Genomic DNA, 127,680 nt, shown 5'->3' with positions numbered 1-127,680 from the left:
TGAGCCAACCATTCTGCACAGGCAGGGAACAAAGGCAAGTGTTTCAAGAAAATCATTCACTCTGCCTTTCCTGGGGCAGAGTGGATAACTCTCAGGCTGCCTGCCTGGTGTTCTCAGAGAGAGATGAACTTCAGGTAATTTACTTAGATTGCACAGCAACGATGGTTCTTGGATGACCTGTCAATTTATGAGCATCCTGAAGTCCAACCATTGTCACACGGTGTCAGGATAACAGCAGAGGGAGACTGAGGGAAGAGAAGGCAAGAAGTTGTGTTTGGATATAAGGTATAATACCTGCCTGTTCTTTGGGCATGGGAACTCCTTCAGGGTCTCTCCCTAGCTTCATCCTGCCCACAGGAACCCACCACACACCACTAGTATTTACTTCTGCTTGAAAAAGCTCAACTTTGCTGCACCTGAAATGGAGCAAGGGTCATTGGTAACTATTGCCCTTATTTCCAATTTTCTATGTCACTGAGAGCCACTTGTCCTCAGCAGAGAGACTACCAAGAAATCCAGGATCTGAGACAGCTAAATGAGAGCTGGAGGAGGCTAAAGGTGCCTGCCCATAATTATTTGTGGCTTGATTATCATGCTTGAAAGCTTGTTGAAAACTGCAGAGTGTAGCAAGACAACAAAATAAACTAAAAGCTTAGTAGGTACTTCAGTGGGGACTTCCCAATGACAAGATAAGCTTCAGTTTTCTTGCACAGTGGAGAGTGAACAGCACCTCCAGTCAGGAGACAGAAAATCATCAGAGCCTGAATTTTTCTGGAGACTGTTCTATAGACATGTAAAAAGTCCTTGGCTCATAGTAACCAGCTTCTAAGTTGACTCCCTGTGAATATGTAAAAAAAGTCACTAAGTCTGGGATTCTGAGGGGTCTCTGAAGGGAGAGGCACATAGAAATTAGACATTGTGATAAGAATCTTAATTTGTTTCTGTATCTGGCCCTTAATCTTTTGCAAAAAACAGTGTCTAGTGGAAATTATTCAGGCAAGCACTGCATCAGTCCACTCTCATCTTTGTAACTACATCGATCCCTGAATGTACAACAGGCAGCAAGAAAACACATCCTCTAAGGCTTCACCACATAAATGTATGGATATAATCACAGTAGCAACTTTTCTGTTTGATATTTCATTTTCTATACTGCTTTTCAACCATTCAGAAGCACAATGCTGTAAGCAAATTAAATTTGTGATCACCAAAAGGTTTTCACAAATACATTTTATGCAATGGATAAGACTTGTCTGCATATGGTAATTTTTGAACATTTCTGTCTTTATAGAAGTGTACTGTTATCACAGTTCTGTGGTGATATTCAGAGTAACTGCAATAAATAAATAAATAAATGCTGCTGATATTCCCAGTTCTTGGGTTTGCAGACTTGAAATAATAAAAGCCTTATAAATATTTACATCTCACATCTTCAGAAGTGACTGCAATGTTTTGTAGCATTTTTTGGGCAAGGCTCATTTAATTTCATTTCACAGCTAGAATTAGAGGAGTACAAAATAAAACCATTTATTAAATCTGAGGAAATAATTACCTCTGAAATATAAAGTCACTTCTATACCTTAGATGGTTTCTATTTAAGACACAACATCTTTAGGTTCTTAATAGCAGTTCCTAAAACACACAAGAAAAAAAATAGTCTTTACTTAAATAAAAATGCACTCACACATGAAATCAGTACTTTAACTGAAATAAAATCATGAAGATCATATTTCATTTAATACAACATAATGGAGAATCTGTGCAAAGGGTCAAAGTAATTATTAACTTCTACACCCCTGAGATTACCTCAGTTGGTTAGAGCATGGTGCTAATAGTGCCGGGGTTGTGGGCTTGGTTCCCGTATGGGCCATTCAGTTCTGAGTTGGACTTGATGACCCTTGAGGGTCCCTTCCAACGCAGAATATTCTGTGCTTCTGTGATTGTCATATTTCTGTGAGACAAATAAGTATCTATTTCTCCTGTAGTTGTTCAATGTAAAACTCAAAAACTGTCCAAGAGAAAATAAAACAGACCCTAGATTTTATCCCTACCAGTACAATTAAAGCCCTGAAGTAGATAACGAGGAAAAAAATGGATCTTTGAAAAGACTGGAAAACAACAAAAGAAGAACTGTATACACTTCTTTAGGTTTCAACAATTCGACACCTTCACTTAAAAAATCAGTCCCAGCTGATAAATGATAGTGATATTCTGTATCATGGATATGATCTATGGATATCAAACATTGCATAAGAACTAAGTAACTAAATAATAGAAATTTCAAAACTACAAAAATAGACATATATATTCTGTGGATTAATATAAAAACTGCATTTTTACATCAATAAACTAAAATATAAATAAATTGTTTTGTGAATAAAGTAATACAAATCTAATTCTCTTATTTATTCATGCATCACAGTGACAGATTCCTAACAGCCCTTTTGGTTTATAAAAACTTCGTTGAGTTCTTCAGAGTAGTATGGATGTTTTCACGTATAACTCCCGAAGTTTATAGGTTTGATGTGCAGTTAGTTTGCAGTAATCTTATCTAACTCAATGTAGTGACCTTTGATGTCTAAAAACAAGGGGTTGTATTTATTCACGTTTTTATTGTATCACCTGCTCACGTGAGAGCTGAATGTAGCCAGCAAAGTTGGAGATATTGATCCTTCCTACATTTCTTGAGATTTTGTTTTCACTGAATCCTCTCTAAAGCCATTGTACTTGTGCTCATAAACAATCTTTGTCAATTTGCAATTTTCTTTGTAAAGTTGCAATTTTTAAGTGTTAAAGATTTTTCTTTGAAAGCTGACGTTGTCTTCAATGTTCATGGATCTCTTTTTAACTCATATTTGTCCCTTTAATGTTTTAATACAAAAAGCAGTTGTAGAAGAGAGTAACTTTCAGACATTTTCATCTTTTTGCCAAACCTATCCTACCTTCATCAGTCAGTGTTTATGTCATACAGGAAAAAAGGTTAAATTTTCTTGTTTTTTATTTCTTTGCATGGGTTTTGGTTGGTTTGGTTTTTTGATTTTTAGTGAGTTTAATTGTACTTTGAAGCTGCCAGATTGATCTTATGGCATTACGAAATTCATCAGTCTATCTTTCTAATGCTTCACCTTTTTATTTAGGAAAATATGATTGCATTTGAAATTGGATTTAAATGTTCATCTCTGACTGGAGGTTTTCTTCCAGTATTAAATGTAATTCTGGTTTGGCATAGTGGATATAATACACTAGTTCCAGACTTGGGGCTCCTAGTGTCTCCCAGAGAAAGCATTTAAGCATTATAGACCTCAGATGTCTCCGAGTGGATTATCTGGACATAGAGGGTTCCATGTCCTTGCAGCATCGCACAGTCCCTAGCATCAACGCACTGGCTAAAACAGCAGGGCTGATGAAACTGAATGGCATCAGAATGGACTGAAGCAACAAAAATATTCCTCTGTGTTGTTCAGATTTTTTGTTTGTGCATTCATAGAGTTTTGGGGTTTGCTATTAGTTGCTATTTAGACATGTATGGACACACATCTGTAGATGTACTGCCTTTGCTCTGTGTAAAAGGGTCAAGTGATATTCCTCCTGATACTCCTTGACTTGTCTATAGTGAGTTTCATCTCAGAAGGCATCAGTATGAGTTTTGAGGATCATGTCACAGAATTGATCCAGATCTGAATACTCCCCCTTCCATCCTTCACAAGTAGCAAATGTCTATCAGTTCTTGAAAGCTGAGGCACTTCTACCTTTTCCCATAAATACACCTACTAGTGCTTCCACAGAGCAGCAGGTCAGCTTTGTACTACTCTTACTTGACTGTGCCCCAAAAAGATCAATGTTTATATGAATGTTTAGTCCTTTGCTTTTTTATTGTTGACTCCTACATAGTGAATTGAATCAAACAGAGCCATTGCCACGTAAAAAATGGGGCCTGTAAAAGCTCTCAGAGCAGACGGTCTGTAAGATGTCAATGTCTTCCATTAATCTTGAAACCACAAAAATTTAATTATTAAATGAGCTGTGGACATTTGACAACTTTCCTTGTCCATGGTCTTTCTATACAACAGACCTAAACTTTGGGATTATGTTTGTCTCCTGCTTTCTCTTGCTGCAGGAAGCACATAGGTGATATAGCTGAAGAAAAGGGCTCAACATGGCCCTGCTTGAGCAGGGTTGACCTCCAGAGATGTCGTGACGAGGGAAGAATGAGACGCTCAATATGAGAATCAGCAAGCTTCGTTTATTGATCACTACTAACAGCTTAATATACACTTTATAATTAGCTCATACATATTGCAAAAGCTAAGCTCATCATTGGTTCTGCTTAAATGTTGACCTAATGCTCTACTCCCTAACATTGTTGACACTTAGATGTTAATTCTGTCTTTTCACTCCCTTCCTTTGTTGACACAGGTGGCTTTCAGTTACTTTTTGTTTTGCTAATCACAGTGTCCTGTTTACCAGCCAATTAACACGTACAAGGGCACTGTAACTTCCTTATCTCAGATCTTCTCACGGCCTAGACAGGCCTTGTTCTATACTCTAGCAGCTCATCCATAGCTTTAGCTATATCCATATGTCCCTGTCTTGCTAGCCAACCCTCTACACAGAGATCCCTTCCAACCTCAACCCTGCCACAATTCTATGAAAGGCTTTGGGCAGAGTGTCTCAAAGCCACAAGTGTTTGAAGTCTTTGGAGCTGGTGCATGTATCATTTAACTTGAGATTGCAAGTTATAGAATTGAGCAGTGCTTTTTTGAAATGACCTAACAGTTGTTCAACAGGTTTTCTTGAAAGCCAGGGTCATAACAAGTTGTTATGGTCAAAAGTCAAACCTACAAACTCTGTGGTTTTAATTATTGTTTAAATATAGAGACCAGTAGTGCATATTTAATGGGTACTAAAGAAAATACATCACACTTCTGAAGTCACACTATGCTAAATCTCTATCGTGTATCTCTGAATGGCCTTGTGTTTTAAAAAGTAGAGTCAGTTTTGTAATTTAAGATGCTGGTGTTGTAGGACGTCATTAATTTGTACTGATGCAAGGATAGCTTGTTGCGTATTTGATCATTAACCTGTCCTAACACAGGGGCAGGATTGCTCCACTTTGCCAATGGGAGCAAAATTAAGCTTAGCCCCTGCTTGTGCCTATGGGAAGGATGACTCGAAAAGGACCTAAACTGTAATTAATACTTCCTCTTCTTCCACATCAACCAGCAGAACTTCATCTTCCAGAAATCTTCTTAATGCACTCAGCAGCTACCATCTGTGTCATTGTGGTTTGCACGAGCAAACGATGATGGGGCAGAGCCACACCTGAATTTGTGCCTGCATGTGGGGGAATTGGCCGCCCACGTTCCCCAATTCCCTTGGGCAAACCACTGTGAAGGAAGTGGCTGGGTGAGTCTGGAGGCAATCGTGATGCTGCTGATGGTGTTATAGTCTCAGCTTTCATGTCATGCAGCACATGTGCTGTGTGTGGGATTTACTGCTAGGGAAGAGAGGCTGGCTCCCTAGTAATTAAGTTGGTCCTTCCCAAATTTTATTTTCAAAGTCCTGTCAACTGTGTACCTTACACACCACCTAATGCCCTGTCCCATTTTTGGCCTCAAGCGTACAGTTTTGGGCCACATTGCACAGCATGTGGACAGTTGATTCCTGGAATGGCAGATTTGGGTTGGTGCTGTCTAGTGTATTTTGCTTTGCAAATCTTACACAGAAATAGAAGACATGGTACCCTTTCCATTTCAGATGTTAATAATACAAAAACCATAGGAGGAAGTAAGCAGGGTCTTGATTTTGCCCTTCCTGCTACATCTTATGCCCAACCCACTTTCCTGTTCAACAAGAGTAGAGGAAAATTGCTTTGTTGAATTTTTGTGCAGGGTACACCATGCTGGAGATAAGGCATCCCTGAGCCACAGTATGAACCTCCTTTGCCTCTGAGATGGCTCAGCTATCTAAGATCATAATCAAAATCGTAGTAGATTAAGAAAACAATAAGTGCAAGAATGAACTTTATCCATTTATCTTGAAACCACTAATTTAGTTTTAATTGTAAATAAATATTTTTTTCAGTTAAGACTGAATGCCAGCCATTGTTAAAGACTGCTCTGAAAAGTCAGGTGACTAACCCAGCAAGGATGGCTTCATACTACAGATGTAAGAGCTCCATGTTGAATGTAGTAGAAACACTGAAAAGAATTTTAAAGGATACCTTCTATTATATTTGAGGTGAAAGCTGTATTGTTCACACTAACTATTCTTCTTCACAATAGACTATACAGAATCATGTATGGTGAAGCAACAAATTCTTGGTTCTATGAGTTCTTCCTACAGAAATATACAAACCAATTACTCCTGAGAGGATGAGGCTATTTATTTTTTTTTCTGTTACTGTTTGGTTTTGGGGAGTTACCGAGTTTACAATTACACATTTAGAAAGGATCTAATTTTAACATTAAAAAGTTCGTTTAGATCTTCTTTGTGAACAACTTATTAGATAAACTATTAAAGTTTTCAGATTTCCCACCAGGGAGATAAGGATTTCTATAACTGAGTGGATTCTTAAAAATTACTGCAGTATTACAAATACGGAAAAAAGGGCTGTTGTCCATTGTGCAAGGCAATTTTATATCTTTCAACTGTCAGATCTTGGAAAAAACTTTCAGAAAGCTTGGAAATAAAATATTTTTTTAACCATTTTAATTTCTATTTGAAGCAACTTTTTATTTTTCTCTTTGAGAACGCTGAAACTGTATGGTGCTTTACACTCCTGTTCTTTCTGTTCTTCACAGGCCTTCGCTCTGATGTCAGCCTGGTTAGGATTTGTTCAGGTCAATGTTGCTGCAGAACCAGGAGAGGGAGCACAGCATTGCCGCTTCTTGATCATGCTGTAGAGGCAACTTGGATTATTTCCCAGAGGAAAACCACTAAATCTGTTTTTAGAGGAGGCATTGTGGAATCCTTTTTTCCTTCTCTTTTTCTTCCCCCCAAGTTTTTTTAATAATATTTAATTCGAGGAAATTATAAACTTGATATTTTCGTCAATTCCTATCAAACAAAAAAAAATGTTTGCAATTTTATGAATGGCTGGTATAGTATTTAAAGATTTTTAAAATTTTTAAGGAGTATTTTTGCATTTTCTTCTGCAGCCACAGAGGAAGGTGAAGTTTACCAGAATCCGAATAGAGCAGAAAAACTTTCATTCATTTCAGTCTAGTATTAGAAAATGTTTTTTAGCATGTTTTTTTAGTTCTATTCTAACTTCAGTTCATATATTTACTTAGTAATTTTCAGGTATTAAAAACGTTATTTTAAAGATACAAAAGGTGCATAAATTCTCTCCAACTTTTTAATAGTAATTGTTAGAAATCTCCATATCTCACTTCTGTCATAATTTCTTAGATTTCTCAGTTATAATTTCTTATACCACTTAAATGTACCTGACTTTATAGAGAAGATCATCAGAAAATGCCTTGTTTCACCCTGACAGTCATTTCTACCATTTAATCTGTTGAAGTAGGAGAGTTGCATTGTTTTCCTGTAGCAGGACTTGGATGAAGTTTTTTAAGAATTCCCCCAGTAAAATTCAAGTGTATAATATGTGTGATGGCTTTGTGGTACTGAAAAAAAAGATCCACTCTTATGCCTTTGGTTTTGTCTGAACTAATGTGGGATTTGTGAGAGTAGACATTTGCAAGGGAAGTGTAGTATTGTGATCTTGGTCTTGTCCTCTTGAATAGATGTAGTTTAATACTGCAGCTACTCTTCAAACTTTGGCCCTTTTATTACCCCTGTGAGATAAATTACACCCTAGTAAATGAATGGAGTTTTGACATCACAGAAATGTGAGTAGATTTTGCCATAGATTTTAATGAAGCCAGCTTTTTTCTTAGTTTCTTTCATGCCAATGTCTGTCTTTTAAATAGTACCATACGTGTTCCTTCAAATTTATTCCTAATTTCAGTGTTCTTTGCAAAGCTGCCATGGGTGATCAGATTATTAGTAATGTTTATTTGTATTTGAAATTAATTTTACAGATCCTATTGACTGGGTTTGAACTTGAGGTCCCAAAGGCATTAACTCAGGAAAATTCCACAAATAGAATTATTTTTGTTGGCATCAAAATAACATAGAGAGAATATTACTTACACTGCATTTTGGATATGCTAGTGAATATATTGTATTTTGAGGACATATTCCTGTGCTGATACCTCAGGATGGTCATGTTCCCCAATCAAAAAGTTTATGCTTTAGCATAGTTGGAGCCAATGGAACTGGAGCCTGCAGGAAAGGATTTGTAAATCCCTATTGAGAACTGTAGGATGAAGATATGTCCTGTAAAAAAAGAATCATAACATGGTAGAGTTTAAAATTTTCAGTATAATGAGAAAAAAGGTCAGCAGAGTCCCTACCCTGGACTAAGAGAGCAAACTTTGAGTTACTCAGGGAGCTAGTTTGCAATGCCCCCCCTTTAGGAGGACATAGGACTGTCTATGAGAGCAGGTCAGTTTTGAAGAACCACCTTCTAAAAGTAAAGGAGCAGGCAATGCCACGGTATCATAAGTCAAGCAAGCGGGGTAGAAGACTGTTTTGGCTGAACAGGGAACTCCTTTTGTCACTTGAGTGGGAGAAGAAATCGTATGTTCTCTGGAAGCGAAGGTCACAGAGCTGTAGTTCGCATGTGTAGGGAGAAAACACTAAAGGTCAAGAGCTGAAACTGGCCAGTGTTGTGTCAAGACAAAGTACATTCCTAGAAAGAGGAGGTCTAAGGAAAATACTGGGCTGAAACTTGATGAAGCTGGTCACGTGACAAATGGGGATGAAGAAAAGGCAGACGCATTTAATGTTTTTTTTTTACTTAGTCTTTAATATTACTGATAAACCTTGGGGTGCCCAGTCACCTGAGTCAGAGGGCTGCAGGAACAGTGACTCTCCATTTGTGGACACCAAAATTGTAAGGGACCAGCTGTATCAGCAGAATGTTTACAAGTCCGTGGGGCCTGATGGAATTCATCCCAGAGTTTTGAAGGTGCTGGTGGATGTTATGGCAGGACCCCTCTTGATCATCTACCAAAGGTCTTGGAAGTCTGGGGAAGTCCCTAATGACTGGAAATTGGCCAGAGTTATTCTGATCAACAAAAAGAGAGTGAGGGAAGACATGGGGAATTAGAGATCTTTTAGTCTAACCTCAGTTTCTGGAAAAATTATGTAGAAGATCATGCTGGGTACTACTGAAAGGCATTTAAAAACTAACACAATCATCAGGCACAATCAACAAGAGCTCACAAAGAGAAAATCCTGTTTAACTATAATTTGATATCCTTCTATGACAAGGTCACCGACCTCATGGATGAAGAGAATGCAGTGGATGTAGCTTTCTGGATTTTAGTAAGGCTTTTGATACTGTCCCTCATAGCATCCTTTTAGACAAGTTGTCCAACTGTGAGATGAGCAGGTATGTGGTGCGCTGGGTGAAGCACTGGCTGAATGGCAGGGCTTACAGGGTTGTAGGGAATGGCTGGTATAGTAATAGGAAGTGAATGAAGGTTTCCCATTTTTAACACCTTTTCCAGAGTATGTTTACATTTTCTTCTCAGCCTCTGAGGAAGGTGCATCTACCTTATTAGAATGGATGAACCTTTTCAGAATGGATGAATCACAGTGGATTAAGGGAAGGCAATGGATGTAGTTTTTCTGGATTTTAGTATGGCTCCTATGTTAAATGCTGATACAGCAAGAACAGAGATTTTTCTCAGAGATCAGTCTGAAACTGGACTAATTCCTAGAATAATCAATGACTATACAAGGATTTTCTACCTGCTGTCATGCAAAGTTTTGCAGGATTTTTCTAAATATATATATTAAAAAAAAAAGAAAATAAAAGATTCAGTAGATCTGATAAAAGAAACCTGCTTTTGTTTGGGTTTTTTTGTTGCTTTATCTTTCCCCTCTACAAAAAACTGAAGATGACAATCACTTTTTATACAGTTCCATAAAGCACCTGGTCTACAATGATTATTTTCTTTTTGCGTCTAACTTCATATTAAATTGCCTTTTTATCTTTCCTCTTCCCATATTGCAGCACAGGCCCATCACGTATATCAGTCATGTGGTGTGATAGAAAAATAACTCTTGCAAAAACTCTCCTATTTTCCCACTAGAGGGAGGGCTCTCCCAAAATGCTCATGGGAGACGGTTGCACGGACGGAGACTTCTGCTCTAAACAGGCCTTTTTAGGAATGTTTTGGGCCAATGGTAAAGGCTAGCCTTCAATGAAGTGAAATAAATTGAAGTGAAATAAAATAAATAAAATTAAATAAATTAAGTGAAATCTCTGTCAGGTTTTGAAAAAAAGAATTAGATATTGGTATTTGCTCCTTTTTTCCCTTTTTTTCCTGTTTTTTTTTCTTTTTTTTCTGTGTGTGGTTTGTTTGTTTGGGGTTTTTTTGTTACATATTTGCTGGGGGGGTTATTCAAAAAAACACCTTATGCACACTCTGAGGAATGAAGCTGGCAAAATTTTAGATATATAATTTTTGGAAATGTAAGAATAAACACAATTTGTACACAAGTATTTATATCTTCATTATCACCTGTAGTAATATGTCCACGAAACTGTTGGCACAGTAAACCTTGACTGTGTTACAAATCTGAAGCCAAACACTTGCACCAGCGCTCAGTAAATATGTTGTTCAACTAAAAATAGAAATTACTGTCATCAGCAAGAGATATCCATGATGGAATGATATTTCCTATAAATATACTAAGATACATGTGGAATAGTTTAATGTAATGAAGTATACATAAACAAACCAAAGGACAGAGGTTTGAATGGAGGAAGTAGGATCAATAGAAAAGGAAGTTCAAGGGAAACTTCTCTGCTAGTTAAATTCCCTAATACTGTGCTTTGATTAAAAAAAAAAAAAAGTCAACAACAAAGTTTCTTGTTTGTTGAGCAACTGTTACATTAAGAACTTGTACAATACCATCCCTATATAAGTCAATCAATTTTAGGAAGAATTTGAACAGGAATTGAATTTCTTCTAATATATAATAATATCAGTCTGTGGTTTGAAGTATCTAAATTTCAATTTTTTGTCTGAGATACTTGAAAAGGGGCAAATTTTCAGAGCGTGATTGCTTAGTATTTTCTGATTGTAGCATTTTCTCAAAACCAGGCACATTTATAATTCAGGTGAGGTTTCCAAAAACTAATTCAAAATAACTGACAACATTTTAAAATTTAGGTGATGGAGTTAGAGATAAGAATGTTTTATAAAGAATAATTTAATTGTTTTCTATAATCCTTTTTATATTTCCACGCTGATCTGTAATCAGAAAATCATGGTTAGAAATTATTTTGATATTCACGTTGAGGAACATACGTGGCGCCGGTAGCTCGGGTTGCAGTTGCAGTGCGAGCTGAAGGTTGAGCTCTGCCTGTTGGGAAGCCCAGGAAAGAGGCCCTGAACTGTCGATCCTTTGCATAACAAAGGGCACAGGGATTTCTAGCCCACCCAGGGGACCTGACTCTGAACCCAGAGACACAGCAGGAGCCGAGGGCTCAGCTGGAAGATACCAGAGGTTACCAGCACAGACTGTGAGAGTATAAAAGCCCAGGGTGCCCTTTGTTCAGGGTTCCTCCTCGGAGGCATCAGCTTGAGCTGTTTTTCTGTTGTTGCAACATGCGTGATTATTTTAAGGATTCAGATGTCTGGGATGGTGTTATGGGAAACCTGGGTTTGAGCCAGTAAAGCAACCTGGTCTGACTGTCAGTGTGGGGTGTGTAGGGAGTCAAGCAGGGTACCCATCGGCTCACAGGAGCCGCCCACAGCAAAGGGGCTTCTCTCCCAGCACTGATAGTCTGGTGGTGGGAGTGTGACTGCCAAAGTGGCTCCTGGATGGTCAGACAGGGAGGTTTCCTTAACATTCAGATAGCTTTGGCAAAACTCACACATAAAAATTACATCAGAAGTTTTAAAAATATTTTTGAGGATAACAGTATGTATAAAAGTGCTGATAATAATGCAGTTTACAGTCACAGATTATAACAGAACTTCTACAGAAATAATTCCTTTAAATTTACTTGCCATGAAAGCATAGATACAGGAACACAGAAAGGGATTTCTTTCAGCACCAGAATCCCACTCCTGTCACCATTTATTAAAATCCTGTTGGTTTAAAAAACAGCACTCCTCACTATTTATTTGAGAGGGTTTTGAAAGCCTGTGGATAGATACCATGTCAAATTAGGAGGAAGCAAGAGGAAGACCCAGCTCTGCTGACTGAGGAGGCCTCAGCTAAGCCCTGCAAGGAAAATACCAACTGGCTTTGAAGTCCAGCCAGATTTAGGTGGGTTAAATTAATTCATGTATGGCCCTATTAGAGTCAATTTGGAAATGGAGTCAGTGGGCAGTTTTAGCTAAGGGCATGATATGACTTTGGAAGAGATAATCTAATTTTTCTTTGGCAAAAGTTATAAAACTAATAAACTATAACTTAAGTGGAGTACAGTTAATCTACACACACACACAAACCATTTTAATAAGTGAAATTAAAGTGGCATCTTAGCATTTAACAAAAACCTGCAGACATTTTCTATTGATTTTTTCAAGGGTATAGCCCAAGATGATTTGGATGATATATAGCCCAATATCTATGTAGCCAAAATAATCCAATACATATACAATAATTGTTGTATTAAAGGATAATGAGCAGGAAGAGAAAATAAAGAACTTTTATATAGTTAGACAATAAAAAAGTTGTTGGCCAGATATACCAACACTTGGCCTTTTTTCACTGTAGTTCTGGCATTTTCTAGTTGGTAGATGTCATATTTCTCTGTTATTTATTGATCCTCAAATGCATGTTTGTTTTTGTGCAAATACATAGAAAGTAGCCATGTTCATGCCTAAACATTATCCACAACATTAGCTACTTATACTTTGAAAAATACACAAAGCAATAAAGTACAAGGCCATACAGGGGGCAGAGAGAGACACACAATGAAGACACAAGAAGAGCGTTGGATGAGGAAGGAGGATTATTTGGTTCATAACGTTACAAGCACTTCCCTAGATATCTGCAGCACAATCTATGATAGAATTACCCATATGCATCTCCTGGTGCTTAATATACAGCTGTATTTGCTGCTGGTTTTACAGCTAGGCTCTGTCAGAGAGCATCAACCGTAGGATCCTCCACAAAGCCAGTGGGGCTGGGAGCTGTGAGTGATGGTGGGGCTGGCAGGGCAGCAATCCCCATCACCCAAACAAGGAGAAAAGAGGAGACATGGTGATGGTAACCAGGTCAGCCAGCAATCCAGGCTTCTGGACATGTCCATGGGGATGAGGCAGGTCTGGGGTCAAGGAAAGTCAGATCAGTGGGTGGGCATTGTGTCTGTGACAGCAACCAAGGTCAGCCACCCTCCAGTGATCTCCAGGCAAGTCCATAGTGGTGAGGCAAATCCAAGGTCATGGTCCTTGGATTCTTGCAGCCATTCAAAATAATTATATATTGCAGGGGTTTTTTTTGTTGTTTTAGTCAGCATTTCATCTCGAGTATTGAAGCACTGTTGTTGCCAGCAACAAATGCTACCTTGCTGTTTTTCTACTTGATTGTTTCCATTTTTTAAAATACTTGCAAATTACAGCTGATGCTGAGAACTTTGTCAGTCAGAATGTCAATGCATAGTGAAAGATAGCAGCAGAAAAGTTTAAAAGCTAAACAGAAAATACCAATAACAGCCCCATTTTCCAAGTGAGGAACAGCAGTTGGTCAAAGTTATACAAGGAGACCTGAACTCAATTTCACAATTTCTGTGCAAGACAAGCTTTGTGTCCATCACTTGGCCATTGAGTGGTTCAGGTTCCCTGGGAGTTGAGGATTTCTAGCTGGAAGTGGCCATGACACGCTGGTGTCAGTACTAGGGGATTTCTCTTCTCTGACCAAACTGGGATTTTCACTACTTGAGCGGCATGAGACTGCAATGATGATGTTTACATTATTAGACCCAGGAATATTTTCTTATTCCTCAGGAAAGATGCACAGCCAGTTGCAAGGCACAGGCAGATGGTGGCATTCATACCTTACCATTTCTGAGGGAAAAAAAGAGGCACTGAAACTAGACAGAAACCAGAGAGCCATGGACACCTCCAAGACGGTTTTCCCCAGTGGGTCAGGCTAGACATAGACACAGGGACTTACATAGCTGTTTAAGCCTTATCCTAAGCAGCAACACACTTTTTGAGTTGAGGCTTTTCTTGCCATCACTTAGTCCTCAAGTCCCTTAGTTTTCCCACTACTGTTTAGCCCCTTCCTGCTGCACACACTGATTGGTGGGTAAAACAGAGAATTTCTGATGCCCCATCCCTGGAAGTGTTCAAAGCCAGGCTTGATGGGGCTTTGAGCAACATGATCTAGTGTAAAGTGTCCCTGCCCATGGCAGAGGGATTGATCCAGATGGTCTTTAAAGGTCCCTTCCAACCCCAAACATTCTATGATTTTAGAAATACTGCATCCAGTTTTGGACTCCCCAGTACTGGAAACTGGGGTGAGTTCAGTGGAAAGCCACCAGAGTGGTTGGGGCTGAAGCACTTGGCCTCTGAGAAGATGCTGAGGACCAGAACTTGTTCAGCCTGCAGAAGCGATAGATTCAGGGATACCTAACAGCAGCCCCCAGTGCCTGTGGGGAGGTGAGCAAGATGAAGCCTTGTTCCTCACAGTAGTGCATGGTGAGATGAGAAGAGACAACAGGCACAAACTGAAATAGACTGGAAATAAGAAAGAATTTTTTCCACATGAGGACAGTCAGGCAGGGGAGCAGGCTGCCCAAGGAAGTTGTGCCATTTCTGTCCTTTGAGGTGGTCAAGATGTGACTAGACACAACACTGAGCAACCTCATCTGACTTCAGTGAGCAGGAGGTTGGAGTGGAGACTTACTAAGGTCCTTTACAGCCTGAATGATCCTGTGTGTTTATGATCTGTGTCTCTGTTAGTCACTTTGGTCTCCCTTTATAATAAACAACGTTTCTAGGAAGTGATTAATTTGACCTATTTATTATGAGTATTTATTATAACTGAGAGGAATGGTGCTGTACAACTGTTTCTTCATTATGAAGACAGCTAACTGAGATCTAATTATCAACATGTTAAGTGTCCAAAATTAGGTCAGGTGGATCCCATCTGGGTGTATGTGCTCCCTGAAGGGTCCAGTCAGATACCAGGGAGGGAAGGAAGCAGTAATTTCTGTACAGTGTTATAGCAGTTACAACACTTGCTCCAAATGAAAGACATCTGAAATCTGGACTGTATTCCCCAAAGTCTTATATTTTGATCCAAAATATAAATATAAATCCAAAATATATTGATGCCAAACTAATAAATGTGTATAGCAAGGAATTTTCAATCTCTCTGTTAATTCTGTTTTCTTACCATTTCCCTGGTTTCCTGATTTCCCTGGCTCTGTATGCCTTGCGCAGGGCCGTGCCCTCTGCCCTCTCTTCCATGGAGCTATGACTTCTTCCTGAAAAAACCACAGGACCAGTTCTCCCTGTTCCTCAGGAAATGTATGGCTACTATTAAGCCTATTACTAGTTTTTCTTGACACCAGCAAAATTATTAGTAGTTCATTTAGGTGCTTCTGCTAGCACTTTGATTTCTGGCAAAGGGACACAGTCTGAATTTTAAATCCAATTGCTTAAAAATACCTTTCTTCATGTAATTTGTAAATAGGCTGCAGAAATAACAGTCATGCTACCACAGCATCTTGCTCTTTTTACCAATGTAACAGTAACTCAACATAACCTGTTTATATGTACATTTTGTACCTGTCAATATAGACATAAAAAACACCAGCATGTTTATTTATGTTACTAGTAATATGTTGGCAACAAACAATACAATTGAGTACATCAATAAATTACCATAGGGATAATACTGTTGATTTTTCCCTTGAATACTCCATTCAAGTTATATATGTATGAAAAAGATCAGTAGTTTTCTATCCATTTCACTGTGTGGATCTTCCATATAGGAGAAAAATATCCCAGAGTTAAGCTTACTAGAAGCACTATTGCTATTCTGGCTATTTTTATTACAAAGAGTCCACAAATCCCATGGAGTGTCAATATCAGTCTGATTTCTAGACTTTTCAAAACCATGTCTTTAGCTTAACTATAACCATGGTTTTTCTTGCCTTTTTAATGCTCTGATGCTTTATGAACTTTGACTTGGTTTTCATGTATATTTATTATACCAAGACACTTTATGTTGCTTTTCTTCTATCACTTTGCTCATTAATACCATTTTCCTTTGTGATTGAAGGAACACATCTTTGCTCGTAGTAATTCAAAGCAAGAATATGATACTGCATTTGAAAATGCAGGTCTTCCTGACACAATTCTGGCTTCTATGTGGTGTATTTTGTCTTCAAACATTAGCACCCCAAGGCACATGTGTGGCTGAAACTTGGGAATGTGTATTTCCTTTTTGAAGTTTGTTTGCACTGCTAATTCACAACAGGGTGCAGAGTCAGGATTCCTGAGCACAGAAATAAGAGCACAGAAATAAGGACTGATCACCATTCTTTTATTTCAGCATCTTATTGACAGACATGTACATTTTGTTTCCGTAATTATTGTAAATTGTAGACTTCATACATATTGACAGATTAGTATTGTACTAGGGTATTATAGAAAACTCTAATTTAGAGACTGATTTGCATCTACTTTGCTTTGCATCTATTTTGCTAATCTATTATGAGGGCAATACCTCCTAAATAACAAAACTGGTAAAAAAAATATATCCATTGAAGTAACATGCTTGTTGGTATATACAATGTAGATTAAATGAAAAGTATTTCAGATGAAAACCCTGAGATTAACTCAAATGGTTAAAGCACAGTAGTAACAAGCCAAGGTTGTGGGTCCATTCATTTATGAGTTGGACTAGATCCTTGCGGGTCCCTTCCAACTCAGAATATTCTGTGATTCTGTGAAAATATGTAACTCCTGTGACTTCACAGAAATTAAGTGGGTGCTTAAATTCAAGAATACAAGTAGTTCTACCAAGTCTCAGATTTAGCTAGCTTGAGTACTTGCATTGCTTTAAATACTAGTTAAATACATAGGAAACTGAGAATGCTTAGAACTTTTAAGATGTGTTCAGCTTTCCTTAGAGTTAGGATGCTACTTAGACTCAGATGCATATGTCTCTAGAATTAGAGTGTATTTTATCCTGGGTTAGGTTGAAAGGCATAGAAGTTGTTTGCTTGGACCCATTTTTATTATTAGAAAAACGAACAGAAAGATAAAACTAGCAAAGAATTGTTTTAAAACCAAGTGTAAACATAAACACCCCTCCCAAACCTTTAACAACTGAGTAGATAGAATTACATCTCAAATACCCATCAAATAATGTTGCCTTCACTTTCACTTTGTGACAATTATATTCTTCAAAAGTCAAATAATTCTATTTTTCTGTCTTCAGTCTTGAAAACACTTATATATGTTCTTACATTTCAGACATTTCAATGTTCTCTTGTAAAATTTATTCTTGGGAAAAGATATGCAGAATAAGTTTTGATGAAAAATTACCTGAAAGAATATTTGAGCTATATTTTACAAATTTCCCTCCTACCTGCTTCACTCAATACCCATGCTTCATTATATGTCATAAGATATTCTTCTGTATTATGCCATAGATCTGTCATAGAAAGCAAGCACTGTTCATAATTATCTTTTTTTATTATTGTTACTTGGCAACATTAATGCAAGGTCTTCATTGGAACATCTGCCATACACAGGAATCTTTCTATACTAGCATATTTCAGATATTTGCCTGAGGGTTGCTGCAGGAGAGTCACATTTTCTCTGTAGGAACCGTATTTATCACTCAGCAAAATTAATCACTATTATGTCACCTGAATTTTTCTTTCAAATATTAATTTTGACATGAGTGGCCTACGACAGATCTTGTTAGCCTAGGTTTACTTTTTTCATGCTGGTATTTTTATAATTATCCATTTAGGATTAAAAGACTTCTCTTCTTCTTTATTTTTTTCTTAAATTTTTTCTTGACAGAGAAAACTGTCAAGATTTACAGATCAGTCTTTATTAAAGATTTTTGGTGAACTTGCTCCAATAATTAATTTTGAGCTATCTCTAGATATGGAACTCTGCAGCTTCTCTTTCCATTAAATTGAACCAGTCAGTACATTTTGTGGATATACGCTGAATAAACCCCTACTTGAATGGCAAAAGTTAAAATAAATACTATTAAAATGTGCTCTCCTACAAGCCTTTTATATTTTTTCATTAAAGGCCTGATTGTTAAAACTGATATTCATGTCCTTAGTAATTCAAGAAGACATTGCTCAAATATGCAAACAATTATGCCTATACTTCTCCTGCAAAAAATATACTATGATAAAACAGAAAGCGATCCTTTATCAGGACACTATCACTTGAAGTCCTGTGACTATTTGAGAGAGGACAGATGTTTAGAAACATGGATTTCAGTCCTGATTTATATGTAAAAACTTGCTAACAGTAATCTGGAGTAACTAGACAGATATTTTTTTTTTTTTGGTGTGGCTATGGATAATAAAAAAATCATACCAGATTGTTGCTTGTTTCATTTTTTAGAAAAAGATAAGATAATGACTGTGATTGTCATTTATAATTTCCATTAAGAGGTCCTAATAACATATTTCGTGTTTTGATGATGGCTAAATAAAAAATTAAAAAAAATAAAATTAATACTGTGGTTATATGAGAACATGTAACCATTTTACAGAATTACAGAATCACAGAATATGCCAAGTTGGAAGGGATCCACAAGGATCATTGAGTCCAACTCCCAGCCCCTCACAGGTTTATGCCCAATTTGTAATGCCTTTCTATTTTTCTTTTTGTAATTATGTTACTGATGTCACACATGCATTTTGAGTATTATATAACATTTCAAATGGAGTCTCAAAATCAATGTACAGTCCTTTGCCCAGCATGAACATGAAGACAAAAAAATGGAAATCAAGATTTCTGTAGTTCTTATAAGATAAAATATCTTCATTAATCTGGTTGACCACAGTATATCCTATAAGGAAGTTTTTGGTATAAACAATAAATATTTACATGCTTTGGGAAAAATAATCTCCAGTTCAGTTCTGCAGTACTCTTTATTTCACTTGCATAATGAAAGGATGAATTCTACCCTGCCTGCCATCTCAGAGGAGAAAAAAAAAAGAAAAAAAAAGACCAAAAGCCTCTCTGAAGAACAGAGAAAAAAATACTAAATGTTTTCCACCTCCTTTTCTATCTGTGTTTGCACAGCTGATGTATTGAGGCAACTCAACTGGAGATGTAAGCACAATAGGAAACCACTCTAATAATTGTACCAGATGCTTAAAAGCTTCTTCTCAAAGTTTTGTTAAGAATTTTTTTTTTCCTTTCTCTGAGGAAAGAAAGGCTTGCTGTACTCTCAGTAGGGAGCAGTGTCTTTTTACTTACTTATGGAGGAAACTAATGCCTTAATCTTAGCTTTTGTTGCTATATGGCTCCTCTCTTTTATAGTAGAACCCAAAAACATAGTTTCAAGATCTCATGTGTAGGTAATTCCCTCCTTTAGCTGACACCAGAGGTAGACATCTCTGACAAAATACATTTTTATTTAATAGCAAACCAGGAGGAATAGGAGGTCCTCTTATGAATCTTTTTAGTTTTCGTTCAAATAGATGATAAGAAAGCTTTTTAATTAAATTTTGATTTAAAATGATTGAACTCAGTTTGAGTCAACTTTCAGATTATAATTGTCAGCTACAGGATAAATAGACATGTCCTCATTGCCATTTTCGATGGCATACTATATGACAGTAGACTTATATATAGTTAGACCACTGTTCTGTTTCTCAGGCTTTACATACCAAAAAGAAGGAATCTCAAAACAACCTGAGGTCTGAAAGAATACTGTTTTCTTAAAACATGTGATTAGACTCTGATACAACTCTTTAATGCCCATTGGATCACAGAATTTTCCTGTCCCTAAGTTTCCCTCCATATAATCCTGATGGCAGCTTGCTTCTGATTAGTCCTTCTGTTCTTACAGTACACAGCCCCCACCAGTACACCTCATGCCATCCACTCATGCTGGTCATTGCCTGGACATAATTGAGGAACTAAGGACACATTTCTGCTTAACAGGGAAACTGAGCAATTCACCAAGGTAACTTTGTAAGAGCTGTCTTTGGAAAGTTCATGACATTTTGTCTTTCAAACCAAATATCTACTTTTTTTTTTTTTTTTTTTTTTGCTAGAAAGCTTAAACAAGCATGAAGAGATGCAAATACTTGTCTGTCTAATCTTTCTTGCTTTTTATATAGCTTCGGTCTAACCGTGAACAACTTTAAAATATTAAACTTTTAAACCAGCACTGTGATCCATTTTTCCTTTTCTTTACTGATTTACTACGTTGTGAAAGCTCCAAGTTTCAACTGCTCTGTGACAGAGACCAGAAAAAATCATAAACCCATGGAAAATAAGGTGGGGATTGACTCCAAGGAACTACTTGTACCAGTGTTTTTCACCATTGTTATTTATTTACACCAAAACCAAACACACTGATGCCAGTGGACTACTTAGAGTAAGATATTGTTTAATACAAGCAAGGGGATTGTGGTCTGCCTGCCTAAAAAGTACAGTACATGGAACAAGACTGAATCCACAAAGGACTGCATAAAGTTCAACATTCACAGGCTAATGTTAACCCCATATCTGAGAAAGTGAGGTGGTGAAAAGCCGGAAAGAACATCCTAGTCTAGTGGGAGGGATATGATGGAAGGTTTTTTCTCACTGATATTAGAAAATTAATAAAGTGACTTAGGCTAATCTTTACCAAATAGGAACAGTGAAATAGTAAAAAAAAAAAAAATCAAACAAGAGGCTCTGTTTTTAGAAATCCTGAGCACCTAGGAGTACTTACTAGCCATGTCTGTGATAGCCATTGAAAACTACTGGAGAGAATACTCAGGCACTTTAATTTAATGCTTTATATCATTAAAATGCAAGTACAATCCATTGGAGAAGTCTGGACTTTGCCAGCTTTTTAGCAGTTCCCAGGAATGGTTTGGATAACGCCATGGGTAAGGGACCGTTCCCAACAAGCAATTTAGGTCAGGCCACCCTGTTCTGGACAGCCTAGTCTCATAGCTGTGGGGGTGGGGGCTGCTCCATGCCATTGCCTTTAGTTCCAGAGAACAACCTTGGTACGTTTGATTTCTCAATATGTAGTCCAGCCAGCTGATGGGGAAATTTCCAGATGCCTAATAATTTAGAAAGTTCAATTTCCTTAAGTTGAATGTATGGATTTAGGACCTATTTTTAAAAATACATTGGCCTGAATAACAAGTACAGGGCAAAGAGTCCTTCCTTAATGCAGGAGGAAACTTGATGGCTAGGACACATGCCAGATGCCAGCTGCCAGCTGGATCACTCCTGAGCACTGTACTGGCTTTCTCCTACTCTGGCTGCTCAGTAAATGCCCAGAAGTGCTCTTTCCATTGCCCATTTGTATATAATTTATGCACACTAAGGTTATCATCAGCAAATAGTTCTGAGAAAAAGAGCAACACAAATTACTTGACTGGGTTTGCTTATACTTCTTTACCCTTTTTGTTACAGCACTGCATTTTCAAGCAGGTCATGTCTAAAAACTAGTTGATAAACTAACAACTTTCAGGCTGCAAATATCCTCATGTTAGATGCTCAAAGGGTGAAAAAAAAAGACACTGCACAGATTTCACTCCTTGAAGTGCACAGCTTCTTTCAGCTTCAATGAACTGTGAAAATATCAAAGGGATAACTTGCAACTCAGTATTTCGATGTTCATCAGTCTTCAGATTGCTTTAGTAAGAAAAACAGCTGCATCAGTGTTGTACAGCATTGCATTACATGCTGCTACTTTATTTTTTTTGGTTGGTATGACTGTCTCAAATTTTTAGTTCTGTTAAACAACATTGAATCTTCAGTGGTCCTTGAGAGGTGATGATCCTTCAAAAACTCAAAGTGGAAAATGTTTAGGGAAAGTGAAACCAGCCTATTTCCTATGAAAATGACACTTGAGTGTATTCTTCCTTTTGAACCTATTTATTATTTCAAGGTTTTCTCAAAGAAGGAATGGAAAATTCAAATGACAATTATGTTCCTATAAATTTAATGAAAAACAAAATTCACTAACCCAAATATAAATAGGTACTTAATTTTATAATATATTGAATTTCTTTCTTTCTCAAATGTTCCATCTGTAAAAACCAACACTTTTAAGAATCTTTTATATAGAAAGTATTTCACAATTAATTTTTGATGCTGAAATTATCTGAAGAATAATTATAAGCATTCTGTTTTTGCACCCAGGCCTTAATATACTCTGTCCCCAAACAATTCTCAGTTAATGCTTGTAGGCATTTAAATTGCTTTAACTTACTGATATTTATGTTTGCAGGCTGGTGGCTAATATAATTTGTCAGCTTACAATAATAAGTTTCTTCTACTTGTTGATCTTAAATTATTTTGTTCAAATCCAATAATTATTTTTTCCACATCTTAAATATCTTGTATCATAACCATGTTATTAACATGTCTAAAGAGATGGTGGAACTCTTCTGTACTTGTGATATTCTGAAAACTTTATCTTCTATTAAATCATTTTAAGTAGTAACTTGAAAGAAGATACAGAACATCCCAGAGTATTCCTAAACTGATACAGTGAAGAGATTTCCCTCTTTATCTATATAGTGTATTTTTCAGCTTCAAACATCTAATTTTATCATTTAAATATTTTGAGATTCCTAACTTTTCATCAAAACCCAAGGCTATTTTACAGAATGTCATGATGTGCTTCTTCCCCACCCCCCCGATTTTATAAAATAAATATATTTAATATTATTTTCCATGTTTTTCTTGAGTAGCTGACAAATATAAAATACTTGATCCCCCAGGAGTACCTTTCTTCTAAATCTCGTATTGATGTTCCCTTCTCATTTCGTTTGATTTGAGGATGATGTAATGAAGATGGCATTAATGATAGGGATGCCATGATAATCTTCCAATTTAATCTCGTCAAGCTTTCTCCGAAGTTGTTATGTGTAACTGTTCATCTGTTCCAGAGATACCTTCAGACTACTAAACCTAGCTTATTAAGTTTTTTGTTATCTCTTTCATTTCATAATTAATGAAGAGATTTACCAGTATGTTATTTTGCTGTTCCCAAGAAACCTGATTTCATCTTGTTTATTTTAAAAAATACTTCTGCCATATTAGCTTCCAGAAGAAGCTGTGTGCTTATAACATAATTAAGAAGCTTAATTCTTCTCTCAATTTTTCTGTAACTGTATTCTTTGAAATAAAAAGATGCCCATTTTCACTCTCCATCAGATCTTCTCCACTGCAGTGATAGTGTCTTCCCCTATTCCTTTTGCCCCTTTCCATGTCCTTCAGATTAATATAGGCAGTGCTTCTATCATCAGCTCTTCACTGGTTTGGAGGTCTGAAAAAGAGAAGATCCAAAAGAAAGATAACAGCAGTCTACATAAGTAGGGTGGAGAGTGTGAGTAGAGATCAACTGCTGATTGTCTATTTGAAAAAAGTTAGTAAGGGGTATCAGAAAAGGAAATACTTCTTCACACAATGTAGAAGTCCTGGCCATGTGGCACTGGAATATTAAAATGTCACAGGAGTTCAAAAAGCAATGAGCAAATGTATTGAAGGAAATACAATGGGAACTGTTAAATACAAAGACTGTGCATATGTTTTGCAAGCTACAGGCTGCTGGGACTTGGGCAATTATTCTGTGATGTGTCACCATATGTTTGTCTTGTTCTTACCCCCCTCTCTGAGCATCTACTATTGGCAGATTTTGGGAGCAGGATGTGGAGGGAGTGGGACATTTTGTGTGACCTAGAGGCCAATCTAACCCTAACCCAAGGCTGACCCTTGGCCTCTCATCTGCCAGAGATTCTGTTTCCAGACATATGATCTACGAGGCATATCAGTTCTCAGTTATTCTTTCCAGCCTTTATGAAAACGCTGTTTGTTATCATTTCACTTGCCATACCATCTGATGGCCTCCTTGTTAGTGTCAAGATCAGCCATAATGTTCCCATGGTTTTAAAATCCACAAGTCTATTTTATTAATATTATATGATATCCCTATCTTTATTGGAATTCCTCTAAAACACTATATTTTATGAGCAACTCAACTATTTTCCCATTCTTTATTGTGCCAAAGGTTTGTTGTTGGTTTTTTTCACTCCCTTTCAGTGCTTTACAGATTTACAGTTAATTTCCCTTATTAGTATTCTGACAGACACAAGTTAAGTGGCCACCAGCTGGCATCATAATTTTTCAAAGTATCTTTTGAACTTATAATTTTGAATATGTAAAGCACATCTGTAAATGCTACATATCTAATATAGAAAAGAAGTCAATATGAATAATGCAAGCTATGGATATTCCTTAAATATTAAATGCTTGGGAAGTAGAGTCTATTAGGCTAGTGTAATTACTGTCCATGGTTTTTAATTTTCAGTAATACTTGATTGCAACCCAGTCAGATTCCAGGAAGAAATATTATAGGACCAAACGCAAGATGATTATAGGCCGAGTGCAAGATACTGCACCTGGGTCAAGACAACCCCTGGAATCAATACAGGCTGGCGGATGAACAGCCCTGCAGGAAGGACTTGGAGGTGCTGGTGGATGAGAGGCTCAACATGACCCAGCAATGTGCACTTGCAGCCAAGGAAGCCAACTATATCCTGGGCTGCATCAAAAGCAGAGTGGCCAGCAGGGCAAGGGAGGTGATTCTGCCCCTCTACTCTGCTCTGGTGAGACCTCACCTGGAGCACTGCACTCAGCTCTATCCACAGGAAGGATATTGACCTGTTGGAGTGAGTCGGGGGGGGGGGGCACTAAGTTTATCAGAGAGATAGAGCACCTCTCCAATGAGGAAAGGTGGGGAGGATTGGTGTTGTTCAGCCTGGAGAAAAAGCGGCTCTGGGCAGCCTTCTAGCACCTGAAAGGGGCCTACAAGAAAGACAGAGAGAGTCTTTTTAGAAGGGCATGTTGTGACAGGACAAGGGGGAATGGCTTTAAACTGGGAGAGGGAAGGTTTAGATTAGGTATTAAGAAGAAATTCTTCACTGAGAGAGGTGGAAAGACACTGGAACAGGTTGCCCAGAAAAGTCATGGATGCCCCATCCCTGGAAGTGTTCAAGGCAAGGTTGGACGGGCTTGGAGCAACCTGGTCTAGTGGAAGATGTCCCTGACCATGGCAAGGGGGTTGGAACTAGATGATCTTTAAGGTCACTTCCAACCAAAACCATTCTAAGTTTCTATGTTACTTTATTGTCTAAAAAATCCCAGAAAAAAAGCTATTTTCCAGCAGAGTCAGATAATGGCTAGGAAAGAGACTCTGACAGCTCAAGTCCTGGCTGTTCTCAGTACTCTTGATCTCTTGCTCTATCTCCTCTAGAGTTTACTGTTTGTTTGATTTATAAAATATGTGTGGAAATAGTGTTATGATTTTTGTGATAGTCCACCCATAAATAGAAATGAGGCAACATCTGTGGGAGAGAGACTCTAACTAACTAGATAACTGCTAGATCTGGGAAAAAGGCAGGCATAACAGACTTTTTTTCCAGAATATTCTTTTTCTCTACACACCTTTTCTCCTGTATCTGCATAATATAAAATTACCCATTACTTGTCTGGGCATTTTTCTTTTACTAGCACATTGTTAATTGATCTACACAGTATTTTACTCATTTGTTGTGCCTTTGTTGTTAGCATGTTTCTGTTTCACTTATTAATGATTTGTTTCTGTGATAATTTAAGATAGCTTGTTCATTTTTAATCTTTGAGAACTTAAAAAAATATTTCAGAAAGATAATTTTATTAATTAAAAAAAATGAATTGATCCTGTGATCTCCTTCTTCATTTCTTATGAGGCTGCTCTGTGGGATTCCTGAGCTGGGTGGAGAGAAGGAAGAGAATTAGACAGAAAAGATACAAAAGATTGGTTTGTTTGCCTTAACTTTCAATTGCCATTTCAAAGGCCTGCAGGTTTCTCAGATAGATGCCCTTAGACACCACAAAAAGCTGAGGTATTCCTTAGGTTCAGCCAGCCCTATATTCCAAGACATATCCCATTCCCTGGGATATGCTCGACTGTCCCAAGGAATTTCAGATGACCCTCACCTAGAGTCTAAAATTATGGGAAAAGGGTGGGGGTCAGGTTGTTTGTTTGTTTGTCTGTTTTTAATCTACCATTTCCAATCGATTTGGTAAGCTGTGTAGCACAACTAGGCAAAGGGAGACAATGAAAGGAAATAATTGCAGTCATCCAGCCTTACTTTCCCAGGAACTGGGACAAGTCTAATAACTGCCACAAGTTATTTTATGGCTATGTTTAAACTCCAGTAATCTGTGTTCTGATTCACAGGATAGCAAGTCTATTCCAGAAAATAATAATTAAAAAAAAAAAAAAGTTTTGGAGCAATGTAGGAGCTTGATGACATCTGAGAATTTATTTCACTGGGATTTATGAATCCTGTTTTTAAAGCTGCTTCATGACTTTGAGCATATGAAAGCAGTTAAGGACATGCAGGTACATATCTGGCCCTTATGGTTCAGAGATATTTAGTTTAGCCTTGCTTATTTTAAACATAGGAAGTTCTACTATTATGGTACTAACTGTTGTTGCAAAAGGTACTATTATTTTACTCTAGATTAATTTAAAAAGAAATTATAATGACTCATTGGATCAATTATTCATACTTTGCTAAGTGACAACATGTTATTATACCAAGATATAAAATTGTATTTGCTCTTTAGCTTTGGACACAATGGTATTATTAAAAAATCAAATACTAATGTGTACTTTGGCACATTTTCAGCATTTGTGCCTCCCTCTGATAAAATGCAATGCAAGAGCTTTCATCCAGCCTCTGTACAGACAAGAACACTGCTTCAGGGGAACACCAGACAATGCAGTAGCTGTTCTGAGGTAGCCAGGGAAAAAATACTTTCCCTTACGGTTAGCTGCTACATAACCTTGTTTTTATCCTCTTTTCTTTTTAAGTGTACCCCATTCTGCTCTCGTTCAGGTGAATGAGAGCTTTTGCAGGAATTATGCTTTTGCTCCATAGAAATTTACAGGAAGGAAACGGTTCTTCATAAAGATTTCATTCCTGTGCATTTATGAATTTCCTATAGCAACAGCAACAACAATTTCACTATATATATCTGCAATCAAGAAATAACCTTAATCTCTCATTGCTGCCAACTACATGTGTTTATTTATCTTAAAATTAAGAAAGACATTTAAGATCCTTCTATGGGCTTAATAAACTAACTCTGTGCTTTCCTAAAACACCAAATAACTTCTATTTATGTCTTTTTGCACCCATTGCCATCCTCTTGACAAGATAACTGGTGCTGCGGGGCTCCACATCAGATACTTTTTCTGCTTTCCTCTCATAATGGGAAATTGGTCCATTTGTATCACTGCCTATGTGCTACTATGAGACAAAAATAGATTTCAACTTGAAGTAAAAAGAAGATAGAATTGTGGCAGATTTTAGAGTCTGCAAGAGATATTGAATCATGAAGGGATTATTCAAAAATCACAAGCAATCATTACACGCACTTTTGTTTGCTTCATTTTGTGAAAACAGCAGAGTGATTTAAGATCTGCATCTTTTCACGGTTATTGTGGACATAAATAAGTCACAGATTTGGAGGCAGATTCTCCAAATCTTGAACTATGCATGACATTCAATACAAAGTCAACATATAGTTATTTATTTCGCTGAAGAACCAAACTGGAGCACTTGTCTATGAATATTCCAGCTGTGATGTACATAGTGCACATATTTAAGACATATTCTAGTCAGCAGTGTCTGTTGGGATTGTGCTTGTGTCCTCAATATTGCCAGACTTCTGTACTGAAGATATGAAGAATGAAAGAAGCCTAGTCACAACACAGTATTTTGCCTTAGTAATTTGTTTTTTGAATCGGAATTGGTTTTTTTTTCTTGATATAGTATTTAATCTAAGTCTTTCAGATTTTAGACCTCTTATAGCCTGGCTGTGAGATGATGATCACATAAACCAATTCTAAAGGACACTAAATATAATTACTTACCTTTAGTGACAACAATACTAATAGTGAAATGAATTAGCAACTTGATCTATTGAATATATTAATTTGCCACCCAGATTTGGATAGAAGTAGTATAAGAGAGTAGTATAAGAGAGTGGTATTAGCCTCTTCAACTTCAAAAATAGGGGATACCAGCACTGATTTCCTGAATACTGACTGCTTCACTATTATTCTCTCTGACTGCTTCACTATTATTCCAACGTATGAATCACTACACTTCTCAGTAATAGAAGTCATGTATAATGTTTAGAAACATTATTAGTTAGAAACATTATTAGTAACAAGTTACAGCAAAAATCCATACTGCTTTGTCCTTTGTTAAATCTGAACTTTGTACTCTGGTGATAAGAAGCCTTCTCAGAATTAGTAGAGGTTAATTCTGTGACAGATCTCTAAATTCCCATGATAAAAATATCTCCTCTTTAAGCAGTACATTTCTTTTTTTTCAGGAAAAAATAAAAAGGAAAAAAAAGCCTGAAAAGCTGTCTTTTTTTTTCCCCTCTTAGCTCTGTTCTTACGGTGTATTGGGTCTGGCTGAGCTAGAGTTCATTTCCCCACAGTAACCCTCACAGTACTGTGCTTTGCATTGGCAGTCAGAAGGGTGTTGATAACACACCAGTGTTTTGGCTACTGCTGAGCACAGCATCAGCACTGTAACATTCCTTCCTCAGTTGAGGGCAAGATTCTGGGAGGGGACCAAACTAGGCCAGCTGACCCAAACTAACCAAAGGGATATTCCATACCGTATCACATCAGCTGGGATATTTGAGATATTCAAAGCTAAGGCAAGGAGCAGGAGACAGGCATTGTCTCCAATGGCTGCCTGCTGAGGAACCATCACAGGTACTGAAGCCCTGCTTCTCGGGAATGGCCGACTGTCGCTGCTCATGGGAAGTAGAGAATAAACCCTGCTATCTTTCGCTTCGCTTTTGCACCCACAGAAGCCTAGCTTCTGCTTTAATAAACTGCCTTGTCCCAAACCACAAGTTGTTTTCCATCTTACTCTCTCCCCTGTCTGGCTGGGAAGGGGAGTGATAGAGTGGCTGGGTGGGCACCTGGCATCCAGCCAAGGTCAACCCACCACATATGGGCACCTGGTTCAGATGGAGTTAAGGGTCTTCCAGTTCATTCAAACATCTGGTGCTATAAATATTCATGCCTTGGTATGATTCCAATTTTTTTTTGCATCCATTGGCTTCTTCTGCTAAAAAATATATGAAGAGTTTATATGAGAGGAACTTTCCTCCATCTGAGTGCTTCCTCAGAGTTATGACTGTATCTCCAAAAACTTCTGAAGGAGTAAGAAAATTGAGGTTGTATAAAAGCATTACAACTAGACTGAGTCAGACCCACAAACATTTAGGCCAGCATCCTCTCCCTGACGCCAATGCATGTATGATGACACATGCACCAGCAGAGAAGTCCTTTTAACAGCCAAGCAAGAGAACAGGGTTAATGTGGACTCCAGTTGAAACAGACTCTCCATCCTTGGATATATTCAAAATTTGTCTGGGCAAGGCCTGAGTAACCCAACCTTACTGGGCCTGCTTTGAGCAGAGTTCTAAACTAGTTGCCCTCTGCATGTCTCATACAAGCTATGATTCTGTGACTCTGATTGTTGTGTTTAGCATCCACGAATCTACTGCTGGTACCTGGGATCTTTTCAGTTATACAATGAGAATGTCAAAACACACATTTGGTATCTTTTTGAAGACACAGGGTATAGCTAGATGCCTATAGATGAGCTTGCCGCCCCAGCTCCCGTTAGAGTCCGTGGAAATCAAATCAATAAAGTTTGTAGTTGCACCAAGGTTTAAGAACCCAGGTTGCCCACAAACTAGGTTCTCCTTAAATTTATTACTAATTTGTTACATTTAAATTACAGCTTAGGTCACCCCTGCCAATTCGGTGCAATACAACTTGTGCACTTTATGTGGGTGAAGAACTGGGAATTTACTGCTAGTCTAATTAAAGTCTTCATAGTCTAATCAAAGAATTATGATTAATCTGGAAACAATGATACCATCAATTATACTCCCAATTATCCAAACATTACAGCTCATCCCTGTAATGATATAGTGAAAATCAAAATACTCAAACTTTATAATAATTGTCCTTTTCTATGGTATTATGTTCACCCTTCCACTGTTGCTCTGGCAACAGAGAGATCATGTCCTAAGGTTGATGGCTTCTATCTAGGAGGGGACGGTGTCATGGCAAATCATTCATGGTGTGATATGAGCAGCTTTTTACTTCTCTTTACTGAAAAGATGATGTTGGTGTCAATAGTTTCCTCCTCCTTGCTCTTGGGTCTGCTTAGAGCCATTATTATGTACTTGCTAACACAGTTTGCTTGCTCCTTATTCATTGGTTCACAATTTCATATTATACCAAAATCTACTATATGTATGTTTTACATAGATACCTGGGTATGGCTCTATTTCTTAGATCCAGTCAAACTCTCTCAAAGTATCAGCCAGCATCTTAGGCAATAAATATGGTTTCTCCCATCTGTTGGTTTCTAAGTTTCCAAAGGTTCTTGCCAATTACTTTTAACCTGTTTCTCCTTGTCTGGTGGCTTCTCTTTTTTCTGAGACTTAATATTGCCTGCAGATTTTACAGAGGCTTCCATGTTCAGTCCCCACCATCTTGCTTCTTATTATATTTGTCAGTGCAAACAGCCTAACAGCAGTATTGTCAGCACATGATCCAGCACTCCTGGAAGCTCCCACTGCAGAGTATTCCAAATGACAGAGAAATAAGCTCATTTAATTCTTACTCAGTGTACTTATAGACTTAGGGCTGGAACATGCCATGGTCCTGATTCTCAGTCAGTCATTCTTTTTTCTGATACACATCTGGTCTCTGTTTCTTTTTATTTCTGCTATGGCCACACTACAGAACTTGAATGGTGGTTGATGCCCGCAAGGTTTTCACCTCCAAGAGAATACGGCTGTCATGTGAACAAAGTTCCAGAAGTACAGAAGACTTGTCTTCTATACCTAGAATTAAACCCTTAAATATTCTTTCCCTCTTTCATCTTTCCCTGTATTATGTGGTGAGCAAAATTAGCCCTTAAGTGTTTTTTTCCTCAACTTTCCAGATAGAAAGGGCTAATCAAACAAGATATCCTAATAAAATAATATAAAATGAGCTGCAACACTGAGATGAAGTACCTTCTGCTATTTTTCTGACAAATATACCCTTATTAAAGATATATTCCACCCACTCTCTGGGTCACTTATCATCTTCCTCATCTTGTGCACTTCTTTTTATGTCTGAATTAATGTACGAACTCCTTGCTCATCCATGCAGGTCTCCTGCTGCCTTTGATTGATCTCTTATTTGCTGGGATGGAGCTTTCTTGAGCTTAAAGGAGATGATATTTGAATATCAACCAGCTCTCCTGGACCCTTCTTCTATGCAGGGTCGTATCCTATGGGATTATTCCAAGAAGCTCTCTGAAGAAGTTGGAGTCTGAGTTCCTGAAATGCAGATTTGTAGTCCTGATTTTTGCCCTGCTTCCTCCTCTTTGGATACTCCTCCTCCTGTATTCTCTTTGATCATGTGACCCCAGTGGTCATATGGCGATTCAGCCAAGGCTGCTCCAACTTTCATATCCCTGACCAATTCTTCCTTGTTTGTAACTATCAAGTCCAGGAAAGAACATTTCCTTGTTGACTCCTCGAGGCCAAGACAGCTGGGCATGGAGAAGAGAGGCTGAGGGGGATCCCATCCATGTTGTGCTGGTTTAAAGGTAAACCAGCAGGAGAAAGGAACCCAACTCAAAAGAGATTATGTCAGACTTACAATTTAATAAAAATAATACAATAAATGCAATTATATAGACAAACAATTGGCTTTAACCTACAAAACCCAGATTTATAGCCTGGCACCCTGGGGCATGAACAGAATTGTGTTTGTTGGCCCCCATGCAGAGCCCCACATGGTCCCACTGAGGAAAAACCTGTTGGTGAGAGTGGTGGTCACAGTCTAGCTGAGAGTGGTGGTTTCAGTCTGGTCGAAGTTCTGGTCCTCCTCTGGATCCCACAAGTGGTACCAAAAGTCCCAAGACCTCAAGATTATATACCCTCAGGTTTGGGCAGGAATGCCCGGTACCTCCCCCAGGGCGAGGAGTTCCACAATGGGTGATTGTGAGTCGTGGGTGTGAGGACAGGAATATCCTCCTGTCTCACAGGCCTCTTAACACCCAGCTTATAGCCAGGGGGTCAAGTGTGCTCTAGGCATCTGCTGCAAATGGTCTATTGTTAACAGTTTCTGGGAAATGACATAGAGGGTATAGAATACACAGTTTGGGTTACACCCACACAGTGATGAACTGGTCCCAGCTGTTCTAGCTAGCACACATGTGTATAAACACTTGAACACAGGGAATGAAGAAAAGGTGGTCAGACATTTTTCAGTGGTGCCCAGTGACAGGACCAGGAGCGTTTACCTTAGAATGAGATGAATTGCATCATGAAAGTGCCTGTTTTTCTCAACTCACTATAAAAATATCTAGATATCTGGATCTGATGCAGACACCTGTGACAGAGACACCTAAATTTAGGTGAGCTAACTGCTCTGTATTAGAATAAATCTAGGCAACACAGCTGACAAATATTTCAAGGTAAGCGTTCCTCCTTTCATTTAGCTGAAGTCACATCACCACATGGAGGATCAAACCCTTAGTGAACTGATTGGTTTAGAGCACTTCTGTACATTCCCAGTTGCATTTAAGACACTTAAACATAGCACTGCCCTTTTTGCCTCAAAACTGGCAGGAATGCCGAAATATCATGCCTGAAGTTACCTACACACAGCACACAATTGAACAAAAGCTGGCTTCAGAGGAAATCACCACTAAAGATTATTTCTCAAAATTTATTTTTCCTTTCTGCCACTGCAGCCCTGGGTCAGCTCAGATGTTGACGGACACTTCCACTCAGATTCACTGAACTAGGCATTTTTTCCAGAGAGCTACATGCTTTTGAAAACAAGAGTATGGAAAAGACTTGAGCAATTTTAATTACAGTTTTGACTATATGTTTACACATTATTAGTTCCTGAGCTGTGTTTGGATAAAATTTAGGCAACTGCCTCTAGCTGAAATAGTACACTGTATTCTGACAGTGGGACACAATGTTGTGTGACTGCTAGCATGATGGACTAGTGAAAAAGAACATTTTCTTTTCCATGTTTAACAAATTATCTGTTGAGGTAAATGGTCATATTCACATGCCACCTAAGCTTATGTGGCTAGCTAATAGGTGAAAACTACGTACATCATAAATCCTTTAAAAGTCATTTGAACTAAAATACAGAATGCTTACTCAAGAGGAAACTTGAGGCATGGGGCCTTAGAATTTAGGCTGAGTTAGCATTGCAGCTGGATAGGTCTGGCTGATGATATGGTGGTTAACAACATTTCTATTATATTCTGCTCTATTTCTATTTATATTTTGACTTATGTTCAAAGGAGACTAAGCTAGCATTACAAGGAGCCAGTGTAACAGCTCAACAGCACTGTAACCACTCTCTGTTTTTTAATGCAGTTGCATTACAAACACAGAATAAAAGAGTGGTTCCTAATAAAGGAGGTTTATAATTTATACAGATTTTTATTTTATATAGAAGAAAATCAATTTTGGCATAAGGCCTGCTCAAGAGCTCTATATATAGATAACATATACAATGATGAGGAGACTGAAAGTTATTTAGAACATAACCACTGTCAGTGCTGTGCAGGGCAGTGTCACAGCAGATCTAATTTGAATGATCAGCATAATTTTGATATTGAAAAGATAATTTTCATTTTATATCTTTTTCCAATAGATTTTTATATTGTGTTATAAGTGTTAGGAGAAATGCCAACACAGACTTTGTGACCTAGTAGTAACTTACCATGAATATATATTCTGCTTCCCTTTCTTCCTGTAGGACAGAAACCATGCATTGCAGTTAATACTTTAAAGCAATATTGGCACTGCAAGAGCATGGAGTTACTTGGTCTTTCCTCTTCTAATTCTATAAAAAAAATGATTTTCAGAGAGTATCAAGGCCTTAACTGTTGAGATTTTTTTTGCATACAAGCAATTTAAAAACAATATAGCTTTCAGATAAATAGATTAGTGGATTGAACATTCTTTTTCCTAAGGAATACATATTAAAACTGCTTTTTGCCTAATCATACCTTAGTGATATTACAAAAATGACAAGTATCACCAAGATCAGAATGGAAATGTCTTGTCCAAATAAGACTTCATAACACCATTGGATTTCTTCTTGCATCTGTATTGACTCTCAGTGCACTAAACCTACAGAAGTCTGTATTTTCTACCATTTCCTCTATTTTTGCCCCCCAGCATATCTCAAGGGTTTGGGGATTGTTTTCTTGTTCTTTGTTTTCTAACTGGAGGTATTTTCTCACATATTTCCCACATTCCTTCACAGTTTGGTGTATATTTACATTCTTTATTCTGTATTTCAACTTTACTGTCATTGGTTTTATTGACTCTGATTGACTTCTGCACATTCCATTCAACCCCACATTCAACCCCACTTAAACAGAAACTTGAAAGCCACATGGGGATTTTTTTGTTTGTTAAACACTGTACATTTACATAACAGCACATGTTGGCAACTGTCAAGATCAGGTGTTTAACATCAGATCTGTAGCTTAAAACTCACTGAAAAAACTAAGCCTTATAAATTTTAAAAAATTCTAGTTACTTCTCATCTTCTACATTTAGGGTTTTTTTAGGTAGTATCCACCATCAGTGTTCATTACACACAAATCTTTAAATTATTATATTATTTTACAAGTGATTTAAAAAAAAAATTGTTATAAACTCATAGTTTTTTAAGAGACAAATTAGTTTTAAAGAAAACAACTTCAAACTGGTACGCACTGATGTGTTTACTCCCGTGATTCATCTGCTTTGAACTGACTTCTCTCAAAGTACACGTACCTCTCCGAAAAGGTGGGACTTTGCAGATCCTTCTTAGTCACTGTTAGACCTTCCTCTTTCACCTGGCAGCCTCTGCATTCATTCTTCATAACAATACCCAGTTTGTGTCACATTATGTGGAAATACGACTTTTTAAGAAGAATCCACTCGGAGAGACAAGCACTCTCACGACAAGACGCTGCCCCAGTCTTTATTTATGGACTCTGTACCATTTCCTCTCGATTCACGGCTTACTCCACAAAATTGGCTAAGCAACCATCTTGCAGTGGCAGCTCGTTATGCTCTTTTTTTTTCTCCTGCAAAAGCACCGAGCTATACTGAAGAAGCTATAACTGCTGCTAACGTGAGCATCGGCTCCCTGAATTTGTCTGAAGCACAGCTATGGCTTTTTGGAAGATGATGTTACTTCACTTCTATGGTCTCCTGCATTAATCATGCTTGTGGTCAGCAAAGGTAATTAATTAATGCAAGTTGTAAGAGAGACAACAGAGACAAAGGGATCTATGCTACTAGCTTACAGTACAGCTGTTTTATGCACAGCTATGAGGAGCTTGTCAGAATATACCTGAACTAATTCAAAACTGTCTCTGTGACTTAACAGGAAATAACTGTGGCCGTACAGAGATCCATGCAGGCTGCAAAATCTGTCCTAGACCAAGGAAAATATTTGAGATGTTTCCCAACCTGAGCTCTGGGTTGCAGTAATGACATTTAGAGCTCATTCAGATACATCTGATGGTGTTTGGACGTACTCAAAGACCAGACTTGTAAGACTATACACATGTATATAGACACTAAAAAGAGATGATGGCAATGTAATCAAAAATCTGTATTCAGATATGAAATCTTAAAAGTAGCCCAGTGTTCCTGTTAATGATGGCTCTGGCATTGCCTACATTGCCTAAAAAAAGGAGAAGAAAAGATGAAGAAAACCAAGCCAACCTCCTCCTGTTTCTTACTAAGAAATTCAGTTCCAGTGGTTTGTTTAAGCCAACTTCCTGCTTAAAGTAACTATCTAAGCCCATATAGAGATCACAAATTTTATGCAGTTCATGTAACCAAGAACATGGAATTAAAACCAAATAGTTTAAGAAAGGAATTTGAAAACAGTGAGGAAAACAAATACAGTCAGTAAATTCACAGCCTGCTTTCAGGTCTGTCCATGAGTAAATTAGGTACATTAATTTCACTAGATTTACACCAGGAAAAAAACTATTTATTTCCCACTGACATCATCTGTATTAGAGGTTTAAAAACACATGCTAAAGATGTAAAACAAAGCTACAAAACCCCAAATTTTACTTTTTTTCAGTTTTTAGATAGGAATGTACAGTTTTTAGTTTAAATTCTTTATATGGTACAGCAAGCAAAATACGACAGTAAGTGTAACATTTACTTAAAATAGTGTAGAATTGTAGAATAGTATAAACATGAAGTATTGGTTTTATGTATGTTTATTAAGATAAAATTAACCTAGTTCTGAAATCTATCTACTCTATAAGTTCCATAAGAAACTTTAAAAATTTGAATAGGCTTATACAGGTGAATAAATGTAAAGATAAATACCTTGCTTATTTGCTGGCCACTGATTGAATAATGAACGAAAAACAAGATTAAAATTGCTAACAGTCCTGCACTGCTTGCCTTTGTGCAATTACGTTCAGATTTGTCTGAATTCAGATCCTATCCTTCAAGTCAACTTTTCACAGAACTGTGCTTGCAAGAACTGTTATTACCAAGAAGATTCTTTTCTTGGCTCATTTTCATAGTGGAGCAAAATTTAAACTGTTGTAAACTTGCTGACTAACAGCAATTAAGTTTCTTTTTTTCCTAAAACAAATCTGAAGCAATACTTTCTTTTAAATGTAAATTTGAAACTATTTTGACTACATGCTATTTAGAGCACTATTACTGTTTCTTTAAATACAGTTCTTTGACAAAAAATCACTTTTCTGCAGGATCCAGAAAACAGTGCTAACCATTACTGTCATTGTAGACCCTTAAGGTTTAAGAAGGTCAAACTGAAAAAGTAAATCTTAAAACTAGCATTAGTGTTTTAGTCAACAGGACTTGTTCATCTAAGTAATAAAGTCTGAAAAGTTCTGAAAGAAACATTTCTTACATTCGATATATATTCTGTACAAGAGAGTAGGAGAGAGATATGGACTTACTGGACAGAGTCCAACAATGGGCCACTAAGGTGATGAAGGGACTGGAGCATCTCTCCTGTGAGAAAAGGTCTCCAAGGTCTGGGACCCTTCAGCTCGGAGCAGAGAAGGCTCAGAGGGGATCTCATCAATGTATATAAATACCTGAAGGGAAAGTGCATAGAGTCAGGCTCTTCTCAGTGGTGCCCAGTGACAGAACCAGGACAATGGGCCCACACAGAAACACAGGAGGCTCCCTCTGAACATCAGGACACACTTTCTTTTTTTTTTTTTACTGTGATGTTGACTGAGCACTGACTTCAGTTGCCCAGAGAGCTTCTAGAGTCTCCATCCTTGGAGATATTTGAAACCCCTCTGGTTATGGATAGCCTGCTCTAAGTATCCCTGCTTGAGCAGAAGGGTTGGACCAGATGGCCTCCAGGGGCGCCTTTCAACATCAACCATTCTGTGATTCTGTGGTTCTTTGATTTGAAGGAGCCTTAGTGCTTGCCAATTACTTTGCATTATAGAGTAATATTATGCCATAATCAAAACATCTAGAACCAGTTAAAATATACAGATAACACTATTTTGAAAATACAAAGATTTGAAAGAAATGCATGACCTTCCTCTTTTAGCCTTTTACCAGTACAATGACATAACTTGCTATCCAATTACATAACTTTAAAAAAACCCGGAAATGTTCCAGAAAGAATAAGAACCAAAGAAGGACATATTTAAAGCCTAAATTAGTCACATGGCCTGTTTTGATATGTCCCATAAGTACACTGATAATATTCCCAAAGAAAAAGAAGTTGGGTCTCTGTATATAAGCTGTATCGCCCATCCAAAATTTGTCCCTAAGTATGAGACTCGCTCTCCACACACAACTTTAGTATCTCTGCTAAATCTACCCCTGTCTCTACTGATTCTTTTACCAAGCACTATGGAATATTTTCTAATTTCCCTATTAAATACATTCTGGTTCTTGCCAACTGTCCTTTCTTCCCTTGAAAGACAGGAATTGCACAAGTTCAGAACTGAAGGTTGCATCTTAATAAATGCTTACTTAATTGTATTCCAACATTTGCAGACTCAAATTCCATTTGGGAGCTATTAACTATAGCCCAAGTCAGAGTTTCTAGGACAGTGTATTCCACAGAACTGAGATACAACACTTAAAAACCCATGGAGATCAGGTAACAACTTGTTGGGCTGAGATGTCACATGTAACACTTGAGAAACAGTTTACTTTGGAGATATTCGTTGCTAACAATATAGAAGATGATAGAAGTTAAACTGATTACACTGATTACATGAATGGTCCAATTTTCACGTCCCATGAAATCTGGCAATGTAATTAAGAGATTTTCTTCTATTTGGTAGCTGAAGCACACTGCAATACTCTGTACAAACTTTCTTAAACTCAAGATGACCCTTACTAATAACTGTTCCTTTTAAGACAGAATAATTAAACATAGAAACATTCATTATGTATAGAAGTAAAGAGGCAAAAGGAGAAAATCCTGTTAGGAAAATAATAACATTAATCCATTTCTAACCTATATTTCTATGCCAAGTTTGTTTCCTAACTGCTAGGGCTTTTGATGTGCAACAGGAACATAGCAAATGCAACAAACAGGATCAGCCTGAAATTTTCAAACTTTTTTTTTTTCATAGCTGTGGTAACTGCTGCATTAGCTAGATACAGGCTGCAAGCAAGGTCCCAGGCACACACACAAAGTCTCACGCTTCCACCTCCTCCTCTCTTATAATCCTATCTTCACTCCCACCCCCATCTAGAAACATAACTGCGAGCTCACTCTCCACTTCTCTGCCCTCCTACGCACACCTATTGGGACTTCACTCTCTCAAGACCTCAGCCAGCTCATCAGTGATGACTGCCTGCACACCACCACTTTACCCTGCTGCTCAGGTCAGCCTCCACGCTGGCAAGCAGCCCACGTAAAGGTGATGACCTGGGCTGGAAGGTAAAGTTCTACATGCTGGTCATTAGTGAGAGCGAGAAGCCACTTTCATGACAGTATTTGCCTTGAAGATCAGTTATGCTGCATCACAAACACTCCACTGCTGCCAAGAGCTGCATCTATGGCTATTTCGAAATTGTTGCCTACCACAGCTACACATCTGGCAACCTGGGAATCTAGAAATGAGTCAGCCTCCTCTAATATACCTTTATGGGTGAAGGCATTTTTCACTGGTTTTATTCCAGGAGGCCATAAGCCCTTCTCAGCACCCCCGAGAGAACCGCGGGGAGCGGAGCGTCGCGGAGGAGGAGGAAGACGCAGAGAAGGAGCAGAGGCAGAAAGAGGACACGTACCGACGCCCCAGCCCTGTGGTGAGCGAACACTGCTGTCACTCCGGCGGGCCGGGCCGGGCCGGGCCGGGCGGGGGGGCGGTGCCTGTGCCGGCTCCGCCGCCGCGGGGGCGGGCCGGGGGCGGGCACAGCGGGGCACGGCCGGGGCGGCGGCGGCTCCGGGCGAGCGGCCGGGGGAGGGAAGGAAAGAAGGACCGAGTGACGCGGGGCCGGGTTGGAGGAGCTGCGGCCGCGCCGGACCAGGATGGATCACCACCAGCCCGCCAGCCGCTACCAAGTGGTGAGTGCGGAGTCCCCGGGGAGGCCCCGGTTCTCGCCTCCCGCCGCCCCCTCGGGTCGGCGCGGCGGGCGCGGTGCGAACCGGGGCGCCCTTTCGTCCCGGCCCCCGGTTCGCGACTCCCGTGCTCGGGGGTCTGGCAGGGATCCCCGGCGTTCCTCCAGCGCCGGACCGGGGCCGAGCGCGGCCCCGTCCCGCGGCGGGGTCTGACAGCCGGGCCTTGCTTGGCCGTGGGCGCTGCCCCCGCCCGCCCCCCCGGCAGCCGGAGGGGGCGGCTGCCCGGCCTGCTCGGCAGACCGCCTTTGCCCGCCACCCACTCCCCTCCCGCGGCTCTCCGCGGTGCTCGGTCCCGGCCCGGGGGCGGCGGGGTTTCCCGAGCACCTCCCTCGCCGGGGAGGGGGTGGTGGCTCCCGGGAGAGCGACCGGAGCAGGACGGCGATGCGCGCTGGGCTGGTGCGGAGCGGCTGGGGAAGGGCAGCGTTAGTTGTCTCTGGTTAGTACGTGCCGGGGAGCGAGGCTCTGAAACCCTGTGGTTTCTAATAGCCCGTTGCTGCCTGGCGTAGGGTAGAGTGTAAGGCCTGGATGAAGATTGGATGGAGGGAGCTGTAAAATGCAGGAGACTGACCTTCAGCCGGGCTCTGTGTCTGTGTGCGTATGCACATATACGAGCACACTACCTTAAGAACAGTCTTCAGTGCTTTGCAGTTCACTGAGACCAATTTAAATGCCCCTTCTTTCGTTCCTGAATTTCACTCCAGAAATAATCATTTAGGACGTAAAGATTTTTCTCCTGCCCGAATTGACTGCCCTTCTTGTTTCTTGCAGTAATTAGTTTAATGTCAATTATACTCAAAATATATAAGCTCTTTTGATTATTGGGTGGAAAAATGACTTAGGTGCAGTCATTGTCCTCAAAAGCTTCAATTTTATCCTTTAGTTCCTTGTACTTGATGGCTTTGCTGTCGATCTAAAGGTATGGAAGTCTGAAATCTTTGCTGCTGTCTGTAATTCGAATTTCTGTTGCAACCTTCTAGCTAAATCCTGATTTATTTATCTTGGGGTGTTCGTGTTTTATAACTCGAGCACTGAAAAGAATGTCCACAAAAGTAAATCACATTTACTTCTGTGCATGTGTAAATACTTGTATTCAGATTCTTCCTAGGTTAAGATTTAAGAAAAAATACTGGCAAAACCCTTTATTATATTTGGAATATTTATTTGGATAGTCTTAAAGCATTGAAAATTTCTATGTGCTTTTGAGCACTTATATACGGAGATTGTCATGTATCTGATGTGCACACCAAGCACCCCGTGACTTCTCATGAGTGGTGTGTGCCTTAAGATTGCCTCTTGGTTGCCAACTGCTTTACGGGTCAGTGCTTTCTAGCACACTTCTTTTCCTGCACCATGCTTCCGTAACTTGAAATTAGTAGGAATTCTAAGTCATTCCTTCTTCTCTGCAACGGAGAACGAAAATGCTGGCATAGCGTTTTCACAAGAGCCTACTGACACTATCTTCCCTGAGGCCTGCGTATGTTTTAGTAAGTAACCTGGGTATGTTTTAAAAGACCTTAAAAGCATATGGTATTAAACTTCAGGCAGATAAAAGTGAAACTTAATTCAGTTCCTCAGAGGAGTTAACAAAAACATGGTAAGGTGGAATGGAGAAATAATATGCCTTTGTTATATTTCTATGGTAGGTTTGTTAGGAACTTCCAGTGATGGTGCTGGTGTCCAACTCTGGGTAAACGTGCTTTGATGTGGCCTTCCAGAAGTTCTTATCTTAACGTTTGACTGCATGAGTTGGCCTCCCCAGTTCGCTGTGTATATTAAACTGTGTGGTCAATTTGTGGCATGAAATTTGTTATGGAAATGTTCTCTGAAGCCTTCACAATTAAAGCATGTGAAGTTTTGTCAAATTTTTTGTAAATCAGTCTGAGATAGTCCAGAGTTTTAAACCTTCCTACTTACTGTCCCATAGGAAAGAGTATGTTGTTTTATTTGCTTGGTTATATCTGACTGCTAGAGATTGAGATTTTTGTTATGTTAATTATTTACTGTTTTGGGTCAGGGAATGGAAGGAACAAGGCAATTGCAGATATACTTAATTAGCACCTGATTATTCATGTGATCTTAAGTGTTGTGGTGTATTTGCTTACATAATGGCTGTAATAGGTACTAAGCAATAGATCATTTCAGATTTTGTGGTTGTGTCCTAGTTGTTAAAGACAAAATATAGAAGAAAAAGACGATTTAATGTAACTAATACCACATTTTATGAATGTTTTATGAATTTAGTTTTATGACTATCCAGCTCCCTAGTGCTAAGCTTGTGGAATCTGGCCTGTTCTACTGTGGTCCCTGAATGTCTTTTTTTTTTTTCTTTTTCCTCCCATGAGAAATAATAAACACCTTTTTTTTGGTTCTCTTTGTAGCCATTCTACCTTTACTTGTAACTGATCTGCTTGGTTCTATTCAGGAAAAATTCTCATCTAAAGAGAAAGAATTGCAGATGTATATTATTATGGAAAGAATTACTGACTTATATTTCTGTGCCTAGCAGTGACAGTAGCAATTCAGAGAAGTTGAAGGAGCTATCTTTCTCTTTCTGTTTGTAGTTTCTTCAAGTAACTTAAAGACTTAAAGACTGGCGGGCAATTTAGTGTTGAGCTTTAGCACTAAAAGCTAGTTTTATGACTTCTTACGAAACAGAAAATGTCTGATCAGAAAGCTAACCCTCTTTTTTTTTTTTTTTAAACTTTGTCGGAAATAGCTCTGAAGCTTCATTCTTACATATTGTTTTTCCTTGTGTGTCTGCATTTTATTTACAGAGCAGTGTAAAAATGTTCAAACCAGGCAGCTGTTAAAAGCTGGTACTTGGAATTGGAGCAAAGTAAGTGTTGTGAGCCAAGAGCAGGCAGTACGTCAGCATTACGTAACTATTCGCCGCGGGCGTGTGTGATTTGTATTGCTTTCTGCCCCTCCTTTTTTGTCCTCTCTTCATAGGAGGAAAAGACAACTAATTGACGGGTAAGAATTTGTAATGCTTCCCTGCAGGAATGTGACATTAGAAGTAAATTAGCCAACCTTTGTCTTGCTTTACTTCCTTTTCTTTTGTCCTTAGACAGTTGCATGACTGCAATCCTGTTGGTAAACATTGGTAAACATTTTGCATTCCACATTCCTTGCAGGTATAGTCAGTTCAGCTGTGTCATTTCCTTATTGTTGTATTTTTCTGTTTCTTCTCCTATTCTGCTTTTCGTTGCATAAGGCATCAACTTTAGGAAAATTATAATAAAAATTCTTCAGTGGACATTCTCCTGATTGTTTTTACCTTCTGGCTCTTTGTCATCTGACCTTAATTTGTCCATTACTATCTTGTTTGAAATGTCTGCTTCTAGTCCACTCTGTTTGCCAAAAAAGTGATTGGAATGGTGCTTTTTGAACCTATACTGAAACAAAGAAAAAGAAATGCAGCAGTTTTTTCCAACGCATAAAAATTGGGTGAGCAACCGAGCATTAAAGCTCAAGATTGCCTTTTTTACTGTGAAATGTGGTTTTCCAGATAACTGAGTCATGAGGGAAGACTACACGTACATACGAGTGATTTAGGCACAGAAGTCATATTGAAGGCTGCAGGACTTATGTGCTGTGCTGCTCAAGAATTATAACAAATTCTTCACTCCCCACAATCTTTCTTGATTAAAGTTTTGGGCAGCCAATTTGGGGTCAGGTAGTCATGAGTCTTTGACTTACGTTTTGTCAGAGCTGGATAGGTGAGTGATAACATGGGTAGGTAACAAACCAGTTTGGATGGAGTCAACGGCAGGATGTCAGTTTAGCTGCTGCTGAAGTTGCCATGCTGCTGTAGCACTTGGACCTGGTGGGATTTGTAAGTGATGTGTGAGGCAAGACTGAGATGACAGCCTGCTGTTGTACAGCATTATACAGGGATAAAGAAATTGTGATTTTTTTTTTTTAAAGGCGTGTCAATCTTGTATGAATGTAAGTTGTGTGTGCTTTTTAGAAACAGGGTTAAGAGGTGCAAATTTGTACTGTAAACACTTTATAGCAAAACAGAAATTCAGATAAGGTTTTATTTTCTGTATCTGTTAACTCCATTGTTGCGGACACTTTACTCTCACAAAGTTATCTGATTAAAAACCTTTATCAAAGTCAAGTTGTCTTTGTAGCTCTCATGAAAGTCAACCTACACAGGAAATGTGAACAGAGAAAAATCTCTTCCTCCTTCCTTTCTTTCCAGAGGACTTAACCTAATAGTGATTGGCAAATAAACTCACAAATATTGTTTATTCTATGCCTTTTATATAAGACCACTAGCTTATATCTAGCATATTTTCTATAGTATTTATTGTCTTAGGAAAACTCTTACGTCATTGGTGTTACTGAACAGATCAAGCTAGCTTACATTAGGGAATTCTGTTGCTTTACACAGATATGAGATGATGTTGTAACTGGTAGATAAAAATACTGCATCTAGAGGACTAAGTTCATAGTACTGAAAAATGCTGAGTAAAGATGCATTAGCTGATAAACGTTACTGTAGCCTGCTTGTGACAGTTGCACTGATATTTTTAGTGAGCCTTGGTCATTGAAGATACAATTTTTTGTGGCACTGACTATTTGCATATGAAACACCTAGCATAGACTTTTAATAGTTTAGAAAAGCAACTGAGGATCTCCTGTAATGAAGTAAATGACACTTTCAAGACAATGGTTTGCCCATACTGCTTAGTTGCTTTTTTGGACTGTAAGAATAGACATTTTAAATTCTGAATTTATTTTTGTAACAATTTTATCTGTAACAAATTTGTCTATTAAACAGTAGTTTTATTCTTGAAGGAATACCTTTAATATTTTCACAAACATTTTAATATGTTTGCAAATACAGTAGTGATGCAGTTAATACTTAATGGAATACATTTTAAGTTTTTTTCACTTTTTAGTTGTTTTTAATACATTTTATACAAACAAGGAAATAAACCTCAAATCTCTGTGTACTGGACAGGTACAATACTTTCTCTCTATTCTTGTTTGTTAATTTAAATCAGGGTGGTTTAACTTTGTGCATTGCCATCACTGATTTTTGAATTTCTTTTGGAGGGCCACACATGAAACATCCAGCTCTGCAGCTGATTCATGGGAATAACACTGGCTTACTGGTACATCAGGAATATCAGCTGTTGCAATAGCTTTCTGGTTTTTTATATGGGCAGAGGTTATGGGATGTGGGCAGTTTCCTTTTTTTTTTTTTTTTGGTGTGAGCACACAAGGACATAAGCTATGTTGCACACAAATTGGTTTAGTTATAGAGAACACCAGTTTTACCATACTGAACAACAACAGAAAAAAAAAAGAGTACACAGAACCAGCAAAGCATGCCTGGGTTATTCCATTCGGGTTTTTCTCCAGAGGTACTGGTAGGCCAAAATCTAAGGCTAGATCTGTGCAAGGGTAGTGCAGGAGGAAAGATTAGGAACAGGAGTGGCCTTTGCGGTAGCAGCAAGCTGTTGGTGTGGCTAAGCCTATCTTGTGAAACTGGGATTTCGAGGTTCTTGAAAGATACATAAAGCCCAAAGAAAGAGGTACCTGATCTGTGCAGTTACGTGAATTCAGGTAATGTAAAAGGGCAGCTTCAGGCTGTGGCATGCATGCCATATCTTATAAGTCTTCAGTCCTATTAGGGAAGTTCAATAACATGAATAAAATGGCTTCAAATAGCAAGGTTCTTAGCAGAAGAACCTCTCAGCTGTGTTGTGGCCAAGCTAGATGTTCTTTTCATGCTAGTTTAAAAGGGAGAAACTGTAAGCCCCCTCTCAACTTGTTCTTATGTGAAATATGTGGTAGGAACAGCATCAGGATAATCCCAGAAATCAAGTGCTACACTAGTAGGAGCAGTCTTCTAGATGGGGAAAATGAGTTACTTCTGAGAAAAAGTTTCAGAATAAGGCTAGAACTAGCTTTCTGCCCCATGACAGTGTTGACAAAACAAGGAAGATGTGCAATGTCATTGCACCTAACCTTGTGAGATCTCAGTGCTCAATTTACAGTTATAGATTTGAGTATTGTGTTAAGTTTTGTAGCCTCAAACCTCCTCCTAAATTTCAAGTGCATCAGCTACTTTGGAAAGGGGAATGACCAAATTGGTGTATGCCAGTACACTCAATTTAGGCAAGCCGTTTTCAAACAAAGAAGAAAAGTAATCCTGAGATTATGAGTAAAAAAAGAATAAAAAATTGGTTAGGTTGGAGAGGCACTGCCAGCTTTTCCTGCTGAAGCTGAACTACTGCACAGCAAAGACTATGGGTTTGAGCTGCCTCAGGCTTAGATCTCCCACTCCCTGGGCAAGTACTGTTGCAACTAGCTGACTTGAGTAAAACGAGCACCCCCTTCAGCAGCTGTGTTTTTAATGAAAATGTCTAACTTTTTCTGTTTGTGTTAAAGTCATGTCAGGCTTGCACAGCCTGCACTCAGAGCACATGTTGAGGTCAGAGATTTACAGTGGAAGTGGAAAATATATTTCTGTTTTAACATTTAGCTGTTTATTCCACCTAAGCATCATTTCCATTGTTATAGGCTAAGATAAGCTTAAAACTGAGATAGTCTAATTTACTCCTCAGTAACTCTATAGTGAAAACATTAGATATTGAGTCATCCCCCCCAACCTCAACCCTGGCTGTGCATCCAGCTATGTTTGGAATGGACAGAATAATTTAGAAAAAAGTCCTCCAAACTTTGAGTGGTGTAGACAAAAATAAAATCTGGTCAATAAGCTGTATGTGACTTTGTTTTTGTTTGTAAACCTATTTTTCTTAGAGTTACTAGGTGCTTGGCAGAGATTTGTTATATTCCTTCTTGTAGAACATGGATTTTCAGTAAAAAAAAAAGAAAAAATTTTGTCTCCCCACTATTGTGTGGTAACTTAACATATTCACAGACATAGTTTGTCCATTTTAGCTTTGAACAGTATTTTACCTTTTGACAGTAATCCTCTTAGTGTTCACTGATTGTTGATGTAGGAGAGGTCAGAATCATGTCCTTGGTAGATGTATATGTAGCTAGAGCTATTGAATGTGCTTTTGCTTTTCCTGGATTAATCTGAAAAGGTTATGTAGAACAGCCTTGAGGAAAGATTATTATTGACAACTGCTACTGTAAGCATGGTCTTATCTCCTTATTGCTGGAAATAAGTTAAGGGTTCTTTAAAGGGGGATGAGCTCATGGTTAAACATTGCTTTTGTGATGGTTAGTGTAATTCCTCATCTTTGAGGAATGGGTGGTGCCTTTGGTAAAACATGAAACAATTGGGATAAGTGTCTTGGGTGATACTGAGGCCAGTTGTCTATTTTCATCGTGGTACTTTGAGTTGATTGTCATATTCTGAAATTTAATAGAAAAAGTCCTTAAGATATTTTTGAAGCGTTAATGCTGTTAATTGAAATCTTCAGAGTTGTGGTTACAAAATTGGCTTGCATCAAATGCATGAAATAAATGGTTAGGAAAAAGATTTGTTCTTTATTCCTTAAAACCTATTCCAAACTCTGTGTGCATAATTTGAACAACTGAGCTGGCCATGCTGCAATGCTGGGCCACAACTGATATTGAGCATTGTGGTATATGTTCCTTTCTTGTGTGCCTCAATCTCTACTACTTTTTTTTTCCCTCCTTAAAATGCTTCCTATGATTCAGTGATAGCACTGATTTGGTCATGTTCTGCTGTCTTCCAGAGAGATGAACTTCCTGGACTGCTGCTTTTTTTTCTTTTGTTATTCTGGTTTTGTTTAGCTGCCTTATAATCAAACAATCTGCTGGAAAGTACCTGTTTTCAAATGTGTGCATCATATATCTGGCAATTGAGAGGTCCAGAGAATGGTCCTTTTGGTCACATATTTTGTAGGATTGCTTTAAAATGCTGAGTCAGCACACTTTAATAACAGGGTTGAAAAAACTCTATACTACCTGATTACACATAAACATGCTTTCTTTAAAGAAAGGACATTTAATGTTTATTGGTGTTTGCGAGTTGTGTTTGTCATTGCTATTTAACTGTATTAAAACTGTGAGTCTCACAATGGATGGAAGGGAAAGAAGATGGCAAATAAAAAAGAGTCTTTTCGGAAGAGTCTGTTCTTACAATACACAATAATTGTGTTTAGCTGGTGTTGTGTATGTGTGTGGTTTTTTAAGCTGTTGAAATTTGTGTCTGTATTATTTCAGTAAATCAAGGACCTCAGGTACTCCATTTCCAGTTACTAAGAAAATGAGTTATGCTGAAAAAGTCAAGTGCAATTGAACCACTAATAAGAATAAAACTTGCTCTTATTGATTAATAATATCCTCTGATTTATATTTTATTAAATTATTGATTTCATTTTGGGCTACTGTGTACTGTTGAGTAGGAAATTGTTCTACTTGACTGGCTTTATTTAAGTACATAGGGGATAAATCCCTGGGTTATGGATAAACTTGAGAGTTTTGAAATTTTTTGTAGTTTTTCTGAAGAACTTTCAGGAGCACTTATGCATGGTACAGGAGACACAAACTTGAGTCCTTTTTTTCTGCTTCTCTCAAATCAAGGCCATAAGGTGAAATTGTGTGCTGCTTCTGCAGTTCAGTTTCCATGATACTTCTTCAGGAAGAAACTGCTCTTTATCTTTGTTCCTCCCTTGTACATTTATCATTTTTAGCGTCCTCCTGCATTGTCTTTGTATTTGAGCTTTCCCACTCTACCTTAAGTGAAGTATGCATAATATTTTTAGAATAATATTCAACTTTTTCAATCAACGTTGAATTTTGCAGCTGAAATTAATGTAGGCTAAAATGGAAGCTGGAACTAACTGTTGAATACTGAGTTGACTCTTGGTGACAGCCCTGTCCAATTTCTTAATTTTACAGGCCTTCCTGTTCCCTCTACTTTTACAATTTATATGTTGTGTTTGTTCTGTGTGACTTCAGAGTGACTGGGATCTACTTTCTGTACTGGTTTCATAAAGCTTCTGGTAAGTAAAGACATGACCTTTTGACTTGCAGTTCTGTCACTGGTGGCTTGCTGAAGCTGTTGGTTACTGGCAGCTGCCAACAAACCTTGATGAAACATTGTCCATCATCAGGGAAGATAGTGAGAATGAACAGGAAGCATTGTATGAAACATGGGACCTGCCCACATGTTGAGTACTGTATGCAGTTTTGGTCTCTCATAAGAGGAGCCTAGAGGAGCTACAGAAGGTAAAGGGAAACAGACTTCTTAAAAGGGATATCTGAAGTGGAGTTGGAAGTGATCAATGCTTGTAGAGTCACCAAGGCAGTGGATAGAGCAGTTGTGGAACTTTTATTCACCAAAGTGTGCAATTTTAAAACTGGAGAGCACTCACTGAGGTTTGATTTAGAAATTACGCAAGGAGAAGTGAACATATGCAGTTTGTTAATACATAAGATTTTAGAGGTAGATAATACTATCAGATTCAGGAAAACAAATTCACGTGTGTCAAATCCATACCAGATGCAAATGGCATTGGCAGAGATGCACACTTTTCCAGCTGTAGTATAACTGCTGTGAATGGTGGGGAGTCTGAAGAAAATAGGTGGCAAATAAGTGACTAAGGCTCATGTGCTGTTCATCTATCTCTTGATGATTGTGTTGGAGGCAAAACACTTCCTTTGACTGACTGCTAGTCTCAGTAATATGCTTCTGTTTTTTAGTGGGTTTCTTACTTCTATCTATGAAGCGTTCAAGGAGGTGAGCCTCATTTTATACTTTGTCAAACAATGACTTGAGAACAGCTTGAGGAACTGGTTTCAATTCTGTAAACAAACAGAAGGCTACATGATAGGTAAACAAACATGATAGGCTACACTTCTAGTGTAGATCAGAGTTGCAATACCTCATTGTGTACAAGCTTTAGAGTAAGCTTTTAACAATTCTTTCTAGAATTTTTTTTATACTTATGAGTGAAGATCTGAAAATGTTAGGCCCAGCCATAGCCTTTATTAGTATTCAGAGACACCAGTGTTTTGTTTACAAATTTGACTATCCATTCCTATAACTATGCAATAGAAAAAACTCTAGGAAACGATGCCCAGTTTATAATTTTACAATCAATATGAAGCATATACCTGTTTGGATCATACAAAAATTCCAGTACTCAGAAGTATTGCTGAATAATTCTTCAGTAGAGAAGAAACCTCAAAAAAAAAAATGGAGAGAAATGGATATATTTAAAGAATAAGACCACACTTCTAGTGGCATTAGTCTTAGAATATTTACTTTTCTAAAAGAGTTCTCATATTCACTTTACTAAGAGCTCTATTTTTACCAATAATATGGGGGATTGGAAGGAATAGAAGTCATAGGGAATGAATGCAAATGTGCATGCTGTGCTGCTAAATGTGTAATTAATTGTTTCAATCTGGATCGTAATCCACAAAAAATGAACAAGTAAAATGCTATATATAATGTAGCCATTGGGATGGAGAGACAGAGAGACACATCTATCAATACACATTATAATGTTTTTATTTTTTCCTTCACAAAGTGCTGATAATCATTGTTCTTCGTTTTGTTTTTAATGAGATTTATAAGCTTCTTTTGAAAAAACCTTGGGAAATCCAATAGACTAAAGATTCCTTGTTAAAGAGATCTGACTAAAATAATTTAACCCACTTGTGCATGTAAAACACTTTCACTTGCTACAGAATACTTTATTTTTATACAAGGAGATTCACTCTGGTAGAAAAGCCATTCTCTTGCAACTTATTTTTCACCAACACTTAGTATAAATCTCTCTGGATTCTTTTCAGTCAGAGTTTGCCTCCAGAGGTTGTGGGTTTCCATGGTACCTAATCCTTATTTAGCGGACACACTTGGTATTTCTACACAGCTGTGGAAAGGCATCAATGGATTTCTGTTCTTTCCTGGTTCTAGTGCAGATTTTACACCTTTGACCTTCTGACATATTAACTCTTGTTGAAAACTGTCTACAGAGATGCCTCTGAAAAAAAAACAACCAAACAAAAAAACAACAAAACAAACCAATCCACTCCATTATCATGAAGGGACATTGCTGGATCTGGGTGTGTGTTAGCTGATGCTTGCCAAGTCAGGGGAAGTTGAGGAAAAAAATAGGATCTGCATCTGTTATGTGCAGTCAGAGATTCTAATCAAATTTGGTCACTTAGTTTTAAATACATAAAAGCAAAAAGTAACTGAAAGTTGTACTGGAATATACTGAAGTGCCTTATGAGCTTAATTGCTTAGTACTTCAGTAGTTGTTAATCTGAGGGATCACCAGTCTTTAGAGGTTGCTGTTTGTCTGGAGTGTTGTGGTTGTGGCCAGGTCTGTATTTCAGGAGAGTGTGCATTTGGTACTGAACTGCAAATAGTTGCCTTCCTACAAGCTGGACTACACAGGTTTGTGGTAGGCTGGTATTAAAACAGGCATTTAAAAAAAAGGGTATTATGTAAATTACCGTATTGGTAAAGAATAAAAAACTGATAGTGAAGAGGAAGCTAGTAAGTTAGAATACAATGTGGTTTGTTGGGCTTATTTTCTCAAGAATTCTTGTATTCTAGAAAATTGTAAATATTTCTTTCAAAGGCTGATGTGGATATCTTTTTTTTTTTTCCAAATAAGCAGGGAAATGAAACTTTTTTTTTGCGGCAGGATTCATCTCTTCTACTCTTCAGATTATTTGCTAAGTGTAATTACAGATGTTTGGTTTTAGTTTTGATTTTTTTCAGTGACTACTGAAATTCAGTGGCTACCTGAATTAGAGCTGATTGATCTTAGCACTTTCCCTCAGCAAGCTTGCTAGTGACACCAAGCTGTGCGGTGCAGTTGACAAACTGGAGGGAAGGGACGCCATCCAGAAGGACCTTGACAGGCTTGAGAGGTGGTTGTGTGCAAACATGAATTTCAACAAGGCCAGTTGTGTAAGGTCCTGTATCTGGGCTGAGGCAATGTCAAGCACAAACACAGTCTGGGCAGAGAATCGATCGAGAGCAGCCCTGATGAGAACGACTCAGGATTCCTGGTGGAAGAGAGGCTGGACATGGTCTGGCAATGTGCACTTGCAGCCCGGAAAGCCAGTCATGTCCTGGGCTGCAGCAAAAGCAGAGTGACCACCAGGGCAAGGAGGTGATTTTGCCCCTCTGCTCTGCTCTGGTAGACATCCTACCTGGAGCACTACATCCAGCTCTGGAGTCCCCAGCACAGGAAGGACACTGACCTGTTTTTCAGTGCCTAAAGGGGCTCTACAAGAATGCCAGAGAGAGATGTTTTACAAGGGTGTGTAGTGATAGAACAAGGGGAATGACTTTAAACTGAAGGAGGGTAGGTTTTGTTTGGATATTAGGAAGAAATTCTTCTCTGTGAGGTGTGTGAGGCACTGGAGCAGGTTGCCCAGAGAAGTTGTGGATGCCCCATCCCTAGGACTGTTTAAGGCCAGGCTGGATGGGGTTTGGAGCAACTTGGAGCAACCCCCTCTGGCAGGGGGCTTGGAACTAGATGATCTTTAAGCTCCTTTCCAACCCAAACCATTCTATGATTCTGTGGATGGGGTTTCTGGTTTGACAGTATAAGTTGTACGGTTTTTCTAAAAATAAAGTAATAGTCGATTAGTTGGCATTCAGAAACGAGAGATGAATAAACAGAGGTCAAATCCATTTTCAACATGAAGTATTTTTATAACAGGTTCAGAATTAAAATTTATTTCAGGATCTTTTTTTGTTTTGTCTTGAAAATCCCAAGATTAAGATTTTGCTATTTACAGAGAAATTTATCTATTTTTAGACTAGTAAAGCTGAAAAATGCAATATGTGGTTACAAAACAAGCATTTAATTTGCAACCTGCATTTGTTTCAGTGAAATTATTTTTATGTAGCAAGAGATCTCTGCTTTCATGCCTCATTTATAAAGAGCAGTTTAGTTAAACTTACAAATCACTACCAGTAGGCAAGTGTAAAAGGACTTAGAATTTTTAAATAAATGAAAGCATCAGGTGTATCACAGAGAGGTGAGAAGGTCCCTTTAAGCTTAATGAAGAAAATAGCATGTTTTTTTTTTTTAACCTGCTGTTGGTTACACCTCTCGTATTTAAAACGATATGATTTCTGTGGAAAAAATACCTGTGTATGGAAGATGTCAGGAGTACAATGCAGAAACATCAGACTTCTTTTTGTGTAGTGTCCGGGCAGTCTGGAGTCTGCCATGCCTTGCCCTCCCACACTAGAAGCTGCGATAACTGGATATTTTTGGTTGGTCTTTTGTTATTATTTGAAAAATTGATAATAGAAGACCCAAGTGACTTCTGCAAAGTGAAGACGATGAACCTCTGTTGCCAAGAGTGTTGCTTTTTGTGACGGAACTGTATCAATGGACTGTTTTGCATAGAAAGGTTGAACTTGCGTGATGTACTTGGTTGTCTCCACAGCATTACTTAAAGCAGAGTATTAAGTTCAGCATTATGGAATTTCTGTGCATTATATTAGTTTTAATGCAGTTTGGAAGAACTCATGAACTGATCAGCATGAGGTCAAAACTAGAAGAGTCAAAGCTTCTTCAGAAATATAATATCATTTGAAAGGTAGAAGGATTTGTTAAAAGTGCTTTGTAATTTATGACTGCTAATGAGAGTTCTGTGTAGCTCTATGGTGCCCCATACAGAACTATCACTGCTAAAATTTACACAAAAGTTTATCTAAAAGTCATATTTTGACAAGGTTAACTAGTAATAAGGGTGCTAAAGGAAGCAGGAAAAGAAAGCTGGCTAGTTGTTTGGGGTTTTGTGTTTTGGTTTGTTTTTTTTTTAAACCTGTATGCGTAATTTTATGCTACGCTAAAGAAATTATCTAAAGAGCATGAAAAAAGCATATGTTTATGACAAAGGGATTTTAAAAATGTATATCATGCTCTTAATTATGTTGCAATAACTTTATAATATACTGTTTTCCCTAAGTCATATTTTATGAAAGGATTAAAGAGCAGCTTTTGAAATGTGCATAAAATGAGGTAGCAGAAATTGTGAGTGGGGAGTGTGTGTGTTACACTATGACTAGATTCAATATGCTTATCTGAAAGCATTGTTCTAATCTGATGTACGTATGGTAGACATGATATAAGATACTATATCCTTTTCCTGCGATTTTTTTAAAATGGCATAATTTAATAACTTGCCTGTATTGCCACTCCAGTACAGTCAGTCAGTTCATCAGAAATGAAGCAAACTTTGTTTTTTTAGGAAAGCAGAGTTTTGTGGGTGAAACAAAGTTACTATCTGCAGTTAAAGGAAAAGTGTTAAGTAGAGAATGAGATCTTCCAGTTTAACCATTTAGGCTTATCAAAATAAAAACTTAAAGTAAGGGACATCAGTCCCCTCAGTAAAAGCTTCTGTACTAAGCACTTTCTCATGAGTCATGTTTCTTTGTAGGCCGTCATCTGATTTCAGACAGTGCATCTGATTCCTTTGGAAATAATTACACAAACAAAATAACAGGCTTAAGGAAATCAATTAGAAGGAAGTATTAGAATGAATAATTGTGTAAATTGTAGAAGAATATTTTCCTCTTTAAAGAAATTATTACTGTTAAAGTAGTTAGAAAAGAAAGCTATCTGTATTTTACACAGTATTTTGGTGCTGAAAGGTCTGGCATTGATTTTAACTTCTTCCGAAATGAAGTAGCGAATCACTGCTTTGTAGACCTTTTGCTGGGAAGAAAACCGAAGATTGTGTATGATAAAAAAATCATATGAAGGTAATTATTATGTTACTGTACCCCCTTTAGTAGTTACCATAAGATTGAGTCATTGGTGGCAGAATAACCATTGCTCCTCAATTGAACTTTGAATTTTACATGTCCTAACATAGGACATCTTGAGAATATGAGCCTGTAATGTTCTGTAGGTTGAGGGCTGCAAAAGCAGGGATTGAAATACTGGCATAAACAGGTTAAGAGTAATATGTCTAATAGCAAAGTACTTCCTTTTTTTTTTTTAATAATAAAGCTCCGTGTAGTCAGCTGGATACTGTAAGTACAGACTAAGATGTGAAGGAAAAAAAAATTTCTGTGTGACCTGCTTTTAAAATGGGAGGGTGGGGATCGGGGGAAGGTACTAATTTACACTGGTCTGTGGTTTAATAGGTCTTGGGAATTGTTTTGACCATAATCTTGACAAAAGCAGTTGTGTTGCTTTGAACCAAATAATGGCTCAGTTGGGGCTTGGGAGGGACTGGGATGATGAACTGTGAGTTCTCCTCAGTCCTTTAAAAAGTAGACAAATAATCTTACTATTGGGAAAATAAAATCTTGGATACTGTTTGTATACTTTTAATGCTTCTTCAGGTGACATTTAAGTACATAGCATAAGTAATGCCTTGAAACAGATGTTTTCTGTTCCATTCTGGGTGTTTTTATCTTGGTTTCTATGGCAATGAAACCTATGTGGAGTGTCAGGCCTCTTCTTCCCCTGTCTCCAAAAATAACTTCTAAATTTATCGGACAGTATAAGCCAAAATTAAACATAAATGGCAAGCTCAAAGGTAGACAGATTGCTACTGGTTTCAAGCAAGCTGGTGACTCCACAGAGGAGAATCAGTGCCCTGTGAAAACGAGGCAGAGTTGCTACGAGACGAAATGATATAAACCACTGCTATCTACCCTGCTGACCTGGGCAAAATTTCCGGTTTACTGGGGCAAGTTCTGCTGCAGTTGTGGAGTTTTATTACAGAATCACCGAACATGGTGAGTTGGAAGGGAACCACAAGGATCATTGAATCCAACCCTTAGCTCTACACAGGACCATCCCCTGGAGTCACACCATGTGCCTGAGAGTATCATCCAAACACTTTTTGAACTCTGTCATTGTTTTGCTTTCTTACCTCAGCGAATTAGTCCCCTGAGAAGAGCTGAAATTACTGCCTTGAGGAGAAACTAGGAGACAGGACACAATGAGAACTAACAAAAGCTGGTTTCTGTTAACAGAACAACTTGTGTTTATTATTGTAGCTGTGAACACTCAAGCTACTTAATCCAATTCTTGTGGTTTTCTTTTTTTTTTTTCCCAGTAAAGGAGTCAGGATTTTTTGTTATATTACTGCATTACGATAACCTTGATGCCTTTCAGGATTTCTGAGAGGCCTGTATAATAGAAGAAAGGATAAAGAGAAATACTTGGTTTCTGAATATGAGTCCTGCAAAATAAAGGCTTTTTGAATCCACTAAAGGCCATAATGGGACTCTTTTGTATGGAGCCCTTAGGATGAATTTTTTCCATTTTCTAACTGCAGTTGCTATAACAAGTGAATGACTTGTTAACTTTGTCTTTGAAAACAAGAAGTCTCGTGCATATTCTTGTCGGATCCTCATGTTAACTTCATCAGTTACTAAATTACTCCACTGTTACTATATTAGAGATAATACGGAGAAAAGTAATTTTCAAGAAAGCACGCAGAAGACACAAAATTACAGTTCTTGTAATGGCAAAGTATTGTTGTTGTTTTTTTTTTTAAGCAGTAGTATGTTTTTTGACCAATGAGATGCTAGAGGATCTCTATGTCTCCAGAATAGTGACAGTACATACTGTGACTTGGTAGGGAGAAAAAGTTGCAGGGATTGAAGTGGAAGGTGACAGGAGGGGAAGAATGGAGGTAACAGACAGATGTCAATTAACTTGGCTGCTTCTCCTGCCTGTAGACCAGGTTGTTGTCGGAGGGTAGTCAGAACTACACACAGATCCTGTAAGAGTGTCAGTGTAACAGCATCAGTGTAAAAAACTATGCTAGTAATATCTGGTTATTTGTATCTTTTCTAATAAAATGACAGTTTTATTTAAAAATTAGGGTCTTTTTTATTTGTCCATTGCAATATGAGGTTTTTCTTGTGAATGATTGTACTGAATTTAGAATCATAACTTTTGTAGTTCTCAGGTTCTTCTTCTGACCGGTTTGACCTTTTTAGAGTCTAGGGATTTGTATTCTCACTTATTTTCTCTATCACTAAATATATTTTAGTTATTTTGAAGTGCTTTTGTTTTCTTTGGCTTTAACTACTCTAAATGGCTATTCATATTTCAGATTACTGCTACTTTTGGATCACTGATTAGCCGTCAAATGACCTGATTGCTCAGTACCCAGAAACCCTCAAAACCTCCTGTCAGTTCCATTGAAGATGACCTCTGAACATTAGGAAACTTTTTTCTTTTTTTTTCCCTCTGTATTTTTAATAAAGGGAGGGTAACTGAGCACTGGAACAAGCTTTCCAGAGAGCTTGTGGAGGTGCTCAAAAGTCATCTGAATGTGGTCCTGCACAACCAGCTGTAGGTGTCTCTCGTTGAGAAGGGGGGGCCTGAGAGGCCTCATTGAGCTATATGGCCTCAGTGATCCCTTTCAGCCTCAACCATTCTGTGAACTTTGATATAATCTACATGTTGAAAGAATTTTGGTGTGAATGTTACACTATTTAACAAGAAATTTAGCATTCTTTCTTCTCATAATGTGATTTTTCCAATAATCTGATTGCACTTTGCCTAATAGGAAATCAATGTAGTTATAGTTTTAATATTTTTGTTATTGAAATGGTATTTTTCTGTAGGGTATTCACAGAAACAACCAATTTGAAGCTACAGAATTCTGCTTTTAGATTTGTTCAACTTATCTTCTGGTCTGGGTTTTACATGTGGCCCTTCAGTTGCTGACTTCTATGTATCTTATCTTGTAGTTTGCACTACCAGGAACTAGCACTTTTTTGTTTAATTCTAACCCTCTTTCTTCTTAAAAGTTTGATTCATATTCTAAGCACTATCAAGATAGCTAAAACAATCAAAAAGGCCTTCTCTAAGAAAAGATATTAGTTGCTGGATCTGAATTCCACAGTTTTAATCAACATTCTTGCTTAGCCAAATTTTTATTTCTGTATATGCTTAACTGGGCATGTCCTTATAAAACTTCATCTTAATAAAACAAACAAACCAACCAGCAGCTTAAAGTTTTATGAGGAAAAGGTTGTTTCCAGCAGAATATTTTGAAAAGTCTTAGAATTTGCATGGAGAAACTCTTTGACAAGTTGTAAGAGAATGAAAATTACAGAACTAGAAATGTGTCTTAAATTTTTATTTCTTCTAGATCAATACAATAAATGATAATATTTCTCACCTGTTTTGTTTTAAAATGGGTTAAGACATTTTATGAATGTATTTAGGAACAAAAGTGTAATGGTGTTAAAATAGTCATATAAGAGTATTTTCCATTATAGTAAACATTGAAAAACTGCAGATTTTTAAGACTCTCTGAACATCTCTGATGAGAAGAAATACGTTTCTGGGGGAAAAAAACCAACAAGGCAGTTAAGACTATCTTTAGCTGTTTGCTTAAAAGAATTTAGCTGGACTACTTGAAGTAGTCACATGCTGGTTTGTAAATATTTTTTGTTTTGTTGGTGAGAGCAATATTCTCTCTTTGAACATGCTTCTGCATGTATTAGGTTGTCGTGGAAAGTATTCCCTAAATGCCTCTGAAATTCTGAAATTTTTATGATTTTCTTCTAAGCTTCATAATGAGGATGACCCACCAGAATCTTCAGCAGCTGAGCAGCCCTCAACGTCTACAGAGACTACGCAGACTCCCCAGACAGCAGCCTTATCTGAAGCAGATACTTCCCCTCCACCTTACTGTAGCATAGCTGTGGAAGCAGCTGCAGCTTCAGGTATTTTTCTCACATAACAGCTTGTCAGGGAGGGGCGTGTATGAATCAGCACTTGGTTCAAACTGGTACGATACTGTGGCTGTTTTTTTTTCCTAAGCACACAATCGCAGTAAAAAGATATCCTTTCATGTACAGCCCTTTTATTCAGAAGAAGCACACTTCTAAATTACACTGATTGTTCTAAATTGCTAGACTAATGGATATTCATTAATTAGTATAATAGGTTTTATTTAAGTCTGCTCTAGTTCTGTTCCACATTTAATCTACATCTTTGAGTAGTGCTCCATTATTAGACCTCATTAGCACTTTTCATTGCCTCTTTGTAAACAAAACCCTCAAACTTCCAAGTATATAACATTGTTCTGTGAAAATATTGCCATGAAAAGGTTAATTTTTCTTTAAAGGCTCTTGATAAAACTTCTCATGAAAAATGAGTAACAGGAGTCTTTTTATCCATTTGTTCACTGCTCCTCTTCTCAATGAGATTGTGACTTTGTGATATGGGAGACTTAACAGCAGGCAACATCGGAGTTCCTGTTTAAGTAAAGTTGCATGGATTTGTGTCTCCGTGTGCCAAATAAATATTTTAGAAGTAACAGCCAACGTAATGTTTTTAATGCTGGTTAAAAGAGCAGTTTCCTGTCCCTGTCCTTTGAGACAGTATTTGCAGATATAATAAATAGCTGTTTGGAATTATCCCTATATATCCCTATATATAACATCCTTGTATTGGTGTGCTGACAAATCTGTTGACCATGTGACCTGTGCTGACAAATCTTAACCACCTAAGCAATGTTGTAACAAGCTACTGCTGGCTGTAGGAGGAAGATCAAGGTGTATTTTGAGTAGTTTTTAATTAATGTTGTAAATAATTCTGTGTGATGATATTTTACTCTTGCAACATAGAAGAATGAAGTCTCTGGTCCATTTTGATGGAAGGAACATTTTTAAAAGAATGTGTTGAAATTGGAAAAACTGATTTTCACAGAGCAACTGGAATTAGCAACAAGGCCACACTGATAAGAATACAGCATGATTTTTACCAGACTGAAGTGATATTGATATTTAAAGGCTCTTTTTTCTTAGGATGTTTATGTGCATGTCTTTTGTATGATTTGATAAAAAGCCTTTGTTTGGAATGCCCAGGGATGTAACTAACATAGTATGATTTATGTTCGTACATTTTTTGCCAGCATCTATGTTAAAGTTTCTGCCTTGAGTACCAGCTAAAAGTACCATCAAGCTGCACTACTTTTTATAAAAGTATTTAAAAAAACCCAAACTTATTTCAAATGCAAATATCATGAATTTCAGCCTCTATAAAAAAAATACTTCAAGGATATATAATTATGTGCATGTAAAAGTTAATATTCTTGACATCCTTCTGGTTTAAGAATACATAACTACATAACTTCTTTATTTTGAACAGAAACACAAAATGAATTTTATCCTGTACCACCTCCATACAGTGTAGCTACCTCTCTTCCTACTTATGATGAAGCAGAGAAGGCCAAAGCTGCAGCAATGGCAGCTGCTGCAGCAGAAGTTGCCCAACGAGTAAGTGATATAGTTCTGCTTTATTTCAGTTTTGTGAAACATGTTAGGCTAGTTAATTATTTATAACAATTGAGCCCATATTATGACCTATTACTAAAATAACAGTGGGCTGATGACTTAAATATTTTGGATGCTTAGGTTTTGTATAGACAGTGTAAGTTAGTTGTAAAGTACTGTGAAAAGCATATCATATTCACCCTCTTCTGAGATGTAGCTGTTGTCCAAACAACTTTAAAAGCCAAATTTTGCCCTGTTTTAATAGTTTATCCAGTAACTTGTCAACTTTTAATTAGGTATCCACTACTAATGTTAATTTATAGAGTTATTGCTGACATTTGGTGTTTTGTATGGTAAAAAAAATGACCAAAGACATTTAGAGACAAAGGGAGAATTCCAACAGTGTGGAAGGGGCAAGACCCTAAATGATGTAGATCTTTTTTAAAAGGAAAGGTCCCTGTTGTTTGTTCCATGGAAGTTCAAAGAAATGCTCCAAGTTCTTAAAACAAACAAAAAAACCCATACACCATGAGTTATCGTAAACAGTAAATTAAGTAATAGGCATATATTCGGTGTTTATAGTTTTGAAAGAATTAACCTTATTTAGAGTACAATCTTCAACACAGAAAACTGATATCTGCAATTAGTAATAGGTGTTAGTTTTGTAAGCAAATTTCTTTTTTTCTCTTAAGATTTGAAATGTGGAAATTGAGCTGCTTGGTAGTATTGACCATAATATATGATACCCAAATAAGGCTTCTAGTGCTTTGACTAAAAGTCTCCTCCTTGAGATCGAATGTGATTATGTTTGATATATATTTAAAATCTTACTGGCTACAGAGTGCTTGTGGCTGGAAAAAACCCTCTGCTCACCCAGCAGGAGGCTGTTCCTTTCTTGACTGCAGCACAGTACTCAGTGCACAACACTCACTTCAAGATATGCACAGCTACAGCTAAAAGTGGATTTGTGTAACATGGTCAGTGAAGGTGTCCCACAAATCTGTTTTACTAAATGCGGTAGGGAACCAGGGAGATCTGAATGGCTGCTTGCCATGTTTCAGCGGTGAGCTGATGATCTCCAGCTGTAACATTTTAACTGCTATGTAGTCTGTCCTTACTGTTCATCACATAAGTAAAATATTTGGTGAAATACTGGTCTGAGTGAAACCCTCAATCTGAAGTTACAAACTTGGAACATTAGCAACCCACACCTAACTTCTAGAGTACCTGTGGTGCGGCAGACAGGATGTGCAGCTCTCAAAAAATTCTTGTTGCTTTTAAATTCATATGTCTAGAATCCTATGAAGCACAAATTTCAGACATAAAAGGAATCTTTCTTGACAGCTCAGCCTGGGGTTCAGCCAATTTCGAGAATAAAGCTAAGCAAAAAAAACCAAACAAAAATGTTTTTTGTTTTTTTTGGTTTTTTTTGGTTTTTTTTTATCGTGTAATTTTAAGCTTTTTTATTTTTACTTTGGAGAACTCTTTCTTAAAAGTTCAGGTCAGTGTGACAGAAACATCTTTTACCCTTCTTCAGACAGTCTGCCTGGTTTTGGTCAAACAACAAATTTTTGAAAAGTGAGTTTCCTCAGTTGATACATATGGCTTCAAATTTGGTGAATGTGTGGAGATTGTCTTGCATGAAAAAGTTGAGGCTGCTCATAGCTCTGAAGGGGATGGGACTTCAGATGTGCTGTTCCCAGAAAGCATTCTCAAATGTTTTGTGTCAGAGTGGGATTACAGAACTAAAAGTAGATACACCTTATGGCTGCTTTGACTGTTTTTGGTGAAAACATTGAAACTGAGAAATAGCAATTTCTGGTGTGCTCTGAAGTAGTTTTATTATTCTCACCGTTCAGTTAGAAGTGAAGGGGAAAACCACTTGATTCAATTGTCATCAATGGTAGGTGAAGAGAAGGACAATAGCTGACCGACCTTCTGAAGCTAATGTGTTGTGGGAAATTGGTTTTAGTTGAGTAAGGAGGTAACTGGCTCAAAGTGGACGCAGGCAGGGATCAGAGAGGATGGGTCTAAGTCAAAATAAGAAGAGGCAAGGGTGAATGGAGAGCAGCGGTCTGGACAGAGTACAGATTTAAATGAGAAACAGAAGGGAAAAGGATAAACTGGGATTGGTGGAGAAAAGGACCGATTGGGGCTAAAATGTGGTACTGGGAAAGGAACTGAAGCTGGTGTGTGAGAAAAGAGGAGTAGGGAGAGAAAAGAAGTCTAGAGTTAAGATGCTCTAGGAGAGTTGGATACGGTGATGGAGTTAGAAGTAAACTTTTACACAGTCCACCTTGTTAGAACATACAGTAGAACTTGACATTCAAGAACTGCATGCTGACACCACAAGAATTTCACTTGCTTATTTCCCCCAAACTAGAAACTGAGTAAAAAGTTCTAGACTCATGACATTACTAAGTTAGTATCAGTAGTCTAGTTTACACAGTGTATCTGAAAGTCACGTTCTTGCTGGCTGCTGAAAAGCTCCTTTTTTTTTCTTTTTTTTTTTAAGCAAGTGCATGCACACACACAAAGCTATATTAAAGAAAGAGTATTAGGGTCACAAAGTTGGGATTTGGGGAAAAAATAGGAAATGCTGAAACCAAATTTCAGTTTTGTAGATGATATTAAACTTATGTGCAGTTGTAATTATTGCCATTTTAATTACCTTACCATGTGATACTGCCAGAAAATCCCTGCCTTATTTAATAACTCTGGACTTACACTGAAATGGTCTAAGACTGTATAATAAAACTGTCTTATACTGGCAGATGGCTGGAAAAAGAAAGAAGGGTGTTGTTACGGTTAGAGTGGTGGCTCACCGTCTTTAGGGGAAGGATTTAACTCTGAATACCTGCGGAGTAACAGATAAGTGACTTAACTATGTAACAGTAGTGCACACTTTGTTTTATCACTTTCTCAAGTGACAGCTGGAGACAGTATCTGACCTGTAAGTTACAGACTTTGCAAAACATACACAAATGATATAATATAGATTTTTCAGTTTTTATTTTCAGCCTTATGAAATTAGTGCTTTTACAAATCTGAGCTCTGCAGTGTTCTGTTCCTCTGGTTTCTTCCTTGTAAACTGAGGATATATTGCTTCTTTACTGCAATAATGTGAACAGTAGAAAAAACTTATATGTCATTTTGTTGCTTCGAGTGATACATGAAGCTGATTATTTTCATGGTATAGTCCAAAGTGTCCAGTGAAGAAGGTTACAAATCTACTCATTGAGCAAAAAAGAGGAAAATGGCTTGAAAGGGCAGCACATTTAATAAAAAGCTTTTGTATTTTTTCCCCCAAATCATGTAGGGATCTTAAAAAAACCTTAATGTGATCATATTATATACTTCATCATAGGCCCTACATTCACAGATATCATAGATAATATATTCATATAATATGAACAATCTAAACCTTTACTGAAAGTTTCAGCACTTGTTTTTATAGTTCTTTGTGTAACTTATCATTGTATCAAAGAAATTGTACCAACCTTGTGTCATCAGTAGTGATAGCATTAGTTATCCTGGGTTTTCCTTTTCAAATTATCAAAGTCAGTTTTGAAAGGTCAGTTTAAACGGACAAAAGTATTGCTAACAGTTAAATGACTTGTTTGTATGTTGCAATGAATGGCTTTTACTTAATGCTTTTCAGTTGCATTTGTCTTATGTTTTTCTGTTTTTACATGCTTAGCACGCCCAGTTTAGGGAATCTAGGAGTCTGTTTGATGAAATATTCCTCAGTCGTCCAGAGGTATGGTATAGTTCTCTCTAGTTTAGACTTCGCTATGAATTTTCCTGCTGGCAAACAAATGCTTCTGGGATTCATTGTGCCTTTTCCCCCCCACTGTTAATTTCTCCATATTGTTTTGTATGTTCAAGGTATCATTTATGGGGTTTATTAAGTAATTTGACCCTTTCATAGAAGTTTTTTGCTGTAAACATTGCATTGGGAAGACTTACATCAATTTAGTGGTTCTTTACTTGATTAAAGGTGGTTGTCTCACTATATGCCATGCTAGATTTCAATTCGAAAGATGTTAACAAGCATTGAGACCAAACAGTCCTCCTCTTGCAGAATACTACAGAGAGGGCTGTTGTTTACGGGGAATTAGTAGATTTGACTTCAGTAGATGGTGTGTACCATTTGATGTTCTTTTGCTTAGAAAAATTATTGTGTGATATGCCATTTATATTGATAATATAATTTACTGTTTAGATGTTTCTCTGGTCATAGGAGCAATAAGTTTTCTGTTCGTACATGTCAACTTATTTAGAAAGCAAGAAATAGTGCAGTATGAAACAGTGTTACATACTGTATAGATTTGTGTGTTGTGTTACATTCTTCTCATTAAGAAGAAAAAAATATATAATATGCAATCTCATTGATAAAAAGGTCACTACCTAATAGAAGTATTTTATTAAATTATGTTTAGCTCTAAGCATCAGCAGAGAGGACAGTAATTCTTCATTCCCATTTTCATTCGTGAGTGCATGGTGACAAGCAACTATATGTTGAAGAAAGATTAGGGCAATTGACACCAGCTACATCAAATGAGAGCACTGTGAAAGACAGGCAGTATTAGTGGGACTTGAGCAGTGGTCAGTTAGTGTTTTCTGTGTGCAGGACTGCTCATGAAACCTCATAGTCCTAAGTGATATGGATGTAGGCTAAAGGTGATTTAAGCACGGGAAAGTATTTAATTTCTGAAATATTCTGATAATTTTCATATGCCAGTTTTTGGAGACAGTAAATAGGACTCAGTTTACTGCTCCCTTTTGACATGGAGTGTGATAAATTACAACTTGTTTACACTTAGTACAACAGTGCATGTCTGCTCTTATATTTGTGGGCTGTGTATTGACCTGTGTTTCTCATGTGTGTAAGCCTTAAAGAAGCCTGTGTGTACAGAGCAAACTGCTAAACTTGTTACCGTAGTTGAGCAAAATTTTCATATCTCTGAGGCAGCTTTTTGCATGGAGTATAATTCACAAATTGTTTTGGAAATACCAGTGTGAAGTACTTGGCAGTAATTGGCAGACAGTTTAGAAAAAAGTCCAAAATTATTATATATGGGGTCTTGTAGACATTGTGAAATGAAAACTGAAAATAAGTTTGTTGTCCTGACTTGAAAAAGGAAATTTTGTGGCATGCATTTCAGATATAAACACATTCAAATGCAGCTCTTTGTTTAATGCCTTTTCAGCCCGTCCTCTCCTTCCCTTCCCCCCCCATCAGTCTTGTAGCTACAGCAAAGTTGAACTAAATAAACCAAAGCTTTCATAGTCACTTATGATGACCATTTAGGGACATCTGAAATTATGTACTGTTGAATTATAGTCCCTTAAGGTTGTTGTTCAGCTAGCTTGTTGTACTTCCATTGGAATTGTCTATGTGAATAGCAGTGTTTTTAAAGTAAGTTACCTGATGCAGTGTCTTCATTAATTAATCTGAAATACAGAACACAGCTGGAATTTCACAGCCATGTTACTCAGGGTAAAGCTGACTGCCTTGAGTTGTTACAGGTTGTTGTAGGACATTTTTTACTTAATCTCTATACTCTGGTAAATTATTTTGCTCTGTTGACAAAAGGGAACATGTGGATCACTTGGCAGAGCTTTAGATCACTGTGATTGTTTAATGCCCTGAATTTTAGTCATGAATGTTATTTCAGTAGTAAGTGCTTCTGGGTGTAATAGACAAGTAAATTTCACTGGAATTGATCTCTCTTGATTTCATTTGTTTTTATAGGTAATTTCTTGTCTCAGTTCTAATAAATTATGTTAATTTGAACAAAAAATAAGAAAAGAATATTACTTGTGCTTCTGTTTAGACCATATTACCGCTGCTACTGACAGCATTATTTAACTTGTGTCATCCTGCATTGTTTTAATGTTACTCATTTAAATATAAAAACGGTGTATAATTTGTCTTAGTTTTCAGCGGACTCTCTTCAGTAGAGAAATTTTTACATTTGTCAGTCTACAGTCAGAGCAATGTTTTACCTGTGTGTAGAACTGACATATGTAATATTTGCCAAGTTCTGTTGAAAATCGAGTCCTGAGAAACAAAACAAATTCTTACTTGCAGTATTTTATGACCCAGTATGTTAACACAATGGGAGAAATCTTTGAATCATTTTGACTGTGACATCTCTGTTCTCTTTTGTTTGGCTTAAGTAATGTGCTTTTTGAGTTTGGAATACTTTTAGACACTTCTAAGGTGATTGCGCCCTCTAGTGACCCTAGAGGTTTTCTTTGCGTTGCTTATGTTTTTGTGTGGGCTGTAAAATTGTTTAGTGCAGTGCTACTGTATCAGCAATTTATTTCTAAAACTTTTATTCTTTATTTAGGGAAGCATTAGAAGACTTTTATGGCAGGAAAAATATAGACCATACTATGTGATGACTTTTCAAAAAAATATTTAATAACTTGGCTACGTATCAAGACAGTTACAGTTAAAAAAAGATTTACGTTGGGTTTGATTGTCAAAGTACTAATCTGAAATAACTTTTAGCTTCACTTAAGATGAATAGGCAATATGTACATATTTTCTACAGAAACTTTTACAGACAGTTTGGGCTTTGTCAATATAAGCAACAAATAAGACTTGTTTTATAGTTATAAATTATTTTTCTTCTAAACTTCCTTGATGTGGACATGTTACAGAAATGTCAATTTTCTTCTAACTTTAGAAACGTGATTAATACTTTATCCTATAGATAGTTATTCTAAACTTTTCACTAAATTATCACTAACCTGTAAATCCAGGAAGAAGAGTATCCACCACGGGATGATTTCAGTGATGCAGATCAGCTTAGAGTGGGCAATGATGGCATCTTCATGTTGGCATTTTTCAGTAAGTTATCTTGTATCCCAGACCTACTGAGGTATATCTTAATTGTACCTTTTTTCTGTGGAATATTAAAGAGAGCTGTGATAAATTGCATTAATGTACTGTAATGAACACATTTTTCTACCTGTACCCAGATATAAACACTTTGTGTTCCAGATGTAGCAAATATGTTTCTTCTTTTTTTTTTTTTTTTTTGTGGCATCAGTCACAGATAAGGGGACAAAGCAAAATCATAGTAAATGCTTGGAAGCCTATCAAGGCTGCACTGTTACCTGTGAATTGTGAAATTCTGTCATCTCTTAGTTGGACCACTAACTTGAATTAAAGGCTAGATCACAGTAATCTGGCAATTGATTTTTAACTAGAAAAAAATTGAGAGAGTGGTGATGTGCTGTATAAAAGTTGCTGGTGTTAGCATAGTGAGTTAAATAGCCATCCATCCATATGGTGGATTTTTGGAAGAAATCCAACCATACTCATTTTCAGGTTGAACTAACCACTGGCATATAAAAATGCACTGTCTTCAGGCAACCTCTGATTGCAGGCAGCCCTACTGTAGCACTTCGTCACATACTATGTGTACATGTCTTGTAACTTACATGATGCATTAAGCAAAGTTAGATTTAGCAACTAGAAGTTATTTCCAGAAAAATACTGCATCTGTTTTGTCCAATTGCTTATTTCCTTCTGATTTGTAAGGATATTTTCCCCTTCTGAAATAAATGTACTTGATAGCCTGGATGGAATCTTGGTCTTGAGGATCTATATGTTCTTTTTAGAATTCATCAGGATGAAAACTGATTGATTATCCACTGAAATTTCCTTTATGTCTTTCAACCCATCTCATAGTTCTTTTTTTTGTAATATTTTTTGCAGTCTCTCTATTTAACTGTTACAGATGCAGGTTACAAAGGTTTCATGAAAGTGTGTTTTCATGTTTGGCATATGATGTACTGGGACAATGTGGTGTTTGCATCTTGGGATAAAAATATGTGTCTGCCTCACATAGCAAATTATAAATACATTTATAGGGTAACAAAGTGGATTTTGTAGACTGACCTCTTCCTGTAGTTGGACCGCAGAAAGGGTATATATTCTTGGGGCAAAGGGAGGTATGACTTCATTTTTATTTTTCCTTTATTTCCCTCCCCCCCTGCTTTCCTATGTGCTATTACTTTTTGTATTTAACCTGTTTAGGTTCTGTATTGTGTGAACTTGTTCTTGCTCTTAAATCCTGGTTAAGGCCTTCATTAGCACTGCAGTTGGAGGTCAAGGGAATTGTTGGCTTTGATGTGTCTTAGGTCCTTAAAGTCACAGTTGTCCAAATCTACATGTCCAGAACCTTGTGTCTGCCTTTATCTATCCATGTTTACATGGATAAACTGGCACCTTTCTCTTCAAATAAATGTTTAGCTGAGTCTGACTGCACAGAGCACTAATTTTACACTTTTGACAAAAATACTCTGTAGATCGTACTTTTTCTTGATTATTCTGAGACTGTTACTGCAAACTTCACTCACATATGGAAATTGATAAAGTTTACTTGTTGTCTGTTCTCATAGTATGAGGAGTTCACGAAAAACTCATGGCAGTTAGACCTGTAATACTGATTTTCAGTAGTTTTTCTTAGGAAAGTTGGAGAACTAGATGAACAATGAGCTCAACATAATGAGGGTATATTGTAAATAGCAGATGGTGTATTCATGTCCTTCCAATAAGGAGATAAGTCTCTATAACGTTGATGTATGTAGAATTAGGAGAGCAGGAATTAAAATGAAATTTACAGTAAGGCTATCTTTTTTGGGTTTTTTTCAGGGTGGGGTATGTTAAAATGATGTGAGTAGGGGTGGCAGATCACAGGGAGCCTAAAATAAGTTCCCTCACTTAGCTAAAATGTAGGAAAACTGGATCAGGAACTGTTCTCTAGTGAGAGGAGCATGAACGAATGGCTTGTTCCAGATGTGTACTCCCACCTTCACTGCTGACTGTCAAGTGCAGCCTTGGTGGAAAGATCTCAGGGTTTGGAGGAGGGTGAGATGCCTTTAAGTATAACAGTAAGTTAATGTTCTTTAATTTCATTTTATTCAAGTGAAGTATAGTAAGATGAACTTCTTACTGAACTTACCTGCATATTGCAACCACTAACTGATATGTAACCACCATCTAGTGGTAGCTGCCCAAGTTGCATAAAATTGCTGTCTAGAGGCCATCTAGTGGCCAGGTCTGTTTGTTTGGGTTTTTTTTTGGTTTTTTGTTTGTTTTAGGAGCTGGTGCATGTGAGTTAAAAACCTGTTTCCCATCTCAGTTATAAAGTACTGTTCTGTTTAGCATAACTAAAGAGAATGAGACAATATACTCTAAAGAATAAAAGTCCTTTGTGTGAACAGCTGGGGTTTTTTCTGCTCGATTCAGAAACTTGGTGTTAAAACTTGAAAAACAACACATTTTATTTGTAATACGTGGTAAAATCGTATTATGATCAATTATTCATTGTTGTTGCTCTGAAGTCTGGTTACATTGGTGAGACTCTGCTCTCTATTGGTCAGGGCTGGTGTCTGTCAGTTTCTCATTTTGATGTAAATAAATATTTTAGTGAATATATTCATTTTACTGTGAATGGCAAATGCAAAAAAAATTCGCTATCAGACCACTTCATATATTTTTTTATATTATGTATTTTTAAGTGGACTGTGCCTTATAGAGCATAGTAGAAACTTTCCAGAATGCCAGAGGAAATTATTAATAGGTGAGTTTCTCGGAGTAATTTTTTTTGTATGCACAACAAAAGAAAAGAATTTCTGAGCTCTTTCTTTCCGTTTTGAACACAGATGTAATTGTGATAATACAAGTAACTGTCATGACCCAAGGGTTTGTTTTCATGCTTAATCTGCCTTTAGTGGAAGTTTTTTGAATTATGTCTGATAGGCTCATCCTGGTACATTATCTGAAGGAGCTCCTTTTGGATATTAATAAAGGGCTTATATGGTTGTCTTTTGTATTTAAGGAATGGTTTAGAAATATCAACCAACCTTTCTTCCTGTGGGCCTCAAGAAGAATTGCAGAGCTCATCCAGATTCTTGGAAACCATGTAAGGGAGTTTTGGGTTGTCCCTGCAATGTAGGAAAAATGAATATTAATTTGAACTCCACAGATGGGTTAATAAGGAGGAAGAAATGAAGAAAATTGGTCAGTCATGCAGCTGAAGTCGAAGTTCTCATACAGAGATCTGATTTGTTCTTTTTGAGCGTCTGGGCAATTTAAGCACTGTATACAACTCATACCAATAAAGTCTTTCACGGGGAAATGTAAATGTACATGTTGTCCTAGATGCTGTATTGGAACAGATAATAATCATGCCGAGGTTTTGTAGACTAATGTTCATACAGTTTTCAAAGCTATTAGATGCCTCAAACAAACTTCACACTGCTAGGGATACCTATGTTGAGGGTTTCAAGAGGGCCCAAGATGGAAGGCAGAGTTGTTGTGCAAGCTTAGGGTGAACATAGCCTCCTGGTGTATGCTTCCTGAGGAGCGGGAAGTGTGGTTAAATGTCCTGTGGGAGGATTCCTCTGTGTGAATTAAGGAAACCTGACTTCTATATGTCTACATCACAAACGTTATGCAGGTTTCCCTTAGTCATGCAAGAGAAACTGAGGAGAAGTCACTTAACTAAAATTTTGGATGTTGGAAGGAGATAAAGGAACTGTTCTGTGGGTGCTTATTTCTGTCTGGTTATTAGGAGAGCCTCGCTGACCTTCATAGACAATCACCTAACATCTCTTACTATAGAAAGAATTTGACTTATAGTTTCTCCATATGCACTAGATATAATACAAAATATTTGGAATGAGGAAGCTTCCAGTTGGGCATTAAGACAAACTTACCAATAAGGATAATGAAGCAATAGGAATAAATTGACTAGGAAAGTTTCTGAACATTAATCACTAAGTAGAAAAAAAAATTGTCTGTTATCTGTGGAAGCTGATAACCACTACTTCTAGCGATCATTATCAATATGTAGGTGAGCCCTCAGGAAGAATCAAAAACATGTTACAGTTGAAGAATGGAATAAATTCTGTGCAGGAATGGGAAGAATAATTTCTAGTGGTTAATGAAGATCTGGAGAGTATTATATATTGTTGCAGTATACTTAGTAAGTCTAGGCCAACCATGAAGCATTAAGATCTTTGGTGTTTGCTATATATTAAAATAGTAAGCAATTGGACAAATTGTGGAATAAAGAATATAACTGAGCATGGTTGCTTTTTGTATATGTAATTGCCATTATAATCTTATAATATAATCTTGAGCCATGGTTAAAATTTGGAACCAGCATAAGTCTTCAGACTAGTTTTGCTGGCTTCTTTTCATGATGCTGAATACAAACTTAAGGTAGGTGATAATTGTGTGGCTATGGAAAGCTCAGTAAAAATCAGCAAGTGAAGTGCAAGAACAACTGGGGGAAAAGCAGATTTGGTATAATATGCTTGACATCGTTTCATCTCCTGATGAATTTCAGTACGTACAACTCAAAACTCTTATGCTTTGTATTTTGGCTGAAAACCTTAAAGGGAAATACAGCATAAATATGGGTGCTGCATTGGATATCAAGAAGACTTTTTATTAGAAAAAACCTTTAGTGCAACCCTCCTCCCAAAAAACCAACTTACCTGTGTTTCATCATGAGTTTTGTGGTCATGAGGAGATAACACTATTTTTTATATTCTTCTTATGTCAGTTACATTGATATAGACTTACTGTCTCCTCTCGGTGTCACTTCAGGAGTGACACTCAAAAATGATAGTTTTATCAGTCTCACTTGTCTGTATGGTGCTAGAGTATCAAAGGAAGAAACTGAAATCATGATGCCAGTGCAGTCAACCTGAGTTTCATCTAAATGTCTGAAATTCATTAATGTAAAGTCAACAGTAGTTCAAAGTTGGGCTCAAGTAGGAATGTAATCACTCTTGGGATAAGAAACCATTCTTGTTGTAGAGTGGTGTGTTTTGCAACGGGTGTCTAGAAGATGCACACAGAACCTGGCTGCAGGAAGACAATGGGCAAACAGAAGTTAAGAATGCTTTTTTTAGTTAAAACCATGATGTGGTTGTAGCAGCTCATTAGGCTTTCTATCTCAGTGTTAAGAATGGCTTTTCTTATGGTAGCATGTATTAGTGTCACAGCAGGTATATTGTCTGTGCGGGAATCTAATGGGAGCTGAAGTGATACGAAGGATGAGGTCATCTCTTTAACAACTGAGCAGTGTCATTTACATTTCACAAAGTGACTGGTTGCAGACAAATAGCGGAGGATACATTTGTTACAACTGTACAGCTTAGTTGTTCCTAGTAGATAGAGAAGCAAGTTGGTAATTTTAGAGAAATTAACAGATAGTTCCTTTTACTAGTCACTGTCCTCTAGAGTCTATTTTCTCCCTCGGCTTGGTAAGGGAAACTTGTGCTGTAGCTTCTCTATAGCAACATAGGGTTGAAAATTATGAACAACTTTAACTGCAAGAATTAATAATTAGTTGAGACAGTAATGAACTGTAGTAACTCTTACCAGGCGCAGCGTAAGGGGTAAAGCTCAGAGAACTTGCATGGCTGGCAGAAGATACACATGGATACACATGATGGAAAAAGATATACAGATAGGCAAATGAGGTTAATCTTGATGTAGAGAAAAGCAATTGGAAGGAATTTCAGTCTGCTCAAAAGCAGGAGATGCATTTCTGAATGCAAATAGTGTCTTTTGCAACCAGAATGAGACAAGGAGGATGATTTTTGGAGTAGCAACAGGATGTGGAATGTGAGAGAGATGTAATGGGAAAGACTGGAAACATGTAGATATTATTGTTGCCAATCTTAAGTTTGTTAAAATGATGCAACAACAAGGCAGTATTGGGAGAATTTCCCTAATATATTGTCTGAGTTTTACAGAGGTGGAAGTAACATTCCTTATGCTGCTGAAGACAGGGAATTTTGAATAGGTCCTTACTGTACAGTTTTTCTAGCAGATGGTTACAAATAAAAACTTAAATAATGAGATTTTTCTTCTCTGTATGCCTCACTCTTACTGGGATGTTTAAACTTCCATAGTCTACAACTTTTGTATAGTTTGTCTTGTCTCCTTATATAACTTGATGGAACAGCACACTGATTAAAGAAGAAAAAAACTTACTCTGAACAACATTGGAACAGGCTGATGCCTCTTCTTTCAAGAACTGGGCAAATATCTCAGTATTAAATATCCATCAAATACTTCTCCAGTGGCTGTAGATTCTATTTTGAATATTCATTTAGCTTAAGTTGAAAGGAGGGTAAAATTGTCATTGTGTTTGACTTAGATTATAAGAACTAATTTTCTCTCCTCATGTATTGGGAAATCTGTAATTTTTATAAGGCATGTACAAATGAGTTCAGCTACTATAGATTTTTTTTTAATATATAACTATTAAATATATAGAATATTTAATATATAACTACTATAACTTATTAGTTACTTAATTATAACTATTAATTTTAATATATAACTATTAAAATTGTACATATTCTTTAGTCTGTGTAGTCCATTGGAAGCACATCTGTCTTCTGTCCTTTTTAACATACATGTCTTTGGAGCCATAATCACAGTCACCCTTTGTAGCTTGAGCAGTGGAGAGAAAGAGCAGTGAACTCTTGTGCTGAGACAAGAACAGAGGATGCATTCAATAACGTTTGGAGAGCTTGCTTAAAATAGGGAAATCCTATTTTTAAAACAGCGTAATCAGGCTTTCTCAAATATAAGTGCTTTATCTGTGTTTTGGAAAGATAGGTAAATGTTAGGGTCACAATTTTGCTCTGTAGTTTTTTTTAATGCCAATTTGGATCAGCATTTATTTAAAGGTGGTTCCCCCCCTCCCTTTTTTTTTTTTTTTTTGTAAAGATTAGTAATTAGTATAAAAGTAAGAATTCTCATTGCCACCATCTATTGCCTGTGGCTCTGACCAAAGCAAGATGTTTTCTCACTTGTACTACATGACTATGTTGATGTGAAGTCTTCTAAAACTTCTCTTGGAACTTCAGTGTCTTTACAGTTCATGGAATTCCACTGCAGTTTTACAGACTAATTCTGCATTTGTGGGCAAATCATGCCATCTTCACATGGATTGTTGAAGGAGTTGTAACAAGATTTTAAATTATAAAAATAGTGGTTGTTTATAAATAATACTTCAAAATTTACTTAAAGAAAACTACTGAGCAGTTTTCTGTTCTTACTGTTCTGCATTCAAGCTTTAACTGAAAAGACAGACTTTTTTTCCTGTAGTGATTTAATGTCTGAGTTTTATGTGGCTAAGTTTAGGGATTTAAAACATTAAGGATTTGTATGCAGGGGTTTTGTTTCCCTTTGCCCCTCTTCCATTCCTTCTTTCCTCTTCTGTGGTTTTTGTGTTTACTGTGGAGTTCTCTAAGGTTTTCAGTTTTCCAGTGTCTTGTTCTCTCCAGAACTCTCCTGAGTTGTCTTCTTACAACAGCTCCTTCAGTTCTTCTATTTGGTTGTTTTCTTTTCAGATACCCTCACTGACTCCCAGAGCTGGGATATTACCCTAATTGTGAATTCCCACACCTTGATATAATACATGCAAACTGAAGTTGATACAGATGATGATGATGTTGATTTCCAACTACATGTGCAGATTTGAAACTTTAAGTTATTAAACTGCTAAGAGTTGTATAAAATTGTTAGTTGGAGCAATAGTGGTAGTTATACTCAATATCCTTTTTGTTCCTTGATTTCTTGAACTTCTGTGTAAAACTCCTAAACTCTTGAGCTTCTGTGTAAAACTCTTATGCTTGAATATAGATCTAAAGGAGAAGACAGTTACCCATGAAACATCAACTTCTCACCTTATCTTCATTTCTACACTATGTTTACAGGGCAAGAGTGAATACTTTTATTCCATTTGATCCAAACTGGATAAAGCTGAATATGCAACCTTGGTACATGCACGTATGTGTGCATGTAACTATGTTTTTGGTTATAAAAATATAGTGAGGGTTTTTTTGTTTTAATCCGAATCTTGTATGTTAAAATTCTTTGTGTGAATTTGCCCTTCATCTCTAGTGTAGTCTGGTCAGGTGTCTGTTACAATGTAATGCTTTATTTTATGTTGGCATTTTCTCTTTTGTAAAGCAGTAGGTTCCAACCTGTTTACCATTTGCTTTGTCATTAAGTGACTACACCATGGGGAATGTCTGGGTTCAAAGTCAGTCTCTGAAAGCCTGAATTACTGGAAGGGAATTAACTGTGTAAGCATGTCCTTAGTAGTTTAAAAGTGAAATTACTGTTAAGTCTGTTTGCTTAGGTATACAGATTAACACAGGCTACTGTTTCTTTTATTTTATAGTGGCGTTTATTTTCAACTGGATTGGATTTTGTTTATCCTTCTGTATAACAAATACTATAGCTGGAAGGTATGGTGCAATCTGTGGATTTGGTCTCTCCCTGATCAAATGGATTCTCATTGTACGGGTACGTTTCTTGATTCACAGTGTACAGACTCTGTTTGTAGAACAAACCCATAACAATTTATTCAAGGCTATATGATAAGAGAATTAAAAAACAGTATGTTAAATGCTAGAGCTTAACAGAGAGCCTAGAATTTTCCTAACTTTGTCTTTAGAGAGAATTTACTTGCTGTATAATATATGCTTACTAAAGATGAAGCTTAATCTATTTTTACCTGACATAGCATTTGATGTTCACATTTCCACTAAAATAAATGCAGAATGACTCAGTCTTTGCACAAATATTTATAAGTCTAGAGGAAGTGGAGCAAGTCCCTAAAATATCACTGGTATTATAGCGTCCTATATGAAAGATTTATAAATGTCTTGGCCTGTTGGGAAGGAATATCACGAAACATTTCTTCCTTACATTTGATTCTTCTATTCCTTGTAAGATACCCATCAAATCAAGTCAAAATTAAATATGAAGTTATTTACATTTTTACCATCTTACATGTTGAATTTCTTGATATTTTCACTGTAAGACTAGATACTTTTCTGAAGGGTGCATTAGCCAAATGGAAGTTACTTAGCTGACTAAGTGGATGCTAGACAAAATGTAATGATTCTTTCTGAGCCTGAATTCTGTGTATCTGAGACACAACATTTAAAATCTCATCCCTTTTAATGAAGAAAGAGATCTTGGATATCTTAGTTATCTTTTATGTTCTGCCAGTGATGATTTTTTTTTTTTTAATTTTTCCCTTTTGTGTGTGTTAGTAGCTGAAGTTGATTTGCTCTTAGCATGATAGTACGAAAATAGTAGAGAGATTGTGTGGTCCTTCCAGGACATGTACTGCATCCTTCTTGGAGCTTTTTTTTTAATTTCCTTTTTGGTCCTTTGGAACAGGGGAATGCTACTGGACCAGATGTAATTCTGTTATGTTTGTTGGAATTCAGGTGTTGAGATGGAAAGAGAAGACATGAATTTTTCAACTATACATGGGGATATTTTCAGCTTGCCTTGAAGCATACTAATCAGAGGGCAGAACTTGCTCATTGTGTCAGTTTTATTATTCCTCTCTGCTTGAAAATGTGCTCATAACAAACACAAAAATTAGTATGTGTTAAACTTCCTGAAGAATTACTGTGTTCTAGACTATAATTAAATAGGGTTTTTTGTATAATGTTTTATAATGTTTTTTTCTCATAGGGAAGATTACTGTACTCCTGTGTTATCTCCCTTCCTAGAGACAATAGCAGAAAACTGATGAGGTGTATGTCGACAGTTGTTTTAATGGTGACACACAAGCAAGGATATGTGCACAAAGTGGCTTTGTTCCTTTGTTTCAAATTCCTCCAGAGGCTTGTATTGCCCTTTCTCACTCAGGTTCAGTAGTACAAAACGTTATAGTGACTAAGCAGCCTGAGTTCACATATACTCTCTCTATCAGTTTTTACTGGGTGTGGCATGGATGGAGAGAGCCTGGAGAAAAAAAGCACAATTTTGCTGTTGGGGAAATTCTACAGCCATAGCTGATTCTACTCGCAGAGAGTGTGAGAGTAATGCACATAGGCCAGTATTTGATTGTTGCAGTAAATCTTCTTTCCAACTAAATGAAGTTGTAATTTTTAAAAAAGTGTATTGAGACATATATATATATCATAGAATCAACCAGGTTGAAAAAGACCTTCGAGATCATCATATATATGTGTGTGTGTGTGTGTCTGTATATATAGAGAGAAAGAATTGAAAATACTGGTAATCAAGTAAGATGGAATTAATATTGTTATCAAAATCCCCGGAATTGAGTATTTATATGGGGATAATGTGAATACCAACTCTTTAATTGAACTTAATAGTTCTGTTTATTCATATTTTTGTATTGGATTGATGATAGAAATGAATACAGTACAGGATCAAACTCTCAAATAATTCACATGATCTGGCTTTATTCTAGGGGAAATGTGGATTAATTGAAGAAAAAAACCCAGCTATATCTAGAGTTTTTAAAATATCTTGGATTTTTATCTCATTGCATATGTGGCCCAGTATCCACTCTTTCTTCCCCCCACTTCTTGGTTGATATGCTGAAGTGTCCTAGAAATGGCAAATAGGAAGCACTCTGGTAGGATGCAGTAAACATACTGAATGATATCAGGATGGAAGCATATGAAAAGTGTACAGAAACTACTAAGTAGATTATTCCTTCTGGCAACTTTTCGCACATCTCTCCATTTCTACTCATTATGTGAGTTTTGGAGACATTTGATTAGCCTTTTTATCAGTGAAGCGTGAAGTCTGGAGTCTGGTAAAGGCACAGATACCTGTCTCCAGTGCCGTCACACCCTGCCCTCCAGCTACCTCGCACATCACAGGGAGGACAAAACTGTCTACCATGGTCACTAACAGGAACAGCTGAAATGCCACTTCAAGGTTCATTTAGTTGTGTTCAGCTCACTGCTGGGAACTGAATGCTGGTTTGAAAATGAAAAGACTTTAATGAGTTGGGGGTCTTTATGGGGCTGGTATTCTTGGCAGCGATTAACAGTAGGGGGTATACAGAAGGTCAAAAGCTCTTCTTTTGAGAGGTCAGCAGAACATCCCTGTCTGATAAGATTAAACTAATGTGGCTTTTCGTGTTAATATCTAAAGCAGCAGGCTGCTGTAATGTGTTTGGGATGGTAGGCACTGGGGGGAAAAGAAGAAAATCAACAAGTGGCAATTCGTTTTAACAGAAAATGTAACATGACTAGCAAGTAATACAAGGGTTTTTTTCATATATATATATATGTTCTTTTATATACACACGTACGCGTGCGTTTTTTAGATATTTTAAATAACTTTGCCACAGACCAACTGACACTGGATGAGTTCTTTGTGTATTAAACTGCTGCACAAATACCAGTTTTGCGTTTTAGCAGGATACCTTTTATTTAAATTTGCTCTCTCCTCCATGCTTTCTGTATTTGTGTAGTGTGTTAAATGTGTCTTAGTCATCTGTCTTACTGCGGCTAAGCCTCCTATGAATTTCAGTTTTCAGATTATTTTACTGGATATTTCAATGGACAGTACTGGCTTTGGTGGATATTTCTTGTACTTGGTAAGTGGCAATTGAATTCATTTCTGTTTTGATGTGGAAGTATTCAAAGATGAATCATGTCATCGTAAGTAAGAGTTCTGTAACATGTTTAGTTATGTGTTTTTCTTTACTTGCTGATAGTTTTGTGTGTTGTTTTTATTTCCATAGTATTCACAAGGTTATTGGTTACCATAGTGGTGTTATTATGTGAACTGCGGACTATTCAAATAACCTTCAACTCAAAAAATTTTGCTCTGCATAAGTGATTATGTATTTAACTGAGATTTGTAATTTATGCTTTTTAAGCTACTTCTGCTGATCTAGTGGTGCAGAACTGTGTAACAAAATTTTGTTTTTATGTAGAGTACATACAGAAAAGTGAGTGATATATACTTAAATGTATAAATCTGTATGTCAAGTATTAAATTTTAAGAATTGTGACTGATATCAGGAAGGTGGAGTCTGATATTTTGTGCACAGGTCACAAAATGTCCTTTTCAAGTCCTTTGAAATGCATACTGCATCAGTAATTTCTCAGTAGGATGAGAGAATGACTTCATGCTTGCTGATCACAGTGCTCCCATGATGTCAGCTTTCTCTTAAGAGGTCTGTCTTCCCGTGTTCAAAGTCTTATGTGCATCAAATTCTGCTCTTCTCTCTGTTTTTAATGAGGATGTACCCAAGCACTATACTGTGGATTTTGTAATTTGAATATGTCATCTGAAATCATTTTCTTTTACAGAAATGAATGCTACTATCCGTTTTATTTTCTGTTTCCAACTCTGGAAGCACAGTAAACTGTTGCTGATTCAGTAGGTGGCACTCTTCCCTTTGAGTCAATTGACTTAAATGGCTAACAGTGAATGTTAGAATGAAATGCTGAGTAAATTAAAAAAGAAAAACAAAACAACCAACACTGAGGTTTTGAATGTTTATAACTCCTTATTTATCTTGAAAGAAATGCCAGAAGTCTTAAAGGACATTACCGTTATCTGCCTTTTAGTACTGTTTGAGGCCATTCATCAAACTTCCTAATACTCACCTTGCTCTACTGTTGTGCACTTTATAGCTTGAAATATGTAGAAACTGCAAATATTCAGCACATCACAGCATCAGTCCCTTGAACGCTTTCATATTGTTTGAGGTGATTGTATTGAAGTAGGAAGTGAAATGACTCTTTGCAGGCACAAACATCTCCATTTAAGTCTTTGATTAAAAACAAGCCTTGTGGTGCCTGAGATTGAGGTTTGACACTTTTTTTCACTAGGATGAAAATATTGTGTTCTTCCCCAACACCTTCCCCCACCATGTCTATGGAAAAAACTATAGCTCTTCTTTTCACTAGTCTTTTGCAGCACATGTTCAGAAAGAAGCTCATTTTAATTTGGGAAAGCCTTATTTTCAGTCTAAATTGTTTGAGGATTTTTTTTTTTTAAATCACGAAGTTTAGGATATGCTTTGCAATAAAAGGCACTGTGAGGCATTCAGTATTCATCCAGCAGTCAGTGTTCCCTTGTCTTACAAATGTTTTGCATGAAATACACCAACAATGTTTTTAAACTGATAAAGTGGTTATACCAAGATTACTGGAACACCATAGAAGGATTTGACCCAACAAAACTACTTAGCAGGACATGAAGGAGTTATTATCATGCCACGGGAACACTGCCAGCCAGATCTGCGTTTTGTTGGTTCAGATAAATTTTCCATTAGACCACGAGAAGTAGCATGTCCAACATCTCTTCAGAAGTGAATGAGTTGTAGTCTTTTTTTATAGCCCTTTGACATACTTGAGCCCACCTACTGCCATCTCCTCTCTTCTGGTATTCACCTATCGGTTTCTGTTCCCTTTCCTTCTTTCAAAATCTGACAAAATCTGCTAACATGTCACAGAAAAGTGAAGTGGTCAATTTCCTAGGAGCTGTCATGTACAGTGAACAAATTGGAGAGAGACAATTCAAATTTTCAAATTTAAATGTTAACCAGTGTTTCTTTTTGAGGAACACAGTGTAAAGTGGGATGGTTTTTTTTCCTTCCTAAAGAGAGAACTATAAAATATGGTTGAACTTGGACTGGTTGTCCAGCATGTGTAACGCAGAAAATATGCTATCAAACACCTTAAGAGCCGCCTGCCCTCATTTTGCTGTTTCAGCTGCTTTTCAGTTGAATGTGGGACTACCTCTGGTAATGTCTGGGCAACAGCTTTTCTGGTAGACTTGTGGTCCACATCTTAAGGCTTTCCTCTCTGTGCAGAATTCGCCTTAATCACAGAAACATGTCTGGCTTAGGTAAAGTTCCCCTAGTTAGCAGATCATCCTCTGTCATTTTATTGTTTCTCTGTCTATCCTAATGAAGCTTTGACTTAAAAAAAACCAAAAAACAAAAAACAACAAAAGGAAAGTTAAAAAAATTGCAAGCAAAAAGCATTTACAAAAGAAATTATCACAGCAGAAAATCAGGGGCTCATCCAGGACAACAGAAAGAAATAGCATCATGTAGGAAAGGGGAAAGAATTAAATCCTTTGCTATACTTGTTAAACCTCAGTTTGAATTTTCCTTTGAACTTTTGGAATCTTAATACATACGTGTATCTATACACGTAGGCATATATCTCCAAGATACTGTTGTTGTAAATGAACTTCTCTGTGACTAGTGTGTACATCTTGTTCCTCTTAGCTGAAATTTACTTTCAAATGCAGTTAAATGTAAGTATTTTAGAACAATTTTAAATGTGGAGTTAACAAAAAATGTTGTCTTAACACATTTTGAGTAATTTTCTCTGACAGTTGTTCTTCTTCCTCTTGGAGAGGTGTTTTTTCCTGAATGGTTAAATCTCAAGTCATAATCTACCATAGCTTAGTACTGGCTTACTTCTAGAGCAATCTCTACCTTCTGTCTTCTTTTTTTTAAACTCTTTTGACTTGCAAGATGTTTATCTTACACATGTCTAGAGGTACATTTTGTGGTTCAGGTAGTCTTCTAACACACTAGTAATTTATTTTGAGAATTCTAATTGAAAAGAATGTGCAAATCATATCCTTTTGTTTTTCAGGGTTTTTTTTCTTCTGTCTAAGTATTTTCATGCAGTCTTTTTAGCAGATGATACTTGAACCCAGAATGACTGTAAAATTTCTGCAAAATTTTCCATAAAACTGAATCGTCATCACAAGATAAAAGCTGACTTTTTTGTTGAATTTGTGAACGATACATAAAGACCTTGCTTTACTTTGTATAATCTAGGTTTAAAAAAATTATGTTAAAAAAATAACATGTGATAGTGTTGTACTTATGTTAATATACTTTATTTTGTGCATTTTCTACACTTTCAGGACTCCTCTTGTTCTTTCGAGGCTTTGTTAATTATCTTAAAGTCAGAAATATGTCTGAAAGCATGGCAGCTGCTCACAGAACAAGATTTTTTTTCTTGTACTGAAGGTAAGCATCTTTTATCTTTCCCAGGAAAATAGAGACGAATGAAATATTAAAAATAAATAAACTATTGTCACAAAACAGCAATTACATGTTTTTTGAACATCTGTCATGAATACTGCATATATTCTTCATGGACTCGGTGGTATGTGTAGTCTCTTATTTGAAAGTAAATAATGCATCTTGTTGCCTCCAGTCCTCCCTTGAAGTAACGTTCAGTAACAAAAATGAAGAGGAACATCTTGTTTTTCCGAAGCAAGAAACAGTATCTGCCGCCTGTCAGGATACTGTCCTTTGTGTTGGAAAACTGGCTTTAGTAGTCAACCTGTTGTCAGCAAGTTTGGAAGCACTAATCTGCCTGCATATTAAATCTGATTGACATGGGTTTGAACATGCAAACAATAGATGAGCATTGTCTCTCTTTACACGACTGGATTACGACAGTCATGTACAAGTATGATTATTGTGTATGCAACAATGTGCTTTATGTATCCTTCAGGTAGCTGACTAATCAGTCTGGCACATATCCACTCTTTTTTTTCTTTTTTTTTTTTTAATACTTTTTATCCGTTAAGTGGATTTATTGGACTTCACTATGTAACTTCAACTAGGGGTCTTTATTTATGTTCAACTTCTTTTATTTAAATTGCATGATGAGATAAATTTAAGCCTAGAAATAAGAATTACAGCATTTTCATTGCTCTGCACTTTGCAAAATGCTTAAAGACTGTTTTGACTTACCTGAGAAGCTATGTTTGCTGTAAAAAAAAAAAAAAAGTTTTTGTACATTTTCTCCAGGATTGATCACAGGATCAATATTAATTAACCAGCAACACGTTATTGAAGCATGTAAAAAAAAAAAGGACTGTATATGTTTAAAAAAACCTAGTTCATTTTATTCCTTTTATATAAGACAGTGATACACATTTAAAAACAGGTAATGATGAGTATCTGTACTATACAATATGCACTTGATCATGGAAAAATCTGTTAACATAACTATAGCATAATATTTCTCTTTCATGTGCCATTTTGTCAAAATTATGTAGTAAGTTAATTAACTGAGGCATATATTGTCTTTTAGTAACCAATCTAAATTAACAACTACATGGAAGTATTTCCTTCTTGCAATAGTTACATATGGCTTCTCAGTGCTGTGTATAATCTCTTCAGAATACTGAAATTTGTAGAGACAAGGCTGAAAATATCTGTTAGCTTTCAGTACAATAAAGTTTTAAAATGCTACTTTTAAAAAACAGTTGTTGGGACTAAATGGTCTTTGAGAACTGTAGCTTGAAGAGAATAATGAGAGTGTAGGATAATGTCGTCTGGGATTCCTTGCTCTTCTGCAGTTAAAGTTCTGCTTTGGGACAAAACAGTCTTTAATCCAGCATAAACTGAAGTTAATGAGTTGTCCTATCTAAGTTCAGTGGCTTTGAATTTTTCCTTTACCTATCACCACCACTGAGATGTATCGGTTGTGGGCTGATAAGATCTGTGGAATGTTTGTAGAGCTTATATTTACAATATTTACAATATTAACAATATTTATAATATTTATAAATATTTATAATATTTATAAATATTATGTTTTTGAAGCATCTTAAGTACTGAAACAGGAAGTTCACATTAATGGCTATCACAGTATAATGTCCTTATCCTTGCACAGACAGGTAGCTTCATCTACAGTGACTCCTCTACAGTGACTGTTAGTTTTAGTAAATAACAAATACAGTTAGAAAATATTCTCAGTTATTCTTTGAAATCATAACAAAATAACAGTAAAGTTTGGGGTTTTTTCTCCCATCTTGACATGGGTGAGTAGGGAGGCTGCTGTTTTGCTGAAGTTCAGGTTTGCTAGTCACTTCGCAATGCTATTCTAGTGGATCATGGTGGTGAACTGAAGTACAACTCTTTCTTTATCTCTAGACTGCATCGAACAGACATTCCTTTCCAGTGCTGGTGTGAAACTTCCAGATGATGTGTAACCCTCCAAGTTAATAAGACAGAAGACTACTAAAACAGGAAGACAAATTAGTGAAGATATGGCTTTAAGAATGAATGACAGGATGCTTTATGCTCAAATACCAGTTCTGGTCATTCTAGTAAATATTTATTATTGCTGCCTCTTTTTTTTTTAGCACATTTGTATATGTGCTTATTAAAAAGATAATATTGAAGTAAGAACAAACTATCTGTAAGTATAGATTAGGTACAGTCAGACTCAATCTGTGCTTGTTGTGTCTGAAAGATTTAAGTGGTAACTTGTTTCACAGCTTCTATGTACCACTGACTTGGTGATCTGAACTTTTGAGTAAAATAAAATGCATTAAGTGATTCAGATTAACCAGTTCAGACAAATTTTTTTTATATAATTTAGATTCATCTAATGATTGTATAGAACATTTTTAAGTTTACTAAACCCCAAAGTTCCTTGTTGTCACAAACTTGTATTCACCAGTATTTTATCAAATTCAAAACAACATACTGGTTTGCTTAAAAATTATAAACTTTGAGTTCCCTGTAAATAATTCTACATAAATGACTGTTGGAATTGCTTCTTAGGAAATATGTAAAAATATATTTTGTAACAGCATATTCTCTAAATTTTGTTTAACCTTAGAGCTATATACATATTTTTTGTTAATTGGCTATTAAGGGTATAGTTATTATTAGATGTAATTTTGGAGGTTTGCATTCTTGAGTTCAGTATAAATACAACATCCATACTGAGGGCTTCTCAAAAAAAAAATCATATCGCTATCTTATAATGCTTGTTTAGAATAAATACTTTGCCATTTCATAAGAATAAACTAGTTTAAATGCAGGGTAATTTGGGAAATAATCTATGAGGGGAAAAAAATATTTCAAAGCTCTGAAAGTACAAAATGTGTGTTGCACCTCTCCCAGTATTCATTTAAGGTATACCATTACTTTCTTATAAATATCATCTCTTTAAGGGGTACTGTCTACTGTTCATGCATGTGTGGTTTCTTTTAAAGTTTATGAAATTTATGCGTCTCATTAAGTAGGAGAATACATCTCTCAGTCCTTTGTACAACTGGAATCTCAGTTGCAAAAATGCATTGGTTGTTGGTTGCACCTTTGAGGGGGGAAAAAATACAAATACTTTCCTGCAGTTTTTCTTTTTATATTAGAATTCTACCTTTTTATTACTAACATTAAAGCCAGTGGGGTTTGTTGTGTTAAGCTAGTTCTGTATTGACTTTTGTATCTATAATGAATGTTTAAAATATATGTATGTAAACTGGTCACATTATTTTCCTAATCTTTCAGAGATACAGATAGTGACTAAAATTTTACGGGCACCTCTACTTCTCTAAGGAAAGAAGAAAGTTAAATATTACGTTCAGTATCCTATTGGGATTTCCTTCTAAACTTATCTGTTTTTTCTCTGTTATTTTGCATTCACTGTCCAGATGAAAAAGAAGTGGATAATAAAGCATTGCTTTGTTTTGCTAATTAAGACAATGTTTTTTGGGATTTTTTGTGTACTTCATGTTGAAAAATGCACACTGCAGTATTTGTGTCAACATGTAATTATAGAAAAATTACTTGGCAAAATAGGTGCTGACCAATCCTCTCTTCTCTTTCTCATCTCGTATTTTATGTGAAGAAACTGTTAGGACATTTCTTTTAAGAAGTTAATGCGACTCTGCAAGGCGTGCAGTATCGCCTCATTTTCTGTGCTTACCAATATCAACTAGTACTGTCTTCCAACTATATCAATTTTCCCATATTATTAAGTAGCAGACTTCTGATAGAATTATTTCTGTTTGGTCCACTGCACTTTACAGAAAGCTTTATACAGATATTTTGTGTACTACCTTGGAAAAATTGTCATTTGGACAGAAAGAAGATGTAGAGTTAAAAATGTACGTGTTATCTAATCCTTTCTGGTTGATGCAGCAGTTTGGAAGCCTGAAATCTCATCAGCAGGAGGAAGGGAACTGGGACACTGTTTTCAAAGACTCTGCAATCTATTCCAGATGTGTCAAATGCTGCATATTTTCCTTGCTATTTCCTGTGAGCTCGGTTTGGAGCAGCTGGCTCTGTGTTTTAGAGACACCTGGCCAGCTTTTCTTTGTGTCTTGTTGGGGGCAGGGGGAGAAGCTCCAGTATCACAGTGAAGTTGACTGTAAACAGATTTTGTATGAATGCAAATAAATAAGGCTTTGAAACTTGGAGCAAAAACAGCTGAAGGAGGGGAAGTGAGGAGAGAAAATTCCATTTTATTTGAGCAACAGGCATTATAGTAATTTTTCTAGTTTTGTCACCTACTTTTATTGATATAGACACCACAGGAAGATTGACATCTTAAATATGATTTAGATAGCCTGTGGGCTATTTCAGAAATGATCCATGACTCACAGTTCAGTCTTCTTACAGAGCAGAGATTGTCTCCAAGCTTCCGCTTTGCTGTCTCATCCTAAAGTATGGACACAGTCCTCATCCTGCAACACCTTTTAACCTGATTTCAACACCCTACTCTTTCTGTATCTGCTTCCCTCCCTTTGAACAGTGACAACAGGTGAGGAAAAGTGACTTTATTCATGTGTTACCATAACATCAGAAACCTTTTAATCTCTTCCACATTTTGAGAATGTTTTCCCATAATACTCTACATTAGTTCCTCCTGTGTTGTTGTTTGCGTTGTTCACTTAAGCAAAAAAGTTCATCTCATGGAATAACGATAGCTTCCTGGGCTTTTGAAGAGAAGGTGAATAACCTCTGGTATGGAAACAAATATCTCTCAATAAGGAAAAGATATATTCCTATCATGCTAAAACACGATTAGCATATGTGCACATTCCACCCAGAAACATTGGAGTCCAGTGTATTGTTTCTTCTGTGTACATTGTTCTTTTCCACCATCCCAAAATATTTACCTTTTTTTTTTTTTTATAATTCTGAGGATACTTTTACCATCTGTATATCCTCTACTTAGCATATGCTTTCCAGTTCCACATCCCTTCTCCTTTCTCTGTCACTGACTATACATCCAGCAAGGACAGGCAGAAGGCTTCTCTACTGCATGTTGGCTGCAGTTAATAAATAAAGCACTTAGCAATTCCGAAGAGGTTTTTTTGTGCTCTGCAGTGATGGTTTGTGTCCTCATAAATCCATATTTTACAGGTAAGCGAACTTTTAAAATCAGTGACTCTCAGACAACTGAAAATGCTTAAAATACGTAACTGTGCCATCCACCCGTTGTAAGCATTGTGTGTACAAGTGGAATTAAAATTATGGCAGAATTTATCTTGTGTATGAGTCTGAATAGAATCGTAGAACGATTTAGGTTGGAAAAGACATTTAAGATGATCTTGAAATGTTTCCCTGATACATAATTGCCTTCACCTCCACAACCCTTTTAAAATGAAACAAAGTGAGTTTTCCTGGATTTTTACCTGTGGTATATTTTCTGTGTGAGGAAACTGGAATGCAATAAGGCTTAGAAGTATTGCAAACAGCATCAGCTCTCCAGCTATTGTTCCTTTTTTTAATGTGTAAACCAGAATGGTGTCTGTTCAAAAAAAGTAATATTATTTGCTTCTTTCTTACTGAGGGATGGTCACAGTTATCCCCATGTTTTTACTTCTTTTAGTCTTCACTCTTAATTTTTCTTGTGGTCAAAGAAACTGTGTGTTTGTGGGCATATCCTTGTTGTACTGTGAGAAGTTGTTCATTGATTCTTCATTATACATAGCTGCACACATGCCGGTCCTTCTTAGTTTTCTGGGTTGGTGTAGTCCCATGGCTCCCAAATGCCCAGTTACACATGGAACATGGACTCCTGCTGCTGTAAGTTGTTTATGAGTTAAATAACTATAAAATGTGCTTCACTTGGATGCGTTCATTAACTGAGTCTTTTAGTTTAATATGTTTGCAGTAGCATTTCTGGTCAGTCCACTTCTCCTATTGTATCTAGCTGGTGAGAGCTTTCTGCTGGAGTCTGGGGTGTATTTATTGTGCGGGTGTTATAGCAAAGTCTACAGGTCTTACTGGTGGAAGTGTTACTGGAATAAAGCCAGTGCTAATCATCATGTAAGTGGTAGCATGAGCACCTGCAAGACCATTGCTTACTTCAAGCAGGCCTACAGGAGAGAGCTGGATGGGTACTTTTTACAAGAGCGTGTAGTAATAGGACATGGGATGATGACTTCAAACTGTAAGAGAGAGAACAGGTTTCAGTAGGTATTAGGAAGAAATTCTGTGAAGGTGGTGAGGCACTGGAACAGATTGCCTAGAGAAGCTGTGGATACCCCACCCCTGCAAGTGTTCAAAGCCAGGTTGGGTGGGACTTGGAGTAATCTGGTCTAGTGGAAGGTGTCCCTGCCTATGGCAGGGCGGTCGGAACTAGGTGGTCTTTAAACTCCCTTCCAACTCAAACTATATATGATTCTATAATTCTTTGATTCTTAGTGTCAAATTAGTTAATTACAAGTCAATCTTTTTTTCATAGAATTTTCATAGGCAGTTTTTATGGGGATTTTCATCTTAAAGAATGACAAATTGTTTTTGGTGGAATAAATTTAGCTCTGTACCTCTTTAAACAAGGAACTTCTGAAGACAGCACTATCAATTCACTTCTCTATATACAAAGAACAATGGAAATAATTTCTGCAGATTAAATCAATAAACCATTTCTACCTGAAATGTGAATCAGATCCCAACTTAGAAGCTGTTACTTTGAGGATAGTCTCGCTGTGGTTAAACAAAACCGAGGAATTTCTATTGTAAGTAGTTATCAGTCAGTTGTAGTGTTACTGTACTTTGGATTCTCAAGTGCTGCTATTTTTCCCCTGAGAAGTCAGAGTTTTGGGGGTTTGATGTTGTGTTTGTTGTTTTTTTGCAGTTCTTTATTTTGTAGTAAATGCGCACCAGTTCTACTGGTATTCATCATAATGTGGACACATAATCCTGTGGTTATGAAACTTGTTAGTTTACACATTCAGGAGTTAATATGTTTCTGAAAGCTGACGTGACCTGTTGGACTTGGCAGGTTACATATGACTTGGCTCAGTTCTCTGCCTAATTCCTCCTTCATAATGATGCAGTGTGCTCTGGATATGTCATAGATTCAAGCTGAGATTGCTGCATATTCAACAGAGATTCACTGTGAAGGGAGAAGGAGAAAAAAGAGGAGAAGGACTACTTGGATCTTTAACTCTGGGTTTGCAACAGCTGTCATAGCAGATATTTCTGGCAAGATGACCAGAGCACATCTGAGTGCAGTCCTCATCCCCTTCTTCCCCAGTTGACCAACCACTTTGTGTACCTATGTAATCTGTGAAAAGGACCCTCAGGTTTTCTTTCTGAGACAACTGAAACAGCAAACTCTCCATCCTTGGACAGGGAGAAGGAGGTCCCAGCTGGCTGTCCACTACAGCACTTGGCCAGCAGTTGTTAGCTTAGGTGGCCTTACGGGAAATGCCTCTCCATCTTATTCTGCCTTGCCGGCAAGAATGCAATCTGCACCCCTGTCTTTGATTGTACAATCTATGTGGCATATGCAGCTTACTCAACTCTTTCAACACTGAAATTTACATTAATGAAGAAATCAGTGTTGTCAACTTTGTATTTTGCCACAAATCTTGTGATGTTGAGTACCTTTCCTACCCTTTTTAGTGTGGTACCTACACAAGTTTAGGGTTGAAAAAGGTGTGTTCCCTCCCAGCATGCTTTTTAAAATCTCATAGATGAATGTGATGCATTCATTAACACTTGTTCCTAATATCCTGAGCAGACCCCTGTGCAAAGGGGTTACTAAGATTTGTGGCTGGCTGCTTAGGAATTACTCATAAAATTTACACTTTTTAAAGAGAAACTGCTGCTTACTAGAAATGTTATCTATCCAGTAACAGCAACAGCTGGAGGGGGATCATAGATCAGAACAATAATAGTTCTTAGTAATAGCATCTAATAGATTGTTTTTCAGTGAGTAAAAAAATTCAAGTACCATGTTAAAATTTTTATGTTGCAGTGTTTTTTTACTTGTTTCTAACTTTGATTTTCACATTTAATGTGAATGGAGGATGTAGACAGCTAAAGTGTGAGTATTACAGTTCTCAAAGGCTCTTACTTAATTTGGTTGTCCTTAAAGGGTTGTGCGTGTTTGAACTGCAAACCTGAAAATTACTTGGAGAGGTTTCAAGAGCAATAAGAATTTAAGAATCAAATTGATAGAGGAGGTATACCCAGGAAATAAAGCAAAAAAAAAAATTCCCTGCAAAGAAAACTTAATTATTTTGTAAGTTGAAGAAGGTATCTACTCTATGATAATAATTAGCTTGAAATTTTGTGCACTTGCCATTTTCTGAGAAATGTCTTGGGTAAAGTAGTGTCGGGATTTTCTTTTTACCTCCACGATTAGACTCTTCAATGGGATGTCATGAAGCCAGTACAGTTCTTAAGACTGGGTATATGTGTTAAATCTGAACAGTACGTGTGATACAGGATAATAACGATTCTTGTCTACCTCAATTCTCCTAAAGATGTATAATGCTAGAAGATCCTGCAGCTCTTTTGATTGTGTAATATAAAAATTAATAACTTGATAATACGGGAAGATACATTGTTCTTTGCTTTTTGCTTTCAGAAAGTCAAATGACTATACAAGGTCCTGTACCTGGGCTGGAGCAACCCCCAGTATTCAGTATAGGCTGAGGGGTGAAGGAGTTGAGAACAGTCCTGCAGGAAGGATTTGGTGGTGCTGGTGGATGAGAGGCTGGACGTGACCCAGCAATGAGCACTTGCAGCCCAGAAAGCCACCTGTGTCCTGGGCTGCGCCAAAAACAGAGGCCACCAGGGTGAGGAAGGTGATTCTGACCCTCTACTCTGCTCTGGCAAGACCTCACTGGAGCACTGCATCCAGCTCTAGGGACCCTAGCACAGGAAGGAAAGACATTGACTTGTTGGAGTGAGTCCGCAGGAGGGCCATAAAGATGACTAGAGGGATGGAGCATTCTCCTGTGAGGAAAAGGTGAGGGAACCGGGAGCTGAGCTTGGAGAAGAGAAGGCTTCAGGGAGACGTTATAGCGACCTTCCAGTACCTTAAGAAGGCCTACAGGAAAGTTGGGGAGCAAATCTTTTAGCAAGGCCTGTTGCAATAGAACAAGGGGTAACAGTTTTAAATTGAACAAGATTAGATTTAGACTAGGTATAAGGAAGAAATTTTTTATTATGAAGATGGTGAAATACTGGAACATGTTGCCTGGAGAGGTAGATGCCCCATATATAGAAACATTAAAGGCCAGGTTGGACAGGGCTCTGAGAAAGCTGATCTAATTGCAGATGTCTATGCTTATTGCAGGGTGTTTGGACTAGATAACCTTTAAAGGTTTCTGACAACAAACTGTTTTTAAATGTTATCACACACCTTTTTTTGTTTGTTGTTTTTTCTCTGTAGATTTTATAGAGTCTTGCTCATGATGGTATCTGTGCTATATAAGTACTATATATAGAATTTGATCTCTCTGTGGTCCATGCCTGTAAAGTGATTTACTGTGTTTTAAGTATACATTTCAGTATACATTTCAGTTATGATATCAAGAGAAAAGATAGTGTGGGAGGTATTTTTGAAAAATAAATCTAGTGAAGTTTGCTTTTGGTTTGCTTTAGAAGTTTCAGCAGACCGTTTATGACTTCTGCATCTCAGCCCCAAAACTATTAATTGTAGTGATAATGGCAATTTTTCTGTCTTTATTTCCTTTGATATTTTCTTATTCTGTTTTTGACGCCTGTGCTAATGCTTTGTGCAGTGTTTAGTACAGTCCCCACTCCCCATCTTTTTTAGAGCTGCTCATTATAGACCATCTGTGTTACAAAAGTGATTAAACAGCTCATTTGTGTGATTTAATCCAGATTTGGGGCTTGTGAAATGCATAGGATGCAATCCAGTAGTATTTGTACTTCTGATTAGTACAGAGTTGTTTTTCACTTCAAATGAGAAATACCATACAGTTAACTCTCAGCTGTCCCGAGGCAGCTTGTCTGTGTGGTGAATTGGTGAATCCCACGGCCTGACACCTGTACTGATCTTGTTTGGCTGCCAGGTCTGTGCTGATCTGTTTAGTCACGGCAACCACACTGCTAAGAGCTTTGATTTAGGTTTGAGTTTGGAAAAGTTACCTTCTTTTTTCATGATAGTAAGAAATGAGTCTCAGACTAATGTATGTTGCATTTAAGTTCCTTTATGAGGCCCATTTTAGGTGTATTACTTGGTTATACAACAGGTTGAAGCTGAAATCCTACTTTAAGCATTATTTCTACATTTGGCGTAAATAAAAATCACCTTTCCCGGGTGTCCCAACTCCAGGTTTCAGCACCTTCTTACATGCTTTCCTTTGGACCAATAGGTGCACAGTCAGGCATTTGGGTTGAAGGGGACCACAGGAGGTAATCTGGTGCGAGCTTCTGTTTAAAGCAGGGCCAGTTCTGAATTGAGACTACATTACTTAAGACTTTGTCAGATGGGTCTTAAAAACCCCAGAGCACAATAATTTCCCATGTGTCTTGGGTGACTTGTCCCAGTGTTTCATTATCCTCGTTTGTTGTCATCACTGACCGAGTTTTGATGAGGCACATGCTCAGGGCCTGCTTCCACAACACCCTGGTGTACCAAGCTCTCTCCTAACAGGTGAGTCCTGGCATGAACGGGGTGTAACTCGGGTCTCTGAGCTACTGAGCAGCTCTGCAAACTGCTCTGCTGTCAAGTGACAAAGGGGAGAAAGCATTTTGAAAGAAAGTGTCCAACCTCTAATGAATTGCTCACATTTCCAACACTGAAAAGGTATGGTGGGTCTTCCACTATTTCTTGCCGGCTTGTTTAAGGATCTTAACACTAAGGGCATTGGATGCTGTGCTTACTCTGAATCATTCCTAAAATTATCGCCCCCATGAGGCCTCTTCCTCAATACACGGCATCTGGGTATTCTGTGATTCCTATTTCAGACTGATTGTTTAAGTACCTGGATCATTTGCTGAGGGACTCATGTAATCTAATTTCATTTGCTTTAAAGTTCACATTTGTCATCTAGTCTAGTTAGTCACCAAGGATTACTCTGTAGTCAGACCAAGAAATGCATCTTCAAATGATGCTTTTTTCCACCCAAAGCCATATGTCCAAAATGGAGTCAACAGAATCAGTGTTGAAAAGTATTGGACCTGCAAACTACACTTTTCAGTACCTTATAAAAAATGTGCCCTGCAGGAAGAAAACAATAGCTTTTGGTCACAATGGAGCTTGCTGAAGAGTTCCTCGTTTATTTCTTTCTGTGAAATTCAGCTGTGCAATTTTCCCCAGCTTCCGGTGTTCCTGCCCTTTGGGACCATCTGTCCTATGGCTGAGGGTACCATGACTTCCAGAGTTGACAGTCCCATGGGTTCCCTCCGGATCCTGTCTTGTATTTGGCAATAGACTTAAGCCTGTGGTGTTTTGGATGAAATGGTTTGGGCTTTGTGAAATCCTGTTTTCCTACGGGCTATGTTTCATAAGAAAATAAGGATCAGCTGTTCACTCCCTTCTGATCCAAGAAGTGTCAGGACATAATGGACCAAGTATGCAGATGTTGAATTTTTTTCACAAAACATACCATTGAGCTGTGGGACTCATTCTCACAGTATTTTGGTATTTGTTGTGATTAAAGTAGCTAAGTTCTTTACAAAGACCAAAGAAACCAAATTTACATGGCGAGACTCCTTTTTGGTATGACTTGTAGGGGCTGTATGTTTTCATGATAGAGCTGACCAGGTGTGTTAAGTATGCCACACAGCAAACTGCTAGTCAAAATGACTGTCATGTTCCCAGCTCATTTATGTAGTTTATGAACAGTCTTTCTAGTTATTTTGGTATTAATTGCTACTTGAGTGATTTTGAGAAGTTCCCAGGTACTCCGAGGCCTACAGCTCCATTTGATTCTTGAGTCCTCCTGCTCTGATAGCGAGAGCTTTACCAGTTCTGAGTCTTAGACACTTGGCATGAAGAATAACAATTCTGCTGCAGGACTGCTACTCCACAACTAGGCAGCACTTTCTAGATGAGGCTTAGGGACTTGCATTGACATGAATTAAGCAAATTTTCCGAGACAGCCTGGGACACTCAGTGCTCCGCAGCTACAGAAAGAAAGGACACGCAGGCCAGTGGTGCAGAACGGCTTCCATCTGCACAGATCTGGCAGACCTACAGCAGACTGATTGCATCCATACTTCATATGTGTGCTCAAATGGTTCCAAGGCTTCTGAGATAGTGTTTGGAGAACTGAGACAGTAGAAGAAGAATGAGAGTCAAACCTGATGCGATATTAGTCATATTGCCTGTTGGGAGCCTCCTCTGGAGTAATTTCTTGCCTGAATTGCATCTAGGTTAGGTCAACAGGGAGAGAACTTACTCAGCAAAATAGAAACAGAGAACGACCTAACAGCACCTCTGTGCAGAAGATTGGGGCTCCAGTACTTGCGTTCAATCCATGACACCTTCACTGAGCAATGTGGCATAACCTTAAAAACTGTTTTCATGATGCCACGAATTTACTTAGCTGCAAACTCAATCAAATAAAGCCTATAAGAAGCCTCCATATTGTTTAAGAAGTAGTGTAGATTCCCTCTCGGGTCTGGTAAACTGATTCGGTTGCTCCAAAATAAGCAAGATTTTCTAGTGAATTGGAAAGTTAAACCTAAACATTTCGATTTCTTGTATGAAATGGGAAGTGATCCAAAACAATGCAGTAAGATGAAGGATTTGAGGAGTATATGACTGTGGCCACTGAAGAACAGGAGAGTTTAACACGACTTGAGCTCAAACTTGCACTTGCCACCACTATACAAATTAAAGTGGTGTGACTGTGTGATTTCCAGGCAGGTAGCAGAAGGTGTATGTTAATATTTAATTGTCATCCTGTATGATGTAGGAGTGCCTCCCTACTCCCACCTCCACTCCACATCCCATCTTCTGGCAGGCCAGTTTCCATACAAAGGAAGGAAGTTGCAGCAAGCTCTGAAAATATCCTCAGTTCTATACAACTGTAAAAGGAAGGTGTGTTACTGAATACACTCTCCCTACCCAGACAGAGAGACCACACTTCATGGTTTCACAAGCTCTAAGGCCTCAAGTCCTGCCAATGTTAGCATATAATCTCTTGGCATTTGTAAGTGGTCCCCTTGCTCTTGAAGAGTGGGGGAGTTTAAAAGAGAGGTCTCTCTTTCTAGGGCTGAAGTTTCATCTGTTTTTTAAAAAATCTCAATCAGTGTCTTTGATTAAAGAGCAAACACAGAAAATGTGACCTGTTTTAATATTTTAGTCATGTTTTCTTCCTTTGGATTTCTGTAAAGATATATGGAAAGGGTGACAAAGCTGTTGACGCAAACAGAAAGGATGAGTGGCTACTCTCTGAGTGGCTGGATGGGTATCTGAAAGGTAATACTTCACCTGGGCTTCGCCTTCAGCCCTGGTGGTTTGCTTTATCAATGTTCTACTGAGAGGAGGCTTCCTCAATTCAGCTATATAAACTTTTAATGAGTGACCGATTTGTGAGACTCCTTTCCACATTAGCAAACAGTGGGGATGGGAGGGATGCTCTCTGCCCTATGGCCATCCCCTCCTCCCCGTCCCCTCTCATGGGGCCTAACTGAGGCAAGAGCTTGACCTGAACTTGCTATGTGAGGAATACAGCAGCTGGACCCTGTTTCTGCACCTTGCTGTATCAACACCAAAACAAATAGTGACCTTGTTGTGAAACTGGTGGTGTGTACTGTCTATCCTGGCTGATGAGAAACTTCTCAGGTCCAATGCAAACAGCTCTTGCTAGATGCTGGGGCCCATACTGTTGTTGACATAGTGACAAAATAGAGTTTGCAGTGTACAGTGTCCTTTCTTTCACTGCTTGTGAAAAGTGTAGTGTGTCCAAGCACCAAAAATGCAATGAGTTTGTATCTGGCATGTTGTACTTTGCAAGGAGAGACTGCAGCATCTGTCTGCATGGGGCATAACGTGCCCTTCTTCTTCCTCTTCTACCTGCTGCTCCCAGGCTTGAAGTTTTTCTACAGACATAAGGAACTCTGGATTAATTTCTCCATAAAAAGAAAAGACACTTCCTTGAAATAATACTTTTTGCATGTTGATTAGGCTTAATGTGTTCCTGAAAATGGGATTAAGAACTAGAACTGAGGAGAAACCCCAAGCCTAGATCAAAATAATCAACAGAAATGATTGAAAAAGTGAAGATGTAACTTTACACATTCTTTGAAATCCAGGTGACTTCATACAATATAAGACAATATGGCAGAAGAAGTTTATAAGGAATAATTCAGTTCATCATATGATATTCCAATAAATACTGAGAAAGAGAATTTTTGCTCAAGGTTATGAAACCAGGTTTTTTTGAAAATAGTCCTGAGTGAACTTCTATGGACAACTCCAGTCAGATTTGTCCCACAGACAGTTAGCAAAGGCTTTTTAAAGAAAATACCACCAGTTAACTTTAATTACATAACTTTTGCTTTGAACAGAAAGGAGTTCATGGTCTGTACTGATGACAGCTTAGTCCTCCATCTCTGACAGACTTGAAAGATATTCATACTGCTACAGGGAAGATGAAATATGTATATTACGCAAGTTGTAAAGAGACAGGATACATAAAGAGGAGAAAAAGCAAGCATCAATTAACATCTGCTTTCACCTGAGGCAGATGTGGGTTTCATATCTCAGATTTGGTTCTATTTTAGTGTTCACATACAGTCTTTGTGAGAGACCAAATGCACATGTTGGTTGCAAGCAGAGTCCATCTTTCATGTCTGTGGTACCTGCATACACTGTTTAATGCTGTATGCAGGGAGGAAGAAAAAAAAATCTATTTTTGTCTTGAAGTTGTACTCGGAAAGTGAAAGAAAAATGCCCATTTCAAGTCTGCAGTGACGCTCCCTGTTCCTGTGGTTTTCCAGTGAGCTGATCTTTAGGCCCTTTTACAACTCTGTATGAAATTGTCCTTACAGTTTACATCTCAATATTTCAGCTCCTATTTCTCTACAGTAACTAATAAAAGCTACAAGATTGATATCCAGTTGAGCAAGTGTTCTTGAAATGCCAAAATTTGGTTGCAGTGAAATTCAAGGTTTGTGTAAGTATTTTAATCCTGAAACTCAGATTCAAACATTGGTTAATTCAGCATATTGGATAGTTTATTTGTATGCATCTCAAAACTGCTGCATAGTTTGGCCTGGGAAGGGAACAGCAGCCAGCTGGTGGGTCAGGAGTGAGGTCAACTGGCAAAGTGATGCAGAAACTAGCGCAATACCTGCCTGCCATTGGTTTTGCTCCCGGTAATGCTAATGTCCCTTGACATCAGGAGCTCTGAAGTCACCCACAAGTCAAACAACATTAAAAAAACCATTGTAGACATTTGTATAACACTGTAAACATGAATCAATTTTATTAATGGAATGTGCTTTATCAATGGAAACAGGAATATGAATTTGGGGAAAAGAAAATTGATGTGGGATGGGATGTTTTCTTGGGGTGGTGGGAAGAGAAGTCCCTTCTCTGAGAAGGGTGAGACTCATTCTTGTGGAAGGTCCGCACCAGGTGTTTTGGTGAAGTCCTGTGGAGGAATGTGCAGTAATAAAAAATTGAGATTCAGTGAACAAACCAGGAGGCAAGGATAGATTTATGTCCTTGGCAGCACAGACCTGTCTCCATATGTTGTTAACATTAGATGGTGAGAGAAATTAACTGTATTGTACACTATTGCACAGCCTGCATTTTAAGCCTCTCCCGTTTAAAAACAACTTAAAACAAATGGAAAAGATAAAATGAGCATTTTTCTCAAGTGAGAACAGAGGGCAAAGTTTTCAGGCTCTGGAAGGCAGAGGGAAACTTCTCCATGACCAGGAAGAGGTGGGACAAGGAGCTCTTCTCAGGGCATCATCTCACCACTTTTTGCAGCAGAAGTGTCTAAATCCTCCAACAACGTACTTTGTGTTGCATTAGCTTACTTTTTTTAGCAAGCCAACTCTGCTTGCCTGGGGTTCAAAGCTGCAGATATTGTGGGCACAAAGTTCCTTGACAGACATGGTCATTACTTCTGATGAAACTTGGTTTATTAAGCTGCATTTCCCAGTTCCTGCTTCAACAAGACTTGGGGCCTATAACGTGGCACTGTCAAGCATCTTGGTCTTCTTCCTTTCTTATATATCAGAAAATGTGGGAGTTTATTATTAATTTTTGTGGTGTCTAAGTTGCTCTCAGGCAGTCTGTCCGCCCAGCTGGCACCTCCAGCTTTTTCTGGGCTGCAGTGCCAACAAAGAGGCTGTGATAGACATTGGTGGGACCCAGAGGCACCCTGCCTGGAATCCAGAGCCTCCAAATAAAGCAGGGAGGATGCTTTTAAAAAAATTAGCTCAGGAACTCTGCAGTTCAGCCCTAAGTTTATTTAATTTATTAAAGATGTGGTCTGACTTGAGTTCCTTAAAAGCCTTAGGTTGTAATTATTTTCTTGTAAGATATGAGCCTTTTCAAGCCTCTGAGACAAACAAACCTCACCTCCCACTTTGTCCAAAAATTCTGTCACTAGAACACCTGTCTGGGGAGTATTCAATTCTCATTTCACCTGCAGGGGATTTTTTAATCCATATCCATTTGAAACATGGCAATTACCCTGCACCAAAACAGTACTCCCATGTGACAAGGTGTCTGGGGGCTACTTTTCCAGTCCTTGATGACAACTTTTTTCTTCCCCAATAAAGATTTATTAGGTCATTGACATAGCAACATCATTAATGAATTATTTACTGGTTTGCTTTACCTCCCAGCAGAGTGCCCTAACTGATAGGCCTTAAAGTAATTTCCCTCTCTCTTTGTTCAATGTATATTTAAGTAATTACTTTATACAAAGGAGTGGAACAGCTCCAAGAGCAGAGCTTGGCAGAGCAGGGCTGCTTTGTCAGGGCAGGCAGGATCCTCTCCCAAGAGATGACTGCTGAGGATTCCATATCCCAAACCAGTATTTCCCAAATCCTGCCTGCAAGCTGTTGAATAAAAGCACTACTGCCTTCATTTTGCAAATGATGCTGAAGCACAGCCACTTGAACATTTTGTTTGCCCTGAAACAGCTTGGTTGGTTTGGTTTAGTGTTGTTGAGAACATTGTTCCTAAGACCCATTTTGCTTTGCAAAATGCCTTTTAGTTTTTTTCAGTGGCTTACTTCCTAGACTTAAGTAAAATGAAAAAACCCAAGGAATTTATTGACACATCTGTAGCTCGCTGGGCCTTGTAGAGAAAAGGCAGCGAGGGAAATGCAGCTGCAGGTTGATCCCTGCAGGGCAAAGAGATAGCTTTTCATTTTCTGTCTACCGCAAGATGATGAATTTCAGTTCATCTGGAAGACAGTCATGGCTATAGGATCTCTGTTCATCTCTGACCTTCTGGGCGGTTCATATCGTTGTGGAGCCCGGGGGTTTGGTTGGATTTGTAATCACTTTTGCAATGCCTTACGCTCGGTAAACATTTTGAAAGCTGACTGCAGCTCCAACTGCTAAAGACTTTATTTTCCAATGTAATCTGAGATCCGAGGCATGTTTTGCAGAAGGGTTGAGCTGTGGGCACTCATGAAATATACAGCAGAGGCTGCCATTGCTCGTGCTTGTATTCCTAATTGCTGACAAACCTGGTAGCAACCAAATCACTTTCTAGCCTCCGCAAATGAGAAACTGAAATACCAGGCCAGCCAAATGTTGTGGTATGACTGCAAACAAACTCCAGTGTCTGGGTGATTTTGGGGTGGATTATCTGGCTCATCAAATTTGTAAGCTGTATTCTACAGTACAGAATCTAAATTTCTCAGCAACGTCATCAAAAAAATTGAACAATTGTCCAGGAAGTCATTTGTTTACACTAAAACAGCTTTCTTTCAAGACTTTGGGTGTGGATGAAACATAATATTTATTTAAAGATGGAGATAAAAGTTTACCATTCTCACATAATCTTGTATGTACATCTCTGATGTAAATACCTTCTTATCCCTAATGCCTCTGACTGCTGTAATTGTGTATTGCACTATATACAACCAGTAAAAGATGAATAAAAAAAGAAAATACTGTACATCTTTTATACTGGGGCACACAAAAGCACTCAAAGCAGGGAATCAGAACCTTTGTTTTCATATGGATTTTGTGTTTTTTAGCAAAGAAAATGGCTTCTAAGCACACATATTTTGCTCTTGCCACGTAGTTTCTAGCGCTTATGGTATAGGTTATGTCTAGAGAAGATCAATCAACTCTTTTGCCCTGTCTCTGTAGTAACAGTAGAGCAGTTGGTTGTGGGTTTGGTACTCCTTCCTTCACCTCACCCTCCTTTGGCTGCAAGCACAGGCTCAGTGCTGCAGCAGCCCCGTGAGCAGTTAATGGCAAAGTGATTGCTGTGGTGAGGAGTTGCTTAGCAGGCCAGTCCCAACACGGTGTATATCTCTCTTACCAAGGATTCTAAACTTGTTGACTGGGAGAACCCTACTTGCCAGAACAAGATCTTTTTACACACAGCGAGAACAATCTCCTATTGTCTCCAGGCATAAAATGGTGCCAATAAAAGATAAAAACCCCATGCCAACACGGTGATGCATAAAACTATGTTAACTGCTTCACCATTGTATTTAACTATGAGGTAAAAGCTTCTGAGAGGTGTTTTTTTAATCGCACAAGCCCAAATAAATGGAATGTAGCAATTACACTGAGAAACCCCCCCAACGTTACATTCACAACTCCATGCAACTATGAATATTACCATTTTTGTTTATTTGTTCTTGTACCCTGGCTGAGCGTCTGTATGGTGGGGTAGGAGTGAAGGTTGAACTGTTCTCTACTGCCTTCCCAGCTTTGTGGGTCTGCTGTCAGAAGTGAAACATTCGTATTTTAATTCTTCATATCTGGAAAGAAGATGTTCCGACATACTTCAATTATTCATGCGAATATGCCATTTCCTGTGCTTCCTCTCATGGTGCTTCCTCCCTCTGTGGAAATGGAGCCTGCCTCAGTCTGCCCATACTAGAGCAGCCCAGTTGCCTGAGGGTACCTGTTTAGTGTAGCTGGCAATTTTCAGGAAATGGAAAGAAACTGGGGATGGGTTTTATCTAAGACATGCACTGAGTAAAAAACTGTGTAAGCTGGGTCTCATGTTTCTGACTCACCCCTCTCAGCTGAATGCCCTGAAGATGAGCCTATAGAGTTTCCTCTGCCCCTGCCTACTCCTTTTCCTCCAACTCACACTCTTAATGTCCTGTCCTACCAAGTAAGGTGTCCAGGGGTCAGGATAGTACAGTGGCAAGGTACTTCTTTGTACCACGGGCTCATTAGGTGGGCTTGTAGGTGAAGCCTGAAATGCCTTCTTCAGAGACATTGTGCACACAGGGCACGAGAGCTACACTCAGAAGGGACTCTGGATGCAGCACGCTCCTATTTCAAGAGGCAGAACATTTTGCCTTCCCGGGTCTGTTATGTTCAGTAGTATAGATAAGGTCTGCAGGACATGAAGCAGGAGCTTGCAGAGCTTGTGTGGAAGATGGGTACCTCTTCACAGAGAGGAGTGTGCTCAAGACAAGGGGCTCTGGAAGCTCCCAGGTTCACCAGGAAAGCTCTGTTGGAGTTAGGATCCTCAGGCTTTGATGCTGCTCTCCACTATAGATTTTCAGTATCCTTTGACTACTTGGACATTGGTAACCTCAAGGAGAATTTCATGATCTGAGTCTTGCCCTGTGCCTTTGCCTGATTTTCCCTATGCAAATTACTGACTCTGCTGATAGTTTTGAAACCAATCTACTGCTTTTCCTTTGATCTCCTGTTGTTCTTCCTGTCCTGCTCAAGACCATTTTGTAAGTTAGCTGGAGATATTTTTCATGATAATACTGGCATTGCCTTTGAACAGTCTTCAGATACTTGCTGAGGGGTGGTTTACCTTGAACCATTCCATCCCTTTCTTCTCTTTCTGTTCCCCCCTCTCCTCTGCTCCAGCTTCCCTTCACTAAGCTCAAATAACGTATCTCCTAAAGATCAGGTAGAGAAGCAATTTATGTTGTATGAATGTACATGTACAATGCATGCATGCACGTATGCACACAGAGTATCTATTTATATATGTATGTATATTTATGCATATACAGAGTACCACAGAAAAGCTCCAAATGCAGCACAGCCTCTAGATGCTACTGCATACAAACAACCAACCCCTATTTCAAAATCTCTTTTTTTTTTAGGTTTGGATGTGCTCATTGTGGAGAGCTGGCCCCATTATGGGGCTTGCCCTTTTCTATTGATTACATGGCACTAAAATGTAGAATTGAATGCAAGTCTAGGTTCATGCTGAGAAAACCCTGCTAACCTCAGGGAGAAAGAATTAGTTGGTTCTGGAATTTTAATTTGGTCCCAACTGTATTTCAGCTTTCTTTCAAAAATCTGAAAGCATAACAATCAGGAAAACCATGCTACATAGATCCATGTCATTGGGTTAAAATGTTTATTTAGAATAAATAAATAGAAGTGCAAACCACTGGAAACAATCTGGTTGCAGATTGTTGTCAGAATTATATACACACTTGTATACATTTTCATTTCCTTCCTTCCCAAGATAAATTATTCCTTAAGCTTCTCCTGTGGAACACATGTGTCTCTGGAATTTCAGGAGACTAAAATATGTGGAAATGCAACATGTGTAATCAGAATTACATCTGGTTATGTACTTCTTGACTCCAATATGGCTCAGTCTCTTGCTTCCCAACAATGTTTAGATTAAACCCTCCAAGATGAAAATTGATTCTCTTTATGTGTTTGAATCCGCAGCCATGGGAATTTAAAAAAAAAAAAAAAAAAAAAAGACTTTTCGTGGTGTAGTCTTTTCCTGTATGGCTCTATGGCTTTTTTTAATTGGTAAAATCAGCTGTTATAACAGAGGCAGCATCATAAATAATAAGCAGCAATAAGCAGCAAGCTATCCAACTAAGAGCTTCTTTCTCACGCTATTTCCTGCAGAGTCAGATTGTATGAATGCCTGCAAATATGTAAACTTGGGGCAGTATTTGAACATCCCTATTACCTTTCTGAGCTTTAGATCCAGCTCTTTGATTTGTTCTCTCAAGCTCCTTAAAGCTCCCTCTCTGCCAGTTTGGATGATGTGTAGGAGTCTGTGATGAATACACTCATTATCTAATACAAAGTGGCATAAAACACTCATGCCATGAACTCCGCCACACAGCTATACCCTGCTGCAATTCTCTGATTCATGCTGTACGAGATTAATAGCATTTATGTTATTCATATATCTTGGTTGACCTTGATCTGTTAGAAACTCCCTCCTTTTTATCTCTGTCCCATACTGGGGAGGTTTTGTCCCACATTAACAATGGAACTTTTGTACTTCAAAGCACATTCTCCCCACACCCAACATCCTGAGTTTTAATTTTCCTTACATATATAATATCTGTTCCCTTCTCTTTCCCTCTCATATTCTTACTTATGTTTAATGGGCTGATACTATCTCAGGAGCTGTAAGCTTTTATTTTATTTTATTTTTTTTTTTTACGTATAATGTTAAGTTAACTCTTTGAAATCTAATTGCAGAAAAATTTTTAAATTCTACCGGGAGAAATAGAAAAATGTTCTAAGAATAAACACTATTTGTAGCTTTTCTCTGTGGCATTCATAGAGCAAATACTGTCATTTCATCTGTGACAATACATAAGAAGACGTGTGTATGGGGAAAAGATGATACAGAGTTTTGAATAAGGGAAAAAAGGGTCACATAGTTGTAGATGTGATTTTTCAGAATACTATGGTTCCTGAGTTTCTCCTTGGGCATATTACAAAACTGAAGCATGTTCCTACCTCTTGTGTTGTACTCAGAGGGATGAATTGGTCCCCATGATCCCCCACATCATCTCCCTGCTGCAGCACAATGCTCCCTGCTCATGGTGATGTGAGAGAACCTTTGTCTGTGAGAGAATCTGGGCTGCGTAGACAAAAAGTGTCCAGTTGGAATTAGGTGTCCGTGGTCTAATATGTTTTCAATCAATGGGTCTCCCTTTGCTGGTTGCAGCCTCCCACCACTATTGGCAATGTATAGGTTGAGGGGTAAGCAGGACTGTGGCTGGGAAGGGCCATCCCCTGCAGATGAGAAGCCATCCTTCTCCATCCCCTGTCACAACAACGGTGCCTTGGGGACAGTTTGCTGCTATGCTGGTGGGGAAGGAGCTCTGGGTGGGCCCAACAGCTCTTGTCTCAGCTGAGCGGAGCAGGAGCTAATAAGGTTCTGGGCAGGACATGCCCAGGAAGAGGCAGAGGGACAAGAGCAGAGCTGGGCAGGGGCTTCTGGCAGCGCAGCGGAGCAAGGAAGTGCAGAGGAGCACAGAAACAGATGCAGAGGGAAGGCAAGATAAGGACAAGATCAAAAGTGGGATGTGGTGACAAGCCTGAGTGTCAGTCCAGTGAAAATAAGATCAGAACCCCTACATACGGTGCAAGGGGAGGTGCTGCCTGTAGCACTGGTGCCAGCCTCACACCTCAGAGTCATGGCTCTGCTGTGCACTGAACATCCTATGTCCTTACTGTCCCTCCTGGCCATCTTCCACCATAGTTGGAAGTGGGATCTGGTTCTGTCTGCATTCTAGCCTGTCAGTTGCTATGACACCATGACAGGTGAGCAGGGAACTTCAGCTGCCACCTCGCTTCTTTTTCTTTTCCTCAGCACATGCTAAAACTTAGAGCTGTCAAAACAGGTATATGCCTGCATTCAGTAACTGCAACTGGCAAGAACCATGTACTTCTTAGGCTTATAACAATTTTCCAGTCTATTTATTTATTTGCATCTCCCTCCAACTTGTGATTGGAGGGAACTTTTATTTTTCCAAGCAGCTTTCTGGAAAACTGGATTAGAAATGTAGTAGTGAAAACCACTGATCTGGAAATACATACGAACCATGACCTAGCTGCAGGGAGAAGCAATGTCTTTTATTTAGACACACTGATACTGCTGAAAAAATAGACAACTTCCAGATATAGTAGCTCAGCTTTAGGTCTTTATTTTTTTCTTCAGTGGTTAGGACCAATAAAAGATATGATGTCTCCTTCCAGATTCTTCCTTACTTATGTTCCTAGACCATCATCACTCCAGCAAGACTTATCAGTAAATATTTCTGGCCAGAGCTGTGCTCCTTGGAGTGGTTTCTTCCTCCAAATCCCTCCCTTCCCAGCTGTTGTCTCCTCATTGTCCCGCTGCTGCTGACCTACAGCCCCTGTGCTGAGTGGCACAGCCCCAGGAGCAGAGAGATGTCTGGCTCCGCTCTGTGTCACTAATGTTGCATTCATTCACAGGTCTGCTTCTAGGGGGTTTGATGAAGGGGAAATAAAACAATTGCATTTATCACAGAGTAAATAGAGCAGATCCTACCAACCTTTCTTTGCAAAGTATAGTGAGTTCTGCATATTTTTTCATGCTGTTTTACTGGTTTTTTACAGTACCTGAATTACCATGAATCAGAGGTTTTAAAGCAAACAGTGCGCTAAAATGCTTATGAGTTTTCCTCGTGCTCATGCTGTTGCCCAGGCCTGAAGAATGTTAAGATCCGTCTATGTTATAATACACTGATTTAGCTAAGGGAGAAAAAAGGAGAAAACAAGATAATTTTTTCTAATCTCTGCTTTAATCCTGCCAAAAAACCTCCTGACACTTTCTAATAGAATTCTTAAGTGCTAACAACCTTATTGCTATTAGGCCCATGGTTTAACTATGCTGTACCTGTGTTAAAGGAAAGCTCTGTTGACTCTGGGTTTGTGACAGAGCATATACTACTTTCACAGGATTAGAAACCTATATTCTCTGGCCTTGTGAAATTGTTTTGCTTTCTCAGCATGTTCAAACTTCTTGAGGAAGTGAAGGACTTCCTCTATGAAGGGCTGTGCTTACTTCATTTCTTTGTGCTCCAAATACTGAGACAGCAAGTTCCTCAGGACATCTGTTCTTTGTTCGCTTTGGGTTTATTTATGACATGCATCTGCCTGCCTTTTCCTCTATGCATTCAGTACTAAGAAGAAAAAAGAAAGAGAAAAAAAAAAAAAAAAGAAAGAAACTCTTGGTGCTGCTACAAAACCATATCCCCTGGTCTTTATTCAGAGATAGACTGATGCTTTAAGGTACAGTTTCACACTAAATTAAATTACAGGGTGCAGTGCCAGGAAGTGTATCTGAACATCAGCCAGGAGAATATCCTTTTTTTTTTCTTTTTTTTTTTTTTTTTTGTAGACTATAATGAGCAAGCCGTGTAGCAGTATGGCCAAACATTTTCTAACCTTATAGACTCCACCAGGCCAGAGCCAATTAAAAGGTTTATTTTCTGGCTACTTGCAAAGTTGTGCAAAAACAGTCCTTAAACAGATGGGGGCCTCAACACACTTTGGGTAAGATCAAACTGTATTACTGATGTCCTGCAGCATCACATAGGACATTGATTGAAAAGTGGTAAAAACTTTCTTATCATGTCTCCTGAAAAATCTGCACTTGAAAACTACAATATTTTTTTCTGAAGTAGGCATGTAAAAGCAAAATTTGTGATCCTAGAGTTAGTTGCTACAGTTCAGGTCTCTCTCACTCCAAGTTAAACTCATCCTTTAAGGTTCCTCTGTGGTCAGGGATGATGGATTCATCCCGTAAGAGGAATGGTCTGAAATAAGGATTCTTTTCTCTTTCCATGGATTCTTCTCTCCCTTCATTCAGGAGTAGCCCAAGCAGTAATTTAGGCTAGCTGACTATATGTTAAATGCTTAACATTTAGATGAGGTGAATCCTACCATAAGCAAACAAAGGTATTTCTCAGCTGAAAGTCAAAGCACCCAGAGAATGCTCAGGTTAATACAGAAACACTTGCAATGGTTCCTCAAAACATTCCACAGGAAAAAGCAACACATGGGACTTCTTTAAAAGCTGGATGGTGCTTCTACCTTTAATACATGTGACAGTTTTTACTCACCAAAACTAATTGCTGATTCCCAGCATAACATAAGAAGATGCAATGGAAGATTGGAGGGTGATTACAGCATTTAAACTTAACCTCGAAAAGGAGGAAATTCATCTTCTTTTCAGGTCCGTTGGGAAAATAAATAATTTCAATAATTTCATTAAACTGGAGAGATGATTTTGGCCAAAAGCTTTTCTGACAAAAGGGGTGGCTAAATGCTAAACTAGACTAGGAGGCTATGGAAATCTGCCACTAGATGTTTGTGAATAAGAGGTTAAACAAATTTTGGTTTAGTTTATGTAAAGAAACAAGATCAGTTGAAGAAAGATGAACCTACTCTGAAGTTACAGAATGCATTTCCTAATACTGACCTCTAGGCACTGAAGTCTCCTTCCTACTGCTGCTGCAAAGGAAGGAGAGTTAAAGCAGCCAGTCTGTCTCATACAGGACTGGGGAATGACTGAACTCATGACTCTGGACTAGGGGGAAATTTTAACACTGTACTAAGAATGTGCAAATAGAGGGTTATAACAGAGGTCTGAATGGGCACTGCATTACTCAACAAGGACTGATGAAAAGCCATTTGAGTTAGAGTTACATGACACAAACCTGGAAACCAGACAGCCAAGCCCAGTCTGATGTGAATTTGTGAACTTGGTAAAACATCTTTCAGGATGAATATATAATAGCTAAAGAATTGTAAGAAATTCCAGGAAATACACTGAAAGGAAGTAGGAGGCAGCATGAGAAAAAATTGATGGTATAGTGTTGTGTCTTGCTGTGCATGTGTTTGTGCATCCCTGCCACTGCATCCCCTATAACCATCTGCATTTGTTGCCTGCCTTGTTTGGGATCTGGACAGGGGCTGTATTTTTAGCTTGACTTCAAACATTATCAGTGCTTGGCTTGCTCTCTGAGATGGGCTCTTGCCATTTCTAATACTCATTGTTTGGGACTGGAAAGCCTTATATAGCTTTGTGTTGGATGATTATGTATTCAGCTGCTACAGTCATAGGAATGGACTGATTTACATCTACTTGGTGTTAAAGATTTAGGTAAAGCCTTTGAAAATCTTTTAGTGTTGTTGAGTAGAAACCAGGAAACTTTTGTAACTGGTACCATATTTCACAGTTTCATTTTACCTTGTTTCCTTTATAAATTCCTTTAAAAAGTGGATCCAGCCTGGCATTTGAGATAGGGTTGTTGTGGCAAGGGCTGTGGCTCTGTCTGGAAACACCAATTCCTCTTTGCTTACTGTAGAGGGAGCCTAGAGGGCCAGCTTGGATTACACATTCATCTTTCTGACTGCTGACTGTAGATTAGAAGAATCTATGTCTTTGCCAGTAGTGAAATCAAACCACAAGGAGAGAAAGTACCAGAAAGCAGATCCACAGAAGTCAGTACAGAGTGGAAAAACTTTGCTAGCTTTTAGGAAATACTTATGAGATAGTGTGGTTTAGGCACTACTTCTGAAAATGAAACACCAACTTTAGGGTTCCAGAGAAATGCCTAGTGCTGATCGGGGTCACAGCTATGAAATAACTCCCAGAGCTGGATGCACCTTAGTGCAACTGTTGTCATAAAGGCCAGAAGAACACAGGAACCAGGGTTAAAGTATTCTCTGGATATGTCAGAAATATGAGGCCTTTCTTTCCTTTTTTGACTGCCACTTGTGAGAAATGGCTGGTTTAATAGCAGTCATCCAAGACAGGGTTCTTGGCTATGAATTTCACATGGAGGGATGCATACTGTCTTTCAGACTTCAGTGCCGACTTTATTTATAGAGATGTAGAAAGGTATGGCACAAAACGAGCTCCAAGGATAACCTTTGCAGGTAGAGGAATTTGTAGTCTGTGAATTGCCTGTCTCGAATTAAAGGCCAGCTCACTTTGTTGTGTTTTGGTACCTGAGTTATGAACTTTTCTACCTATCCTGTAGTACCATTTCTATTCACACAGGGGATAGACCCCATCGCTCTTCTAGACCTTACTTTTAGCCTCTAAAACTCAAAACCTGAGAAACTGAAAACTTGCAGCCTAAGTGCACCAGAAATCAAAAGAAGTATCTAAGTTTGAAAGCACCTTTGCTTTGCCTATGTCTGCAATGGAAAGAGCAAGAATCACCCGCAGAAAGGAGGTACTCCTGCCTCTGGGCTGAGATGTCTGAGACACCTCTGTAGTGTTTGGGTGGTTACCTTGTCCTGTACCACTACCACAAATGGGAATTTTTGCCACAGAATTGGTGGAAATGGATCATCCTTATAAACACTTATTTGCAGAGAAGCCAGGAGCAAAACTGTGCTCACCTGTTGTAGAAACAATTTTCTTAGAGACAGAGTGTGAATTTGCATATGGCCTAGGTATAGATGTTTTTTAAAGAATAGCCTAATCAAATGTTTTGATGACAGCTGTTTCATAAATCCTATTGTGTCATACAATGCTACTGGTCTTATGTGTTTGCTTTCCATTTACATTGTTGGCTGGTTTTATTGCCTTTTATTAAAGTTCATCACACAGGTTATTTCTAAGTTCTGTTGTGAGAAAGACAATCTTGAACATGTGGAATAACCTAGATAAATAAACTGAAAGCAGTTGAAAACTTCTATGCTCAGAAGTGCCTCATTTGAATTTCTTATGTGGGAGTATTTACTTGCAAAAGACAGGATGTTGATGATCAAACATGCAATTAACTGAAAGAGTTCTGTGTCTTTGTATTAAAAGAAAGTATATTGCATAAAAACTCTGGCAGTTTATTTTTTAACTTTTTTTTCACTCCTTTAAATGAATGAATACATATGTTTCACTGTGCTCTACCATAATTTGACGAAATGAAGTCACATATTTGTTAAAGGAAAAAGATCAACTTTCAAAAACTTAAAATCTCAGAGAACTGCTGATATAAATTCCTTCATCTCTGTGAGCTGATCTGTCCATCTGTTATATTTTATATTGGTTCATTTCTATATTTTAGTCACAGGGTCATTGAGAACATCCTATCAGATCTCCTATGTAATGCAACCCATAGATCAGTCAGCAGTTTTGACTAAAATCTATATTGTGTATAAGAGCTAGAGAATGTCTCAAAAGACATCTCGTTCACTTATAAAGACCAATGGAAGGACATTCTGCCTTAATATTACCATGCTGTTGCATTTCAGAAATGCTTTTATGTCACCATCGTCTCTCAGTGCCAGCCATTCTAGTGCACCTGTTCCTCTTTTTTCTTTTTAATTTCTTTTTTTTTTTTTCCCCAGGCTTCTCACAAGTGTTTGCATTCACAGCTTTGTGTGTCTGTTTGTATTTTATTCTGTCATCTGACACCCTGTTGCTTTGCTGGGATGTACCTCTGAAGTCCCAGTTTTTCACATTTCCTGTTCAGTTGTCATTTTTATCCCACCCTCTGCTCCCAGACACAGAGTTACCTTTGTGCTCTTGACATCTCTAGCAGATGTCTTCATCTGACCTGAGTACTCCATAGCACCTGTTAGTTTTCCCCAAAATCCTATTTGAAATAACCCCTTCCCTTTGCAGTTCTGTCTGTCTACTTGAGTAACTTGACTCTACCGCACTAAGTAATCCTTTCCTCATATGATCATTTTCCTCTTTATTCCTGTCTTATCCAGTATTCAGGAAGAATAACCCTCCTTTTACATATTTTTTGCAAATACTGGGTTTTCATTGCCAAATGCAGCAAGGTATAGTGATGCAGAGCAGTTCAGGATGGGAATTGTGTGGAAATTTCAACCCTAATGATTATGTAGTCACGTTTCATAAAGAGATGTATTCTGTGCAATGCCTTGGAAGAGTAAACTGCATTAGTACCACGCTATCTAAGTTTGGACATGGTCTAAGATTTTAACGTCCAACTGGTATGTAGAACCGAAACGGTTCAAGACAGGATTTAATAACCTAGTCATCCAAAATTTAAATCATGTCCTTGATAATCAAAGCATCACCCCATGATCTTTTAACTTCTCAGCCATATGTGAGGTACAAGATTGTGGCCATTAGCACAGAAATGTGGATCCATGGTGAGATACCCTTCAGTCTTGTGAGGTACAGAATTACCTCTGATAACACTGAACTCTAAGGGCAGAAGATGCTGGATCACAATTGCCACATCTAAGGGGAGCAAATCCTCTTTTGTAGGCACACAGATGACTTATAGAACAAGAATATGACCTGCTGTTGATTTTCTACAGCCTTTCTAAATCCTATGTGACAATAACCCAACTTGATGCACCTCCTAATAACACACATCCCAAATTCTGACAACCAAAATGAGATTGCCTATTCTTAGAGGGTGTCATCATCTCCTGTTTTTTGAACATTCACACCCTCATGTGAATGTCTCTGAACTGCTCTGCCCCATGCTGCAGATTTTTGAAGAAGTATTCAAGCTGGTCCCATATAAAATTTGCCCAGATTAAATTAATTTGCTTAACTGAACTGCAAGCCTTGCATGTTTGTATCACATCAATGAAACATGCTTTTCTGCTTGGGAACTGGTGATATAGTCAACAGCTTAGCACATGGAGCAAACCATTTGCTCTGTTTAAAAGTGAAGAAAACTTTTATCTCTGAACTGTGTGGTGTGAAAATTTAAGGGTTGGTTTGTTTGTTTGTTGGTTGGTTTTGTTTTTGTTTTTGTTTTTTTTTAAGGAAGAGAGCACATCATCCAGAAATCCACTGAAAAATTCTCCCCACATGAAAAATGTGATCTCTGATAAAATCTAACAGGTGTATTTGAATTTAACAGAAGATAAAGTTCTACTTTTGAAACTTATTTTTTATTCATCAGTACTGCTAAACTACAACAAGACTTAAGATTTAACATGGCGGTATCCAGATGGTTTCTGGTTTCTTTCCTCCATTCACAGATTGCCTCACCCCGTCCAAGAGTTGTGCCATTAGGCAGTGGCTATACTTGACTGTTGATACTTGGTAATACATTGTATGAATGATAATTTTGTTTGTTTGTTTGCTTTACATATGGGCAAAGAATGTTTAATAGAGTGCAAAAGTGCATAGGGGAAACGTAGGAAAACACCCAGGGTGGTTGCTTAATTCCTCACTGAAGTGTGGTCATTTTCACTGTCTGTGTGGCCACTTCTCTGTACGACAGGGCTGCCTACACCACATCTGTTCAGGACCTGCAACTACATTAACTTCGGGATTATGACATCAAGAATGGCATTTGTACAATTAAAAATGTTATCTCACAAGGCAGCCCTTGTTGCCCTCGGCCACCTTTGGGTAAATTGTGCTGTAGGAAAGGTTAAAAAAAGCTGCTGGAACTAATCCTTTTGATGAAACCTTTAACAAGTATGTCAAGCTCCTCTGATCTTGGCCCTGGCAGAGTATAGTTGTAGTTAATGTCCTCAGCTCTAACTCACTGTCTAAGACCCTCTTTCCTGCCGCGTGTTTTCTTCATCAGTTTGTATTTCTGCCAGTCAGTGTCACAAAGCACTTCCTGCTTCATCCCTGCCTGACGAGGTTAAGCCACGCTGATGGTCTGCAGTTGTGGGCAGCTTCATTTTTCATAGATTCTTTCTGATAACCATAACATGAACTCTGGAGTATGTGTTAGGAACTGAAAACAGGCCAAGTGTTTTGTATTAGAGCTTGTATTCCCACATTCACCAATTCTCCAAGGGTTGAAAATGCATCAGTGACATGTATGAGATTGGGACTAAAATCAATTTTCTCCCCCCTTGCCTACATGAAACAAAAGTAAAAGCACAATGAGCCTTATTCTTTTTTCATTTACTGCTGAAATTCCTCTGCCGTCTGTGAAGCAACTCTTGTTACACCACCGTAACTGGAAGTAGAATCAACCCTGATGTCTGCTGCAGATGTTTTACACCTTAAGAAAACAGGAGTGCACACAGTTTATCTATCTACTAATTTTTTAAAAACCCAGTAAGCATTTTATCTTTATGGATGGAGCTAGACCCTGAAGAACTGCATTAATCAAAACCTGTAACTTGCTCTAAATGAACAATTTGATACTCCCTTATACATGACTGGCCTTCAATATTGTAGAGTGTATTGTGACCCTAAGCTGTCAGTTTAATACCTGTGTTAACACAGATCAAAGGAGAACAGAAGCAAAATATAAAAATATAGCAATAAATAACCTAGTGTATTTTCTTATCTCCAGTGAACATTTTATATTAGGCTGGTGTATTTGCTTGGTATTACAGAGTCATCTTTATTTCCGTTGAAATAAACTGGGGTGAAAAACCACAATAATACTTCAGATAAAATGGAAAAAGTTATTTATGCCTGTGCTATTAATAGATGTCTCTTAGAAACCAGCCATTTGTGGTGGGGTTTTTTGTAGCATCCGCTTTTCTCTGTGAGATATCACATCCTTTTTATTTTTAACTTAAATTATTTTTTTTTAACTGTAATGCAGACCCATGGTAAGAATTCTGCCTTCCTGGCTGTCAAAGAGATTTCCTGTGGTCTGTTTTTGGCTGTGCACTCAGCTAGCTGCACTGTATAGCAGGCATTTTTTAAAAAAGTAAACAGATACAGTCATCATTGGCATAAAGATTAACCCATGATGTGCAGAACTTTTACTTTCTTAGCATCTATCCATGAGCCACCTGAAGAGTCATTGAAAGATGTACAGCCAAGGAGTTGAATGCATTTGAGGGAGGTTGTTGCCATGAGAAAAGCAAGCCAAGTGCCATCATCTGAATGCTAAACAGGGGTAACCATGGATTTGCTCATGTGATTTGGTCCATTTACACTGCTCAGAGAAAGGGATGGAGGAGATGCTGCTGGTGACAGAAGGGGACTCCCTGCCAACACCAGGCTGTACAGGTCCCCCACACTCCATTAAAATACATCAGGTTCATTTCCTAAGAACAGATTTTTCTCAGCATTTTTTGAGGAATAATTGTGGTTTCACAAGTTATTTTTCACAGTAACATGTGAAGAAAAGGGTAAATTACTCTACTCTGTTCAGGATGCAGGGGTTTGTAGAAACATTTACCAAAAGTAGGTGCTTTAAGTCTAAGAACCTAATGACTTTTTTTTTTTTTTTGGTATTTTTTTTTCATCTCTGCTGCAATTTTGATACAAGGTGCCTAGTCCTGTTTTAAACATCAAATCACTATCTGGCACAGTTTCACAGTTCCTGAGTATTAAAAATGCTTTTTGAGGCTTGCCAAGAATGCTATATGAATGAATAATGCGATTTGACTTACTAAAAGGGTTCTAATGCAACATTAATTCAATGTAACAAACCCCTTGCAGAGCAGTAAAGCAGCTTCCTTTAAAAGCTGATGAGATAGCATCCTATAATGTCACAACCATAAAGATTTGCAATGCATTAATTTTAAGCTGACTATATAAATTTGGGCAGTATAGAGGTTAATCTGCATAATTATTTGCTTTAAGAATGAATCAGAATTTATATTTCCTGCATCAGACTGTACTTTTAATGCAAGTGTCATTGAAGATAAGTGTTTCTATTTGCAGTAGCAATGTATGTTAACACATCTTCCAGATGCCACCCGTTCTTTGTGATATAGAAAACAAAATACTGATAAATTGCACAGAGGTCCATACGTTTTCATCAAGCTTGGAAAATCAAACCTAGGATTATACAAGTAAGTTCGTTACACACAAACAGAAATACCAAGGCAAGTTACAGGGTAATTTGGAATAGATCTCATCTCATCTAACTTTAGTTCCCAAAGGTTGGTCTCCAGGCACATGTACCTCTAGTGGATTATATACCCCATCTTTAATTTGAAGGTCTAAGATAGTTGAAAAAGTTCACATTTTAAGTTGCCTCTTTTCTTCTCTCCACCTAAACATGTAACAGCAAATCAGGCAAACAGTTTTTTGTTTTTTTTCTGCTTAGAAATATTGCAAGAAACATGAAAGTTAAGGAACTTGGGGAAAAAAAGGTTTTATGTGAAGTAAACCCCTTAAAGACATAGAAGAAACACATAGTCAGAATACCACAGTCATCTGAAATACATTTTAGGTAGCAGTAGGTGCCCAGGTTTGGAAGAACAAGTTGTTTGCATCGCCTGGGGTAGATCTGTATCATGGAAGGACACACACACAAGGAGAAAACTCATGCAATGGTTGGACTTGGCAGCTTCCTCTTGTTCTTTCAGGAACTCTTTTCTCTAGTATTTGTTAGCCTTCCTCTTCTTGTATCATCACAGTGGTAAGCTCTTAGGTTTTCGTTCATTTAAGCGTACAAGAGGAGCAACTTTTCCTGAATAATTTCGTCTTGGGAGGTAGAAAACCCAGGTGCCAGAGAAACTGAGATGTCTTCAAAAAACATCCTTGAATGGTGCTCTGGATCAAGGCTGGGGAGGTGGGAAAGCCTCCAGTTTTCTCTTGAAGTTTGTCCATGACTATATGAAGACAGCAGGAATCCTGAGACCCAAGTGACATCAGGAGAGAAGGGATATACTGATTGTACAGTGACCAGAGACTGGGCAGGAGGTTGAGAGGATGAGGTTTGAGTCTGTGCTGGGACCAGTACCCCTTTTAAATCTGCTGCATAGTGTAGAAAGTACATGTAATTATACCTATGTCACAACCCAGGAACCATCCAGAAAATATTTGGGTGATTCTCAAGTGAAAGGAAGAGCAGAAATGAGAACCTGAGACTTCAAGGTAAATGCTGCTCTCAGAACAGTGGGAATGCCTGGTTCTAGGAGGGCTTGTGAAAGCACTTCACATTTGGGGGTCCTTTATGGGCTGGGACATGAAATCACCTTCTAAGCTGAAACCATGTACTTCCAGTGCTGATGGAGATGCCACTGCAAGTCACTCATTTCACATATTAAGAGTGGATCAATTATTTTGTCTCTCTGACTTTCCAGTTCCAGGAATGCCCTGGGCTTTTTTTTCCCAAGTTGTATTTCTTTTTGTGCAGACCACGAACTGGATTAATTTCTCTAAGAAACATGAGTAAAGTTTGTTTTTCCCAAATTCCTGGCAAACAAGTTGATGAAATCCATATGGATCACAAAGTCATAATGCTTGAGTACAGTGTTCCTCATGTGAGCAAACACTTGTCTTTTAAAGTAGATGACTTTTAGCTGTGGGGATTATATATATACATATTTGAGATCTGTTCTGTGAGCCATCAGTTGGATTTCAAAAACATAAGACAGGAAGCTGACTGAAGGTATTTTGATGCTTCTGAAGGGTCTTACTCCTGTTACATATACACACTTTTCACGTAAGGGTTGTTAATTTGAATTTGTCATCATATCTCGTAATTAAAGAAAAATTGTAAAAATGTGATTTAAACTTTTCATTTTAGACCCTAATCCTTCTCAACTCAAACGCCTCTGAGTTTTAACCTTATTTTTTACCATTGTCAAATTCCCTTCAACACACACACATATACACACGTGTGCCTGTGCGCACACACGTATATCCTGCGTCTCCTACCTTGGCCAAGCTGCAGATGATCCAACCTACTGGTAATTTGAATCAATTTCTTTTTGATATGTCCTGTACACATCTCCATGCCCCAACATGTCTGTAGCCACACCTTCCTGGCACCGGTCTATCAGACATTCTCAAGTGCAGGCTAAGATGGGAAAGCATCTTAGGGGCAAGCATTTTTAAAGGCTGCAGAGAAGGTACTTTTCTCACATGTCCCAGGCTGCTCAAAGGAAAGATATGATCTTCCCTCTTTTTAGAAAAGAAAGGGAGTGAACAGCTTAAAAAAATTCTTGTTTGTGAAATGAGTAGCAGTGAAATGAATTATCAGTTAGCAGAGCTCATCTGTATGTGCTTAAAATCTGTATGGCACTTTCTTCTCCTTGTCTGCACATGAAAAATAACCACTTCAGATACTAAACCCTATGGCAGGGGACCGTGGTCTTCCACCCTCTTTGGCTTCCCCAAAGCACTTCCTGGGAGCTTCCACACCAGCCAGGTGCTTCACAGTGCACAACCTTCCCTCTTTTAGGGCAGAAGCAAACCTGCATATTTAATCACATTCTCTACTATCTTATTTCTTCACTTTCTCAAAAGACAGGAGAAGTGGCAACAGCCTTAAAGTTCAGTGAGAAATGTGCATGATCGATAAAGCTGGGAGCTGAAAGAATTGTCTCCCAGCAAAACTGGGAGAAAACAAAGTGAGATGGCTAGATTTGAGTGCCTTGGAGGGTAAGGATGGGGTTGGTGTAACCCTGTAAGGAGGCTGGACAGGGGTGGGCAGCTACCCTTGCACCTGAGGCTGGAGGTGGCTCCCGGCCACACATGGTGGCCCTGCACAGTAGTGCATAATCATCAATTTACCTGCAAAATAAAGTATAAGCTTTTTAGTGTACAGCATCAGAAACCTTTAAAATTACTCAAGAGAAGAATAAAAGCAATTAGCAAAATATGTGGTTAGAATCAAGGCAGTTTCTGCTGATTTTTTTCTTAAGTGTTTATTTTGTAAGTGGAGGGAGCAGTGCGTAGTAAAAAGATTGAAAATTGTGAAAAGTTTTCCTTGGCAAAAAGAAAGCATTTTGAAATCAGCAGAACATGAAATGTCAAGGCAGCTCTTGGATTGTAGTCGCTATGGCAATCATAACACAACACTTTGATTAGTTAGGCACATAGTGGGACTCTGGGTAAGAGTCTGGAGGTGGCAGTGGTGAAGAGCAGGTTGTTGTTTTTTAAGGATGTTTTAAAAAGCTCAACACAGAGAAGGATCTGTCCCTTTTAAAAGACAACGTGTATCAGGTTTTCTCCTAAAATACATTTGTACACACATTTTGGCACTTTAAAGAAAGTCCATCTTGAAATTGGTAACAGAAAGATACTTTTTGCTAAAATAATTCTTGCAGAACAGAAGGATGACTGGATACTTATGTCTTTCATGTATTTGTATTTACAACACCATGTGAAACAAGGAAGTCTTTTATTTCCACAGTTTCTTGTGGGGTTAAGAAGCCAGAAAGGCTGTGGTGTGGACTCATGAGAAAAGGCAGGTGTTTGGACACTGCATCACCTAACGTGGGCACTTCCAAACTACTTCCCAAGTGAGCTGGGCTCACCTGTGTCTCCATTTGTGCAGGGTTTTGACAGTGTCATGAAACAAACATGCTGGAGACAAGGCAGAGCTTTCTTTCCTTTTACTCCTCCACTTCCCACAAACCATAACTGAGCCTTTAATATCATGTTACTGAACAGAATTGGAAAGTCATCCCAGTCCATCTCTTGAAAGGAAGGAAGGAGGGTTCAGTTTTGAAGAAAAGACCTGGCTTCCCAAATTCATTAGTGGATTGAGATCTGGTAGAGGATCCTGGTGGATCTGAGCATGGTATGTCAGGATGGAATTACCATCAACATGCTGCCTCACTGCAAACAAGGACATTTTGGGTCTGTATTAGTGGTTTCTCTTCAGACCTTTTGTCTGTTGTGTTTATTTTGACTAGAAATGTGTGTGTGTTTATGTGTGTGTGTGAGAGTGTGTGTGTGTGTGTGCGTGTGCATATGTGTGTGTGCAGGGACATGACACATGCTTCTAAGATGTGCATAGCACAGTGTGCCTCTGAGGTGATCTGGATGCTGTAAGGACACAAACAGTATGACTAATATCATATATTATTTCAAAATGTTGAAATACGTGAATTACACAGAATGACACATCACCTGTTTATGCTTTTGTCTTTCAAAAGCATAAAATAAAGATCAATTTGAGTTGATTTTTGTTTGGTTTTGGTTGGTTGGTTGGTTTGTTTTGTTGTTTTGGTTTTTGTTTGTTTGTGGGTTGTATTTTTGGGGGTTTTATGTGTTGTTTTGTTTGTTTGTTTTTTTTTTTGCATGGAGAAGCTTGAACAGGAATGACAGTCCCAAATCTTGTAACAGACTTCCCCATGATAGACTTTCTTATGTCTTTTAGAGCTGCTGCTAATTTTATGCAGAGGTGTTCTGCACTCTTACATGTCAGGGGTGTTAAAATCAATCCCTTCTTCATTTTGTTTGTCAATTAAAAATCTCTTCTTGCCTTTTTGAATTCAAGGGTTTATCCTTTCTTTCAGCTGTCACTTGCTTTCCTGGGTAGCAGCTGGCTTCCTTCACAGTCCCTTTCCACCATGTCATCCCAACACCCTCATCTTGGGGAGCTCTATCTCCAGCAAAGTTCCTTGCCTGTGCAGAATCTTCTCTGGTCTGACTGCACAGATTGGCTTGCAGGACAAAGATCTCAGCACACAACCAAAAAGTCATTTCACGCTGAAAAGTGCTGGAGTAATACAGTAATGTAAAGCAATACCTAAACAAACCCACACAACTTAAAAGGAAAGGGTGTTAAGTCCTGTAGTTGCCCTAAGCTTTGCTAATTGTGAGACCTCCAGCTCTGATAAAGGAAATTGATTTCATCAGTTGTCAGTCATCCTTCTTTTTCTTTTTAATGATCAAAAGTTCACATCTGCTTCAGGCAGGGCAAAGTCCTGCTCTGCTCTGCTCCTCTGTTGTGCCGAAAGCTTTGGCTATACCCAACCCTTGTGTGTTAGGCAGGGAGTTTTGTCTCTCCCTGGTGTTTTCTTTTGCTCGGATCATGCTCAGACAAGTCACTGTCCTGACAACATCACTTGGAAGTTTCTTGTCAAGCTTGTTCCTTCAGCCCTTCACTTATTAACTAATTAATATATCTGACTTCTAGGGCAGAATTTTTTTTGTGTTGGGACTGAACTGGTTTCTGTTAAATACAGCTGGGCAGGTACATTACCCTGAGAGGGTGTTGTTAAGTATAATGGGCGGTACAAAAATGCAGGGCAATGCTGTCTGCTTCTAAAAAAAAGGGCACAAATATTTCAAATTTGCATGAAACTGAATTCAAACAAACCATTTTGCTAGAGAAGTTGTTTTGCTTGACAATACATCAGGGAATGTTCCTTGCCACCTCTCCTTCACTCCAGTGCAAAGCTAACTTTTAAAAAAGGTGTTGAAAGATGGAATTTTATCAGAAGGGAACTTGAAATTTTGCTGGCTGTGTATCCATCACTTCTTGCTTTTTAGGATTCCAGTTTCAGATAGATGTGTATTGACAGGCCTTAATACTGCCCTTGGAAAAATGAGAGAGCTCTTAAACATAATGAAGAAAGAATGGAAAATGAAAACCAGAACAGGCATGTCCTTCTCCCTCTTCATTCTAAGCAAATTATTCTGGCAGTGCTTTTCCAGCTGACTGGATGCGTACAGAGGGAAAAGCTGTACCAGACTTTCCAACCGTCAGCACTGAACCTTTTTCTCAGTAGAAATGCATAATTTTAAAATGTATTGAAGGAACATTGTGGGAGAAAAAATAAATGTTTTGGAGTCAGATGAGAGGTTTTGATTAAACGCTGAGGGTTTTTTTTGCCTCTTTCTGTCTGCTGTATTCAGACTTGTTCTTTTTCCTCTAAGATTTGGGCACCTGCAGTAGGGCACATGAACCCCACTTCTGCAGTCTGATGGAAGTGCTGGTATTGTGGCATGTGAGTGCTGCATTTAATCAGTGTTCCCCAGAAGAGTCATGGAGTCATACATATTTAGTGCTTCAGTTAAAACCACTGTGGACTCTGGAATGGAAGAATGACAGAAGGGGAGTGAAAGTATAAAGTGAAGGCTTGGGATCCACACTCAGTGTGCAGTACCATTTGTTAATTTTGCACATTAATTAGACTTGGGAATGATGACTTATGGAATTCATGACCTTAAGAGGTATTTGTCTTGGAAAAACTTGACTTCTAATTACAAAGTTCCAGTGTCTTGGAGAATCTCAAAATCTTCTACAGTTGTATTTGCATCATGGATGTTCAAATGAAAAAAAAAAATATGAAGGAAATAGATGATATACCCCAGAAATGGTAAACAGGGTGGGGAGATAGAAAGCTGTGACAGAAGAAATGAGGGTTACTAGGTGGAAAGGAAATTTTGAAGAAGGATAGTAGGAATGGAAGGAGGCAGAGAGGGGAAGTGGAATGGGAGGAATTAGAAGGCAGGCATCTAGGTACAAAACCTCATTGGAGCCCAGCCTTGAATGAAAGCTGAGCCTGCAGAAAGCACTGACACCCTCAATGTGCAAAGGAGGCTGTGCACAAGCTTGAGTCTTGTTTGCTGCAGCAGCAAACATGTGCCTCTAAGATTCCAACCAAAAAAAAAAAAAAAAAGAGGGAAATCGAGGGAAGTTTTGCATGCTGTGGTGGGGGAAAAAAATTTTCCCCCTGGAGTTAAAAAATGGTAACCCCAAGGTGGTGGTGACCCTTGGGGTTGAGCCAATGAGCGCTCCTGCAAAATGTAAACATATCAACAACCAGACTGGAAAAGAAGGTAGTAGTTGTTGGAGAAGAGTGGCCATGTTCTGAGGCCATGAGGAGAAGGGGCCCGGAGCCCCAGCCCCAGCTGGGGGGCTGCAGGAACCTGGAACAGTGTTAGACTGGGTCAGGTATCTGGGGGGAGTTTCTCCCCCTGTGATCAGCAGCAGGAGACACTGAGAGCGGCAGCAGAGCAGCAGTGGACGGAGAACAGTGGAAAAGAGCCAGAAGGAGATAAGGAGCAGCAAATAGGCATTGCAACCAAGGAGGGAAGACACAGAGATCTCTAATGAAGAGAGAGAGCGAAGACTAAACTCTATAGAGAGGGTTGGGGTAAGAACTGAACCAAACCCCCCAAAATCCCTTTGAGATCCCTCCTAGGAGGAGGGAGATGTACTCCAGCTTGAGAGGAATCTTAGAGTGCAGCACGCACTGAAGAGAGGAGCTGAGAAGCTCAGGCATCCTGGAAAGCTGGACCGGGATGGCCAGACGGAATGTGGAGGGGTGACCTTGCCCTCTCCCACCCCCGCTGTTGCTGCTAAGCTGGCAGCCTGAGATGAGCACAGGAGCTCTGCAAGGGAGCTTGAATCCCCTGAGGAAAGGGACCGTCACGACGACCCTTGCACTTCATGGTATGATATGGTGACGCGAGCTTGTCCCTGATATCGCAGTCCATGGAAGAGAGGGGGGAGAGGAGACCCCCTTGTGTGTAATGGAAGGAGATCCATCTACAAGAGTCCAGCTACAGCTGCTGAATGGAAGAAGAGAGACTGCTGCTCTGAAAGTGGAAAGGATCTTTCTTTTTCCCTTCTGGACTTTTATTGGAGGGAGAAGAGATCTGATCCATTGTAAATACTGATTTATTATAGGAGAGATAGTTAAGATTATGTATATGATGTATTGTGATATTTATTTGTACAGTGATTGTAATATAATTCCCTTTTCCCCCATATTGAGCCTTGTGTTGTGTCTGGAAAACCCATCTCACGGGTGGGTTGTGTGGGTTGAGATGCGGAAGGGGGGCTTGAACTCTAGAATTGGATTTCGGGGCTCTCAAACCATGACACACACCCTTTTTAGTGTGCAAAAAGATTCTCCAAGAAAGCCCAAATACCTAATGCTGTGCAGTGCTAGGAAGAATGTTGTGTCAAAAAGAACACTGCTTGTACTTTCTCATCATTCTGTGATGAGACCTCTGACCTTGATAAATTTTATTATATTAAACACTTAGTTTAAAACCTCTTACAATTACTCAGTTTTCTAGAGGCATAATTACAGCTTTTGCACAACAGTCCTGGATAGATTCTGAAGCAATTATTTAGGAAATCCTGTGCAATACTATATTGTAGAAGCACTCTACTATATTGTATGAGTTAGTTATAGCATAATAAGTATGGGAATGTTCATAACTTGCTAGCTTACTGCCTTTTCATACCTGCAGCGGGAAGGGACAATTCTGAAGGGACAATACAGGGGAAAGTATTGCAGTTCCTGTCAGAACTGTCTTGCTCCACAGTTGCTACCTGAGCGTTTCCCTTTTCTTGAGGCAATGTCAGCTGTGCTGGAGTCCAACTGGGATGCAGACAGTCAGAAGACAGGGAACAGAAATGTCAGTCATTACCATTGCTGGATGACTCTTTGGGTTGAATTAATATTCATTAGGTTTTTTTAGATATAATTGACACAGATAAATTGAGTTAGATGTGCTAAAAAGTAATAAACTAGAAATTAAAAGCCATTTCCAAACTGTTTTGTTTTCATCTACACTTTGGAATATGTGGCATAATTTCACTGCTCTATATAGTTTGTGTAGGACTACCCTCTGTGCTATGTATTTTAAAGGTTTTTGTTTTGTTATAAAATCTTGAAGCTGTGCAAAGTGATTACAGCATGTGAGCGCAGGTGGCTTTCTGTGACTCTGCCTCTCTGACAGGCCAGAAGCCTCGTGTCCATTTGAAGACTATCTGCAGGCAAAAGAAGGTATTTTTACAGGCACTCACCAGCAGTGAACCACTTATTGCCAGTTTGTCTCTATGTTTAAACAATAATCAAGCTCTTCCACTCTCAGTGATTCACAGTAATTTTGTCCTATACAGGCTGTAGATTGGATGAAGGCAGCTGCCTACATTTGATCAGACACTCACATCAGCTGAATTCTGACAGGCTGACACTGTCCAGCTTTAGCACTGTTCTTCGTGCATACAAATGTTCTGGCATGAAGATTTCCTAAACCACATGGCAGAGGCTGACCAACATGGGAAATCTGATATTGCAGAGAATGAATAAGTGCCTTCCCTATGAGATTCAGGCTATTTTGTTTCCCATTTAAGTTGCTGCACTGGAAACACGATACATTCAGTTATCTTTAACGTACAATCTCAGACATTATAGATCCACTTATACCTTGTAATTAATTACTTCAGTATTTGGTAAATATTAAATAAAATTTTTTTGTTGACATGGAAGTGTGACCTGCAAGCTACAGCTGGTCCCAGTGTTTGATACTGTTTCTGTCCTGCTGTCTCCCTCTTCTTCCCTCTGTTCTCTCATTATTGAGAGAGTTGGTTTACATCCATCACAATCAATGGAAGGACACTTCTGAGCTGGTAATTGCTGAGAGGATCCTGTGCTGATGGTTTCTGGAGCTGTCAATCTGGGTAGCATCCTTTGGCTCCTGCTCTGTACAGTATGTCTGCAGTTTGACCATTTATCTCACTTCACAAGAACTGAAAGAAAGGTTTGTACAAGCACTTGCTGCTCATTCTCTGGGATGTCTTTCTCCCCCTCGTCCCCTACTTCCCACTCTTGTGTTGTCAACTATTGCAACAGCACTAAAATGTGTCAAATAAGGTGAATGCTGTTGTCAAGTTCTGAGGGAATGCTTCACAGTAATTCCATTTGGAGTCAGGTCAAGACTTTGAAATAATCATTGGTTCACAATCATGGGAAAAGAAACACAATTACACTGGCAACATTCTGAGAGTTGAAGGCCCAGATTGTTGAACTTTAGCCTGTAAATGCAGTTGCATAAAATCTATTTAGGCATTTACGAGTGTGTTTCTCAGCTCAAAAGCTGGTGAAGACTCTCTGTTAAGGAGACACAAAAGGTGAAAGAACAATGAAATCAGCCTGCTGCTGTAGGTCGTTGAATCACTTCATTTAACATACCGGATGACAAAAATGTTGAGTGGGATCCAGTATGCAAAACCCTGCCTATGCCCTAAAAGTCACTCAGTTTCCAATTTTGCTTCATCCTGTAGACATCTAAAATTCACTAAGCCTCTAAACCCTTGAAATCTCCTTCAGTTCCTGGTTTGATTCGCCTGCAAACACTCACACTTGCTGTTGCTAGGAGATGGATGTCTGTCTGTCATCTAAAGCAGTTTGGGACTTAAGCTGAGGAGGATAGGCACTCAAACATTGCCCAAGCCCCTTGGAGAAGAAAATGAAAAATGGGGTTTCATCAAACCAATGATTACTTTCATTTGATACAATGACACTGCCCATGTGCTGCTTGGACAGTGCCTGGAGATTAGCAATGTCTTGCATGCTGATAGAAGGAGGGAGATGCTGGGTGGTTAGCACACGGACAGAAAACTGAAAACAGAAGAGAAATACTATTTAGCATCTTTCTTTCATCAAAAGACCCTTTAGAGCTTTTAGTGGACCCACTAACTGCAGTGTACATTCCCTTTCTATTAGATTATCAATGAATAAACAACAAAAACTGACTTGGAAGCAGGGATAAGAATGGTGGGTGTCTATCCTTTACCCTTCAATTTCTAAATTTTTTCCAAGCTACACAGAAATTGTACCAAAGAAAGCTCCTAAAATAAAAATGTTGTGCCTTTCCCTTCCTCTGCCTTTCCTTCTCTTTCCTTTCTTTTTAAGACTTACCTGGGGGAGTAGAAATTTTTGCCTTTGTTTGCAAGATCTGAAAAATGTTAATATAAATTTTATCAAAAACTATTCTAGGGTTTATTTACAAGAAAAGTGAATAAATTTTTTTTAAAAAAAAAAACAGATATCAATCAAGGTTGAAATACTCCTAAATTGCAACACTTTTCCACAGGCTTGGAATTATTGTCCTCAAGAAAATCACAGTTGAGCTCCTTGTGGAGGTAAACAAAATATAGAAAATAACCAACCAAACAACACCTCCCGAAAACCCAAATCAAACAAAAAAAACACCCATAAAATTGTTCCTTTCATTTTTATTTCTTGGGTAAACTCTGAAACAATCAAACACCATTGCATTGTGTCCATTGCATTGCAGCCTCAAGGCCTAAATCCAAATATTTGAATGTTACATGAACACTGGGATGCGAATATGACTGAAGTTCTTTAACCTCAGTCAATGAACACCGAGAACAGTCATCACAGAGGGTTGAAGCACACAAAGATGCTCAAAATGATAAATGACACCTTCAGAACTGACTCAAATCAGTAATTCTGTAACAGATAAAGAAAACAAAAGGGAAATAGTAACAAATGAATGCAGAATACAAGTTTGCTAAATTCATTTGAATATAACAACGTTCCTTGGCAATGAGTTTATGTGTTAAGGAAATTGTGCATGCCCTGCAAACTTTGGACATCAACAAATATATAAATATGTGTATACATATAACACATCAAAGGAAAACAATGGCAAAGAATAATACTCAAGTTCTTTATCCTGGTTTTCTCTCTCCTGTGAATGTATAAATACACTTGCTATATTGACCTCTGTCTCTGAAATTTATAACCACTATTTCTTATGCTATTGTATCTGGGGTGAGATAAGGAAGGGTAAGGTTCTTTAGGACCCCATTACCTCCTGCGACAACCCCTGCCTCAAGTCATCCTGACCTTGGGGGCTATGGGACCCTACATCTTCCCTCTTCCGAAGAAATACTGTGGCATAGATCAGCTACCTGCTACTGATCTTCCCACTACATCTCAAGGAATGATTCTGGGGCAAACCCTATCATATGATTACAATGAAAGTGGCTGTGCCCTGTCACTTGACACAGATGATGGTCCATCCACTCCTCCAGTTCCCATCCCCCCATTATCTTGTTCAGAAGTTAATTGTGAAGTAAATGAGTTTCTTGGAGAGTTATTGAGACTTGTTTGACACCGACTTCTCAGTGAAAGTTGAATGACCACATGCTGGGAAAAAAACTTAATTATGTTCTCTTCAGCTTCCACCTTTCTTGAGTCAGGAAATACACTTTCTCTTCTAAACGAAACAGTACTAAATAATAAGATTCTTGGTCAAGTTCCATAAGTTTCTGCAAATAGAGTTTATGTTTTGTTTGACCTATTCATGTATTTGCAGCTATGCCCCAAGTACAAAGTGCCTGCTTCCCTCACACTCCCGTTGTAAAAGTAACTGAGCTGTTGCTGAAGGTGATTTCTGAGACTGCACCAAGCATAGTTTGTCTTACATATATAAGTTTCAGCATTAATTCATATTAATGGTTTTGCAAACTTCTTTATTGTCTGTTGTCAAAACAATGTTTCTTGCATAAAATTTGATCTTAAAATACAGTGTGCACTACACACCTCACTATACTTTATCACTTTATATTCCTCCTGTGCTGCATGGCTATTTTTCTTTTTTAATGTATGCCAGAAAAAGCTGAAAAAATAATTTCTATCCTATCAAAGCAGTACTTTGAACACCTACCTTCAGGGCTTAGACTTGCATCTCTCATGTGTGAGCAGAGAAATAGAAAATGTTACCTGGAAGGTATGTTTGATTTGCAAAATTCTTTAAAATTCAGCTAGTGAAAAAAGACTGATTCTCTGATAACTACATTCACCGGGTACTCTTGCAGTGCACTGGGTTTTGATGCACTGCATGAAAATTAATTAAATTGAGAAAGACAAGTCCACGTTTCAAATGTTTCTGTTGTTTAATACAAAGAACCAGAATTGAGCCTCCAGAATTCCCCTTCCAACATATTTACTGTTCATGCAAACTGTATTCTCATCTCAAACAGTGAAGTCTCTGACTGATCCCTTTGCCTTTTTTTTTAAACTTTGATTACTAGGTGCAAAACACGGTAACCTGACCAGAGGTTTGAGAAATAAGTTTTTTACATTAAAAATATATTACAGATGCTCATGGATTTTTTAACTCCACTTTCCTTTTTCATTTTCTTTCATTTTCTCTCTTTTTGTTTTCACCAAAAATGTAATTCTCAAAACCAGAAATTATTTTTTTCTTACCATCAGACATCTTTGCTTGAAAGAGAACACAGTGTCATACACTAAATATTTCGTTTGTTATGCCCTGAAATATAGCATCTC

General features: G+C 38.1%; 1 protein-coding gene and 1 long non-coding RNA gene across 4 annotated transcripts; one reads left to right on the top strand and one right to left on the bottom strand.

Annotated features, from left to right (window-relative positions):
* Window positions 1–22,257: 22,257 nt before the first annotated feature.
* On the bottom strand, window positions 22,258–37,500 carry LOC113948474. Its single transcript, XR_003528164.1, has 3 exons — window positions 37,370–37,500; window positions 34,132–34,161; window positions 22,258–23,550 (listed from the first exon to the last, which is right to left on the bottom strand). It is a non-coding gene; the product is annotated as an uncharacterized LOC113948474 (long non-coding RNA).
* A 2,319-nt stretch (window positions 37,501–39,819) lies between these two features.
* On the top strand, window positions 39,820–85,576 carry NDFIP2 (Nedd4 family interacting protein 2). Of its 3 annotated transcripts, none has more exons than XM_027646092.1 (9): window positions 39,820–39,963; window positions 58,519–58,675; window positions 60,105–60,232; window positions 63,930–63,989; window positions 67,007–67,094; window positions 75,478–75,602; window positions 78,615–78,681; window positions 81,990–82,095; window positions 84,023–85,576. In XM_027646092.1, exons 1-8 carry the CDS (start codon window positions 39,928–39,930, stop codon window positions 82,091–82,093), a joined length of 765 nt encoding a protein of 254 aa, XP_027501893.1. In that variant the 5' UTR covers window positions 39,820–39,927; the 3' UTR covers window positions 82,094–82,095; window positions 84,023–85,576. The 3 variants fall into 3 exon arrangements, with proteins under 3 accessions (XP_027501893.1, XP_027501885.1, XP_027501898.1); XM_027646084.1 differs by having other exon boundaries at window positions 84,019–85,576; XM_027646097.1 differs by lacking the exon at window positions 63,930–63,989 and having other exon boundaries at window positions 84,019–85,576.
* The last annotated feature ends 42,104 nt before the right edge of the window (window positions 85,577–127,680 follow it).

The sequence above is a fragment of the Corapipo altera genome, unplaced genomic scaffold (assembly GCF_003945725.1).
Source record: "Corapipo altera isolate COAL_440 unplaced genomic scaffold, ASM394572v1 0, whole genome shotgun sequence".
NCBI lineage: Eukaryota > Metazoa > Chordata > Aves > Passeriformes > Pipridae > Corapipo > Corapipo altera.
The sequence above is the reverse complement of the archived record's forward strand: the minus strand, read 5'-3'. Positions and strand labels throughout refer to the sequence as shown.

What these genes read in the sequence shown, in the direction of transcription:
- NDFIP2 (XM_027646092.1), top strand. Translation starts at nt 39,928, where the DNA reads ATGGATCACCACCAGCCCGCCAGCCGCTACCAAGTG. An exon ending in CTTCATGTTGGCATTTTTCA is followed by an intron (nt 67,095 to 75,477) that starts GTAAGTTATCTT and finishes TTTATTTTATAG; the next exon opens with TGGCGTTTATTTTCAACTGG. An exon ending in GTGGATATTTCTTGTACTTG is followed by an intron (nt 78,682 to 81,989) that starts GTAAGTGGCAAT and finishes CTACACTTTCAG; the next exon opens with GACTCCTCTTGTTCTTTCGA.